At 50.0% G+C, this 126,326-nt stretch overlaps 3 protein-coding genes across 9 annotated transcripts; all 3 read left to right on the forward strand.

Moving 5' to 3' along the window:
* The first annotated feature begins 35,879 nt into the window (after positions 1-35,879).
* On the forward strand, positions 35,880-59,827 carry GRAMD1A (GRAM domain containing 1A). Of its 4 annotated transcripts, none has more exons than XM_063110185.1 (20): positions 35,880-36,015; positions 36,847-37,144; positions 46,001-46,211; positions 46,336-46,356; positions 46,799-46,883; positions 47,029-47,132; positions 47,218-47,313; positions 48,087-48,167; positions 49,558-49,670; positions 49,844-49,994; positions 50,534-50,732; positions 51,658-51,801; positions 53,477-53,595; positions 53,675-53,817; positions 55,169-55,272; positions 55,366-55,539; positions 55,631-55,718; positions 57,043-57,178; positions 57,260-57,380; positions 59,371-59,827. In XM_063110185.1, the coding sequence occupies exons 2-20, from the start codon at positions 36,876-36,878 to the stop codon at positions 59,427-59,429; spliced, it is 2,418 nt and encodes an 805-aa protein (XP_062966255.1). In that variant the 5' UTR covers positions 35,880-36,015; positions 36,847-36,875; the 3' UTR covers positions 59,430-59,827. The 4 variants fall into 4 exon arrangements, with proteins under 4 accessions (XP_062966255.1, XP_062966254.1, XP_062966257.1 ...); XM_063110184.1 differs by having other exon boundaries at positions 35,884-36,015; positions 57,071-57,178; XM_063110187.1 differs by lacking the exon at positions 36,847-37,144 and having other exon boundaries at positions 35,903-36,015; positions 57,071-57,178.
* A 2,414-nt stretch (positions 59,828-62,241) lies between these two features.
* Positions 62,242-71,648, forward strand: SCN1B (sodium voltage-gated channel beta subunit 1). 3 transcript variants are annotated; one of them, XM_063111943.1, is made up of 6 exons: positions 62,242-62,332; positions 64,699-64,865; positions 65,672-65,912; positions 70,324-70,465; positions 70,850-70,921; positions 71,019-71,648. In XM_063111943.1, exons 2-5 carry the CDS (start codon positions 64,758-64,760, stop codon positions 70,914-70,916), a joined length of 558 nt encoding a protein of 185 aa, XP_062968013.1. In that variant the 5' UTR covers positions 62,242-62,332; positions 64,699-64,757; the 3' UTR covers positions 70,917-70,921; positions 71,019-71,648. The 3 variants fall into 3 exon arrangements, with proteins under 3 accessions (XP_062968013.1, XP_062968012.1, XP_062968011.1); XM_063111942.1 differs by lacking the exon at positions 62,242-62,332 and adding an exon at positions 62,612-63,009 and having other exon boundaries at positions 70,850-70,926; XM_063111941.1 differs by lacking the exon at positions 62,242-62,332 and adding an exon at positions 62,614-63,009.
* Positions 71,649-72,728: 1,080 nt separating this feature from the next.
* HPN (hepsin) lies at positions 72,729-89,628 on the forward strand. Of its 2 annotated transcripts, XM_063110961.1 has the most exons (13): positions 72,729-73,203; positions 73,728-73,797; positions 79,020-79,121; positions 79,204-79,245; positions 84,575-84,704; positions 84,775-84,897; positions 85,050-85,090; positions 85,360-85,525; positions 85,626-85,816; positions 88,304-88,399; positions 88,582-88,724; positions 88,902-89,066; positions 89,283-89,628. In XM_063110961.1, the coding sequence occupies exons 2-13, from the start codon at positions 73,782-73,784 to the stop codon at positions 89,319-89,321; spliced, it is 1,254 nt and encodes a 417-aa protein (XP_062967031.1). In that variant the 5' UTR covers positions 72,729-73,203; positions 73,728-73,781; the 3' UTR covers positions 89,322-89,628. The 2 variants fall into 2 exon arrangements, with proteins under 2 accessions (XP_062967031.1, XP_062967030.1); XM_063110960.1 differs by lacking the exon at positions 72,729-73,203 and having other exon boundaries at positions 73,399-73,797.
* The last annotated feature ends 36,698 nt before the right edge of the window (positions 89,629-126,326 follow it).

Below are 126,326 nucleotides of genomic sequence, written 5' to 3' on the forward strand. Positions count from 1 at the left end.
TGCACCCCTGAAGTACCCCCATGGGCCAATCCCCCATGAAACTGCACCCACATCGTGGACATCCACAACGGCACCCACAGGCCCCGACCCACCCCAACTACACCCGCGGGTCCAACCCCAACTGCGCTCAAGTGCACAGCCCCCACCCAACAGCACCCATAGGCCAGACCACATCCAACTGTCCCCACCGGCCCAGCTCCCTTCAACTGCTCCCACGGGCCCAAGCCCTACCAACTGCACCCACGGACCAAGCCCCACCAATTGCACTCATGAGACAAGCCCCCAACAGAGTGAACCCGCGAGCCCCGTCCCCACCCAACTGCGTGCACAGGTCCAGGCCCCAACGACTGCAGCCACATTTCCAACCCCCACCAAAGTGCACCCATTGGACCAGCCCCCACCAAAGTGCATCAACAAACGCAACCCATACCAAACTGCACCAAGTACCCACTCCCCAACAAACTGTACCCACGGACGCAGCACCATCGGACCTAGCCCCTGCCAAAGTAACCCCATGGGCCCAGCCCCTCCCAAAGTACCCCCATGGGCACAGCGTTCCCCAAAGTAAACCCACGGACCCAGCCCCCACCCAACTGTCCCCACAAGCCCAACCCCCCGCCAAGGCCCAGCCCCCACCAACGGCCCCCATGGGCCCAGCCCCACACAACTGCATCCATGGGTACAGCCGCCTCGGACCTAGTCCCCCACCACAGCACCAACGGGCCTAGACTCCACCAAAGAAACACCATGCGCTGAGCCCCTAACAAAGTACCCCCATGGGCACAAGCCCCACCAACTACCCACATGGGCCTAGCCCCCACCCAGGTGCATGCACAAGACTAGGACCTCCCTCCCCAGCTACACATCTGAGCCCAACCATCCTAACTGCACACACGGGCCCAGACCTCAGCAAAGTGCACCCACGGTCAGCCATCCCCACCTGCACCCATAGCTACAGAACCCTCTGGCCCAGCCCTCTCCAAAATGCATCCACAGGCCCAGTACCCACCAAAGTCCCCCATGAGCCCAGCACCCACCCCACGGTACCCCCACGAACCCAGCCCCCCCAGAACTACAACCACGGACCAGGCCAACTCAACTGCACCTACGGGCCCAGCCCCCATCCAACTGCACCCAGAGGCCCAGCCCCACCCAACAGCATCCACGGGGCCAGTCCCCCCAGAATTACACCCATGGACACAGGCCAACTCAACTGCACCTACGGGCCCAGCCCCACCCAGGTACACACATGGAACCAGGACCCCCCCCCCCCCCCCGCTACACACCTGAGCCCAACCATCCTAACTGCACCCATGGGCCCAGACCACAGCAAAGTGCACCCACGGTCAGCCATCCCCAACTGCACCCACAGCCACAAAACCCTCTGGCCCGGCCCTCCCCCAACTGTACTCACACCCTTGTTCTGTTTTTTTTTTCCGTCATCTAACATGTCGTCTTTCATCACTTACTGATCAAATTCTACCCAATCTTGAAGATTCGACTCACATGTCACCCCACTCTAGGCATCCGTACTCACCTTCTCTCACCTGGCTTCTGTCCTGGGACTTCTCTTTTACATTCACAGTCTCCATTCGATGATGTTGACACAGAAGGAGTTCGGTTTCCCCGCCTTTGGGTTCCAGGACACGCCTCCGGCTTTCCAGCCACTCCCTGAGGTCTCAGGCCCCCTCCTCTGGGTTCTTCCCTGGAGGAAAGTTACAGTTGCCACTTAGACTTATTTTTAGCATCAACATGGGGAAAATGTGACCACAAGCTGCAGGCTCATGCAAATCCAGTGGCTGGGCGTGCTCAGGAGAGAGGACAGGAAATTCTTGAATGTACCTGGTGCATGCAATAGGGTCTGACCAACGAACACACTCCAGGAAGAGACGGACTCAGCGTGTCCAAGACTAACGTTCCATAACTGGGAGCCACCCCCTTCACTGAATGTTCCTTAGGTAAAGAACCACAGACGCCAAATCCCGGCTGAAGGCAGGGTCGTTGCTGACTGTCCTGGAGGCAGCCTGCGCTGCCCTGGCTGAAGGGTGTCTGCTTAACTGTGCACGGAACTTACCTTCACCAGGTAGCTGCTCGCGCTCTTGAGCCAACCTGTGCTCTCTACTGAATTGCTTATTTCTCGCTTTGGAGTTAGACCTCATGTCTCTACTGAACTTACATGTGCGTTACACTGGTGCGAGCCCGGCTCGGGTCTCTGGAGCTAGGCTGCACTCTCTCTATGGAACCTATATCTCTTCTCTGTTCTATTAAACTGGTTCTTTCTACCTTGAGTCTGCCCTTGAGTTCTTTCCTGTGGTGGGGTCAAGAATCTGACAAGAGGACTGGGCCGGTTGAGGAGGACTATCTGGCCCCCCACGACCAGCCCAGTCAGACTCTACCTCCAACATCAGCATCTTTTAGTCTCATAGCTTTAAGTACCTCCTATATGACAATGACCCCCAAATTTATATCTCTACACTTAACCCAGCCCCCCACCAAAGTCCACCCACAGGCCAAGCCCCCACTGAACTGCACCTATGGGGCCAGTCCCCACCAGAGTACCCCCACAGTCCAAGCCTCCCTCAAAGTAAACCCAAGGACACATCCTCCCCAAAGTACACCCAAGGGCTCAGCCCCTATACGACTGCACCCACTGCACCCACGGGCCCCACCTCCCACCAACTGCACGCACGGGACAAGCCCCCAACTCCCTCCTTCCTTCCTTCCTTCCTTCCTTCCTTCCTTCCTTCCTTCCTTCCTTCCTTCCTTCCTTCCTTCCTTCCTTCCTTCCTTCCTTCTTTCCTTCCTTCCTTCCTTCCTTCCTTCCTTCCTTCCTTCCTTTCTTCCTTCCTTCCTTCTTTCCCACCCACCCACCCAGTTATGAGTGAGGACATGTGCTATTCCTCTTTCTGTGTCTGGCTTATTCCACTTAACATAATTTTCTCCAAGCTCATCCATGTTGCTGAGAATGGCAGAATCTCGTTCTTTTTTATTGCTGAGTAACATTCTGTTGTGTAAATATACCACATTTTCCTTATCCAGTCATCTGTCAATGGACATTTATGTTGATTCCATAGTTTAGCTATTGTAAATAGAGCTTCAATGAACAGCCATTGTAGAAAACAGTATGGGGGTTTCCCAAACAACTACAGATAGAACTACCATATGATCCAGCAATCCCAGTACTGGGTCTATATCCAAAGGAATGGAAATCATCATGTCGAAGGAATTCTTTGGTTTTGGTAATTGTGTTATAGTCATGCAAGATGTTAACACTAGGGCATTTTCTTCAATATGAACATTTTTTATTTTTATGGGATTGTGTACAGAGAAGTCACTCCAAAGCTGAGATTAATTTTTTAAAATACTCTTCCATATTTAATTATAGTATTTCATGGTTTCTGTGCTTTATGATTAGCTCTCAGCACCATTTGGAATGTATCCTAAATTTGAGCTGATGGATATATATGTCTTGTCCTCCTCTGTAACACTGCTTCCCAGCACAGTGCTTGAAACCAAGTAGATACTCAATAAATATTTAAGTGTATGGAAAAATTAGCATTCAGGTCTTGCAACACCTCCTCTCCTGAAACCTTTGTTCTCTGTTGCCTGTGGTGCTTTGCTGCATCTCAGGGACATCCAGACTGCAAGCCTCTTATTTCCCTTAGGAAAACTCAGAGCATTTCCCCATAGGGCAATGGGCATTGACATCTCTCAGAGTGTAAGAAAACTACCGACAGTCTCTCTTCAGGGGAGGGAGGTCCTCTGGCTGAGATCACCATGGCTCTGATTGCAGCCGTCTGTTAAATTATACTGGTGTCTGTATGGTTATCATATGAATTGTCTCTAGTCTTGATGAGTCCTTTTTCATAATATGGAGTGGCAGCTCAGGTATGCCTTGCTCCAGACTATGGAAAACATCCTTTTCTACGTTTTGCTCTGAAAACCATTGCAAATGTGAAGCCAATGTCCTAGAAAATTTCTAGTATTTGAGAACCACAGCAGGACCATCTTTCTTGGTGTGCAGTCCTTGAATCAAGTTTACAGAACGTAAATTAAAAATGGAACGTGTGGAGAGATCCAATCAAGATGGCGGAATAGACAGACTGCAGCGTCACTCTCTCTCACAAATCAACCAATTTACAACTATAAAAATGTAACATCAGCCAAGCCGGGGCAGCTGGGGAACAGAGGAAGATGAGGAGAGACCTATGGAGTTAATGAAGGGAGGAGAAACTACGATGAGAAAAAGAAAAAGCTGCTCTGAGCGTTTCGGGCCGCAGCTGCTTTAAGGCTCGAGCTGATGAGCGCATGGAGCAGGAGCCGGCAGAAGCCACAGCTGTGCCCTTCAGATGGAGTAACTTGGAGGTGAAAGGGGAGAAGAGGGCCTTGGTGGCCCCCAGGACAGCAAGACCACTAATAGGGTTCCTGTGGACCCACAGAGAAGTGAGGGGCCAGAACAACCGAAAAAAGGGAGCCGTTCAGGGGCTGGTGAGTCATCACAAGGGACCGGTGCAGGGCCCGTCCCATGGGAAGTGTTTGGAGCATGGGCGGTGGGGGAGATGGGCCCACTGGGAAAACACTGGGACACAGCAAGGACAACCGACCTGCCCCCTAATCAGCGTAGGACCACTCAGAGGAGACTGGTCAGGAATGCAGAATTGCATGGGGTGCAGTTTGATGAAAAAACTCAGGCCCAGGTCAGAGATTCTACAGAACACAGATCCACCGGGTCTCTGGAGAGCCGGAAGTACTTAAAAGATCAACCATTAAACCCTGAGCTGCACAAAAAGCCTTCCCTAGGGAAACAGCAGCAAAGTAGCAATTTAAACAACCACACAGCTCAAGTACTGGTTCCCACAGGAAGTTCCCCTGTGTTAGAAGCAAAGGACAAAAAATTAGTTCCGGCCCAGGCACACCATCAGCACCTTGGGGCCTGCCTGGGAACCAGAGGCTTGCATCTGGGTACTGGACCCCACTCCCACTTCCAGGCAAACTGCACCAGTGCCTCGGGGCCAACACAGGTACCCAAGGCACAGAGAAGAGGACTGGACCCCCTCCCACAACCAGGCACACCACACCAGTACCTTGGGGCTCACCCAGGGACCTGGGGTATGGAGTTGGGGACCAGACCCCCCTCCCACAAATAGGCACAACATGCCAGCACCTCAGAGCCCACCCAGGGACCTGGGGCAGGGAGAAGGGGAATGGTCCTCTCTCCCACAACCAGGCACACCGCGCCAGGGCTTCAGGGCCCTCCCGGGGACCTGAGGCATGGAGAAGGGGAACAGACCCCCGTCCCACAACCAGGCACACTGCACCAGCACCTTGGGGCCTGCCCGGGGACCTGAGGCAAGGAGAAGGGAAACGGACCTCTCTCCCACAAGCTGGCACACCATGCCAGCACCTTGGGTCCCACCCAACCCAGGGCATGGAGAAGGGGACCGGACCACACTCCCACAACCAGGCATACTGAGCCAGCGCCTTGGGGCTCACCCAGGGATCTGGGGTATGAAGTTGGGGACTGGACCACCCTCCCACAACCAGGCACAACATGCCAGCACCTCGGAGCCCACCCAGGAACCCAGGGTATGGAGAAGGGGACCGGACTTCTCTCCTACAACCAGGTACAACATGCCAGCACCTTGGAACCCACCTGGGGACCCGGGGCATGGAGAAGGGAACCGGACCACCCTCCCACAACCAGGCACACCAAGCCAGCACCTTGAGTCCCACCCAGTGACCTGAGGTATGGAGCCAGGAACCAGACTTCCTCCCATAACAGGGCACACCATGCCAGTACCTCGGGGCCCACCCAGGGACCTGAGGCAAGTAGAAGGGGACTGGACCTCTCTCTCACAACCAGGGACACCATGCTAGCACCTCAGGGCCTGCCTGGCCCAGAGGCATGCAGAAGGGGACTGGCCTTCTCTTCCACAACCAGGTACACCAAGCCAGCACCTCAGGTCCCACCCAGTGACCTGAGGTATGGAGCCAGGGACTGGACCCTCCTCCCACACCATGCACAAAACACCAGCACCTTGGGGCCCGCTGGATACCCGAGGTATGGAGAAGGGGACCAGACCCTCCTCCCACAACCAGGCACATGGCACCAGTGCCTTGGGGCCCGCCCAGAGACCCGGGGCATGGAGAAGGGGATCAGACCGCCCTCCTTCAACCAGATACACTGCACCAGCACCTCAGGGCCCGCCCAGGGACCCAGGACATGGAGAAGGGGACTGGACCCCTCTCCCACAACTAGGCACATGGCGCCAGTGCCTTGGGGCCTGCCCAGGGACCAGAGAGGCATGGAGAAGGGGACCAAACACACCCCACAAGTGCCAAGGAGCATACCAAAAAAAGCACCCCCACGTGGGTGGCCCACTACAGCCACCACAATAACCATGGCTGCTGCAAAAGCGGCTAGACGCCACAACCACCACGCAGATGGTCCGCCAACCACTGGAGTGCATTGACACAAGGAGAGTGACCAGCGGAGACAAAGAAAAGAAGAGGATGTCTCTTTCCGCAAAATCCATTTCAGAGCGACAGAAGAAGCATCTGCTCTATGATAATATTGGGGGACCCGATCACATCTCTCAGCATTGGACAGATCATCTAGGCAACAAATCAACAGAGTAACCATTATTCTTTCAGAAGGAGAGAAGAACTCTAGGCAATTAAAGGGGGGGAGGAATGAGGGAAGGGGGGAGATTAGACAAGGGGCATAAAGAATAAGTATGATTTGTAACAATATATATGCTAGTAATAGTGATTTAATCAACATATCTCAATGTTCAACCCCCAAAATATGTATAATCGATTTTGATTCAATAAATAAAATAAATTAAAGAAAAAAAAAATGGAACGTGTGGAGACAAAGGGACCATAGGTGGTTTCAAGGCAACCTCTGTGGGGAAAACGGCTTGCTTTGTAACGTAAAGCAGGTGAGTGTGGGAGCAAGACGGGGAGGCGGGGAGACCAGGCGGGAATACCCAGGTGGCCCCACCTTTGACGCTTCTCCTTCAAAATGTTCTTCTTCCAACAACAGTGAGCCCGGAAGTCCACCTCGGCTCCTCCTGCCTCTGGCCTTCTCCAGTTAAAAATCCTTCCATCACTTCTACTGGGCAGGACTTCTCAAATTTCCAAAGTTGGGAGGCATAAACGGCCTTGGGCCAGGGGATCCCAATCCAGAACTGCCGGGAAAAGAGAGACGGTAGCTCAAATGAGAGAAATTTGATAACTCGGAGGAAAGGGCTCTTCCTGCCACAGGAAGAGCTAGGACATCCTGAGGAAGCCACACTGTTTGCACAGCCTGAGCTCAGCCTGGCCCAGCAGGAGAAGAAATGAATTTGCAACATTAAAGGGTGGAGAGTGTGGCTGAGGCTTTGCCTGATTCGGACAGAATCTGACACAGGCTCCAAGAGAGAAGATTTCTAGGGGTGAGGAGTTGACTCAAGTATTCTGTGATAGGTTCAGCAAGCACAGGTAGTCACCCAGGAAGGACGCCAGTGGACCGGGTTGTAACTGACCTGCGTACTCATATGGACACAGGCTGGCACACTCAGGTGAGAAACATGGTGTGTGGGGGTGGAGCGGGGGCTTGTGTTAGCCTGAGCATGACTGGGGATCCTGATACAGAAGTGACACACAGGCAGCCAAGATGGAATGGCGTGTTAGTTATCTATTGCTGCACAGGAAATTATCCCAAAACTAAGTGGCTTCAAACAACCCGTATTTACCATCTCCTAGTTTCTGTGGGTCAGGAGTCCAGGCACAGCTTAGCTGGGTTCTCTGCTTCCGGATCTCTCCAGAGGCTGTAGTCAAGATGCCTGCTGGGACCGATATCTTACCTCGTGGCTCATCTGGAAAAGAGTCACTTTCAAGTTCATTCAGTTTCTCACAAACTATTGGACAGAGGGCCTCAGTTCTTCTCTGTCTGTTGGCCAGAGACTGCTTTCAGTTTCTTTCCCTGTGGGCCTTGCCAACGTGGCAGCTTACTTCATCAGAGTATGCAAGTCAGGAGGGCAGTTGACAGAATCTACCAGCAGGACAGAAGTCACAATCTTTTGTAACCTAACTATAGAATTGACATTCCTTCACCTTTGCCGTATTCTTTTGGTTAGAAGCAAATCATAAAGTCAGGCCCACACTTCAGGGAAGGAAAGGAGGTGGGGATCGTTGGAAGCCCTCTTAGAAGTCTGAGTACCACAGGTGAGGAAGTACCTGGAGAAAAATACTTAAAACTGCACTTCCCTCTAGCTCTAGACTGTTCTTAACCCGTTTAAGGAGACCACTTTTTAAGCTGAAGTAAATGGCAAAGAAGAAAAGTTATAAAAATGCTAATCTTCCTAAAACTTTCTAGGGCTGATTTCCTCATATTTATAGGCATTGGACTTAATTTCTTTTGAGGCTACCTTTTAAAAATAGTAATTAATGAAAAACCGGGAATTCACCTGTAATTTATCAAAACCAAAGGTTACTCATCCCCACTCCTGGTCAAATGCAGTGTGTTGTCCTCCGGAGAGATCTGAGAATGTTCCAGTTACCTATTGCTGCATAACAAATCACCCCAAAGGTTAGCAGCTTATAGCCATGTTTATTTTGCTCACAAATCTGCAATATAGACAGGGCTCAGTGGGAGAAGCTCATGTCTTCTCCACTTGGCATCACCTGGGGCAACTTGAAGACAGGAGGCTGGAATCTTCTGAAAGCTCTGTCACTCACATGTCTGGCAATTGATGCTGGCTCTCAGATGGGGCTGTGGCCAGGATATCTGCAGGTGGCATTTCCACGTGCCTGTTTGGGCTTCCTCACAGCATGGTGCTTGGGTTTCAAGGATGAGCATCCCGAGAGAAAGAGAGGCAGAGGTGTATCCCCTTTTATGACTTAGCCTTGAAAGTCACCTAGCATCAGTCTCGCCACAGTCTCAGCCCTGCTAGATCGCAAGGGAGGGAATGCAGATCCCATATCCTGATGGAAGAGTATCAAGGTCATATTGTAAGGAGGGCATGTAGGATGTGATCTATTGGTATGCTCGTCTTTGGAAAATACGATATGCTGCAGAGAGCAAACAACTCCCCGCCCCCACTCCCACCCCATCCCTGAGCTTTCATGGGTGTCAGTGATAACAAACATCATAAGGTGAAAATAAGTATGGAGCCACAGAAAAATAAGGCAGCAGGTGTAATCCTGACAAAATAGAAGCACAGTCCTTTCTGCCTCTTCTCACATTGGAGTAGAAAGTTTGGAGTGGATCTGTTTGCATGGACTAGAAAAGAAACATTGTGCATGGTCGCTGGGAAATCCTAAACCTGTGGGTTTGGGATTCTCAACTGGCCTTTTATTGTAAAGCCTATAAAACTCCTTGTTCGTTTTCTATTGCTGCATAACAAATTACCACAAATCTAGCAGCTTAAAACAACACCCATTTATTATCTTATTGTATTTTAAAGGTCAGGAGTCCAGGCAGACTAGGATGGGCTCTGCTCAGGTTATTACAAGGCTGAGATCAATGTGTCCACCGGCTAGGCTCTGGGGAAGAATCTGTAAATACTCCAGAAATTATATGTATTAGAGAAGGCTACCAACATCAGTTCTTCTCTGCAGGGCGCTGCTAGGAAGGTTTTGGCCACCAGAGGGCACACGAACCATAATTCCCATCTTGGGAGCATTGCTCATGTTCCAGCTTTCTGCAAAGGTGTGGTCCAGCTACTCAGAGCATCCCCATGGCCTGGGAACTTGTTCGAAAAGCAGAATTGCAGCCCCTAAAATGAGACCCGCTGAGTTAAATTCTGCATTTTGTCAAGACCCCCAGACAATTTGTGTACACATTTGAGGGGCACTCAAATTCAAGGGTTCCTGATTCAAAGCCAACCCCCGCCCCCCCGAGATTCTGATTTCATCTATCTGGGGTGCAGCCTGGGGACCAGATTGTTAAACGTTCTCCTGGGGATTCTAATGGGTAGTCAAGGTTGGGAATGGCTGGAGGTCTAGCTCATCACACACTGTAAGAACCTTGTGTTTGAATGGAACTGAGCTACAGTTCCAGAACACCTGGGTGTGTAGACACAGGAGAAGGACATAAAGCTGCAACCTTCAGGGGTATCCTGGAATTCAAGACCCCAGACCTCAGGAGCCTCCAGTTTACAGTGAAGTCAGAGCACATGTGAAAATGTGAAACATTGAGGAGGTGTTATCTCATATTCCAGGCATTCAAAGACTTAAACATCAACTGCAAAAACAGTTCTAGTTCCGCAGTGTTTTAGTCCATTTCTGTTGCTTATAACAAAATACCGGGAACTGGGTGATTTATAAAGAAAACAAAATTTATTGCTTAGAGTTTCTGAGGCTGGGAAGTCCAAAGTCCATCTGTTGCTGGTGACAGTGACCCAGGGGTCTCACATTGCAAGACGGTGGAAGCAGAGAGAGCAGAGAGAGAGACAGTTTCTCATGCATTGTCCTTTTAAAGCCCTCAGAACCACACCCCTGACCACCATTTTTAATCCATTCCCTACTGCGTGGTCCTACAGTCTAATCACTTCTTCAAGGCCCCACTTTTCAATTACCATAACAGGATTTCCCACCCTCAACAGTTACAGTGGGGATTAAGCTTCAGGGAGGTTGGGGGAGCATCTAGTCTACAGCACCCAGCACGCCCCTGCTTGGTGACAGACAGTGCTCACCACAGTTTCCTATAAGTGTTTGCTTGTCTTAGCTCCTGATACCTACTGTGGGCTCCTTGAGACCAGTGAATGTGTGGGTCTCCCTTGCAGAGTATCTGCTCAGTGGAGCACCATTCAAAACTGCTATGTGTCTGCAGCTGGTGGTGAAATTGTTGAGTTGAGCTTCATGAAAGAAAGTGCCTAGAAGACAGAGGAGCTCAGCAATGTTAGAGGGACTTTAAAAAATATTTATTCTTTCCCATTTATGTAGCACTTTATAGGTCCCAATCCATTTTTATGTGCATTATTTCATTTTCTTAATACATATCTGCATTAGATTAAAATAGGTAAGTTGTAGAGATGAGGAAAACTTAGTGATGGAAAAGTAGACGGATATGCTTGGAATTTACTGGATGAGTCAGGCAGAATTAGAACAAGAAACCATTTTCCTAAATTTCCTAATTTCCTAGCCGCTATTTCCAGAATATGGCAATATCCAGCTTCTGACCTCTTTTTCTTCACTGTTGGGGAGCTTTTCTGGGAAATTTTGTCTTTGTTCTTCTTTCTCTATTCTCCCCAAAGTTGTGGGTTTGTTTTGTCATTCTGGAATTCTCTGTTAACCTCCCACCAAATGTCCACTGACTCATACGATTTCTCATTTTTGATAGAAGATTCACGAGGTGTAGAGTAAATTTTCCATATGTGCTGGCAATAATGATAATGATTTCATCACAATATAAGCTTTTTGAATGCAACTGACTTATTCCCTGTTGTCTCTCTAGCACTTTATGCAAATATTTGTAGCATGAATGAATGACGAATGAAGCAAAGGGATTTGCAAAGTTAAATCTAACAGAGGGAGGAAGCAGACAGAAAATTAATCCAGAGCAAGGCTGCGGGTGGTGTGGTAGACCGCAGTTCTAACCTGTGAAAGATGGTGCACGTAGAAATACAGTCAAGTGCCACATAACGTTTTGGTCAATGATGAACTGCATGTACAGTGATGGTCTCATAAGATTATAATGGCCATACGATATAGCCGAGGCGTGTAGTAGGCTATACCTTCTAGGTTTGTGTAAGTTCACTCTATGATGTTTGCATGATGATGAAATTGCCTAGGGATGCATTTCTCAGAACATGTCCCCATCATTAAGCGACACACGACTGTATTGTCAGCACCTCGGGGAGAGAGTTTGTTTTATCTTCTCAGCCAGTGGCCAACTCTCCTACATCCCATTCCTTTTCCTGCTCCTCTCTAGGAAGTATTTCCTGCTCAAATAAAATGCTGTAATGTTTTTGACGATTTTAGGGAGACTTCAGATACTCTCTCAATAAGGGCCTCCCCTGCTCCCCTTTCTTCTGTCAAGTGCCCTGACTCCTCTGGCTCAGAAACCCCTGTCTTTTCAGGGTCCCAAACAACTCTCCTCCCCGAGCACTTGAGGTGCAGGAAGGATGTGACTGACATGCCCTGCCCTGCAGCACCAGTGTTTCCCCCTTGCAGGATGCTCCGAGGCTCCACACCCCAGGCCTGCCCTTCGCCAGCCAGCTCGCCCTTCTCCCCATTGCTTTCCTCCAACCTTCTCCCACTTTCTTTCTTGGGAACTGGCTCCAAGGACCTGTGGTGCTTGTCTAGGATGGTGCTGTGACCGAGGGCATGACTCTCACCCAGCTCTGTCTGCCCCCAGGACTGAGAATCGGTGCCTGACGTCCACGGTGCAGTAGGCCTTCTCTATGGACTCTCATCCATACTTAGGGCCTTATGAAGGGCAGGCGCTGGCAGACAAAGAGGCCACTGCCGGTGGATACTCATGACGGGCAAAAGGAATGCTGGGCGAGGGATCACGGTCACTGTCTGGAGTGCTTTGGGAACTGCATCCCACTGTGAAGGAAATGAAACCTTGGCTTCCCTATTCTCAGATCACAGGGGAAGAAACTTTTGTGAGTGTGTGGATAAAGAGTATTCTGACTGAATGAGTTGAAGCCAATTTGGGGTTGGGTCCCAGGGGAGTGAAGAGACTCTAAGAACCCAAATCTTTCCCTTTATGTGGCCCTCAGTGTATTTAAAATCTCCCATTTCTTCAAGGTCCAAGCCCTATCCCTCAGATTCTCTTGGATCCCATCCAGATGAGGTAGCAAACATTGGTTAAGTATTGTCATACATGAAACTCTGTGCCACAAGGGAACTTTGGGGGGTTACGGTGTACATATTTGCAAATCGTCACGGATGTGTACACTAAAAATGGGTACATTTCATTGTGTGTAAATTATACCCCAATAAGTTGATTTTTGAAAAACTGCATCATAAGATTGGCAAGAATATTGTTAACTGTCAAAGCTGATGTCGTACACATGACAGTTCATTATACCTTTCTCTCTACTTTTGGAATGTGTGAAAATTCCCATAATAAAATACAAAAAGAAAAATTTACTCTTCGCCAGTAAATTTAGTTCAGGGAAGTGAAGTGTCAGTGGGTGTGTAAGATTCATGCTTTAATTCTTCCATTTAACAAGCAATTCACCGAGCACCAACTATGTCTAAACACTGGGTGTCTGATGAGCAGGTCACATCCCGCCCTGTCCCTGTGGTATGCACAGTCGAGTGGAAGAGATGGGCATTTAACAAATAATTGCCCAGATAAGTTGTGACTTTCGTTGTTAATATAAACAAACAGGACTCCATGAGATCTTACAGAAGGATCCACCCTGCTCTAGGCAATCTGAAAGGCTTTCTAGAGGAGATGATAGTTAAACTTGATGGTAAAGGAGGAGTATAAGTGTGAGAAAATATTATATTCATTCAGCACACTTTTATGATATCGGTGCTATGTGACTAATACCAAGTACTTCTTCTTGGGGGACTCCTATTCTATCAGGACTTTCCAGTGGTGGTGAAGACTTTATTATGATTCAAGGTGATGAGTACTCTAACAGAAAATCTTATCTCTTTGGGAACCAAGGAGAGAAAGATTTCTTGGATAGAATTATTGCTGAAGTATTACAGTGGAAGTTGCCTGTAAAGTGGGCATTGAAGCATAGTAGATGTTCACCAGGTAGACCAAAGGGTATGCATGAAGCAATTTCAAATGCTCCAACCCCTCAAAACATCAAGTGAGCACTTTGCTCTGGGGTGATGAAGAAGGAGGACAGGATCTTGAAACTGGACTTTGGAAAGTGGGTGGATTTATTCAGGAAGAAAAAGTACTTCTGGCAGGCTGGATAGCACAGGTTTGCAGGGGAAACTTCTGGTAATGTGTGTGGGAGACAATGTGAGTTGAGCTGAGGGTCACTGCAAAGAGCAGTGAGAGATTTGCTGGGCATTTAAATAAGATGGGGTCAGTGTGGGGCTCTTGAGTGCCAAGATGAAGAGGTCAGAGGGGATCCCTGACAGTGGGAGCTCACTGCCAGCTGCATTTTTCTCTCACTGCTCCAACTTTAGGCAAGTGGGCGAGCAGACACTGGTGGCATTTATGCACCGTGATACAGCTTCTGTCAGATTTGCTGAGGATCAGGTCTGGCTGGGAGTACCTAGGCTGGCAGGAGATGAATGTGGCCAGGAGCTGAGCGTCGAGTAGAGAGAGCTCTCAGCATGATGGAGAAAGCACAGTCCAGTTATGTATCTCTTTCTGGACCACAGGCTGTGAGTCTCATTGAGGCCCTGCTATAACAGACAACTCCAAGAACCCGCCTTCACCCAGTGGCAAGTGGTTCATGTCCACCTGAACATGGTGCATAAAACTGACAATGATGGAAAAGAAAGAAAATAACGTCATGCCCTATGAATGGTCATCATCCCAATCTTCTCAAAATGAGGGCTTGAAAAATTAAGCAGTATATTTTCAGGTGACTTTCAGATTCTAGAACCAATATATATTTGTGCTCTCTATATAGTATATTTAATAAGTGGTGTTAAAAGAAATATATTTAACATTTAAGCATCATGTAGTATTAAAAGACATAAAAACAAACAGCTCTCTTCTGCCCTCCAGCCACTTCCTATAAGAAATCACTTTCATCTTTTGGCTCTGATATTCCTTCATGTTGCTGAATAATTTGTATATCCTGATGGCTTTTTTGCATTTTAATCAGTATTATTGAAGAATAGTTTATATACAATGAAATGCACCCCTTCTTTTTTACCTTTTTTTTTTTTACACATTCATTCCATACACACCCTAAGTGCATTACAAATAAGTCTTCAAAACATTAGCTTAGCATTTGTCACACAGGGATGTTGGCAACAGGGGAAAGAAAGCAGTTAATTATAATGTCTTGTTAATATCACACTCGTAAATAATCACATGAAATGCCTTTTATCTTTGCCCCCATTGCAAACTATGTTTCATTGAACATCCCTGAGCAAAATATTTTATGTGCATTTTAAATAGTTCCGTCACTTAGATTTGTAGAATTAACGTACTTGGGCCTAACAAATTCAGATTTAAAAATTTTAATTTTGATCAAAGTTACACCTATTTATGATGGAAAAGTTCAAATAATTCAACAAGATTTATAACGAAGCACAGCAGCCCTCTTCTTCACCCCATGCCTTCCCATCCCTGATTACAATCTCCAGAATCAACCACTCTTTTAGTGGATACTTCTATTTTAATCTCCATGTTTATAAATAGCACGTTTATGTCTATATACTATCAATTTACTTTTTTCTAGAAATGATGAGTTAGCTCTCACCATTCCATTCCCACACACATATCTCCTTCCCTTCTATTCATCCTCCCAAAATTATTTCATGATTTTTATCAGATGAATGTTCAGTGATTGTATTGCTGTGATTAGGAAGATGTGAGAGCTGAACTATGTAGTGTGCTGTCATCACTTTCTTTCTCATGCAATCGTTTTGTTTTTCTTTACCACTGGAGCTAAAATGTGCAATTTTCTCGCCTTTGAATTATTTAACCTCCCATATCTCTGCTCTTCTGCTCCAGTCTGAACTGGCTGCTCTTTAAGCCGCTGAATAATTCTCACATGGGTAATTTCCTTCACCATTTAATGTCGATCCTTCATTTTCTCCTTCCTGGTTCATTCCCTTGTTTTTGTGAAAATATCTTTCAGGAGCTTCCTGAGAAAGAGTGCTTGGGAAGCAAGTTTTTGAGACATGGTTTGCCTGAAAATGTCTAATCCTGTTTCCACTTGATCGATAGTTTGGTAGAAGTCTAGGTTAAATAGCATTTTTTGCAGGGCCTCCAATGTCCTTGCATCTATAATCCTTTAACTGTGATCTTTCTTTTTTCCTCTCTGGAAATTTATAGAACTGATGTTCGGAAATATTATCCTATTTTAACAATTCTGCTGGTCACTCTGTAAGCCTGTTCTAATTCCTTTCAGTTGCGGGGATGTTTCCTGTAGTATTTCTTTAATACTTTCTTTACTACTGTATTTTCTGTTTTCTCTTTCATGGAATTCCTGTATTTAACCTCTAATTTTTTTTTAATCTTTTCTCTTATTATCCATTTTTTGTCTTTTATTCTACTTTCCTTTTAGTTTAACACCTGTTGTTCATACACATTTATCAGTTTAAGGAAGTGCTTTTCTATTTCTAGTTTGCTAGGAGATTTTAATCATGAATCAGTGTTGAATTTTTAGAATGGTTTTTTGCATCGTTTGATCTGTTAGTGCTTAGTGTGTTAAATTACATTTTGATTTTCAATGTTAAACCATCCTTGTATTCCTGGCGTAAACCCAACTGCGGAATTCAGTCTCCTAATTTTTTTTTTCTTTTTTTTCTTTTTTTCGCGCCGGGCTTATACAGGGATCCAAACCCTTGACCTTGGTATTATAATATTGAGCTCTAAGCAACTGAGCTAACCAGCCAGTCCTGAGTCTGCTAATACTTTGTTTAGGATTTTTGCATCTATATTTATGAGTGTAATTGTCTTTTCTCACAATGAAAATTGACAAAATTGTCAGATTTTGATATCAAGGTAATGCATGCTAACCTTATAAAAGAGTTAGGAAACTCTCAGTTTTCTTTCTGGAAAACAGTTTGTATGAGACCAGAATTACTTTTTCCATGAATGTTTGGCAGAATGTCTTGTTAAAACCTTTTGGTGTGTGTTTTTGTGTATACGGCTTGAAGGCAGAGTAAAGGGGGTAGACTTTTTAATTTGTAATTCAACTTATTTGATTTACTTGTTATATGACCACTGGTATTTTGTACTTCTTCTTGAATTTGTTTTGGTAAATTGTATTTCCCTAGGAATTGGTCCATTGCATCTAAGTTTTCAAATATATGACAAAAAGTTGATCATAATATACTCTAATTGTTGTTTTAATGTCTGTAGCATAGTTATCTTTATCCTTTTATTCATTTCTAATTTGATTTGTTTGTGCCTTCTCTCTTATTTTTTCCTTGATCAATCCTTCCAAAGTTTTATAATTTTCATTAATTTCCATGTGTGGTTAAAAAAAAAGAATGTATATTCTTTCCTTATTGGATCCAATTTGCTCATTAGTGCATCTGAGCTTGGAATTGTTGTATTTTCCTGGTGAATTAAACTTTTATATTGTTATGTCATGCTGTCTTTACCTCTAAAAATGTTTTTTGCTTTAGCATCTGATATCACAGCTACATTACCTTTTGAATTAGTATTTTCCTGATAAACCCGACCCTTTTCCCTAGCTTTTACTTTCAAACTTTCTTTATCCTTACCTGTCAGTTATTTGTCTTAGAAATAGCACGTAGCTAGATTTTTTCTTCTAGTTTGGCAATGTTTGTCTTTTAACTGGAGCACTAGTCCTGTTTACTTGTATTACAATTGTTGCTATGTTTGTTATATTTTAGCCATAATATTTTGTGCACTTTATTTTTATCCCACTTTTCCCCATGTTGCTTATTTGACCTTTTGTGCCTTCTTTTGGATTAAGGGCTTTTCTTGTCTATTTTCCACCTTCTACAAGTTTAGATGTCACACATTTTCTATTATTTAGATGCATGTTTAACATATTGAAGTTTCTTATCAGTATCTTTAGTTTCCTTGAGCAACACAAAGACTTTAGAACCCTTTAATTCCAATCATCCATCCTGAATTTTGCTATCATTTTCATGTATTTTAGTTCTATCCTGTTTTTTTAACCTGAAAACTAAAAATGTGTTGTTTTATACAATCACCATCCATTTAGATTTGCCCACACATTTATTATTTTTATTGCTTGTCATTCCATCTCACATCTCATATTTTCCCTCTGATATTGCTTTTCTTTCTGCTGAGCTAAATTCTTTAGAATTTCCTTGATGGGGATATGTTTACAGCAAAATACTCCAGCTTTTATTTATCTGAAAATGTGTTTAGTTCATCTACATCCCTGAAAGATTGTTGGGAATGCAATTGTGGATTGATAGTTGTTTTTTCTCAGCATATGGAAGGCACTGTTCCACTGTCTCTTTGTTCCCGCTTTTGCTACTGAGAAGTCAGCAGTAAGTCTCACTTTGATTTCATATAGGTGATTTTTTTTTATTTCCAGCTGCTTTTAAGATCATTTTGTTGTCTCTGATGTTCTGTGGTTTCTAAGTGTGTGCTATGGTTTGAATTCCCCCCAAAACTCATTGAAGCTTGATACCCATTGTAATAGTGTTAAGAGGGTGGGAAATCATACTATGATATTTGAAAGGTGGAACCTTTAAGAGGTGATTGTATTGCTCTGTCCTCATGAACTGATTAACCTATTCATGGATTAATGGTTTAATGGGATATCAGGGAGTAGACTGGGAGCTTTATTAGGAGAGGAAGAAAGCACGTGGAAATATGCTGTTACTCAGCCCTCACAATGCAATACCCTGCATTGCCATGGGACTCTGTAGGAAGTCCTTACCGAGAAGAAGACCCTCACTGGATGTACCCCCTGGGCCTTGGACTTCCCAGCCTCCAAAACTGTAAGAAATAGATTTTGTTTTCTTATAAATAACCCAGTTTCACATGTTCTGTTATAAGCAATAGAAAATGGACTAAGACAGTATACTTTTAAATTTTTTCCTTTTGTTTATTTATTTTATATTTTATTTATTCTTCTTATTTTTACTTATCTTATTTATTTATTCATTCTTTGGATTAGTTGGGCTATCTAGCCTAGCAGCATTTTTCAGTGGAGTATTCTTTTTCCGATTTTTTTTTTTTACTGTTGCTTTTATCTTTTTTTCTTTTGCTATCTTTGTTCAGTTTCTGTGTGTACCCTTCTCCATATTTTTAGAGAAAAATTTCAAACACAGTAAAGTTGGAGGAATTGTACAATGAACATCTGTATACCCACCATCTATATTCTTCCATTAACATTTTACTGTACTTGCTTCATCTTATTTTTTATGCATCTCAAATAGATTGCAGACATCAAGTCCTGTATTAGTCCATTTCTGTTGCTTATAAGAGAAATACCTGGAACTGGATAATTTGTAAAGTAACAAATATTTATTGCTTACGGTTTTAGAGGCTGGGAAGTAAAAAGTCCAGGGAACGCATCTGGTGAGGGCCTTTTCTGGTGGTGACTACACAGCAACACAGGGTATCACATTGCAAGAAAGGCAGAAGCGAGAGAAACTCTCATGTGCTATCCTTTTAAAGCCATCAGAACCACTCCCACAACCACCATTAAACCATCAATGGATTGATTAATCCATTCACAAGGGCATGGTCCTCACAATCCAATCACTTCTTCAGGGTCCCACTTTTCAATTTTCATAATTGGATTTCCCACCCTCAACAGTTACAGTGAGGGTCAAGTTTTCAACACATGGACTTTGGGAGCCACAATGCAATCCACAGCATTCTGCCCCTGGCCTCCAAAGTTCACATTCTTCTCACAGGTAAATACGTTCATTTCGTCCCCAAAGTCTTAACTCGTTTCAGCTCAAAAGTCCATAGTCTCAAGGTCCCATTTGTGAAATCAAGTTATCTACTTCCAAGATACAGTGGTGGAACAAACATAGGGTATATATTCCTATTCAAAAAGGGAGAAATAGGCCAAAAGAAAGGGGTAATAGGTCCTATGCAAGTCCGAGCACAGCAGGGCAGGCATTGAATCTTAAAGATGTGAATCATGTATTGACTCCATGTTTGGCATTCTCTGCACACTGGTGCAGGGGTTGGGTGCCCAAGTTCTTGGGCAGCCCAAATCCTATGGCTTTCCTGGTCTGCAGTCATGCTTTAGCTCTTGCAGACTGGCATTGCACGCTGGTAGCTCTACAGATCTGGGTCTCCATGGCAGTGCCACTCTCATGGCTCCACTAGGCATAGTGCTGATGGGGTTTCTCTGCTGCAACTCTGACCCCACATTTCTGCTTAGCATTGCTCCAGTGAAGGATGTCTGTGGTGACTCTTCCCATGCAACAGATCTCTTCCTGGGTCCCCAGGCTTTTCAGTACATCCTTTGAAATCAGGGTGGAGGCTCCCAAGCCTCCATAGCTCTGGCATTCTGTGAGCCTGCAAGCTTAACACCATGTGGATGCTACCAAGGCTTCCAGCTTGTGTCTTTCAAAGCTGCACATCCAGCCACATCTGGGGCCAATTTAGCCACACCTGGAGCAGCTGAGGTGCTGGTGTTGGCAGCAGCTTCCTGAGGTGGCCTAGAGCAGCGAGCCTGTGGTGGGTGCCTTGTGCTTGCTCCCCAGCACCATTCTCTCTCACTAGGCCTCTGGGCCTTTTACGGGAGCGTCAGCCTTGAAGGTCTCTGAAATGCCTTCAAAGTCTTTTTTCTATTCTCTTGGTAATCCCTTCCTTCTGTACTAATCTCCTTAGCAAATTGTGGCTGGGCTACGCCCTTGCTTTCATGGCCAGGCTGAAAATTTTCCAATTTTTTCCCCTCTGATTTCTTTTGAATTATAAATTCTGGCTTTATGCTATGCCTTTTCTCCCATAACTCAGCATAGACTGTTGCAAGTAGCCATGCAGCTTCGTGAATGCTTTGCTGCTTAGAAATTTCTTCTGCCAAATACCCTGGGTATTAAACTTAAATATCTTTAAGTTTCACATTCCATAAAGCTTTTGGGCATGAACAGAATGCAGACAAGTTCCTTGCAAGTTCATAGCACGGGTGATCTTTGCCCCACTTTCCAAAAAGCTCCTTCTCGTTTCTGTTCGAGACCTCCTCACCATGGCCTTTGCTGTCCATATATCTACCAGCATTCTGGTCACCACTATTTTACCAATCTCTAAGAAGGTCCAAACTTTCCCTAATCTTTTTGCCTTCTTCTGAGTCTTCCAAACTCCTCCAGCCTTTGCCCAGCACCCAGTTCCAAAGCCACTCCCACATTTTCAAGTATTTATTATAAGCAACACCCTACTTCTTTGGTACCAATTTCCTGTATTAGTCCGTTTCTGTTGCTTATAACAGAAATACCTGGAACTGGGTAATTTGAAAGAAAACAAAATTTACTGCTTACAGTTTTAGAGGCTGGGAAGTCCAAAGTTCAGGGAACACATCTGGTGAGGGCCTTTTTCTAATGATGACTACACGGCAACATGAGATATCACATTGTGAGAAAGGCAAAAGCAAGAGAGAGAGAGATTCTTACATGCTCTACTTTTAAAGCCATCAGAACCATGCTCATGACCACCATTAAGCCATAAATGGATTAATCCATTCACCAGGGCACAGTCCTCACAAATCAATCACCTCCTCAAGGCCCCACCCTTCAATTATCATAATAGGATCTCCCACCCTCAACAGTTACAGTGGGATCAAGTTTCCAACACATGAACTTTGGGGGCCACAATTCAGTCCACAGCAAGTCCCTATCCCTAAATTCTTAAATTATGCATTTTTTTTTTAGTTACTTCTGAACCAAAAAAGAGGGGAACTCTTCCTGTGCCAACTAATTAAAGAGATGGGGCCATAGGAGAGGGGAGGCTTTTGTTTCTGCCTAGCAGGAAAGCTCCCTGGTTTCCAGTAAATTTCTTAATTCAGAGGAATGTGTATATGTGTGAGTTGTTTAACCTTCCTTTGCCCCAGCTGGCGAGGAATGAAAGCAGGAAACTACTTACGATACAGCAGCTGAGCCCAGCCTCCTCCCTGGCAGGCAGGCAGCTTCCTGTCCAGACAAGTTTGTGTTTATTCCTCCTTCAGCACTGCCTCCCTGGCCCCAGACCTCAATGCCCTAGTTCCAGAAAGTTTCCAGCTGCCAGGCTATGCATCTCACTCTTTGCATTCCAAACAAGCAAGTGCTGGTTCGCCCATCAGGATAATCCTCTTGTGCTTTGCAGGCTTAGTTGAGATCATAACCACGGGCACTCTTTCTTGGCTTCTTCTTGGGCTCATTTGACTTCCCTTGTATTGGTAGCCCTTCCTTCTAAGCCAGGGTTTGGTCTTTCAGGTACCCCCTAGTTATGCCAGAAGTGGAGAGTACACTTATGTTTCTGAGTTCTCTTGCTGGCCTAGTACAATTCCTGAAGAAAGCATACAGCAGTAATTTTGTTTATGAAAAAATTTAACACAAAACATTTTAATATGGTAGAGGTGTAGGAAATGTGGAGGGGGTAGGAGGACGCTTTGGGGGTGAAGGATATGTTGATTAGCTTAATTTTGGTGATGGTTTCATGGGTATATACATCAATCAATATCAAATATCAAATTGTGGGATAATGTCACCAACGTGGCAAAATAGACGATTCCCGGCATCACTCTCCTCAACAGAACAAGGTACAACTATTAAAAAGCAAAAACTGCCATCCTGAGATTGCTGGAACTTGAGGGATGAGGGGAAGAGATCTATGGAGTTAACAAAGGCGTGAAAGGCTGCAGCGAGCAGGAAGAGGGAACACTCGGACTACTCCAAGTCCCAGGTGCTTCCTGGGCCAGCACATCAAAGTGCAAGGAGCACCTACCACCACACAGAGCAGATACCATGAGAGGAAAAAGCTGTAGTAGCATCCTTTGCATGAAGCTGCTTGGAACCTGCAGGGAAGAAGGGTGCCTTGGAGAGCACCATCCCACTTTCTAGGCTGGCATAGGTGCTCGCAAGCCTCCCCTGGGCTGACCTAGAGGGCAGAGACTGCAGACAATGAGAGAAGGAAACCACCCAAAGGTCATCACATGGGACTGGTGTGCAGCCCGCTCCATGGGAAACTTTTGGAGTTGGGTGGGGGAGGCTGACCCATCAGGGGGGCATCAGAGCACAGTCCTGGTAGACAACTTGCCCTCTGTTTGGCATGGGCACCACACAGTGGAGACTGATCAGTTGGATAGAGTTGCCAGAGGGTTTCCCACAGGGGGCACAGGCTGTGGGAAAGACTTACTCCTGGGCCAGAATTTCCACACAGCCCAGGTGAGTGTTTGGGAATCCCACATGATCTGGAAGTGATTAAAAAGCCAACAACTAAAATTTGGTTCACACAAACAACATTTCCCAGTTTGAGAAACACAGCAAAGCAGCAATTTAGTTCAGGCACAGAGCTCAAGTCCTGGTCTCTGCAGGAAGTCTACCCCAAATCAGAAATTAACCACAGCAAATTAGTTCCAGTGCAGTAATTAAGTGGTAGTGGTTGTTACCAATGCACCACACAACAGAAAAAAAAAAAAAACACCACAGACCAGTGATAATGTTTTGATATTAACCAGTAAAAGTCTAACACCATCAAACAATACCTATAAAACCTGAAAGAGGGGCCGGCCCGTGGCTCACTTGGGAGAGTGTGGTGCTGATAACACCAAGGCCACAGGTTCAGATCCCCTCACCGGTCATCTTTTTTTAGAAAAAAACCAAAAAACAAAAACCTGAAAGAGGTAGCCACCTCCTCAAACATGCAGGCATCAACGTAAAGACACAAAGACTGAGAAAGAACAGAGAAATGTGACAACAGCAAGGGAAAACAACAAAGCCCCAGCAATGGACCCAGGAAAAAAAGAAATGTCTGACAGAGAGTTCAGAATAATTCTCTTAAAGATGTTCAGGAAGTCACAAGAAAATACAAATAGAAAATGAAATGATATTTGGAAAACAATTCAGGAGCAGAATGAGAAACTTGACAAAGGAATAGAATCAAATTTTAAAAATCAAATAGAAATTCTGGAAATAAAGAATATATTATTTGAACTGAAAAACTCAGTCGAACACTCCAACAGCAGACTTCATCAAACAGAGGAAAGAATCAGTGAACTCAAGGACATAACATACAAAATTATCCAATCAGAAGAGCAAAAAGAAAAAGAATAAGAAAAATGAAGCAGAATTACAGGAATTACAGAACTCCTTCCAGTGAAACAATCTCCACATAATTGGCATACCTGAAAGAGATGAAAAAGAAAAAGACCTAGAAAGCATATTTAAGAAAATAGTGGCTGAAAATTTCCCAAGTATGGAGAAAGATGACAGCATCCAGGTACAGAGGTCACCAATCAAATTCAGTTAAAAGAGGAACAACCCAAGGCACATCATCATCAAATTATCAAAAACCAGAGACAAAGAAACAATACTGAAAGCAGCAAGAGAAAAGAAATACATAACATTCAAAGCAGTCCCAATACAGCTGTCAGCATGTTTCTCAGTAGAAACCCTACAGGCCAGGAGAGAGTGGGGTGATGTATTCAAAGTGCTGAAGGCAAGAGACTGTCAACCAAGAATTCTGTCTCCAGCAAAACTAACCTTCAAATATGAAGGAGAAATGAAGTTTTTCCCAGACAAAAAAACCTAAGGGAATTCATTCAGCACTAGACCTGCCTTACAAGAAATGCTAAAGGGAGTTCTTCAAGCTGAAAAAAGATGATGCTAAAGTAGAACAAGAAAACATTTGAAGGCACAAAACTCACTAGTAAATTAAACACACAGACAATCTCAGAATACTCCAATGATGTAAAGGTGGTGAAAAAACCACATATATCTTCACAATTGTTAAATCAAACTAAAATTTGGACTAGGAAAGCCTCTGTACTCATATATCTGAGCTCTTATGTACAAAGTGCAACTTAACTTACTAAGTAAGCAAATTGAAAACCTAACTTAGAAATGTGCTTCTGTAACAAGAGCTGAGTCTCAGCCATTCACAGCAGCCACACTTCAGCCACTCATAGGCAACAACTGTTCAAGCTATGTCCCAATAAGGCAAACACCAAGCTGTAACCAATCCAGCTGTTTCTGTACATCACTTCTGTTTTTTCTGTAGGTCACTTTCCTTTTATTGTCTATAAATCTTAAATGACCATGTGGTAGTGGCAGCGTCTCTCTGAATCTGTTCTGATTCTAGGGGCTGCCCGATTCCAAATCATTTCTTTTCTTGTTGAATTAAACTTTTATTTTATTTTACTTTATTTTATTTTAGTGGCTTGACAGTATGGGGATCTGAACTCTTTTTTTTTTTGACCAGTAAGGGTCACAACCCTCGGCACGGTGTTGTCTGCACCACGCTCAGCCAGTGAGCATATAGGATCCAAACCTGCAGCCTTGGTGCTACCAGCGCTGCACTCTCCCGACTGAGCCACGGGGTCGGCCCGGGATCTGAACTCTTGACCTTGATGTTAAACACCATGCTTTAACCAATTGACCTAACAGGCCAGCCCCTACTTTGTTAAATTTAATTTGTCTAAAATTTTTCTTTCATCGCTATAAGGACTAAAGGACATACCCGACAAGATAATAAATTCAACAACTGTATAAGAGATAGGCAACATTAAAGGATGTAGCTTGAAACAAAAAAATGTCAAAAAGTGGGGAATTATGTCAAGTCTAGAGTTGGCCTCAGTTTTTCTTTCTTCTTAGCTATCAAAGTTGTTTTTATTGTAAAAGGATCTGTCATAACTATAACATGATTTTTGTAAGCCTCATGGTAACCATAACACAAAAACTTACAAGAGAAATACTAAAAATATGTAGCAAGAAATCAAAATATACTACGAGAAAACCACTCAACCACAAAGACCAGAAAAGGATCTCCAAAATAACCAGAAAAAAGTAACAAGATGGCTGTAAAAAGTCTCTACATATCAGTAATAACCCTAACTGTAAAGGGTGCTGCTTACAAGAAACTCACTTCACCACATACCAACTGAAAGTGAAGGATGGAAAAAGATATTTCATGAAAATGGAAATCAAAAGAGAGCAGGACTAGCTGTGCTTATATCAGGTAAAATAGACCTCAAGCCACGGAAAGTAAAAAAAAAATAAGGAAGGTCATTACATAATGGTAAAGGGAACAATTCAACCACACGATATAACAATTCTAAATATATGTACACCCAACACTAGAGCACCCAGATATATAAAACAATTATTATTTTACCTAATGGGAGAAATAGACTCCAACACAATAATAGTAAGAGATTTCAATACTCCATTTTCAGCAAAGGACAGATCATCCAGACAGAAAATTAACCAAGAAACATCAGAGTTAATCTCCATGCTGAGTCGATTGGATTTAATGGACATTTTATAGAACATTTCATCCAAAAGTTGCAGAGTACACATTCTTCTCAGCAGCACATGGAATAGTCTCCAGAATAGACCATACATTAGGTCATAAAACAAGTCTCTGCAAATTTTAAAAAATTGAAATCATATGAACTATCTTGTCCAACCACAATGAAATGAAACTAGAAATCATTAACAGAAGGGACATTGGAAGCTGCACAAATACATGGAAATTAAGCAACATGCTCCTAAACAACTAATGGATAAAAGGAAAAATCCAAAAGAAAAATTTAAAATTCCTGGAGATAAGTGAAAATGAAAATACAACATACCAAAACCTATGGGATACAGCAAAAGCAGGCCTAAGAGAGAAGTTTATAGCAATAGATGCCTACATAAAAAAAAAAAAGAATTCAAATAAAAACCTGATGTTACGTCCCAAAGAACTAGAAAAACTAGAAAAAAACAAACCCAAAATCAACAGGAGAGAAATAACAAAGATCCAAAAAGAAATAAATCAATTTGAAATTTAAAAAAAAAATACAAAAGATTGATGAAACAAGAGATGATTTTTCAAAAAGATAACAAAATTGGTAAACCTTCAGCTAGACTGGCAAAGAAAAAAAGAGAGAATGCTCAAATAATTAAAAACAGAAATGGAAAAGGAGACATTACAATTGATACCACAGAAATATGAAGGATCATAAGAGACTTTTTTTTTTTTTTTTTTAAAGATGACCGGTAAGGGGATCTTAACCCTTGACTTGGTGTTGTCAGCACTATGCTCTCCCAAGTGAGCTAACCGGCCATCCCTATATAGGGATCCGAACCCATGGCCTTGGTGTTATCAGCATCACACTCTCCCAAGTGAGCCACGGGCTGGTCCTATAAGAGACTATTATGAACAACTGTATGCTAACAAACTGGAAAACCTAGAAGAAATGGATAAATTCCTGGACACATACAACTTACCAAGGTTGAATTATGAACAACTAGAAAACCTAAACAGACCAATAATGAATAATGAAATTGAAGCAGTAATAAAATGTCTTAACAAAGAAAAGCTCAGGACCAAATGGCTTCACTGCCGAATTCTACCAAACATTTAAAAAAGAACTAACCATTTTTTCTTACAATCTTCTGAACAATTGAAGAGGAGGAATACCTCCAAACTCATTCTATGAGGCCAGCATTACCCTCATACCAAAACCAGAAAACACAACAATGACAACAAAACTATAGACCAATATCTCTAATAATATGAAAATCCTCAGCAAAATTCTAGAGAACCAAATCCAACAACACATTAAAAAAAAAAATTCACCATGATCAAGTGGGATTCATCCCACAGATTCAAGGATGGCTCAACATGCACAAATCAATAAACACGATACATCATATGAACAGAAGGAAGGAAAAAAATATATGATCATTTCAATAGATGCAGAAAAAGCATTTGATACAACCCAACAATCCTTTGTGATAAAAACATTCAACAAATTACATGTAGAAGGAACATACCTCAGCAAAATAAAGGTCATATACATCAAACCCACAGCTAATATATTGAGTGGACAAAAATTGGAGGCTTTTCCTCTAAGATCTGCAACAGGAAAAGGATGACTACTTTCTCCACTCTTATTTGACATAGTACAAGAAATTCTAGCTGCCACAATAAGGCAAGAGAAAATAACAGAGAGCATCTAAATTGGAAAGGAGGAAGTCAAACTATAACTATTTCCAGAAGACATGATCATACACATAGGAAACCCTAAAGACTCTACCAAAAAATTACTAGAACTAATAAATGAATTCAGTATAGTGGGAGGATACAAAATCAACACACAAAAATCAATAGTGTTCCCATACACCAATAATGAAATATCTGAGGAAGAAATCAAGAAAGTAATCCAATTCACAATAGTTACCCAAACAATGAAATACCTAGGAGTAAATTTAACCAAGGAGGTGAAAGACCTCTGCAATGAAAACTACATAACATTGATGAAAGAAACTGAAGAACACACAAATAAATGAAGAGATATTCCGTGTTCATGGGTTGAAAGAATTAACATCCTCTAAATGTCCATATTACCCAAAGCAATCTACAGATATAAACCAATCCCGATGAAAATACCAATGATATTCTTCACAGAAATAAAGAAACAGTCTGAAAATATATATGGAACCACAGAAGACCACATATAGCCAAAGCAATCTTAAACAAAAAGAACAGAGCTGGAGGTATCATACTATCTGACTTCAAAATATACTATAAAGCTATAGAAACCAACACAGCATAATACTGGCATAAAAACAGACAAATTGACCAATGGAACAGAATAGACAGTCAGGAAATAAACCCACACATCTATAGCCAATGACTTTTGACAAAGGTGCCAAAAATACACATTGAGGAAAGGACAGCCTCTTCAATAAATGGTGCTGGGAAAACAGGATATTCACATGCAAAAGATTGAAACTAGAGCCCTCTCTCTCACCGTACACAAAAATCAACTCAAAATGGATCAAAGACCTACATTCAAGACCTGAAACTATGAAACTACCAGAAGAAAATATAAAGGAAACACTACATAAAATGAGAGTGGGCAGTACTTTTTTGAACAAAACTGCAAAGGTACAGGCAACTGAAGCAAAAATACGCAAAAGGAATTACACCAAACCGAAAAGCTTCTGCACAGCAAAAGACACAAACAACAAAATGAAAAGACAATCTACAGCATGGGAGAAAGTCTTTGCAAACTATACATCAGACAAGGGACTAATATTCAGAATATATAGCGAACTCAAACAACTCAATGGCAATAAGTAAATAAGCCAGTTAAAAAATGGGTAAAGGACCTGAACAGACATTTCTGAAAAGAAGACATACAAATGGCCTACAGGCACGTGAAAAAATGCTCAACATCCCTACTCATCAAGGAAGTGCAAATTAAAACCAAAAGGAGATGCCATCTTACTCCAGTTAGAGTGGCTATTATCAAAAAGACATAAAATAACAAATGCTGGTGAGGATATAGAGAAAATTGGACCCTCTACACTGTTGGTGGGAATGTAAATTGGTGCAGCCACTGTGGAAAATAGTATAAAGCTTCCTCAGAGAACTAAAAATTGAACTACCTTATGACACAGCAATCCCACTACTAGGTATATAACCAAAGAAAATGAAATCAAAATATCAAAGAGACACCTGCACTCCCACGTTCATTGCAATACTATTCACAATAGCCAAGAGATGGAATCAACCAAAATGCCCATCAACAGATGAACAGATTAAAAAACTGTGGTAAATATACACAATGGAATACTATTCAGCTATAAAAAATAAATACTGTCATTTGCAGTAACATGAATGGAACTGGAGACCATCATGTTAATTAAGTGAAGTAAGCCGGGCACAGGAAGACAAAGATCATACGATCTCACTCATATGTGGAATCTGAAAAAAGAGAAAAAAGTGGTTCTCATAGAAGGAGAGAGTAGAATAATGGTTACCAGAGTCTGGGAGGGGAGGAGGGGTGAGGGGAAGGGAAGTGGTAGATTAACGGGTACAAAGCTATGCTACGTACCCTAAGTGAATTGATATGTAATATATGCATGTATTGAAACACACACTATACCCCGTAAATATGTACACATAAATTTTTTTTAAAGAAACAAATATCAAATTGTATATTTAATAAGACCTGAAACTATAAAACTCGTATAAAAAAGCATAGTGGAAAGACTCCAGGATGTAGAGCTGGACAAAGGCTTTATGATTAAGACCCCAAAAGCACAGGCAACAAAAGAAAAAATAAACAAATGGGATTATATCGAACTAAAAAGCTTCTGTAGAGCAAAGGAAATAATCAACAGAGTGAAAAGACAACCTACAGAATGGGAGAAAGTATTTGCAAGCTATAAATCCAACAGGGACTAATATCCAGAATATACAAGGAACTCAAACAACTTAATAGTAAAAAAAAAAAAAAAAAAAAATAGTTCGATTAAAAAATGGGCAAAGGAGTTGAATAGACATCTCTCAAAGGAAGACATACAAATAGCCAAAGGTATATGAAAAAATGCTCTACATTACGAATCATCAGGGAAATACAAATCAAAACCGTATTGAAATATCATCTCACCCCAGTTAGACTGGCTGTTATCAAAAAGACAGAGAATGACAAATGCTGGCGAGGATGCAGAGAAACCTACGCTGTTGGTGGAACTGTAAATTAGGATAGCCATTATGGAGAATAGTATGGAGGTTATTCAAACAACTATGGACAGAACTACCACGGAATCCAGAAATCCCACTTCCAGGTATATACCCAAAGGAATGGAAATCACCGTGTTGAAGAGATTCCTGCACTCCCATGTTTATCACAGCTCTATTTACAATAGCCAAGTTTAGGAGCCAACCTAAATGCCCATCGACAGAGGACTGGATAAGGAGAATGTGGTATACATACAAAATGGAATACTACTCAGCCATTAAAAAGAATCAGATTCTGCCATTCGCAGCAACAGGGATGAGCTTGGAGAAAATTATATGTTAAGTGAAACAAGCCAGACACAGAAAGAGAAATACCACATGTCCTCACTCATAAGTGGGAGCTAAAAATAAATAAATAAACAAGAAAGGAAGAAAGAAACAACAATCACAATAATACATTGAACTTTCAGGAGAGAACAGAACTGTGGTTACTGGAAGTGGGAAAGGAAGAGGAGGAGGGGAACCACTGAGAAATGGGTTAATGAACACAAAGAATGACTACATGTTGTAATGATGAATAAGTTAACTATCCTAATTTGGCCATCACATATTGTACACAAGTGTTGGTAGTCAAATTTGTACCACACAAGTATGTATAATCAATTATGTTTCAATAAAAAGATCATAATTTAAATTTTAAGTTTATCATACATCAACTATACTTCAGTAAAGCTGTTTAAATAGTTTTAATGTTGATAACACATTGCAACTTTTCATTAAAGTGTCATTCATTTTTAACTATTTATTGAGATATACATAAAGTGCATAAATCTTAAAGTTTCAGTATAATTAATTTTTCACATGAATATTACCACCAGTCAGATTAAAATATAGAATACTTCCAACACCTCAGAAGGTTCCCTGTACCCTCCCAGTCATTACCCCCTAGAGCTAAGCACTGTTCTAACCTCTGTCAACATGGATTAGTTTTGCCTGTTCTTGAACTTCCTGTTAATGGAAAGTTACCCATGCTGATGCTTGTGGCAACGGTTTGCTCATTTTCATTGCTATATGGTATTTCATTTTATGAATATATCACAACTTATTTAATCATTCTATTGCTAATAGACATTTGGGTTGTTTCAAGTTTTTGGCTGTTATGAATAAAGCTGTTATGATCAATCTTGCATTCTTATGCATGCCATTTAGTGGATATTTACAGTCTTTTCACTTGAGTGTTGTGGTAGGTTGAATGGTGGCTCCCAAAAAGATATGTCCACATCCTAACCCTCAGAACTTGTGACTGTGACTTTATTGGGGTAACGGTTTTTGTAGAGCCAATTAAGTTAAGGATCTGAAGATGAGATCATCTTGGGTTATCCGGGTGAGCTGTAAATCCAATGATAAGTGCCCTTATAAGAGACACAGGGAGGAGAGGAAGGCCACGTGAAGACGGAGGCAGAGGTTAGCCTCATGCGGCCACAAGCTAAGGACTGTTTAGCGCCAGCAGAAGCCACAAGAGGCAGGGGAGGATTCTCCCCTAGGGCCTTCAAAGGGACATGTCCCTGCTGACATTCTGACTTCAGACTTCTGGCCTCTAGACCTGTGAGAGAATAAACTTGTGTTGTTTTAAGCCACCAAGTTTGTGGTAATTTGTTACGGCAGCCCTAGGAAACTAACACAGGTGTCATTTAAAGTTTCACTTTATTAATACTGATTTATATTTGTTTGTAATGTGCACAACACTCAAACTGAAATTTTAAAAAGTGTTTTGAGTACAGACTTTTGCAAGCTAGACTCTTTCTTTCATTTCTGGGAACAGGCGGTGTTTTGCTCCATGTACAAAAGTGTTGAGAGTGGCCCCACTGTGCTTGTCGATGTGTGTCTGCAAACCTTGTCTGTCATGGCAGGGCCAGCCACTCTGAGAACCGTGCTCCACCTGGAGGTGTCTACTCCTTAAGCAGCCTGCACTTCCTCTGTTTATATGGCCAGTTCCCCTCCGCCTGCCCTGTTTTTGTTTGGGCTTGCAGGGCAAGACTGGCTGTTTCCTATTAAAATTAGCTATGCTTTAATTTTAGAAAAAAAAAAAATTTAAGCATAAAAATTTGCATAATCTGAATACACAAAACAGAAAAAAATATGAACTATACTAAACTAAACCTGCCCTGTTTGGAGAGCTCCTTTTACAAGCCTGACTGTGGAGCAAACTGAAATCTTTCCAGTTCTTCTCTTTGTTCTCTTTGCAAACAAGCATGCATCACCTTCTCATTTTAAGAATTTTGCTAATAAGTGGTGTAGAAAAACATCCAGAGCTAACAAAGCCAACATGGGGAAATTACAAGCATTCTAGAATTCTTATATCTTTTAGCTTTATTTCCCCAGCATCTGGTTTACAGCATCTTGTATAATGTGGTTGTTGAAATCATGAACCATAGATGCTTCTTCAAACACCCACTTGGGAGCATATAATAACGTCTAATAATACATAATAACAGCTAAAATAGTGATTGGGCACTCAGTGTGTGCTGGAGCCCAGGCTAAGCATTTTACTTATAGTATCTAATTAGATTCTCTCAGAACTCCTTGAGGTGGGTAATAACATTTTCCACGCTTTACAGATGAGGGTTGTAAACTCACTGACTATAGGGACCAAGTCTGTGTATACATGGCTTAATTCCCATTTTCTAGAAGAGCAGCTAACAATGTGTATGCCACTGGGAGAGCAGACAGCCTGAAAAATCACTGCAGTTTATCAAAAGGCCCCCCAGCATCACTGCTGAAATGGAGCCTCCACTATCTTGGAGTTTCCTTGAAGAGTTCCCAGTCTGGGGGATATAGGGGGTGGAAGTTCCATTGGACATTGTAGATCCTTCCGAAACAGTTATTTTCTACAGAAAATGTTATATTTGGTCCTGGGAACTCCTTGCAGAAATGAACTCAAATGGTCAGAAATATTCATTTCTTTCAGTTTTGAAAAATAGAACAGGCCATTCTTCTTTAGAAAACCCTTTATTAGGGTTTTTAGGATGGCAATAAAATATATAAAATGAGCAGACAAAACAGAAAAGTAGGTGGTGAGAAGGAAGCTGGGGAGGGCCAGCCTGTGGCTCACTTGGGAGAGCGTGGTGCTGACAACACCAAGTCAAGGGTTAAGATACCCTTCCCGGTAACCTTTTATAAAAAAAAAAGAAAAAGAAAAAGAAGGAAGCTGGGGAGAGGGAAGAAACCCCTGGGAGGCCCAATCTTTAATGCTCTGGTTCATAAAATGAAGGAAAAAAAAAATCCATCTTGAATTCAAATTCATCTCTCCTTTTCTGTTCTTGTCAAAATGTTAATTCCTTGGGCAACTTGAGATACACCATGTTTCTCCCCAGATAGCCCCAAGTTCAAGGGCAGAACTTGGTCTTGGACTGGGTGTCTTTGCTGTGAGAGTAGCAGCACATTTTTCCATATCTTGGCTATTGTGAATAATGCTACCGTGAACAAAGTCCAAACAGAAGACTTTGAATGTCCATCAGTGTTACATCAACAAGTAAATACTGGTTTTATCCACAATTTATTTCATGGGTGGAATACTACACAATGCTAAAAACGAACAAATTTCAGCTACATACAATAAGGTGGATGATTCACAAATATAACATTAAATGAAAGAAGCCTAATACAAAAGAATTCAGAGTGTTGTTCTATTCACATAAAGTTCAGAAACAGGCAAAACTAAACTATAGGGCTTGGGAATAGTACTCAAGTAGTAAAACTCTAAAGAAAAGCAAAGGAAGGGACTACCATAGAAGGCGGGATCGTGCTTAACTTTAGAGGGAAGGAGGGGTTTGGCTGGGAAGGTACTTGTGGCTTCTTGGATGCTGGCATCATGCTTTTTCTTGACTAGGTGGTGGATCCGCAGGTGTTTCCTTTATAATTATATATTAAGCTGCACATTTATATGAGGATACTTCAAAAAGTTTGTGGAAAACATGGAATTAAAAGATAATATGAATCTTTCCATAAACTTTTTGCATCCTCGTGTTTTATGTCCTTTTCTCTGTGTATTATTTGTCACAAAAAGGTTTAAAACACATGAAACACCAAAGGAAAAAAATCTAACAAAAGATATGAAAGAACTCTACAAGAAAAAATATTTTAGAAAAATACCTTAATGCATGGTGGTGATGGTTGTACGACAAAATGAATGTACTTAATACTACTAAACTGTACGTTTAAAAAATGGTTAAGATGATAAATTTAACCTTATGTGTATTTTTCACCACAAGTAAAAAAAAAAAAAACCTAAACACCCAAGAGAGTGACATAAAAACATACCTAAATACATGGAGAGTGACCCCATGTGGACACTTTGGAAAACTCAGTTTTGTAAAGATACCAATTCTCCGTTATAGCAAATGATTGTTCAATCATTCTCATTGTTGATTTTCCCCCACCTCTGGAACTTGACAAGTTGAATCTCTGGTATAAGAAGAACAAGATAAGAAGACTTCGTTTATTCAATATCAAGACTTACTATAGAAACAGAGTAATGAAGGTAATGTCTTATAGGACCAGGAGAGACAAGAGTTCAATGGAACCACCCTGAGCAGTGAGACAGACCCTCACACACGAGGCAGGGTGGCCGGGCAATCAGTGGGACTCGGGCTTACCCAGGAACATTCATGACAGCTCTATTTATCATAGCAGAAAACCCAGAAACAACCCAGTGTCGGTGGGCAGGAAAAATGGACACATCGATTGTGAAGCATTCCCACAACAGAATATTGTGCAGCAGCAAAAATGAATGAAGTGTAGTTAACCTGCAACCATCTGGATGAATCTTAGAAATAACGTCGACTGAGAAAAACAAGTCACAGAAGATAACACATGGTATGATTTCATTTTATAAAGCTGAAAAGCAAACAAAACTAAAAAATGTATTGTTTAAGGATGCATATCAATGTGATAAAAACTATTAAAAATGTAAGGAAATGATAATTGTCAAGTGAGGGGTGATGGAGACTTCTGGAAGGCAGGCAAAGGTGGGATGGGGAAAGGCCTGAGGCAGTCACTGGGGTACGCACTGGGATGTGCTGGTTCTCGGATTGGGTGGGTGGCAAGGTTATGAGGTTCATTTTATTGTTGTACATTATAATCCACATCTAAGATATAGACATCCTTTAGTATGTGTCAATTATTATATAGTAAAATCTAAAAAGGAAGAGAAATGTGCCTAGACTTCAGCCATGGGGAATACCAGCTTTTCAGACCAGGTAGAGGAGAAGGAACTGTGTCATCACAGAGACCAAGAGAGGCTCCCAGAAGGTAGAGGGATCTCCCAGGTTCAAGGCTTCTGAGAACAGTGTAGGAAAATGAGGACTGGAAAATGTGTTGGACTGGCCACACGGGGGTGATCTCTGAACTTGGAGGAGCAGTCCTGGGGGAGTAGAGGGACAGGACAGAAGCTACAGTGTGGCTGGCTGCAGACCAACAGGAGAGACGGACCACTAGAGCCTAGGGTGAGGATAGCCCTTTCCTCAACTGGGCAGTCCAGAAGAGAAGGATGAGACGGCTTCTTCAGCCTCTTCCCTGGTATGAATACCCACGCCACACACCCACTCAGTCCTTTGTCCCAGGAATAGTTGGCCAGAGGGTAACATGACTCCAGCCGGACACGCTATTCCAGCCTGCAAGGTCGTGACTTTCTGGCCCAGCCAGGACTCCTGGGGGAAAGGAAGGGACTGGTCTCCTGTCCTTTCCCTGGAAGTCTGAAACCCATGAGGACAGAAGGAGGAGGAACCCATAAGGTAGAGGTATTGGGGTACTAGGAGACCTGGGAAGGTCCAGCCCTGGCCTGTAAAGGTCAGAGTCTTCCCCCAAACAGGGGAAACCCTCTCTGGGCCCCACAGATCCTCCTTCCCTACTCCCCCCGGCAGCTGGGTGGCAAGAAGTCCTTGCTGTTCTGCTATAAGGAGAGGCAGACTCTGGTCTGGCCTCCCCAGATCCAAGCGGCCTCCAACATCACAGCCGCAGCCATAGCCGCAGGAACTGGCTTGGCTTCCTCCCAGGCGGAGGTGGCGGCGACAGCCAACCACCCTCCCTTTGTTTGCCTTGGGAGGGGCAATTGCTGAGCAAACAGGGAAGGGAAATCTGGATTCTGCCTTTATTCTCCGCTTAACCAGCCGTTACCCAGGGCCAGGCCTCTGGGGCCCACTCAGGCCTGGCTCCTTCCTGGCCCTGTGTGTGGAAGGAACGCTGGGTGGGGGAGGGTGTACAGAACACCCTAGGCATGGCCTTAGTAAACGCTCAGAAAAAATAGCCCCCAGCTCAGGGGCACAAACAGATGTTTACTGAGCACTTACCGTATGGGGGGCCGTGGGTTAGGTGCTCTACATGTCTGAGCTCTCTGACACTCCCTGACCATCCTGGGATGTCGTATTAGGATCTCCAGTTTCCAGAAGAGGAAACTGAGATACCCCAGGGGAGGATGTTAGTAGAGGTGGGAATCCTACTCAAATCTCTCTGACCCCCAAACTGTGCTCTTAACCACAGCTCATCTCTCTTAGTGGAGCAGCAGGGGAAGGGGGAAGGGGCACGGACAGGGGCTCTACCCTTTACCTCACTTTTTCCTCCCCCAGAGACCACACCGCTGTCCAAGACTCTCCCCATGGCTGAGTTCCTGCCCCTACTACCTTGGGCGCCCCCATTGGCCCAGGACAATGCCCAGGGCTTGCCTGCCCCCCGAGCCGAGCAGCAGAGGCAGCAGCCACAGGGTGAAAGGGCCCAGGGCCTGGCCCTTGAGCCTTGGAGCCTCCTGGAGGTGCCCTCCATTCACATAACACCGTCCAGTGATGGAGAGTCACCCCCTTGCACCCCAACCTGCCAGCACTTACAGCAGCTGAGGACCCCAGACCTGGAGAGTCTGTCCCAGGACAGGTCAGACCTGGGCAGTGGATGGGAAATAGGGTCTCTCTTTCTCTAGGGACTCATGCTTGAGGGTGGGCTCCTTGTGGCTGTCACTGTCTAGGTGGGGCTGCGGGTCAGTTAAGAGTGTGGCCTTAGCCCATAGGGCCCTAACTGGAAGTCATGAAATAGATGCACAAACAAAAAGAGGCAACTGGGAGTGTGTGTTGGGACAATTGACTATAAGCTCAGCCAAGTGCTGCCTACTAAGAGTGGAGGATGACACCCCCTTTGACCCACGTGGTGTTTTTCAGACTATCGGTCAGGACCCACTTAGGGGCCATGAAGGCAATGTAGTGAGTTGCAATCAGCCCTTTTTTTCTAAACTGAAATAGGACAGAATTGAAAACAACAACATTTGCAAGGCATGGTGAGGGTAAGTGTGGTTTCCTGCAACTTCTGTGGCATTACACATATTTCTAAGTGCATCCTGGAGGCCAATGTAAGAGGTATTTCCTGCTGTAGCTTACAGACAAAAGAGAAAGTTTAAACAAAACTTCTGCAAGGAAACACTACCTCAGGCACAAGGAGACAGGAACTGGGGAGTTCAAGTCACACGGGGAAAGAGGAAAGAACTGCTCTGGCCCCAAATAGAAAATCTACTGTGGTTTCTTCCAACAATGAACACTCCAGAAGAGTTAAAGTTTATGAAGTAGAGCTCTGTGTGTTGACGTGGAGAAATTTCTGAAATGATGATGGAGAAAAGCGAGTTGCAAAATGATACAGTACGAGCCTAACTGTGTATCTTTTTAAAAGCCACTGAATAATAGGCTACGTTGTTTGTTGGTGGATGCATTCTGATGTAGAACAAGGACAGAAATTGCATGGGAAAGACACACACCCACCTCAGGGCAGGGGGTACCTTGGAAGACATGGGCAGAGAAAGGAGGGATGGGGAGCTTATCCTTCGGCTGTAACTGTAATAGTTTATTTCCTTAAAAAAAGAAAAGATCTGATCTAAAGCAAAATGGCAAAATGTCCACATCTATTATACATAGGTGATAGGGACATAGATGACCATTATATTTTTTTCCTGTTTGAAATACGTATTTCCTAATTAAAAATGTAAAAGTACTTCAAAGGAAGAAACAGGCAAACAGAAACATACAGAGAGCAGTGGGATCGATGAGGATGGTGGAAAGGGGCCTCTCAGACATCTGAGGGTGAGAGGCAGCCATGGGAAGAACTGGGGGGAGAGCTTTCTATGCACAGGGAAAAGCAAGTGCAAAGGCCCCAAGGCAGGAATGTGCCTGGCGAGTTAGAGGGACAGTAGAGAGGCTGGAGGAACTCAGAGGAGGTGAGGTCAGAGAGATGTCAGGGGCCAGATCACTAGCGCCTTGGGCACCGAGGTGAAGACTTGGCTTTTAGCTGGAGTGAAGTAGAGACAAGGCTCTGAGCCAAGAGGGCCTGACCTGATTCAAGTGTTCACAGGCTCCCTCTGGCTGCAGGTGGGAGCAGACTGTGGGGACAGGGACAGGAGCAGGAGACCAGGAAGGAGGCTGCAGGGATGTCCAGGCAGGAGGGGATGGAAGCTGGGCCAGGGTGGGGACAGGGGAGGGGGATGAAGAGTTTAGATTCTAGATGGATTTTGTAGGTAGAGCCAATAGGGTTTGCTGAGAGATAAAATTCACATATGAATGTGAAGGAAGGAGAAGGGTCAAGGAAAACTGAAATTTTGGGCCTGCAATCCTCCAAAGTGGAGAAGTCAGGTGGGTTGTTTTTTTGGGGTTTTTTTTTTTGTGTGTGTGGGGAACGGGGGGAAGGGTTAAGAGCTGAGGAGGGATGGGAATTGAGTTTTTAAAAGGTGTAGGGACAGGCTACCCTGGAGAGGGGTGGGGGGCAAGTCCCTCTGCTGGGGAGCCTCGGCCTAGGAGCTGTGAAATGGGACTCACATTTCTATGCTCTTGGGCAGGGAGCCCAGGACACCAGCAGATTCTGACAGCAGCTTGCAGAGGTGGGCGCAGGTGATAGCATCAGACAAGGCTTACATCCCACTCTGCAGCCTACTGGCCAGGTGACCTCAACAAGTCGCTTCCCATCTTTGAGGTTGGGCTTGCTCGCTGTAAAAGGGCTCATGATGCCCGCCTCTGCGCTGCCGTGGGCAATCCCTTACCACAGAGTTAATGGGATCCCGAGGACGGGGTGACTTGCTCAAGGTCACTGCGCGGATAAGAGCGAGAGGGCTGGATTCTGACTTGGTCTGGCTTATGGGGTCTCGGAAGACCCCAGAGACGAGGCACTGGGACCTCCTGGGGCCTAGAACCTGGGCCCAGAGACTGGGAGGGGAAAAGGGAGGGGGAGAGGCCCACCGGCACAGTCCCTTCCCGCCAGCTTCGGCTCCCCCGACCCCTCGGTTTCCCCGCATCTGCATTCCCCCCACCTCCGCCCACCTCCAGGTTCCTCCCTGGGAGGGCCGGGAGCGGCCTAGGGACATATTTGGAACTGAGGACCATTTTCTGAGTTCTAGGGAAGAGGGTTCTCCAGCCTGTATCCAGGCGGTTGGCACCACAGTGTCTGGGTTTAATAAACATTCTCTGTGTGTGTCTCTGCGTCTGTGTCTCTGTCCCCCGCTCCCCTCTCCCTAGCTCCTCTCCCCGCGCGCCCGTATAGCCGACTCTCTCCCCAGCCTCTCTGCATCTAGGCCCCGGCTGGTCCCTCCCAGTCCTCCTCCCGGCCGGGGGGCGGCGCCGTGACGCGACGGGGCGGGGGCAGGAAGGGGGTGTCGCTGACTCGTCGGCGGCCTGCGGCTCCGGCCTTTTGTGCCGGCGGCGGGGTCGGGTCGGTGCGGCAGAGGAAGGCGAGGCCGGTGCCGGCGGGGGCGCCCAGCTCAGCCTAGCCCCGTTCAGCCGGGCCCTGCCCTGCGGCTGGGCGCGCCCGCCCGCCGCATCCATGTTCGAGTAAGGACCGGGGCCGCGGGGGTCGGGGGGACAGGAGCGGCGAGGCCGCCGGGACAGGGGGTGGCGAGGCCGGAGCCCCGGGCGGGCTGCTTGTGCACGTGGGGCCGGGCCGGGGGCGACCGGGGTGGGGGCGGGGAGAAGTGGGGAGGGGACAAGGGGGCGGCCCGGGGGTGGGGGGCGGGCAGGGCCCGAGGACTGGGTCGTCACTGCAGGCCCGCGATGCTGGGGTTGGGGTCCGGCGGGGCGGGACCCCGGGCCTGACTCGCCGCTGCCTGGGAGGCCAGGGCTGGGCGCGAGGATGGAGGGAGGATGGAGACCGGCCCCCGCCGGCCGGGCGCACAGGCCGGGGAGCCTGGGGCAGGCCCAAGAGGGCGTCCCGTCCGGCTCCCTCCCACCTACTTGTCCTCCGCGGGTCTCGCGGCTGCTGGCGGTGGGGGCTTCCGCGTGGCCCGAGGACCGCATGCCTGAGATCTTCTGGGCCGGGTGTGCGAGTGCGTTTCCGATTATGAATTGTGACTTGGAAGTGTGTGTGCGCGGGTGTCTGCGGCTCCTTGTGTGTAACAGCTGTGGTCCTCTTTGGCTGTGTTTGTGTGTGTAATTTACCATGAATTCCGTCTGAGGCTCTGTGTGTTATGGTAAGTTATCTGTGCGTGTCAGGTTGTGACTGTAGTGTGTGTCTGGGGCCTGCGTGTGCAGCCGTAACCCTCTGTGGTTGTATGTATGTAATGTATCTCATTCCATCTGTGGCTCTGGGTGCAAATATAAATTAGCTGTGTGTGTCTGGAGCTCCTTGTGTGCAGCAGCCGTGACCCACCTTAGCTATTGGTGTGCGTTATTGACCATTAATTCCATCTGTGGTTCCAAGTGTCACAGTAAATTACTAGTGTGTGTCCAATTGTGACTTTGTAGTGTGTTGTACATGTGTGTCTGGGGCTCTGTGTATTCCACCGTGACTCTCTGTGCCTGTATATGTCTGTAATTTACCTCCGAAACTCTCATTTAGCTCTGTGTGCAGATATAAATTACCTGTGGTGTCCGTTTGTGACATTGTTGTATGTTTGGGGCTCTGTGTGTGTCTGTGACTCTGTGTGGTTGTGCCTGTAATTAACCACTGATTCCATCTTTGTGTGAAATTTCCTGTGTGTATCCTGTGTAACATTGTTGGATGTGCCCAGGGCCTCTCTGTGTGCAGCTGAGACACTCTGTGGCTTTGTGTGTGTGAAGAGAGTGAGAGACAGAGAGATCCCTTGTGGCTCTCTTCGGATCAGGGACCCTCTCTCCTGAGACCTTGGGTGTACCCTTGACTCTCTGGAGGCAACAGTAATAACTGATATTGTCCCCCTGTTACAGTTTGTAAAAATGTCCCATGCATCATTTCAACACCTGGCCATTGTGTTGTCGAGGTGTGTCCAAAACCCCCTGGAGCCTCATTATTCCTTCATCGCTGTGTGAGTGTTGGCTGACCGGATGACTCAATTTACCTAGGATTGTGTAGGTGTTAGCTGGGGTACTCTGTGACTTTTCCTTTACCAGATGGCTCTGTTTGACTGTGTGAGTGTTATTTGTCTTCAACTCTTTGCTGAGACATTCTTGTAGCTATATGTGAGAATGTAATTTATCTGGGACTTCCTGTGGTTCTCTGTGTGTTTCTGTGACCCTCTGCAGCTCTGTGTATGTGCATGCCCACACGTGTGTATGTGTAACTTTTCTGGGACTTTGTGTATGACTGTAGCATACTTGTAATGCTGCAGTTGTGTTTGTGTGAACGTGCATGCATGTAATTATTCTGGGACTCTGGCTCTGTGTGTGTCTGTAGCATACCTGTGATGCTACTGCTCTGTGTGTGTGTGTGTGTGTGTGTGTGTGTGTGTGTGAGAGAGAGAAAGAGAGAGAGAGAGAGAGAAAAGAAAGAGGTAGCCCTCTTGCAACTGAGGGGAAACTGTTTACCTATGCCACTGGATGTGGGTGACCCTCATTGAGTTCCCCTTTTATGGACACCTGTGTATGCATCTGCTTCTCTCTGACCAGAGGCAGCTCTGGGCCTGCTCAGACCCAGGAAGCCCGAGGTCAGGTGTCTGCAGTGGCAAAAACAACATTCTCTTCCGAGTCCCTAAGTCCCTGTCTCCATAACGGTCCTCTAACCACTTTGCTCTGCCATCAGCTGGCCTGGTTGGGCAGCCCCAGGGCCCGCCCTAGAGCACTTCCTCTTTCTCCTGCCCAGGAACAAGAACTGGGGGTGTGGGCCCTGCCCTGCCTGTGTACCTTCAATCTGCCCTCAGGCTTTCTGCCCCTAGACCTGTGGCCACAGGAGAGCAGGGCAAGACTGTGTTCCAGGTTAGAGAGGTGAGAAGATGACATAGGGAGGGGTGTGGTCACCCCCTACTTCAGAGCCTGTCCCTACTCACCAGCACCCTCGGGGTGAAGCCCAGACTCCTGATGAGAGCACAAAGGCCTGTGCCCTCCTTGCCCCACTGGCCACCTCCCTCTTCCTCAGACCTGCCAAACTCAGTCCTGTCCCTGAACTTGATGTTCCCGCACATAGAACAGTCTTCTCTCACTCTTTGCCAGATCTGTTCTTTGTCCTCAGGCTCGGCTCAAGTGAGCCTTGCTCAGCAAGCCCTTTGCTGACTCCCTCACTAGAGAAACCATGTCCACCTGCAGTGCCCCATTGTTTATCTTTGTGGACCTCAAACTTGAACATGCATCAGAATCTCTTGGGCCCCACCCCCAGTTTCTGATTCAGGAGGTTGGGAGTGGGTCCTGTAATGTGCATGTCGAACAGCTTCCTGGTGCTGCTGGTGCTGCTGGTCTGGGGACCAGGCTGAGTGGTGCTGCTTTGTAGCACCTGGCAGGGTCTGAGATCATCATCCTCATTCACATGCTTTCTTACTGATTGTCCGGGTTCCCCATCTAGAACGTCAGATCCCTGCAGGCAGGAGATGGTATTTGTTTTGCCCTCGCTGCATCCCCATGGGCAGGCACTCAGTTTGTATTTAGAGAGTGAATGACTGGAATTGGGGGGCAGTTCATGGAGGCTCCTAATGACAGGCCAAGGTGCTCATGAGCTACCTGTCAGGATCAGTGCAGCATCTTGGACAGAGGTGCACTGGGATAGCTGCAGGGCTGGACACTCCTTTTGAGTCTGCAGGAGGGAAAACAACAGAATCAAAACAGAGTGCCTTCTATGTGCTGGGCTTTACGTATCTTACCTCACTTTTTCCTCCAAGCAACCCACGAGGTGGATACTGTTATTGCTCCCATTATTCACAAGAGGAAACTGAGGCACAGGCAGGTTCAGACATTGGCCCAGGTCACACAGGCAGGAAGTGGCAGCCCTGAGACTGGAAGCCCGCTGGAGGCTGGGGTCCACACTCCAAGCTGCTGCCCTGTAAGTCCAGCAAGTTGCACACCTGGTTGAATCCAAGCTCTGTGAGGGGAGGCAGCGGAGGGTCAGTCATTCATTCATTCAGTGAGCATTTGTACAAATGTTCATGGAGCCCCTACTGGGTGCCAGGCCCCATTCTAAGCAATGGGGATGCTCACATCATGGTGGGGGAGGAGGATGAGAAATAAGGGACAACACAGGAGGTCTGGTAGGGAGACGTGCTGAGGAGAAAGATAAAGTGGGGAAGGGGGATCGGGAGAGTGGGGGGTGTGATTTTAAATAGGGAGGTGAGGGAAGCCATCTTTGAGATGTGCCCATTGAGCAGGGAGCTGAAGGGGGTAAGGGAGCTGGTGCGCATCTGGGTGGAAGAGCATTTGAGGCAGAGGGGACAGCCAAGGCAGGAGCCGGAGGAGAGGAAGCGCGAGAGTAATGCGGCCAGGGAGCCGTGGGCTTTTACTGGAGTGAGGTGCAGCCAGGGGTGCCTGACCTGACTCAGGTGTTCACAGGCTCCCTCTGGCTGTAGGTGAGGGCAGGGATGGGGGCAGAAGACCAGGGAGAAGGCTGCTGGGATGTCCAGGGGGAGTGGTGCTGTCCTGGACCACCACCTAGTTAATTTATTCATTTATTTTATTCCACAAATTCATTTTATAAGTATTAAATGAATGCCTGCACTGCGCCCTGTCCTGAACAGTACTGGGGACAGAGCAGTGCCCAAGACAACCCCAAGGCTTGCCATCAGGGAGCTCACAGACCTGTGAGGGAAATGGACCTGTCATCAGACAGTGACAGCGCAGAGTAGTCAGGGCTGGGATGGGAGCTTCCCAGGGGCTGTGTGGACCCACAGGAGGGAGGATATATGTGAGCAAAAGTCTCAAAGGACACGTAAGAATTTGCCAGTCAAAGACAAGAAAGGAGGGTCTGGACAGGGGGAACTACATGTGCTAAGACTGGGAGGCAATAGAGACAAGTTTGAGGAGCCCCAAGTGGTAGAGGGAAACCCACCTCACCCCAGAATAGATCAAGGCCCCCAAGTTGGAACCCTGCCCTGAAATAAACTAGCTGTGCATCTTTCGGTAAGTGGTTCACCACCTTGAACCTCAGCATCCTTCTCTATAAAGCAGGGATCAAATGCACAGGGTTGTTTGAGGCATAATAAAATTAATCATAAGGAGAGCTTGACATAGTTCCTGATAAGGAGTCAACAGTGAATGTTTCTTTAAAGTTCCCGACACCCTTCAGCCTCTGGTTTGTATTTGTACAGTCATTTGAGTGCTCTGTTTGTTTAACAACTGCCTCCCCACCAGGTTAATTCTCTAAGGGCTGGAACCACGTCTGATGGAGCTCCAGCCAGTGCATGGATTATTCACTTAGTTACCAATGTTTATTGAGCGCTCATTATATGTCATGTGCAGTTTTGAGTGCTGGGGACACAGTGGCAACCAAGATCTCCTGAAGTTCACAGTCTGGGCAGACAATGACCAAACTGAATAAAGGAGCAGGAGGAGTTTAGATAGTGTGGGTGTGACCAGGGAGGTGCTACTTTAGGCTGGGTGACCAGGGAAGGAGCATTTGAGCTGAAGTAGACAGAGCCAGTTATGCTCCGTCTACTGTGAAAGGACATTCCAGACAAAGGGAACCACAAGTGCAGAGGCCTTGACATGGAATGAAGTTGGAGAGCTTAAGGGACAAAAGGAGGCTGGGGTAGCTAGGGTGGAGGGAGGACAGGGAGAGGGGAGGGCATGAGGTCAGAGAGGTGACAGGACCAGATCACTAGGGCCTTGGGTGCCAAGGTGAGGACTTTGCTTTTAGCTGGAGTAAGGTACAGTCAAGGGTCTGAGCCAGGTGGACCCTGACCTGACTCAGGTGTTCACAGGCTCCCTCCAGCTGCAGGTAAGGATAGACTGTGGGGAAGGGACAGGAGCAGGGGGACCAGGGAGGAGACTGCTGGGATGTCCAGGCAGGAGGGGATGGATGCTGGAGCTGGGGGAGGTGGGTATAACAGAACAAATGGAAATAGATTTTGGAGGTGGAGCTGGTGGGGCTTACTGACAGATTAGAAATGAGGGGTGAGGAGAAGAAAGAAATTAAGGAAGATGCTTAGGTTTTTAGCTCAAGCAACAAAGTGGAAAGTTGCTGTTCAATAAATACTTATTGTATGAGTAAATGAATATGTTAATTAAAAAAACAGCAGGTGTTACCGAGAGCTCACTATGTGCCAGGCTCTGTTAGAAGTACTTTACGTGTATTGATTCCTTTAACCCTCAAAAAAACCAGATGAGGACATGTATTTATCATCCTTGTGTTACAGATGAAGTAACCGAGGCACAGAGATGTTAGGAAAACTGCTCTGCGTCAGACTGCTAGGAAGTGGAGTAGTATGGCTGCCTGCATGGATGGATGGGTGGATGGATAAGTGGATAGGTGGATGGATAGATAGATGGGTGGATGGGCCTCAATGGGCTGACGAGTGGGCCTCCTGAAATAAGCCTGTTTCCACACCCAGCCCATTTTTCCCCATAACGTTTGTCTTCCTCTTCTTACCCCCAGCACCACCCCTCATTCTGGCCGGAGCACGCCAAGCAGCTCCCCATCTCTCCGTAAGCGGCTGCAACTCTTGCCCCCAAGTCGGCCCCCGCCTGAGCCAGAACCAAGCACCATGGTGGAGAAGGGGTCAGATAGCTCCTCAGAGAAGGGTGGAGTGCCTGGGACCCCCAGCACCCAGAGCCTGGGTAGCCGGAACTTCATCCGCAATAGCAAGGTTGGTGCAAGCCCAGATGGGGTGGGGGGTGGAGAGAGGGGCAGGAGGATGGGGAGCGGGGCAGGGGGGTGGAGGAATGGGGAAATCCAGGGGCTCGTCCTGACTCCTCTCCTTTCTCTTGCAGAAGATGCAGAGCTGGTACAGTGTAAGTTTCTGTACAAGGGGGCTTGCTAGAAGGGTGGAAGGGAGGGGGCCAGGAGCCCCAGGCTGCAGCAGTCAAGGAGTGAGTAATGAGATTAGCAGAAGTAAGGTCACATTCTATATAGCTGTTTATGTGCTGTGTGACCTTGGTGAGTCACTTAACCTCTCTGGGCCTCTCTCTCTGTCTCTTTCTCTCTCTCTTTACAAGGCTGAAGGGAGCATTCAATAAAGTCTGTGTTGCTGGTGGGTACTTGGCACAGGGCTGGCTTCTATGAGGAATCAGTAAATGGTAGCTGTCCTGGTTACTGTTGTGTTATGGGCTAGATACTGAAATCTCAGAGAACTTGTCTGGGGCTGAGGAGACTGAGGGACCTCTGGGAGCTTTGTGGGTCAGCACTGGGGGGGGTGAGCCCTGTCCAGGTCCTCACCTCTCACACTTCCCCCAGATGCTGAGCCCCACGTACAAACAGCGTAATGAGGACTTCCGGAAACTGTTTAACAAACTCCCTGAAGCTGAACGCCTCATCGTGGGTGAGTCCCCACACTGCAGACACAGCCCGGACCCCTGACCTGAGCCCCCAGCTCTGCCCTCCGACTCTAACTGTCCTGGCCTATGGGCCGCCAGGACAGCCGTGTGACTCGGGTGTCTGCCTGTCTCTCCCCTCGGCACTCTCAGATTACTCCTGCGCCCTGCAGCGCGAGATCCTCCTTCAGGGCCGCCTCTATCTCTCCGAGAACTGGATCTGCTTCTACAGCAACATCTTCCGCTGGGAGACAACAGTGAGCCGACCGCGGGCGAGGAGGGGCCCCGGGGCCCTGGGGCCGGCAGGACCTTGACCCCTCCTGACCCTCCTTTGGTCCTCAGATTTCCATCCAGTTGAAGGAAGTGACGTGTCTGAAGAAGGAAAAGACGGCCAAGCTGATCCCCAACGCCATCCAGATCTGTACAGAGAGCGAGAAGGTGAGCCCGAGGACTGACCCCAGCAGTCACTGACCTCGGCGGGCTCCTGCCTCCTTTCCACCCACCCTCCCAAGCCTGTCAGGGCCAAGCCCTGTCTGTCCTGCAGCCTGAACTGCTCTCAGAGCTGTCACCTTGTCTTTGTTCTCTCAGTCCCCACCGTGGCCTGGCTCCCATCCTATCTGACCTGGACCCCCACACCAGCCTCCCCTCACACAGCTGCTCAGGGACAGTAGGCAAAGTAAAATTCTTCCCTCCCACATATCCAGCGACTCAGATGCCACCACCCCTCTGTGGCCTCCCCGATGCTCGACTCTCCTCTTGATTGTTGCCTCACATCCCACTGGTGACAAGCTCTCACACAGGTGGCCCTGACAGGAAGGAGGAAAGGAGTAGGGGAAGACTTCACAGCAGACTTTCCTTTGTGTTTTGTTGACCAAAAGTGGATCGATTGACCACCCCTAGTGGCAGGGGAAGGCAGGAACATGCCCTGGGCTTCCCCCATCGCAGCCCCAGCTCCTCTGGGCTGACCCTGTCAGGAAATGTGTCTGTCCCCCACCCCAGACTGTAGGCTCTCAGGACAGGGCCAGAGGCCATCTCCTCATCGTCCAGCATAGGGCTGGGCACAGGATAAACGTTTTGTGGAATGAATGCAGGGATGAGTAAATGGATACATCAGAGACCTGGAGACAGTGTGGACAAGGATGGAGCTCCCCTCCCTCTGGGCTTGTCTCTGTCCAGCACCTCTCACCCCCTTTTCTGTCTCTGTCCTGCAGCATTTCTTCACCTCCTTTGGGGCCCGTGACCGCTGCTTCCTCCTCATCTTCCGCCTCTGGCAGAATGCGCTCCTTGAAAAGGTGGGCCTGGATGATGCCTGGCTAGGGGGTTAGGGGGGTGCGTCATGGTGACCATGGAGCCAGGGGTGCCAGAACTCTGGGAGCTGGAGGAACCTCCGGCTCTTCTCCGTATTGCACCTGCAGCTTCCTCCATAGGTCCCACCAGGGGGCAGACAAGGTTCCACCTGACCCTGAAGCTGAGTTTGTGGCAAAGGAAAGATGAATTGGTGTAAACCAGTCATAATTTATCCCTGGAGCTGGGAAAGATTTTCACCCTAAACAAAGTCAGGGTTCTGCTGGTGGGAGGGAGGATGGATAGAGGTTGGGTAGTCATCGCATAATTCTGCTATTTCTGGCCTTCAGCACCTCAGAAAGCCAAACCCATTCCTCCAGCTGTACTGCCCTCTCAGGGGCTTCTGTCTCCCAGGGGCAGCTCCAGCTATGGCCATCCTCAGAAGCTAGAGAGCTGGAGGACGCCACTCAGGAACCTGAAGGAGGGGCAATGCAGAGTCAGTCTCCAAGGAGGGTGAAGGTGGAGCAGGGTTCAAAACTCAGACCCTGGAGTTCTAGCCTCATTCCTGAGCAGCTGAGTGACATGGGGAACTGATAGAACCCCATCTGTCATATGGGGACCATCCCTACCTTGTAGCACCCAGAGCTTGGCTCAGAGTAAGTAATGTCAGCTCTTATGAGGCAGCACAGCCCCATGGTTAGCTCTAAGGCTCTAGACCAGCCCCCTGGGATCCCATCTCAGCTCTGCCATTTCCTAGCTGGATGACCTTCGGCACATTACTGTGCACCTCTCACCATCATTGTTTTAAAATAATAATACTAGCATCTACTTTCCAGAGTTCTGAAGACTCAGTGAGGTAGCACATATAAAGGGGTTAGAAAAATACCTGGCACGTAGTAACAGCTCAGTGAATGTCAGCTGCTGCTACTACTGTTATTATAATTTCACTATCATTGTCATCCAGCCGTTCTGGCCATGAGTAGCTGAAAGCCCAGGACTCCTGACGATACCTGGGAAAACAGTTGGGGGCAGGACAGCATAGGGAAAACAGTCGGGTGGGAGCATCGGCTCTGGAGTCTGGCTGGGCTTGAATGCCTGAGTTGCCTCTGGTCACTTGTATGACTTTGAGCATATGACTTCTCTCCCTGGGCCTCTGTATTCTAAAGGTGGGAGTGTTCACTGGCTAGACTACTGAAGGCTTGGGAGGTCTGAGGTACCAAGTTCTGAGCTCAGGGCCTGGAGTGACCGTGGCCAAGGTTCCTCAGAGGGCTGAGCTGAGGTCTGTGTGGGAGGTCGCAGCGCCCCCTTGTGGAAGCCAGGGTAACTGCCAAGGCTGAGGGCTGAAGACTGGTGGGGCCCCCATGAGGCAGAGGCCAACCCCACCTCCTGCCTGCCCAGACGCTGAGTCCCCGCGAGCTCTGGCACCTGGTGCATCAGTGCTACGGCTCGGAGCTGGGCCTCACCAGCGAGGACGAGGACTATGTCTGCCCCTTGCAGCTGAATGGTCTGGGGTGAGTCGGAGGTTGGGAGTGTTCTGTGGGTCGGGGGAGAATAGGAGGGGCTGTGTACAGAGTTCCTGGTGTGCTGGGTGGCCTGAGGTGGGTGTACACAGTCTGGGAGATCCAGGAGGTGTGTGGAGTCTCAAGGATACAGCAGTTCCATTTCTTTCTCCTTTTCCCCCCAGGAGCCCCAAGGAGGTGGGAGATGTGATCGCCCTGAGTGACATCACCCCTTCGGGGGCTGCCGACCACAGCCAGGAGCCGAGCCCGGTGGGTTCGCGCCGTGGCCGCATCACCCCCAACCTTTCCCGCGCCAGCAGCGATGCAGACCATGGGGTGAGCTGGAGGGTGGAAGAGAAAGGGAGGTACTGAGGGAAAGAGACAGAAGAAGGCTGGGGGTAGAGTGGGGACAGACTGACAGATTGGGGAGGACAGGAAAGGAGATGGTGAGAGGGACAGGGGAGGGCTGGATGGAGGGACAGGATGGAGATGGGAAGGTGGGCAAGGAAAATAGGGATAGATAGGGAGAGACAAGCAAAAGAGGTAACTAACAGACAGACAGAAAGGATGAGATACAGAAGGAGCAGGAGATGTGTGGATAGATGAGGCACGGACAAGACAGACAGATGGACAACACAGGCAAGAAAGCTTATGGCACATGCATCTGAGACAAGCCTGGTAGAGGCTGAGAGGAGCCCTCGTCTGAGTGGCCGCAGGGCCCCTCACAGCTCAGCTGTGAGTGCTAGGTGCGCACACTACCTCGCAGCATTGGTTCTCCTGCCCAAGGTCTCTCAAATCCTTGTGGCCCATGTGGACACATGGGACCTCAGACTGGGATGGAGGCAGGGCAAGCTGGACCAAGCCTTTCTCTGCAGGTAGAGGAGGACAAGGAGGAGCAGACAGACAGCCAGCCAGATGCCTCCTCCAGCCAGACTGTGACCCCAGTGGCTGAACCCCCCAGCACGGAGCCCACCCCGCCTGACGGGCCCACCTCTCTGGGCCCCTTGGACCTGCTGCCCAGTGAGGAGCTGTTGACAGACACGAGTAACTCCTCTTCGTCCACGGGGGAGGAAGGTGAGGCAGCAAGAGGGCCCTGATTCATTTGCCTCAGTTACCCATGACAAACCTTTCTCAGATGGGCTTAAGCAAGAGGGGGTTTATTGGCCACGGGACTAAAAAATCCAGGGGCAGGCAGATATGGCATTCAAACGGTGCTGTTAGAAATCTGTCTTTAGCTCTGCTTTGAAGGCAGTGTGGCAGGTGAAAAAGAGCTCAGATTCTGAAGGCAGATTGCTGGGATTCAAGTCCTGGCCACATGACAGCCTAGCAGTGTAACTGGGGCAAATTATTTAATCTTTCTGAGCCTCATTTTCCTCATCTGAAAAAAGGGGTTAACAATAATAATATCCATGTCATAGGGTTGTTGTTAAGAGATTTAAATGAGTTAATACATACAAAACATTTGGGACAGTTAGTAAGTGTTGGCTATCATTACTTCTGTCATTATTATATTCATTTTCTCTGTGCCAGCTAATTCTCCAGGGACTGAGAGAGCCTTAGCCCTACTTCACACAACCCTAGCAGAGAGAGCATTTTTTCTCAGTGGCTACAGCAAAAGCCCTAGGGTTGTCTGTGATTGGTCCAATGTGGGGAATAAGCCCACCCCTGAACCAATCACTGTGGCTGAGAGTCACAGGCTGAGGAGCCTGGGAGTACATGCCCACCCCTTTAATCACTGTGATTTCAATTGGCTGGGACTAGGTGTGTGGTCCACCCAGAACCAATCATGGTGGCTCTGATTGGCTGGGCCTGGGGCACATGCCCACCGTCAACCAATCGCTGAGGCAGTGAGGACTGAATGGTGCTCTGAATCAGTGTCTACTCTGGTCCAGGAAAATGGGTCTGGCTATCCACCTCACAAAGCCTAGGATGGTGAGGAGCGGTCACTCGGAGGGAGGGATGGAAGCCAACATCATCTTGGCTCTTCTCTGTCTCCCAGCTGATCTGGCTGCTCTGCTTCCTGACCTCTCTGGCCGTCTCCTCATCAACTCCGTCTTCCATGTGAGCGCCGAGCGGCTCCAGCAGATGCTCTTCTCAGACTCGCCCTTCCTACAGGGCTTCCTACAGCAGTGCAAGTTCACAGGTCAGGGGGCGGGGCCTGAAGGAGATGCCAAGTTCCCCAGGTGCAGGGGAGGGAAGGGCGAACCAGGAGACAGGCAGGCGCTGCGGGGTGGGGCAGTTAAATACAGCGTCTGAGACCAGAAGTGACTCTACCTCTTACTAGCTGAGTGGCCTTGGGCAGGGTTCTGAGCCTCTCTATTCCTGTTTCTTCTTCTGTATAATGGGGATATGATAATAGTACCTGCCTTATGTAGTTTTCATGAGAGCTAAATGGGTTAACACTGGAAAAGTGCCTAGAACAGTAACACATAGTGCTTGATAAATACAAGTTAACGATCACACATTTAGTGTCTACTCCACAGGCCTGTGCAGGGTTTAGAGGCCCACAAGAGACCAGAATACATGAATTCCTGTCCTCAGTGCCCTGTTCTGTTGAGAATGACAGGAAATATACTCGTATACTCACACAAATAAGAACCACATGACAGGTGTGATGGGAGTTAAGGGTGTGGGCTGTGTCAGAGGGTGTCTGGGATCTGAGAGGTCTCAGGGAGAGCTGCTAGGAGGATTTGAAATAGAAACTAAGGCCTGAAGGAGGAACTGAGGCTGGCAGGAAAAGGGAGGGGGTCAGGGAGGGTAACCCAGGAGGCAGACTTGGTACCTGCAAAGGCCCTAAGGCTGGAGGTAGATGCTGGGAGAAATCCATTGAGGCTGGGCCATTGAGGCCAGGTACGGAGAGAGGAAGCCACAGCACCAGGTGAGGCTGAAGGTTGATGTGGGACCAAATGACGAGCTTGGAAGGCCACAGAACGGATTCAAGTAGGGATGGTCAGATGGGAGAGTTTTTTTTTTTCCTTTTTTCTTTGTTGTCGAAAATGAACCATGTAGAATCCATTGCAGAATCAGTAAGACTGTATTTTATGTTGGAGAGATACAGGTCCCCCCAAACTATGCTTATATCCTGGAGGGACTGGCATGTCAGAGGGAGGAAATCAGACTCTGTCCTGGGGGCAATGGGGAGCCATGGAGTGTTCTAGGCAGATAAGTGATAGGGTCAGGCTTGGCTTTAAAAAGTTACCCTTGGACTAGATGGTGGAGACTGAGGCCAGGTGCTCAGAGGGAGGATAGGGAAGGGCCCAGGGCAGGCAAGGGTGGTTGAACTGGGAACAATGCTCAGGAGATCTGGTGAACACATGGTGGAGCTGACAGACTAGGAGGGGGCAAGGTCCAGTGCTCCGGTGGGAGCCTGGAGGACACTGGTGCAATCTCTAAGATGGGAACCTGACAGGAGGGGCAGGTTTGGGGAGGTGCTGAGGCAGGTGGGGTCCAGTGGGTGTGTGAGGGGTCCCCTGGACTCCCAGGGGAAAGTGTTCAGAAGGTTGCAGGACTCTAGATCTGAGGCTCAGTGGAGAAGCCAGGATCGGTACAGAGAGGGAAACGGAGCAGATGAGACAGCCCCAGGAGGGTGAGAAATGTTGGGAGGAGAGAGGTCCCAGCTCTGAGTATCACCAGCACCTAAAGTTTTGGGCTCCTGGAAGGAAGGTGGGGCAGACTACAAGGTGGAGACATGGATGAAGGGTAGAGTCTGGGGACATGTACCCAGAGAACAGAAACCCTCCAAAAAGGCCGAGTCTCTTGCAGCCTGCAGGCAAAGGACTGGGGAATGGTCTCCTCATGCTGCTCTCCCCCTCCCCCAGACGTGACCTTGAGCCCCTGGAGCGGGGACAGCAAGTGCCACCAGCGCCGAGTGCTGACATACACCATTCCCATCAGCAACCCGCTGGGCCCCAAGAGCGCCTCAGTGGTGGAGACACAGGTGGGCCGGGTGGGGTGGCTGGGCAGGTAGGATGGCTGGGTGGGGTGGCCCTGACCTCCCACCTCCCTCATCCCTGCAGACACTGTTCCGGCGTGGCCCACAGGCAGGCGGGTGTGTGGTAGACTCAGAAGTGCTGACGCAAGGCATCCCTTACCAGGACTACTTCTACACTGCCCACCGCTACTGCATCCTGGGCCTGGCTCGGAACAAGGCCCGACTCCGGTGAGCAGAGGCTGGGCCCCTCCTGGTGATCCCACCTCACTCTCCCCACCGCCCAAGTCATCAGCACAACGTTGGTCCCCACCCTGTCAGAGGAGCTGAAGTATTGGGTCCCTGAGGCCCCTGAACTCTGAATAGTAGAAGGTAGAGGGTGGCCCTGATGATGACTTGTTCCATCTGCAGAGGGTGTTTGAGCCTCGAGTCACTCAAGATACAGCAAAAGCAGACAAAATCTCCTCTCTCAGGGACCTCATATTCTAGTGGGGAATTAGACAATAAAAAAAAAAAATCTGTAAATCTTCAGCATATTCACTAGTGATAAGAGCTGTGGAGAAAAGCACAGCAGGCTAGAGAGTAGGGGTGGGCCAGCAAAGGGGTTTACGCAGACTTAAGCTAGTTAGGGAAGGCTCCTCTGAGAAAGGAGTGTTTCACCAAAAATTTGAAGGAGGTGAGAGAGCAACTGGGGACAGCTGGTGCAAAGGTCCTGAGGCAGAAGCATGGGAAATGGCTGGAGAGGAGGAGGTGAGGTCTGAGGTGAACCAGATCCTGCATGGCCTTGTGGGACATGGCGAGGTCTTAGGCTGTTACCTGGAGTGAGGTGCAGCCAGGGCAGGGCTCTGAGCCAGGAGGGTCTGACCTAACTGAGGTGCTCACAGGCTCCCTGTGGCTACAGGTGGGAACTGACTGTGGGGGCAGGGATGGGAGCAGGAGACCAGGGAGAAGGCTGCTGGGATGTCCAGGTGAGAGTGGGTGGAGGCTGGACCAGGGCGGGGGCTTTGGAGTGGGAGAAGAGTTTAGATTCTGGATAGATTTTGTAGGTGGAGCTGACAGAGTTTGTGACAGATTGGATGTGGACGTGAGGGAAAGAGAGGGGCGAAGGACAACCTCGAGGTGCTTGGCCTGAGCTATGAAAAGGACGGTGTTGCCATTGACGTTGGGAGGCAGGGAGGGTGCAGGTTTGGGGAAGGATCAGGAGCTCAGTTTGGGACGTGTTGAGCTGAGCTGTCTCTTAGACCCCCCATGTGGAGTCGGAGTGCAGCAGCCAGGTGGAGGAGGTTCAGGGGCAAGGTCTGGGCTTAGACGTCAGTCAGTGCTCAGGCAGCCAGGAGACTTGCCTATGTAGCGGGCATGGGTGGAGAAGGAGCTGCGAGCTGCATTTGAGGTGAGTGGGGGTGCTGGTGGGGGATCCAGGGAAGCCATGGGGTGGGAGTGGGGGGAGGGAACATGTCTGTTTTGTCTGTAAGTGACAAGGGGCCCTCTCTGAATTAGGGGAAGGAAAGAGCCCTCCAGGGGGGTGGGGCAACCCAGGCTGGAGTCAGATCCTGACCCTGTTCCCCTGCTCTCCCACCCACAGTGTGTCCTCTGAGATCCGCTACCGGAAGCAGCCCTGGAGCCTCGTGAAGTCTCTCATTGAGAAGAACTCGTGGAGTGGCATTGAGGATTATTTCCACCACCTGGGTAGGGGACAGGGCCAACCAGGGCAGAGGAAGGCAAGGGAGCGGTTGTGGCCTGGCCGGGCCAGACATCCAGAGCACTCTGTTCCTTCCACAGAGCGAGAGCTGTCCAAAGCTGAGAAGCTGTCTCTGGAGGAAGGCGGGAAGGATGCCCGGGGGCTGCTGTCAGGCCTGCGGAGGCGGAAGCGGCCCCTGAGCTGGAGAGGTCATGGGGATGGGCCTCAGTACCCAGACCCTGACCCCTGCGCCCGGGCTGGCATGCACACCTCTGGTGCGTTCTGTTGGGGCGAGTGGAGGAGCTGGGGGCCCAGGGTGGGGTGGCCTGGGCTATGGCTATCTGATCCTGATCTGCTCTCCCGCAGGCTCCCTCAACTCCCGCTTCTCAGAACCGTCCGTGGACCAGGGCCCTGGGGCAGGCATCCCCAACGCCCTGGTTCTCATCAGCATTGTGTGAGTAAGAGACAGGCTGGATCTGCATCCAGGCTGTGTGACCCTGGGCAAGTGCTTGGCCTCTTTGGGCCTCTCTGCTTAAGTGGGAGCACGGGCTCACCTCACAGTAAGGATTCAGTGAGAGGACGTTTGGGATGCGTCTAGCAGAGCTCCTTATGCCTTGTAGCTGCTCTGTTTGTCATGGAGAGGTCTTCTCTCCTGGAAGAGTGGAAGCCCAGGGAGCTGTGGGCAGTATGAGGGGCCTGACCTTGGCCCAAGGGGGGACAAGGAGGGATTTCTGGAGGAGCAGGCATCAGAAGGATGCAGAATTAGCCAGGTGAATAGGGAGAGGTATGCAAAACAAGGAAGGTCAATGTATACAGTTTACTGTTATCTGTGCTCAACCCTATGCTGGGTGATGCTGGGGATACAACATTGAGCAATTGCCCTGGGAGGAGACAGACCTGACTTCAGATCAGGGTGATCAGGATCGGGATGGGGAGGCACAGGTGGAGGGTCAGAGTAGGGGAGGTGGAAGCCATGAGAGGCCTGGCAGGTGGGCAGTGAGGGGGGCTTCCTGGGAAAGCAGAGGATGCCTGAGTTGAGACCTGAAAACGGCATAGACAGAGAGACTAACACTACAAAGGCCTGCCGACGTGGTGGCAGGACACTGAGGAACTGGAAACAAGAGCCCTGGGCTTTGAGCAGACCTGGGAGGTGAGGGTTAAAGTGGGGAAGGATCAGGAGCTCAGTTTGGGACGTGTTGAGCTGAGCTGTCTCTTAGACCCCCACGTGGAGTCGGAGTGCAGCAGCCAGGTGGAGGAGGTTCAGGGGCAAGGTCTGGGCTTAGTTTCACACAGCCTCTCTGAGCCTCAGTTTGCCAGCACCAGCCATCCGGGGAGAGGCTGTGTGGCATGCTTGGCTCGGCTGCCCAGGGTGAAGAGGGTGGGGTCGCACGGATGGGCGGGGCAGCTCTCATCTCTCTGTCTCCCCCTTGCTGCCTCTGCAGGATCTGTGTGAGGTAGGGCCCTGCTTCCCGCACCTCTCCTCCCTGCCACCATGCCTCACCCCGGCTGCAGCCCATTCTCCCTATTCCATGCCCCCTGGTTCTCCCAGGGTGGTGGTGGTCCAGTGTGGTGCTCAAGGGTGTGGGCATCAGGCAGGCTTGGATTTGAACCCTGGCTTTTCTGCTTATGGACGGTGCCACCCTAAGCATGTCTCTAACCCTCTCTGAGTCTCAGTTTCCTCCTCTGAAAAGGGGGGTAATCATGGTGCCCCTTCAAGGTGGGGTTGTGTGGGAAGTTCAGGGCTCAGTGCCCGACTGGTGGGAGCATTTGGATTACAGGGCTCCTGACCTCTGCTCCTGTCCCCAGCCTCATTGTCCTCATCGCCCTCAACATACTCCTCTTTTACCGCCTCTGGTCCCTGGAGAGAACAGCCCACACCTTCGAGTCCTGGCACAGTCTGGCCCTGGCCAAGGAGTGAGTGGGTAACCTGAGGGGGTGAGGGGCTTGGGCAGACTGGGGAGGCCAAGGCCTCACTGAGGCGCCATGTCCCTACAGCAAGTTCCCGCAGACCGCCACAGAGTGGGCCGAGATCCTGGCCCTGCAGAAGCAGTTCCACAGCGTGGAGGTGCACAGGTGGAGGCAGATCCTGCGGGCTTCTGTGGAGCTCCTGGACGAGGTGGGAGGCACAGCTGGGGTGGGGGGCTGCAGGAGCCTGCCTTCCAGTCCCAGGATGGGGCAGATACCTTCCCTGTTCTGGGCCTCAGCTTCCTCTGTGAAATGAGGGAGCCACTGTGTCTCCACCTCACAGGGTTGCTGGGGAAATCAGCGGGTGGAGGAAGAATGGATTGGTTCACATCCTGGAAAAAAGTCCAGGGTGTCTCACTTGAGGCACAGCTGGGCCCAGCCACTGGTAATAATAGTAAGAATTGGTCTCTTGCATCATCCCCGGGGTTGGCTTTGTCTTGGGAAGTCAACAGGATGACGAGGGTGGTACCTGCAGCTCTAGGCTGACATCCACAGGAAAGAGCCCACTCTCACTGGCTGCTGGGGTTGCATGCCCATCCCTGAAGCAATCACAGTGGCCAGGGGTAGGCTAGGCTTGGTCCCTGTACACCTCGCTCCCCTTTGAGGTGACTAGAAGTTCACATGGTCTGAGGGTAGAAGAGGTTCTCCAGAGGATCACATGGTCTGAGGGTAGAAGAGGTTCTCCAGAGGATCTTGGGGTCTTGTCTCCAAAAGGGGGTTGACCCAGGCACCCATGTAGTTCAGAGGCAGCATCTATTGAGACAACCAGGTTCAAATTCTGGTGTGTGACCTCGTGCAAGTGACTTTGGCATTTGGGCCTTAGCCTTCTCCCCCGTACATGGGAATAATAGTTGATGTTACTTCAAAGACTAAATGTGTTAACATTTGGAATAGTGTTTGGCACACGGTAAACACTTTATATGTGTTTGCTGTTCTTTTATTTATTTATTTATTTAATTTATTTTTATTTTTTAAATTTTATTTTGTCGATATACATTGTGGCTGATTATTGTTGCCCATCACCAAAACCTCCCTCCCTCCTCCCTCCCCCCCTCCCCCCACTGATGTCCCCTCTGTTTGCTTATGTGTTTGCTGTTCTGATTGTGAGCCTAGTACCAGGTACACAGTAGGTGCTCAATAAAAGCTGCCACATGATGATGCCCTCAGGCCCCAGTAGACTCAGGCCTGCAGCTATGGTGGGTCAGGGCAAGGGTCGGGCACTGGGGTAGGTGCCTAAGGTGGGGAGGGGGATGGGAAACTGGGGAGAGTCTGGCATTGGCTGGGTTCCCAAGGGCATCAGAGCTAATGCTGCAGGTGATGGTGAAAACCATGTCTGGTCACATCCTTCCCTAACACCTTCACGGGTCTCATTACACTCTGGAATCGTGCTCAGAGGGAGATGCTCACTAGAAAGGGCATGCAGGATAGGGTGAGAAGGGAATTAAGATGGAGGCTCCATCGCTCATGGAGAGGGAGGGCCAGATCCCCCATCCTGAGCTGAATTTTGATTATTTTCCCCTCTCAAAGTGCCAAGCGTAGAGTTGACTTCACAGATTAGTGATAACAGCAGAGGTGGGTTGAGCAGTCACCTGGAGCCAGCTGTTCTCAGTGTTAAACATGATTAACTGCTTTATCCTCAGAGCCAACCCTTGAGGAAGATATTCTTGTTATCTCCATTTTATAGACAGGTGGGAGGTACCCTGAGGCACAAGGAGTTCAGGAACTTGCCAGGGTCACAGAGAGGGTAATAGTAATAGCTAATGTGCATTGAGCGCTTAGTGTGTGCGGGGTTCTCGGTGTTCATCAGATCCCTGAAATAATCCTACAAAGCAGGTGTGTTACTGACCCACCTTTCAGATGAGGGAACTGGGGCGCAGGGCAGTGAAGGGACTTGCCCAAGGTTACCCAGTAAGTAGCAGAGCTGAGATCTGAACCCAGGCCATCTGGGTTCCAGGAGCGCACCAAGCTCCTTCCTCTGCTGCCTCAGAGAAGTTAAACTGGTGCAATATATCTCCACTGTTCTCGTGGAGTGCCCTTGACGGGGGCTCTCTGGACCGCCCTCAGTTCCTCACTTGCAGAATGGGGTGGGTGACATCACCCCCACTGGTGCTCACCCCTGCCCTGCCTGCCTCCTCCTGCAGATGAAGTTCTCGCTGGAGAAGCTGCATCAAGGCATCACGGTCTCAGACCCTCCCTTTGACGCCCAGCCACGGCCTGACGACAACTTCTCCTGAGGATGCCTGGCCACACAGCTGTCCACTCAAATGGACAGATGGACACACAGCCTCGGTGGCCACTGCTGGCATGGTGTGAGCGCCGGAAATCTCCCGCCCGCCCCTCCCAGTGGCCCGACCAGGGGCCAGATGGACATGGGGACCACAGAACTGAGATGCACTTTAGACCAGCGTGTGCAAGTCCAGCTACCATCGCTTGCCCAGCCAGGGAGCTGGCCTGGCCTTTGGCAGGCACCCCACTAACTTATTTTGCCCAGCTGGGGTTGTAGGGGGTGCCTCCTGGGGTGCACAATTCCCTCAGCTCCGGGTTTAATGTATTATATTTATTTGGGGCTGACATAGCCCCAATAAAGGGTTGGAAATAGCTGTGGCTGTGCCTGCGGGGCCCTGGGAATGGGTAGGGGCCTCCTGTTACACTCAGATCCCAACATGGTGGGGAGGGGGAGTCTGTCCATTTTGGGGGGCCATAGTCACTGAACCAATCTGGAATTTCCCTAGCATCTTACACAAGCTTTGCATCATCAGAGTCCAGAGGAGGGGCTTTGAGGGACGGACTGGTGCCTGGTGGCCTCTCAGGGTTGTTGTAAGTGAGTGGGTCTCAAACTTTAGCTGCATTAGCCTTCTTGTTAAGGAACAGATGGCTGGGTCCCACCCTCAGAGTTTCTGATTCCTAGTTCTGGAGCAGGGCTGAGATTCCGCATTTCTAACAAGTTCCCAGGTGATGCTGATGATGCTTGTCCGTGGACCACATTTTGAGAACCATTATTATGAAGATTCAAGGAGTTAATAAATGTGGCTACTTATAACAGGGCCTGGCACAGAGTATTCAATAAATGTTATGTTTATTGCAGAAAAATTGAGGGGAAAAATAACTCATATAGTGAGCACTAAGTATGTACCAAACTCTGTGCCAAGATCTGATGTTCATTTTATTCTTCCAGTGACTTCATGAGGTGGAGACAAAGATTAAATGCCTGTGGCCACCCAGCAGAGAGGCAAGGAGACCAGGCCTGGCCCCTGGTGTCTCTACATTTAGATGCAAGGTCCTAACCCCCTTTAGGATCTCACAACAGCCCATCCAGGTTGAGGTTGTTTGAACCCCTGTTTTACAAATGAGGACATGGGCTTAGAGGCCGTTAGTGCTTGGTCCAGGTAGAACACAGATCCGTCTCACTCAAACCCTGTGCTGGCTCCAGAGTGATTGAGGGGTAAAGAGAAACCTTTGGCTTGTCACATGCTGGGCTTTAAGAATCATCTTAACTGATGGCTTGGGGCAGGAGACTGGAGGAGGGGTTGCATAGAGGCAGGATGGATCACAGATGGCAAAGGGCAGAGCTAGAGTTAGCCTTTCCTACTCTCCAGCTGTGTGATCACAGCAAGCTACTCACCCTGAGCCTCAGTTTCCTGTGCCTGTAAAAATAGGCATCATAATACCCACCTTGTAGGAAGTATTAAATGAGTTCAAATAGTAAAGTGCTTAGAACAGCACCAAGCCCATAGTAGGCACTCAGCAAACATCTAGCTTGTAGGGCTGCTAGTAGGTGTCCCCTGTCCAGTGCTGAAGCCTCTCCTCACCATGCTTCTACCTACCATCCCCCACCAGAGGAAGGGCCGGGAACAGCAAGCGGGTTATTTTCTGCAGGGGAATTTCACAGCTCACGAGGTGCTGGCGTAGAGGCCCAGACCACTAAGGTGTCCGATGTCCCTGGCTCCCTGCCTGTGCCCTGGGCCTGCCTCACACCCTGGTTCCTTTTGCCCAGCAGGGCTGGGCCCCAGGAGACTCTGGGACTTTACTCCACCCAGAACTGGAGGCTAGGACCTGAACGGCAACCCCCAGCTAAGAGTGTCACTCACCCCGGTCCTGACAGCCCAGAGCTCCCATCCGCATTCTCTCCATTTGGCAGAACCTACTGGTAGGACCAGCCTCATCATTGCTGGGGCAGGATTCCAGATCCACCTCAGGCCAGCTGCATGACCCTGGACAAGGGAGTGACCCCCTCCCAGCCTCAGTTCCCTCATCTGTAAATGGGGATAATAGAACTTGTTGCAAAAGTTTGGGGAGGTAGAAGTGGCTTCAGCAAATTGGAAGGGCTATAGCATTGGCATTTGTTTATTTATCTGGCAAATATTTATTGAGTACCCACAATGTGCCCATCTAGTTCAATGTGATAGAGACACAGTGGTGCACAGGACAGTGTCCTCACCCTGGGGGATCTTGTTGAAGGGACAATGAGCAGATAAAACTGTATAAAGGAACAACGTAATGTCAGGTAGTGACAACTGCTGTGGGGAAAAAAACCCAAAACTAAACATGATTAAAAAAGGTCAAATAAGAAGTGGGGGAGGCAGTTTACACTGATTGGACACAGAAGACCTGATGAAGGTGACATTGGAGCCAAGGGCTGCAGTTGGTGAGGGAGTAAGCCCTCTGGTCATCTGGGAGGAAAGTGGTCTAGGCAGAGGGAAGAGCAAAGGCAAAGGCCCTGAGGCAGGAATGAGCTTGTGCTAGGAACAGCAGGGGCCTGGATAGCGGGAGTGGAGTGGGAGGACAGAGGGTAGATTACATCAGAGACATAAAGGGGTGGGTGGAGGGATTATGAAGGGCCCTTCTCCCAAAGCGTGGCACCTCCGAACCCCCAGAGCAGCTTTCTCTGGTTTGGACTCCAGGGCGTCCCTCCTGCTTGGGTGGGGTCCGCAGCATTATCTGTAGCCCTAACCTGAACACTTGGGGCCCTGCACAGTGACCTCCAGGTCCGGATATCAAGGATCTGAGTGGGAGATCACTTGGAGGTCCCAGCCAGGCCCCGCTCGAGCTCCTGAGAATGACCTCCATAATCTGAAGTCGGAAGCTCGGCCCCCAAACTGCCCTGTAAGTCCTCTTGTGACTCTGGGGGGCGACCTCTCCCAGACTCCGAAGATGGAGGGTCCCCAGAGTCTGGCAGGGTTGAAGACACCCAGACTACACGCCCGGTGTCCAGAAGCCGCGATCTCTGCGCCACGCGGAGAGGCCGGTGCAGCGGGAGCCTCCGGGGCCGCTGCGGCAAAGGCTGGGCGGCCGCGCCCTCCCCCCGCGGTGATTCATCCCGCCCCCTCCCTCTCTCCCCTCCTCCCTCCCTAGGCCGCCGCCGCCGCCGCCGCTGCAGTGCGCAGGAGACCGCGGTCCGCGCCCAAGCGCGCCCGAGCCGGAGCGGGGCCGGGGTCGGTGCACCTGGCGGATGTGCCCGGCTGCGCGCGCCAGCGCAGCAGCCCGAGCAGCGGCCGCCGCCCGCGCGGCGGGAATGTCCGGACGCCGGGCCCCGGGGCTGGGCCCCCGGCGGTAACCGGAGCGGGGGGGCCGCGCCCCCCCTCCTACCCCCCCACCCCCCACCGCCGGTCCCAGAGCCGCAGCTGCTGCGCCCGCCCGCGCGCTCCCGGGGACATTCTAAGCGCCGCCGGGTCCCGCCGCCTCTCGCCCCGCTGTTAATACCAGCGGCCCGGGAGAGGGGCGCAGCGTGCGCAGCGCAGCCATGGGGACGCTGCTGGCCTTCGTGGTCGGCGCGGCACTGGGTGAGTGCGCGAGGGGCGCGCGCGGCTGGAGACACAGTTGGGACTCTGGCGGGGCAGCGGGATTCGCGCTCCGGACCCCGGGCGGCGGTGCGAGGGCCGCCACCCGCCCATCCCCCAAGTCCGCTTTAGAAGTTGTGCGCGCGGGGAGCGGGGCTAGAGGGAGGGCGGTGGAGGTGCGGTGGGCAAGAGCGGGCGGGGGCCGGGCTGGCACGGCCGCGCGGCTGCGGGCGCCCAGCCGGGGGCGAGGAAACGCGGAGTCAGCTGCTCCCGGAGCCCCGCAGGCTGCAATGTGACACCCACTGCCTCGGGAGGGGGTGGGGAGGAAGGCGGCGCCCGGAGACCGGGACGAGAGAGACGGCGAGACACGGAGAGATGGAGACGAGAGGGAGGGGTCGAGAGAGAACTCAGCGTGCTCCCGAGTGCTCCGCTGAGAGACTGGGGACGTAAGGGTACCGTGAGAGACGGACGCGGAGAGATATTGGAGAGAGAGAGAGACGGAGAGAGAGTTAAGAGTCTCAGTGATGGAGAGAAAGAAACTTGAGAGAGGCAGAAAGAGATGGAGAGATGCGGGAGAGGGATGGAGACAGAGGGAGAGAACGTGGGGTGGAGTGTAAACAGACGGAGACGTGAAAAGGTGGAGAGAGAGACCCGGAGAGGGAGTCTGAGCCTGGAGAGAGGACACGAAGTGCTGGGACCTTCAGAGAAACCCAAAAGATGAATAAAGATGGGGGAGACCGAAACAGAGGCACTCAGGGAGACTGAAAGAGGCAACAGGGGAGGCAGACAAGAAGCCCTAAAGATTAAGAGAGGAAGCGATTCAGGGACAAGGAAAAGACCCAGGGCTGGAGCTGAAGAGACACAGTATTAGCTAGTGGGCACTGGGAGGCAGGAAGGAGGTGGCAGGTGTGAATGACATGACGGACCCAAAGAGACTGGAATCCAGTGGGGGTGCAAAGGCCCTGAGGCAGGAAAGTGCTCTGAGTTTTGAGAGGCTGATAGGAGATGGGATGGGGATCTGGAGGTGAGGGAGCCTGAGAAGGAGGGGACAGAAGCAGGAGAAGTTGGGGAGGGGGTGGATCACACACGGGCCTGTGGGACTGGGGAGCAGGGTTGGAGTTTGGGTCTGTCCTAGTTCCAGCGCCCGCCTCTCCCCCTCCTGCCCCCAGGCCTTCCCTTCTCTCAACCCATTGCTCTTGGGGCTAGCTGGTTTTGCAGACCAATTTAATGGTAAAAGTGACTCTGCCACTTTGATCTTCTGATGCAGCTGGAATTCTAGTCCACCACCTAGATGCTTTGGTACCTTGGGCAAATGACCTTCTGAGGAAGGGGTCCTTGGATAGCAAAGACTCTGAGTTACTGACAACATTAATGGCCCTATTTACTGGAGCCTTCTGTGTGCTGGGCTCCTTTACCTAACTTATGGAATCTGTCAGAAATCTACTAGAAGCAAAGATGATCATTTATCTCACCTGACAAAGAGGGAAACTGAGGTTCAGAGAAGATGAATGACTTGCAAGGTCATGCCGTTGAGTGGCAGAGCCAAGCTTGGCGTCCAGTCCTGTCCCATCGTAATCATTTTTTGAGGGAAACAGATAGCTTTTAAGGGGCCTGAAAGCCAGCAGCCAGTGAGCCTGGCATTGCCTAGGATGATGGGTACCTCTGCTCAACCAGAGCCTACTGTCCCCACAGTGTCCTCAGCCTGGGGGGGCTGTGTGGAGGTGGACTCAGAGACCGAGGCAGTATATGGGATGACTTTCAAAATTCTGTGCATCTCCTGCAAGCGCCGCAGTGAGACCAATGCAGAGACCTTCACCGAGTGGACCTTCCGCCAGAAGGGCACTGAGGAGTTTGTGAAGGTGTGTGAGTGCCTGGCACGGGCCTGGGAGAGCAGGTGTCTGTGTGTCGGAATTGCTGAGGCTGGATCTCAAGGTGGGGGGGGGGTGTTTGTTTGTTGTCAGTAATATGCTGTGATTGATGACCTGGATTCAAATTCTGGCTCCACCACTGACCAGCTGGTGACCTTAGGTAAGTCACTGGGCCTCACTGAGCCCCCGTTTCCTCCTTTGTAAAGACATGGATGGCAATAGTCTCTAGCTCATAGGTGAGTGAGTGTTGAATGAGTTGATGCACCTGCCACAGGGCTGGCAGAAAATAAAAGTCACTAGAATTATTTGGCACCAGCAAAAATGTCTTGGATTGTCATCAAGGAGGAAAAGCAGAACTTTTTTTTCTATTTCCTTTATACAGTGTGTATTTTGAATTACACATGGGGAGAAGGCACCATAAACATTTATAAACTACTGGAGAATTGGGATTTACAGCAGCTGGGCTCAGGCTGCCCTTTCCCTGCCTGAGGAGTGTGTCTGGTGGCTGGGGAAGAATTGCAGAGAATGAGGACTGGGAAGGCCGAGTGGGGCCTAGGAGGATGACAGGAACGTGTATGTGTGAGGATGTGTGTGTCCCAAGGCCAGAGGCAAAACAAAACTGGGGGGAGGGCGCATGCTCCCAACCTCCCTGTTCCCTCCTGCCTGAAGTCAAGGTGCCTGAGTCCATGTGTGTGCCATCTGTGTCTATGTGTGTCAGGGTAGGGGACAGAGTTGGGGGCAGGTGGGGGAAGACAGGCCCAGGCAGTGACCTCACACACCCCTCTGCTGCCCCCAAGATCCTGCGCTACAAGAACGAGGTGCTGCAGCTGGAGGAGGATGAGCGGTTTGAGGGCCGTGTGGTGTGGAATGGCAGCCGGGGCACCAAGGACCTGCAGGACCTGTCCATCTTTATCACCAATGTCACCTACAACCACTCGGGTGACTACGAGTGCCACGTCTACCGCCTGCTCTTCTTCGAGAACTACGAGCACAACACCAGCGTTGTCAAAAAGATCCACCTTGAGGTGGTGGACAAAGGTGAGTTGGCCCCGTCTGTCCATTTGCCTCTGTTGCCCACCAGTGAGCCAGATGGAGGGACAGATGGCAGGTAGGGGACAGGCTGGCTCCACGCCTGGGCCAGCCAACTGCCCACAGCAGCAGGGGGAGCAGCACCTCCCCCCACTCCAGCTCTGGCCTCCATTACCCTTCAGGTCAAAGGAGAACCTCTCCCCACAGGTGATCTGGGGGCAAAACCCAGCTCTATCACCTGTGCTGTGCAGCCTCCGGCAGGTGTCTTCTTGTCTCTGAGCCAAAGGGTTGTCCTGCAGGAGACCAGGATGATAATAGTATCTACCTCTCAGCGTGTTGTTTGGGCCATTTTATGTCACAGGAGGTTATGAGGATTGAGCACAATGCTGGATGTCAGCTGCTGGCACATACCCTGTACACAGCAGGGCCTCATGTGGGGGTGAGAGCAGTGGTTCTGACTATTGAGTAGCCTTAGCCCTCCGTCATGGCAAGGCAAGAGATAGAAGTGTGTCACCTAGAGCAGAGCGCCTCAAATTCCACTGTGCTCTCCAGCCACCGGGGAGTCTTGTTCACCTGCAGAGTCTGACTCAGCAGATCTGGGCCCAGGAGTCATTTCTAACAAGCTCTCAGTGCTGCATGTTTGGGGGCCACACTGTGAGCAGCAACGATCTAAAGCGTTTTTGAACAGTTTCATTATCTTGGCTTCTGCTGCCTTGGACCCCTTCCTGAGGGAGGTCTACTCCTTCTCTGTGCCATCTTCTCATGGGCATAAATTGCAATATTCCAGGGCTCTGTGACCCATTGGCTTAGAGAGTTGGGGAGATATCGCTGGCCTGGAGCCAGCAGAGCCATGGCAAGTAGGTCCCCTGGGGCCGCAGTACACACATCATCACGGGCAACGTGCATTGCCCTTTCTTCCATGAGCCAGGCGCTGGCCTCAGTGCCTCACATGGACTCCCTCATGGACTCCTCCCCCAGCCCTCTAGGGTAGGGGCTCTTCCTATCCCCATTTTACAGGTGAGGAAACTGAGGCTTAGGGAGGTAAGACTATGTGGCCAGGGTCATGTACTTGGGTCCTGGATTTGAACTCAGCCACACCTGGGTGACTGCTGTTTCTGTTCTTGGCATGATTCACCATACTCTGTTGTCAGCCAGAGCCTGTGGGTTTCTTTTCATAATTAGCATTTTTACGTTAGTTATGAAAGTGGCGTGGCAGAATGCAACTCAGGAGGCTGTCTGAGCTACTCAGTGTGCTTCCCGATGCTGGCGGGGCCATCAGGCACATAGACAGCCCTGCCCGCATGAGTGGGGTAGAGCGGAGTTGCTGTCACAAAGGTACCCCCACACATGGGGCCTAACGACACCTGTGTCTTTCCTCTCTCACAAATCGGTGCTGAGGAGAGGAGGTAGAGACTTCAGTACCGTTCAGTCACGGGGTTCTTTCCATCTTGTCACTCGGCCCTTGCTCAGGATGCCTTCCTCCCGAGGTGGGAGCTCAGGCCCACCGGTGACCCAGGAGAGCGTCTCTCCTTTTAACATGATCTACCAATTCTACTCCCTCCCAGAGCCTGTGTTTTTGACAGTATTCACCATCACATGGAGCTGTTGATGTTGTCTTTCTGTGTTTTCAGCATTATCCACCATACTTGAGTGTTTTTTTTTTTGTTTTTTCTTGTCTTTTCCGTGACCGGCACTCAGCCAGTGAGCGCACCGGCCATTCCTATATAGGATCCGAACCCGCGGCGGGAGCGTCGCTGCACTCCCAGCGCCTCACTCTCCCAAGTGCGCCACGGGGCCGGCCCTCCCTCGAGTGTTTTTTATCTACCACGTTATAGTATGGCCTTTTTAACATTACCCACTGTAGTGTAGTATTTTATATTATACTATATACTATTCAGTGTTTATATCATATGCCATCATACTAGAGTATTTTTAATGTTCCCCAACATGCCATCATATTTTTATCATTACCCACCATGCGATGCTATAGTATTTTAAAATATTATTGATCATATTGTAGTATTTTTTGATATTACTTGCTATACTGTGATAGGTTCATCATTACCCATGATACTATGGTATTTTTAACATGACTCATCACACTATGGTATGTTTTCATTGCCCACAATATTATTGTACTGTTAGCATTGTCTGCCATACCACATTTTTTATTATTTCCCGGTATCTTACTGCAGTTGTGGCATTGCTCATCAGCCTAACTTGCCTCCTGGTAATGACCTATAAGGAATGAACTGGGTCATTTCCAAAGGAGGGAGCAATGGGTCTTTGTGGGGAGAACTTCACTGACCAGGGAGAGGTGTAGAAGATGGTAGGAGGCAGATGGGGTTGCCTGCCTGAGGTGGGGGCAGGCAGATGGGGTTGCCTGCCTGAGGTGGGGGCAGGCAGACAGGGACAGGAGGGGACAAGAATTCTATTTTGGATATACACAGTATGAGTGGAAAACACCTTGAGTTGCAGCAGTGTCTGAGGTTGGTGAGAAATCCAGCCTGTAGAGGTGCTGCAGCCTATGTGGGCAGGGCAGGGGAAGGTCTTAGAAGGCTTTGAGTTTTCTGAAGAAATCAAAGGTCTCCCCAGAGAAGGTACCTCTGATCCTCTGTGTGACCCCATGAGAAGCTCCCCTCTGCCTCAGCTCCTCATCTGTAAAGAGGGGCTAACAACAGTCCCACCTCCCAAGATGTCTGTGTGCACCAATGGAGACTGCACTGGATAAACGGCAGCTATTACCAACTCTCTTTGGCTGTGGAAGGTTTGCAGAGCAAATAGGAGCTCGAATGGACCCTGCAGTCAGTTACACTTGGGGTTGAATCCTGGCTCCTTGAGTCCAATCCTCGCTGTGCATTCTTGGCCCAGCACCTCTCCCTCTGTGGACCTCAGTGTTGTTGTCTGGAAATTGGGCTGCAGACCCATGCCCATCACTGTCCTGATCTGATTGGGAGAGCAGGAGACACCACATTACCTAAATCCATTTGGGCATTGAGTTCCAGGAGCAGGGTCAAGAATTCTGATGACTGAAATTTATCCAACATATACCCAACTCAGTGTGGCTCCTGAGGCCAGTTGACGTAGAAAGCTGGGACAAACCCTATCCTTGGGGCTGTTTCCAGGAGTCAGGGAGATGCTCAGATAAAGAATGTAGCACAGAGTCTGACTGAGAGCAGGCACCCACTGCGTGAGATGCATTAATAATGTTTGTTGAGTGACCAAACAAACAAAAGAATGAATGAATGAATGAGGTGTGGAACCCTATTCCGGCTTTTCCTGCAGGGAAAGTGAGGTGGGGGTGGGGGAGCATCCAGCCCTGTGCCCTCCCTCACTCTAGCCCAGAAAGTATCCGTGCCATCTGCCCAGCGTGGTGCAGTGAAAAGTGACCTGCTCACAGGGGAGGAAGACCACATGAGGACACCAGGGAAAATGAGATCCCAGCCATCCAGGAGGGGGCCAGGGATATGGGATAGACACCTGCAACATTTAGCTAACGACACCGAAATGGCCTTTGACTCTGGTCCCCTGGCTGAAATGCTCCCTTTACAGTTTAAATTTAGGCTTAGTGAAAGGAAGCTGGCAATGACAAGGCCAGTGCTGCGGAAAGGATGTGGAGTTTCCGGAAAATAGCCAACACTTTGGCAGTGCTGGCTGCGTGTTCATCCAAGCATGATATGGATGTTAACTCATTTCCTCTTCCCAGCAACCCTGTGAGAGGGTGTGAGGATCGTTTTCCCCACTTTGCAGAATGGAGAATTGAGGTTCAGAGAGGTGGAGTCATTTTCCTAAGGTCACACAGCTAGTAAGAGGCAGAGCCAAGATTTGAATGGAGTCTGGCCCCAGAGCCTCTGCTCTTAACTGTGATGCTGTACTGCCCCAGTTACAATGGTAATAATAATATTAATAATAACTTTTATTGAGTGCTATTTATAGGTCAAGCACTAATCTAAGAATTTTTAAAGCTTATTTAGTTCTCATGACATTGCCATGAAGGAGGTATTGTGATTATCAACTTTTTATAGTTGGAAAAATGGAGATCCAGAGAGGTTGAGTCACTTGCCCAAGGTCATGCAGCTGGCAAGTGTCAGAGCCAGGATTTGAACCTGAGCCTCTGGTTGCAGAGTCACAGCTGTTGGGCACTGTGCCCAACAGCCTCCTGAATGACACACATGTGCCCTCAAGTTACACAGGGAGGCAGATGGAGGGTCCCCCCCCCCCCAGGCCTATCTAAGGCGGGTTACCTGTAATCACAGTAACGATGGACACTCTGGGGAAGCAGCATGATTATCCTGTTTGGGGAGCAAGCCCGGGGAGCTCAGGCCTCTTGCCCAAGCTCGCACAGCCAGCTCACAGCACAGCGTCATGCCTCCCAGGCTCGGGCCTTGGCTGCCACCCTAACCCTGCTTGGCCTCTACAGCCAACAGAGACATGGCATCCATCGTGTCCGAGATCATGATGTATGTGCTCATCGTGGTGTTGACCATATGGCTCGTGGCAGAGATGGTTTACTGCTACAAGAAGATCGCCGCTGCCACGGAGGCTGCTGCACAAGAGAATGCGTGAGTGGCGTCGGCGAGGAGGGCTGAGGCGGCCCAGGGTACCTTCTGGTTTCCCAGACGGGAGCTGAGTTGGGTGGGGAGGGTGGCAGGGGAGCGACCCAGGGCGCCATCTCTCCGTGCTCCCCAGAGGGAAGCGTTCATTGTCAGAGATGGGATAAAGCGGTTCTCAGGTCCTAGCCCCTTCCTCCTTCAAACCCAGGAGTTCAGACCCCCAGCCAGGCCTTCTCGCAGATCCCTAGGAGTCCAGCTGTACGTAAGCCCCCTCCTCTCTCTAACTCAGGAGCCCTGTGTGCCTGGGGCAGAGACCGCAGCCTTCCCCCGTCTCCTGGGGGTTGGGCCAGACTGATTATAGGGTCACTGTACACCTGGCCTTTTCCTCCATAGCTCGGAATACCTGGCCATCACCTCAGAAAGCAAAGAGAACTGTACGGGTGTCCAGGTGGCCGAATAGCCCCGGTAAGGTGGGTGGGTGGCTGAGTGGGCATGGGGTGGAGGGTCTGGGAGGGTTTCAGCCCACTGGGTCCCTAATTTCCTGTCTCTCCCTGCCCTTCAGACCCTGGGCTCCGCCTCAAAGAAGAGCCAGCCCTAATGGGGGACGTCCAGGGACAGCCCGCCCCCAATGGGGGTTGGCCATTCCCGGCCTCCACATGCCTCAGAGTCCTGCCAACGGAGCCACCAGAGTGGGAGGGGGCAGGGGGCTTGGCTTGCACCCCTGACTCAGCCTTCTTCCTCCTGCCCCCATTGCCCACCCACCGCCGTGCATGATGGGAAAGCAATACTGCCGCTGCCCCCACCTCTGCTTCTGCTGCCTGTTTGGGGAGGGGGCGGCGAGGTGGGGCAGCGGCTCCGCACTCCTCCTTGCTGATTTGCACACATTGGCCGCTTCAGACATGCACTTCTGGGGCCAGCCCCTGCCTGTCCCATCCCTGCCTGGTGGAGGTCATGATGGGCTGGGACAGTTTGGGGCAGGGGGTTCTGGGACCTGCCTGAACCCCGGCATCACTTCCTCTCCTGCTTCCTCCGGCTGGACCTGGGGTCCCCTCCCTGTGATGCACTCTTGCCCGGCCCAATCCCACCCTCTCTCACCAGCCTTGGACTGTGGCCACTTAGAAAGGGGCCCATTCAGCCTCGTCTCTCTTTACAGAAGTAGTTTTGTTCATGAAATAAAGATTCTTGGACTTGATTCATAGTCTTTCTCGTGAGCCCAGTCACCCTCTATGTCCCCACCTCCAAATCCAAGAGCCTCAGTTTTCCCGGGACTCTCCCTCCTGGGCAGGCAGTGGGGCCTCAACCACACACATTCAGGGATAAGGATGGGGAAGGAACAGGTGGGCTGGTCAGACCCAGCGCCTGCCTGAGGGCCCAGCACGTGGAGCCATTTAGTACTTGATTAATGTCAGGGTTGGGAGGAGTCATTAGCTCAGCAGGGACCATGAGTGGCAAGGGAGGAAGCCAGAGAGGCAGCCAAGGAGGCGACCCAGGAGCTTGGGGGTGCTGTGTGGGGAGGAAAGCTCAGGCTGAATGCTAGGGTGCATGGTTTTGTGGGGTTTGCTGTCTTCCTAGCAGGTGTGGGTCTCTCTGGAAAGGTGGGAGTTGGGAAGAGAGGGAGGAGAGAGGGAGGTCGGGGCTGGGCAGCAGCCAGGCTGAACCAGTGTGACCCCCAGTGAGAGGCTGTGGGTCTGTGAGAGGAGGAAGTGCATAGGGTGAGGGTGAGGGGTCTGATTGTGCAGAGACAGCCCATCTGGGGTGAGCAGCCGCTGTCTGACTATGTTTGGGTGTGTGGCTGACCACAGGCAGGTGTCTGATGGTGCCCCTGGTGTGTCTGGATGTTTATCTGGCTCTGGGGTCTGACGTGGATGGCTGGTGGGACAGTGTGTATCTGCCTCTGGACACTTCCGCTGCTTGGCCGGGGCCTCAGCACTCAGTGTTGCCTTTTCCGGGCCAAGCCCCCCCATCCCCCCTATCTAGGACTTGCTCTGCTCCAGAGGTCACTGCTGCAGGCGGCAGAGAGACTGCCAAAGCAAACCGTCCCCCGTGACTTGTAGGAAAGCAACTGGGGGGAGGGGGGCTGGAGGGGACGAGCAGGGAAAGGCACACAGGGGCTGGGGCTGGGCTGGGGACATGGGAAGGAGCAGAGGCTGGGGCAGGAGTTAGGGGAGGGGTGGGAGCTGGGGCTGGAACTGGGGTGGGGGTGGGGACTGCCTTGTTCAGGAAGTAGGCAGGGGGAGCTGGAAGGGGTAGGAGCTGAGCTGAGGCAGGGCAGGGGCTGGCCAGGGGCAGAATGGGCTTCGGGCAGCTGGGACCCTCCATCCAATTCCCTCCAGTTTGGATCCCCTTCCTTCAGTCCTCTAAGCAACCCCAGCCCTCAGCCCGGGCTGGCCTAGCCGGTCCTTGTTCCCACCTCCCTGCAGACAGGCACACCTGGGCCCCCTGAGATTGGAGGCAAGGCCAGCTGCTGGGCCTGCCTGGTTCAGCCCCTGCAAGCCCGGCGCTATCACCCGGGTGGCCTCTGGAGCTGCCAATCCCATTGTCCAGCCCCTCCCCGCCCCTTCCCACGCCTCTTGCCCAGCCCCCTCTTCCTCAGGTGAGGCAGCCTGGCTTAGCAGGCCCCACGCCACCGCCACCTCTGCCTCCCAGGCAGCCCGTTGCTGCGGGCCACCATGCTCCTGTCCAGGCCTGGAGATTGACCCTAAACTGGCACCACCTCGCAGCTCCGCCCCCACCTTGCGGACCCCAGGGTAAGGACCAGGGCCCTCAAACTCACAGCTCCAACCTGAGGACACGGGTTCCTTCATCCCCCACCCAAACTGATGCCCACCTCTCAATAGAGGGGGTCCCAGGTACTCCAAGAGTGGACTCTCTGGCTTCTCCCCAAGGACTTAGGAGTTCCAGCCCACTCTTCCTTCAGACTCCGAGATTGGGCCCCCAATCTTCTCCACCCGCAGACTCCTCTGACTCAGGAGTCCAGGCCCCCTGAATCCCTCCTTCCCCAGGACTCAGGAGTTCAGATCCTCAGCCCCTTCTTCCCCCAGGCTCAGGTATAGGGGTCCCCAGCCCTGCAAATCCAAGCGTCCCCCTGGCTGTGGATCAGACAACTGACCCTATCCTTGAACCCAGCCCCGTCTGCGTCCGTGATCACGGCGTGCTCTGGCCGAGGCCCAGTCCCTCCAGCCTCCCTGGATGGGCGCCTGGGACTGGGGGCACCAGGACTGGGCTGGGCTGGGCTCCCCCAGGCCCTGCCTCCCCGTTCATCTCCCCACAGTTCCCGCCCCGGCCCAGGAGGTCAGCCGGGGAATCATTAACAAGAGGCCGTGACATGGCGGAGAAGGAGGGTGAGTCCCCCTGTCCCTCAGCCCCGACTCTGGCTCTGCCGGGCGCCCCTTCCTCTGCTCTTTTCTCGAATCTCCGCCCCCTCGGAGCCCCCTCTCTGGGCACCCCTCCCAGACCCGTCCTTACCCCTTCTGAGGCCTCCTCGACCTTATTAACTATTAACCATATTTTCTGTGTGTCTGTGCCACCACCTGCCTCCCTGTAACCCCACATGACCTTCCTGGTGCCTTGCCTCAGTTTCCCCTCTCCCCCAGTGATGGCTTAGCTAACCCTGGACCTGTCCTCTCCTTGGGCTGAGGTAGGGAAGACTGTAGCTATCGTGGTTAAGGACACAGATTCTGGAGTCAAGCACACAAACGTGTATTTGCATTTGCTTCTGCTTTTTTTTTGCTGTGTGATCTTGTGCAAGTGACATCAATTCTCTGGGCTTCAGTTTTGCCCTGGGTCAATCATGGATCCTACTACTCCCTCCATGAGGTGGTTGGGAGCATGGAACACACGAGGCACCAGCATGGCCTCAACACATAAGACACATGCTGTAAACCGGAGCTGTCATGACAGAGGTTGGCAGACGTAGCGTCCTAGGGACCCAGGACCCCCACTGATTCCAGACATTCCTCCCACCTCCTGACTCTGTGGGCAAAAGAGCAGGGGGAGGACTTTGGACTCAGCCTGGGTGGATGGAGAGGGGAGAGACAGCAGAGAAATTACCCCAGGGATGACAAAGAGAAGCCACTCGATGGGGTGGTTGGCGCTCAAGGGCTCTCAGCAGCCCCTGAGTGCCAACGTCTTCCACACTTGGGAACCAGCTGGAGGGGTCCGATTAGGGATGGCCTTTCGTTCCTACCTTCCCCCAGCTGGGGCTGACTCCCTGTCTTCTTCCTGGAACCAGGCTAGCTGGGTTCAGTCCCAAGCAGTAGCACTTTCTAGCCGTGTGGCCCAGAGCGAGCAGCTTATTCTCACTGGGCGTCTGTTTCTTCATCTGTAAAATGGAGGTGTTAATAGTGCATATCTTGCATTGTGAACTTAAACTCGATGGTAGGGAGGAAGCACTGAGTGTGTGGGTGGAAATGATTAGTATGAATCTCTGGCCTCCTCGGGTCTCGGCACAGTTAACATCTCAGACCCCAAACCATTCAGCTGTGGTCCAGAGTGAACCCAGGCTCCCATTCACTCAGGGGTTGGTGGCCCACCCTGGCTGAGCAGGTGGACGATAGAGCCTCTCTGCTTTGCGACGATTTCTTTCCTGGAGCTGACTGAAAGAAAGCACCAGGGCTGGGGCCTGGGGGTAAATGAACCAAGGAAGAAAAGCAGAAAGTACCCAGATGGGCAGAGATGGGTCTGGACACAGGAGACAGCAGGAGCAGATTGGGCTGCAGTGCTTTCCCAGGCAGCTTGGGCATGGGCCTGGAGGGGAGTCCCGCTCTCGGGGCCAGGGGCCGAGGGGGAGTGTCTAACCTGGACACAGATGCCGAAGGGTCCTGATGCTGTGCTTACTTGCTGGGTGAGCTGGGGTTGGTGGCTGCACCTCTTTAGGCCTCCTTTCCTCTGTAAACTGGGGATGGGGGTGATGGTGGCTTCCTCATTAACAGCTGCAAGTATTTAAGGAAACCGCAGGGCAGGACGGGGGTAGGACAGGGCTGGGTCAGTGTGCCATCCGACAGTCATTGCTGCGGCTGCAGCTGCTAGTGTTGTGCTACTGTTCTTGCTGTTGGAGTGTGCCCAGGGCGAGGTTCTTGGTGCTGCCTGGAATTGCAGGAGGTGATATCTGAGTCGCAACTCAAAGGATGAGTGGGGAGCAGGTGGGGGGTATTTCCAGAGGTGAAGTTGGAAGTGGAGCTGGGAGGAAGATGATTTAGACAAGCCGGACCAGGCTCTGGGGGAAGGTTTCTAGTGAGGGGCAGGCTGATTCCTTGGCAATGCTGGGTCCCTCCACAAGATGGCGCTGGTGGTAATTCTTTGCTTCTCTTGTCTGACTTGTACCAGGGTACTTCGAAAAGTTCACGGAAAAATGAAATTAAAAGATAATACGATTCTTTCCATGACTGTTTTGAAGACCCCTCATATTTTACAAGTTCTGTGATTTTGGTTGCTCTTTGGAAGTTCTGTCAGGTGTCTGATAATGACCCACATGTCTGCCTGGGAATTTGGAGAGACATGTTGAGCCCCAGATCTCTGAAAGCCACGCTCCTATCCTAGAGGGGCTGGAAATGCCAGGCTGAGGGCTTTAGACTCTGTCCTGGGGAGCACTGGGGAGTCACAGAGGGCTCTAGGTAAAGAAGGTTGGATTTAGTATTTAGGAAGGGTCCCCAGGCTCCCGTGTAGAGGGTGCACCCGAAGCGGAGACTGAGCGCCAGCAGTTGGATAGGGCTGGACAAAGCAGGGCTGGGGAGGGTAAGGAAAGGTAGACAGGAGAGTCACTTAGGAGGCCTGACAGGCTGTGGAACTGGCAAGCTGGGGGTGGGGGTGTGAGTTTCCTGCAGACGAGGGACAGTCCTGGGGATGAGGGTCTCCAAGCCAGGACCTGGGAGGAAAAACACATTTGGGAAGATATAAAGGCCAGTATGGGATCTAGTGGGTATGAAGGGACCAGGGTATTCCAGGGGAAGTCATCTAAGACCCCACAGGACCTCAGATCCCACAGGGCCCAAGGCCTGCCCTAGGAACTCCAGATTTTAGGGAGTGGGTAGAAGGTCCACAGAGGTGGCCCCATCAGAGAATAAAAACCAGGTATATATGGTGTCCCAGAAGTCCAAAGAGGAGAGAATTTCATTCAGGAAGTTGGAAGCATGTAAGATAAGGACTGAGACACATAGCTATCAATTGAGTGGAGTTTTAGAGACAAGGAGCCAAAGATGTCACCTGTGAGAGTCTTTGCAGCTGAATGGTGGGGACAGAATAACTGTCCTGTGAGGAAATATGGGCAGCTGGGAGGCACCCAGAGGAGCAGGGAGCAGACAGTCTTGGGGTGGCGGATGGGGGGAGGCCTGGCTTCCTGAGCAAAAAGGCCCTGTGGTTTCCACGGGACCACGGAGTTGAGGACACCGCCTCTCACACAGAATGAGGACGCTTCCTGTCCCAGCAAAGATACACAGGAAGGATGCTGCTCGCACTGGCGGCCCAGAGTGAGGATGCTTCCTGCCCCACCAGATGTACCAGGGCTTCCAGGCTGGGTTCTGCGTAGCCTAGTGCCCTGGCAGCTGCATCTGAAAACAAAGGATCAGGACCAGCCTGATGGCTGCAGGGAGCCAAGACTTCCCACTGGAACCAGGACAGGGGTTGGGGGCAGAGTTGGGGGCCCCACTGGGGCCTCTTTGGAGAAATGGAGTGTTCTCTCACACCTTGATGGGCACTGCTGAGCTCTCACATTCTTAAGACACCCAGACAGTGGCCATCCCAGGAAGGTCCTGGACCACTCCCTTCTCTGTTCCGGGTGCTGGCCTGGCGCTGTGCCCACCAGCCATACTACCTGCAGTGCTTGGAGCGCTTTGCGGATGCCAAGGGCAGTTGAGCCCAAGTCAGGCCCAGCTGAAGGCTTTTAGCAGCCTTTTCCCTTTGGTCCTCCTACAGTCGCGAGGGAAGGGGTTGTTGGCCTTTAACCTCCAGGACCTCTGTGGCACTGGGAAGACAATCCCTCCTCTCCCTGGGCTGCCAGGCCTCCCTAGCTGGCCCCAGCCTTGATTCCACTGCTTCCCCGAGCTCATGCCCTTCTGGCCACCTCAGTGGCCTCTCTACCCTCTAACAGATCGTGCTCATTCTTGCCTCAAGGCCCTTGCCTGTGCCATTCTCTCTGCCTGCAGTGCTCCTCCTTGAGGTCTTTGCATGGCTGACACCTCACACTTCAGCTCTCAGCTCAAAAGTCTCTTCTTGGGGATGCCCTCCCTGATCCCCCTTTAGAAGCCCCCTCTGCTGCCCCCAGCTGCGCTGTTTTTTTATAGCCTTTGCCACAATCTGGAAATGATCAGGTTCATTTACTTGTTTACTTGTTGTCCCCCATTCCCTGCCTACACGTGTGAGAATGAGAGCTACGGTCTTCTCTGTCTTGTTCTGCGGTGTGTTCCCAGAGCCTAGAATGGTACCGGGTCCACAGCAGATGCTCAGTAGGACAGTAAATGAATACAGCTCTGTTCTACTGATGAAGAAACTGAGGCTCAGAGAAGCGAAGGGAGTTGCCCAGGACCAGCTCTAATGATTTATGCAGCATTTATGGAGAACGTGCCACATGCTAGGCACTGTGGCACAGTGAGAGGTGGTATGGCTTCACAGTTATGCACTTGGGACCTACACTGAGTCTGCCCAGGGTTCTGGACTTGGCTTTGCCTCTTCCAAGCTGAGTCACCTTGGGCATGTGACTCCACTTCTCTGAGCCATCTGAAGAATGAGAATCATAATATGGAATTGAGATAAGGACTGAAGGAATTAATGCATTTAGAGCAGTGGTTGGCACATAGTAAACATCAGTAAGAGTTTGGCTATTATTATTTAAAAGAACTGTAAGGTATTATTTTTAGAAGTGGGTGCTAGGTGGATGCCCATTTAATAGACGAGAAAGCTAGTGCTGGCTGGTGAGCCCAGCTGGTTAGAGCACAGCCTTACAACACCAAGGTCATGGGTTTGGATCCCTGAACTGGCCGGCCACCAAAAAAACAAAAACAAACAAATAGATGAGAAAGCTGAGGCTCAAAGAGATGATGCCACCTGCTCAAGGTCACCTCAGTGGTTTGAGGGGTACCCAGGGACAGTCCAGAAAAACAGAAAGAAATGAGGCAGTGAGAAAGTGCCCAATGGCAGGGAAGAGAGCTGCCAACAGGGCAATGGTCAGGGGTCACAGTCCCCAAGAGGCTCCAAGAAGCTCAGCAAAAATTAGCAAAAGTGAGAGTCCAAAAAGAGCACACAGCGATGAGGGAAATATAAAAGTATGACGTCATGGAGGAGGTAGAGTCCCATAAATGCCAGTAAAGTTCTGGGACAAAGGCAGGGAGGGTGGCAGCTGGCTCAGCACTGCTCCTTCTCAGCTGGAATCTTGGGGAGCTGGACACCTGGTTGTCCACGCAGAAGGGGAGCAACAGCCCTGCCAATTGCTCAGCCCCAGGACACTGGGCCCAGGACACACAGGCTCAGGCATAAGTTAGCTCTAGGGGGCAGGGCAGAGCTGGCCCAGTGCCTAGCTCCTGCTGCAATGAGGACAGGCCTGGCAGTGGCCCCAGCATGGTGTCTGTTGCAGGTGGCCGGGCTGTACCATGCTGCTCCGGACCCAAGGTGGCAGCTCTCACTGCAGGGACCCTGCTGCTCTTGACAGGCATCGGGGTGGCATCCTGGGCCATTGGTGAGAGTGGTCCCTGTGCCTCTAGCCTCCCCTGGCCCCTGAGGCCCCCAGACTGCCTGCCTCACACCTACCTTCTCTGCAGTGACTGTTCTACTCAGGAGTGAGCAGGAGCCACTGTATCCAGGTGAGTAAAACAGGCTGGGACGCCCTGGGAGTCTTGGAGGAAACCTGTGTCTGGTGGGAACTCAGTGAAAGTATATTTTGAATGAAAGTACAAATGCATGCAGAAATGAGAAAATAATAGAGCACTTGTGTTGAGTGCCTGGTATGTACCAGGCACTATTCTAAGCACTTCGCATGTCTAACCCAGTGTGTTTCAGACTCCAAATGTGTTATCCAGTAGTGCATCATGAAACCAAATTAGTGAGTTGAAACTACATTTCTTTAAAAGTATGAAACAAATTAGATTAGAAAATATCAGAGTGCATCTCTTTCAATAAGAACAAGTTTCGTTAATTTTTGTTTTGTTTTTATGTATTCATACACACACAATTCCACTGCATCCTTGCTGCAACCCTGTGAGGGTGGGACTGCTATTCTTCCCATTTTGCAGATGGGGAAACTGAGGCTCAGAGCAATGTGGAGGTCTGCTCCAGACCACAGATCTCCTATGGTCTACATCATGATGTAAAAATGTGTTTTTTACTGTGGAACCTGGTCAAAACATATTCGAGAGGCACAGAAGGAATTCAGGAGAACTTTCTAGCTCTCCTAGAAGGTGGTTGCTATTATTAGCCCCATTTTACAGATGTGGAAAGTGAGGAGCAGAGAGGACATGCAAATGGGGCCAGGAATTGCTCTTGGACTTGCCTGTTATAGATGTGTCTGTAAGCATGTGGGAATGAATGGCCACACAAATAAATAAGTGCAGAAATTAATTGTGGGACGAATGAATGAATCTTCCCAAATACAAACTCCAAGCTGCCGTTTTGTGACCCAGGGCAGCAGGAAGAAAGGGGAAGTTGCATGGTAAGCTATATTTTTCATGCACATGAGCCTCATCTGATTCCATAAAGGACTGAGCTCACACTAGGAGAAGCAATGAAAATCCAGACATGAAAAGCCAACATCTGTGTTAACTGTCAAAGCCAGTACTTAGCATTTAAATGTGCCAGGCACAGGCCTCAGGGCTTCATGGTCTCAATTCGTTAAACTTTCACAACAGCCTGTTTTCATATGGGGAAGCTGAGGCACAGAAAGCTCAAGTGACTTGCCCCAGGTCACAGAGCTAGTAAGTGGCAGGGCTGGGATTTGAACCGGGTGGTAGTTGTATATAATTACTACACTCTGTTGTTTGTCAAGAAACAGCTGAATTAGTTGCCATAGTGAAGGCTGACACATGCCAGGCCTGGCTGCAGCCTTTACCCAACAGCACTTTGAAGTTGGGGCTGTTATTATCACCCTCATTTTGCAGATGGGGGAAACTGAGGCCCTGTGAAGTAAACGTTGGATAGTGGCAGAACAAAGGGATTGCACCCCTGCTGAAAGCTCCCCATGGCTCCGCATGCTGTCAGGATAAAACCCCAACCCCTCACAGGCTCCAAGGCTCCTAGGTGTAGGCCCCTCTCCACCCCCACCGCACACTTGCTGCTGGTGCTGTCTGGGCTACAGTCCACAGGTGCTCTCACTCCCGTGAATGATCCATTCCTCCTTGCACCAAAGTCCTGACTCACCTCCTTCTCTCCAACTCATGCCTTGAGGCAGGTTTCCATTGTGCACTGTCACCTCTGAGCTGTAGGGCCTCCCACCAGTCCTGACCCTCTCTGAGCCTCAGTTTTCTTGTCTGTGAGATGGGGGTGAGGAGAATCAAGTGAGAATTAGAAGAGATAACTATCTGTTCAGTGCCTGGCTCTTAGCCAATGCAATAAACAGTGACTTCTGTTTCTTATCCTTTAGGCTTTAACTTTCTTGAGCAAGGCCTTCCTGGACCCCCAGACTCCATGTCCCTCCCACCCCATGGCCATCCTGCTGCCCCTGGTAAAACCCTCCTCACACTCACAGTTATTTACTCCTGGTGAATTCCAGGAGAGCAGGGACATTTTGTTTACTGATCAGACAGTGCCCAACACATAGTAGGCGCTCAGGAAATTTTTGCTTAATGAATAAACCCAAAGACAAACCACCAAGGCTGCCCTGGGCCTCCAGCTGGAAAGCGATTGGGGCACGATCCGGACCTGGCCCCGGCCAACGCTGGCGCCCTTGCCCTTCAGTTGTACTTGGGCATTTCAGAAACACTGGGCAATTAGGAAACAAACAAAACCCCCAAAGCTCTATCTCCACTTTGTTTTTCTGGGATTTTCACACCTCTAAATATATCAGACAATTTGGTAAGCACACCAGGTGACCCAGAACATACTTTTTGCTTTGCTTAAAATAATACAGACAAGAATAAAGAATTTAAAAGTGAGAAACAGTGGCATAGCGTGTGGCTTTGAAAATAGTTGGAGGAAGCATTTGATGTTCTCTCCCCACCATTCCCCAACACACATCCATAAAGTAATTTTTTCTCCCCAAACCCCATACTTTCTGGAAATCCCATCTCTGGAGCAGTTAGGAGCATTTTAAAATAAGACTCTACCACACCCACCCTGAGTTGCTGTTCCAAACCCCAAGGCTTGGTCTTGGAACTCAGGGGGTGGTGGGCACCACCCTACAAAGGTGCTAGGTGTCCCCTGCCCCCACCCTGGAGCAGGAGGCCATAATTAAGGCCAACCAGCCAGGTAGCTTTTCAGTCCTAGCCATGGATGAGTGCACCCGAAGTGGAGAACAGGCACGTGTCCACGTGAGACCCAAAGAAGGAGCAGAGGGTATGTAGGTCGGCAGGTCTGGGTTCAAATCCTGACTTTGACAGTTGTTAGCTCTGTGCCCCTGGACAACTATATCACTCCAAGGCTCAGTTTCCCCATCTGTAAGATGGGCATAGAAATGGTCTCTACTTCCCAAGATAGCTGTAGAATTCAAAGAACCACCCAGATATGACACATAAGGTGGGGCCAGCCCACTGACATCCCCCAGGAAACGTAGGCAGTGTTATTCTTAATGTGCTATTGTTTAACCCTCAGGAGGGGAAGTCAGTTGAGAGACTGCCTAGGGCAACATCAAAATCTTGGAGTGTGGAGGCATTCGGGCCTGGTTTCAAATCCTCTCTCTCTGCCTCTCAGTGATGCTGGGCAAGTCACCCCCCTCCCCAAGCTTCAGCTTCCCCATCTGGAAAACAGGGATGACGTTTGTGGCCCCTGGGGCGTGTGGCGAGGGATTGGTTGATGGTGGGCCACACAGTAGGTCCTCATCAGGGCAGGCTTCTCCCTGGAAGTCCTGCCTCCCCTTGTCCAGACCTCAGGGCTTCAGGAAGACTGTTCAGCTTTGGTGTAGCCTCACCAGATTCCTCCTAAGAGGGTGCAAAAGCAAGTGTTCACCAGCCTCAGTTTCCCAGAATGCACTCTCAGAACACAGGCCATGCAGGAGGCTTGCGAAAAAAGGACAAAGAGGTTCACAGAGGACCTCTCCCCAAACCTGCCCCCTCCCTGCCTTCCCCATCTCAGTCAATACAGTTCCTCTAGAGGCTCAGGACAAACACCTCGAGATTGTCCTTGACCCCTCTCTTTCCTTCACACCCACATCCAATCTGTCACAAACCCTGTCGTCTCCACCTCCAGCATCTATCCACAATCTAAACTCTTCTCCCTGCTCCGCTGCCCCCGCCCCGGCCCAGCCTCCATCCTTCCTGCCTGAACATCCCAGCAGCCTCCTCCCTGGTCTCCTGTTCCCCTCCCTGCCCCCACAGTCTGCTCCCACCTGCAGCCAGGGGGAGCCTGTGAACACCTGAGTCAGGTTGGGACCCTCCTGGCTGCACCTCATTCCAGGTAAAAGCAAAGTCCTAATGTTGACCTTTTCTATCCCCACCTCATCCTCCCCTGGCTCACTCTGCTCCGGCTTCCTTGCTGATCTCACACACCACGCTCCCAGCCTGGGGATCTCCGCAGTTCCCCCACGTGTCTTCACGCCTCTTTCCCACCTCCTGCAGTCTCTGTTCACATACCACCTTCTGAGCGAGGCTTTCCCTGCCCTCCTACGGAGAAGTGTGACCTCAGTCCCCACACCAGCACTGCCTTCCCTCTGTCAAGCTTTATTTTTCTCCATGGGCCTTTCTTATCTTGTGACACATGATATATTTTACTCATTTGTCTTCTGCATTATACATCTCACCTACTGGGCTTTGAGCTCCACAGGGACAGGGGTTTTTGTTGGATTTGTTCATTGCTGTGGCGATTTGTTCATTGCCTAAAATAGAGCCTGGCATGTACAAAGTGTTTGGTAAATACAAATAAATACGCCTAAGGGCTGTGACCTGATTTAGGTGTTAACAGGGCTCCTCTGACTGCATGTGGGGATCAGACAGAAAGGCTACGGGGAGCATGAGTTCTCAACACAAACACCCCTCCAACCAGCCCCAGACATGAAAAATCTCCCATGAGCTGTCTCTAGCCTTCCTGTATATCTCAGCCCTGCCTCACTTCACAGTTTGTAATGATGTGTTTGATTGGGTGACTTTTTTATTGCTGACTGTCTCCCCACCCCCTAGACTTTGGCTTGGCGAGAGCAGAGCTCATGGCTGTCTCGGTCATCTTTGTCCCCAGCATCACCCCACAGTGGACATGGAGTATGTGTTCAGTCATGCTTGCTGAGTGAATGAATGAATATGACATCCTCTGCTTGGAGAAATATTCATGTTAGCATATTCAAGGCTCTGACAAGTCCTGCAGAATAATTATCCTTCCTTCCTTCCTTCTTTTCTTTGTATCTCTGTCTTTCTTTCAAAATCACATGGCCACAGAACAGGAATATAAGAGATCTATTTAAAGATTTGGCAATCTGGTATATTAGTCAAAGGTCTTCAGGCTATAGAAGACAAAAAGAAAAACTTAAGAGACTGGCTGAACAAACAGGGAAATTATTAACTCACTTAACAATTCTGAAGATTCTTCAAGCCTGGCTGCATTGAGGGGCTTTAAAAATGTTAGAAACCTCCTGGCATTCCTCCATGTTAGATTATTCTCCTCTCAAGTGGGCAAAGATGGCCCCCAACCGATCCAGCCTCACATGCCATTCTCTTGGGAATTCAGTTGAAACAGTTTCCCTCTTCCCAGATGTCCAAGGCAAGTTCCAGATGTACAGCACATGAGCATGCAGCTTAGGAGTCCCAGTGGAAAGAGAGGTTCTCTGGTTCCTACAGGGCCAGCCAAAGTCCCAGGGCTGCTGTTCATTGGTCTGATTGGGTCACATGACTTCCAGACTCAGTCACAAATGTGGGAGAGGGAGCACTGGTGGGTCCTGCTGGGTTTAAAGACCAAAACCACATGGCCACAGAACAGGAAGGAAGAGCTTGGGCTAGGGAGGCAAGACAGGAGCCTGGATGTGGGACCCAGGCGGCCCCTGGCCCTGTGGCCCTGCAGTGCAGGTCAGCTCAGCAGACGCACGGCTCATGGTTTTTGACAAGACGGAAGGGACGTGGCGGCTACTGTGCTCCTCACGCTCCAACGCCAGGGTGGCCGGACTCAGCTGTGAGGAGATGGGCTTTCTCAGGTACTGGGGCACCCTTGGGGGGGGTGCTGGGAGGGGTGGGAGGAGCAGGCCTGACCCCTGCCCTGCCCAGGGCACTGGCCCATTCCGAGCTGGACGTGCGGACGGCAGGTGCCAATGGCACATCGGGCTTCTTCTGCGTGGACGAGGGGAGGCTGCCCCATGCCCAGAGGCTGCTAGAGGTCATCTCCGTGTGGTGAGGAGGGCAGCGCACGGGTGGGGGCAATGCCTGGGCCCCCACAGCCCCCAAGGCCCCCCACAGCCGCCCTCCCTACTTTCGTTTCATCTGTCTTCATTGGTCTCTATATTTTGTTTCTCTCTGTGTCTCCTTCCCTTTCTCTTCCACAGTGACTGTCCCAGGGGCCGTTTCTTGGCTACCATTTGCCAAGGTGAGACCCTGAAACTCAGAATCCTCTCCTTTGGACCCCCAGGGGGTGCATTTCCACTCAGACTCTCCCCAGGATAGGGCCATGTCCCCTTAAGTCCCCCAAGAATGAGACTATGACCCCTCAGACCCAACAGGACAGGGTCATGTCCCTTCAAACTGCCCAGGTAGGGCCATGTCCTCTCAGATCCCCTAGGGCAGGACCAAATCTGGGCTCTGGCGGCCTGGATTCCATTCCCCTTCCACAGTCCCTGACTGCCCCCTCTCCCACAGACTGTGGCCGCAGGAAGCTGCCTGTAGATCGCATCGTGGGAGGCCAGGATGCCAGCCTGGGCAGGTGGCCATGGCAAGTCAGTCTTCGCTACGATGGAGCACACCTCTGTGGGGGGTCACTCCTCTCTGGAGACTGGGTATTGACAGCTGCTCACTGCTTCCCTGAGTGAGTGTCACCCATAACGCTGATGTGGGGGAGGCAGGGACGTGGAGGTGAGGGAGGCTGTGCCCAGGCGGGCTGTCACCCTACCCCCATTCCCTGGCAGGCGGAATCGGGTCCTGTCCCGATGGCGAGTGTTTGCCGGTGCTGTAGCCCAGGCCTCACCCCACGGCTTGCAGCTGGGGGTGCAGGCAGTGGTCTATCACGGGGGCTACCTTCCCTTTTGGGACCCCAACAGTGAGGAGAACAGCAACGATATCGCCCTGGTCCATCTTGCCAGTCCCCTGCCCCTCACAGGTAAGTCTGGGAGCTGAGCCTTGGCTTGAGAACTCCAGAGGGTGGGAGGACCGAGGAGGGGGCTAGGGCATAGGAGAATAAATTTAGGAATTAGGTATCCATGCTGACAAAGGGAATGATCTTGAGGGGACACAGACTGGGCATTAACTATGAATGATTGGTGCAGCCACTTTGGAAAACTGTCTGGCAGTTCCTCAAAAAGTTAAACATAAAGTTACTATTTGATCCAGCAATTGCACTCCTAGGTATACACCCAAGAGAAATGAAACAGACATCCACACAAAGACTTGAATGCAAATGTTCATAACAGCATTATTCATAATAGCCAAAAGAAGGATACAACCCAAAAGTGTATCGTTTGACAGATGGAGAAACAAAATGTGGTATATCCATACAATGGAATAATATTTGGCCACAAAAAGGAATGAAGTACTGATTCATGCTACAACATGGATGAACCTTGGAAACATTATGCAAAGGGAAAGAAGCCAGACACAAAGGCCGCATATTGTATGATTTCATTTATGTGAAATGTCCAGAATAAGCAAATCTGTAGTGATAGAAAGTAGATTAATAGTTGCCAGGGGTAGGAGGTTGGGGTGGGGCTAGCATGGGGGTGGGGACGAGGAAATTAGGAGGCGATTTGGTAAAGGGTGCAAGGTTTCTTTCTGGTTTGACAAAATGTTCTAAAATTGATTGTAGTGATGGTTGCACGTGTCTGTCAATGTACTAAAAGCCATTGACTTGTGCAGTTTAAGTGGGTGAGTTGTATGGTATGTGAATTATAGCTCAATAAAGCTGTTACCAAAAAAATAATTAAATGAAAAACTTTAAAAAATACAGGAATGAATAAGTTAGAAAAAAGTTGGGAGTTATTCCGTCTGCAATTCCCTGGACTCTTCCTTGGTCTCAGTGAGAAAGACTCAGTTGGGTACCAATGTGTTCTTAACTCTTCAGCACGCTCACCTCCCTTTTGGATTAAGAGTGGTCTTTGGGCTCCGGCTTTCAGCAGGCCATGATGTAATAATAACAAATAAGGGTGGTGATGATGAAAATGAAATAATAGTGATGATGGTAAACCTAAATAATACAGTAAGATAATAGAATAGTAATAATGATGATGAACACCAGCATGCACGCTGCCCCTGGGTGCCAGGCACTGTTCAAGGCATGTCCCAGGTAGGAACTATTTAGTTCTCAGCATCCTTGCGATGGGGGCTCTCTTAAGATTCTCTTTTCCCTTATGAGGAAAGGTCCCAACACAGAGAAGGTCAATAATGCCCCAAATTCCCACAGCTGGCAAATGGCAAAGGTTTGAGACCTGGCCGACTGGCCTGGAATCTGTGCTTGTAACACCCAAGTTATGCTGCCAGGGAATTTAGTTGCATTTTGTGGTTTGTGCTATAGTTATTTTTATGGTTATTTTTTTTCATGACCTGTGATATTGGTTTTCCATTGAAGGGAGTGATGTACATTTTTTCTTTAAAACAAAACAAACCCTTCTCCTTACCAAAAAGAATGAGAAGGGGGTTATTGAAGTAAGGACGTGTTGATGGGGACCCAGGTGGATGGGGCAGGAGCGGCATGAGTTTAAGATATGTGGTCGAGGGGGTAACAGCATGGGCATGTGGCTTTGCCTCACCATGCCTCAGTTTCCTTTGTCTGTAAGATGGCTTCCTAGGGTTGGGAAAATTAAAAGCATTGATATAAGTAAAGAGCTTAGAGAAGTGCCAGCATGTAGTGAACACTCACTCAGTACACGTTAGCAGTTATCGCTATTTTTTGCTCATTATTATTACTAGTTATATGAGCAGTTTGCCAGGCATGCTGCTCAGTGTTTCACCAATTTCTCACTACAGCCTCTGTGGGGAAATGATTATTATTTCCATTTTACAGCTGCGAGCTCTGAGGCTCAGGAAGGTGAAGTCACCAGCAGGCAGCAGGCAGGCCTACCAGGACTGTTGCTTGGGTTGTGCACTGCACAAGCACACCACATCTTGGGGGTGCCATTCTCAATATACACCTGTGTATTTATTATTATGATTTTCTGACAGGTGGAAGTCAAGTGTTTCAAGATAGGGGTGTCTTTTTCTATTTCTCACAAAGGCACCCTTTAGGCTGGGGGTAGTCCTGAGGCCATGGTTAAGAACGCAGGTTTGCGAATTGGGCCAACCTGGGTTCAAATTCTGGCTCCGCCATTGACTCACTATGAAACTTTGGACAAGTGAGTTGGTCTCACCCCCCCCCCCCCGCCCCGGTAGAGTGGGGTAGTAGGAGACTCTATCTCCCTGGGCTGATGAGAGATTAAAGAAGGTGATACAGGAAGACACCTGGCAGATAGTAAGCTCTTGGTAAATGGCAACTTCTGTCATGGTGGTTATAAAAGGACAGAGGAAAGGGTGTGGGGCATGTGGAGGCTGCTGGACAGAGGTTTGTACCAGCTGGAGCAGACCAGCAAGGAATAGACCGGTGTGACCTCTCTCACAGAATACATCCAGCCTGTGTGCCTCCCAGCCGCCGGCCAGGACCTGCTGGATGGCAAGATCTGTACCGTGACTGGCTGGGGCAACACGCAGTACTACGGTCAGTCCCGTCCTCTGCCTGTGACACCACCATTAGGGAGACTCTGAATGGGGCTGGGGAAGGACAGTCTGGCTGGTTGAATGGCTCTTGACCCTGGGTTGTAGGGAACCCGAAGGGTGTGGGTGGGCACCAGGGGGGTGTGCATGCTCCCCAGCTCCAGCCAGCTTTGCCCACACTCCCAGGTCAACAGGCTGGGACACTCCAGGAGGCCCGAGTCCCCATAATCAGCAATGATGTCTGCAATGGCCCTGACTTCTATGGGAACCAGATCAAGCCCAAGATGTTCTGTGCTGGCTATGCTGAGGGTGGCATTGACGCTTGCCAGGTAAGGGACTGCGTGGGGCGGCCCCCAGCCCCTGCCACCCCAGGGATGGAGACATAGGGCAATGGGTGGTCCCTACTTCAGGGCCAGATGGCTCTTTGACCACAGCTCATGGTCATCTGAGAGGGTCTCCTGGCCAGCCATTTTGGCCTCCAGCCAGGCCTCTCTTTCCCCTAACAGGGTGACAGTGGTGGTCCCTTTGTGTGTGAGGACAGCATCTCTCGGACAACACGTTGGCGGCTATGTGGCATCGTGAGCTGGGGCACTGGCTGTGCCATGGCCCAGAAGCCAGGCGTCTACACCAAAGTCAGTGACTTCCGGGAGTGGATCTTCCAGGCCATAAAGGTGAAAGTTGTGCACAGATGGGAGCTGGGGTGGGAATGTGTGGGGCTCAGATGGGAGAAAGGAGACAGATTTTTCTTAGGAAACCTGTGCTCAGGCCAAGAAGAGGGCACCCTAGGGAATGATGGATTTCAAAGTGCTTCTGGGGAGGGAAGGCTAGTTGCAGGATTTTGGCGGAAGCTTCTCAGACCTCGGAAGCCCCCAGTTGTCTTTTCCCAGACTCACTCCGAAGCCAGCGGCATGGTGACCCAGCTCTGACCTGTGGCTTCTCCTCGCTGCACACGCCTCCAGGGCCCGAGTGGATCTAGGTGGCTCTAACCCCACATGGTGAGATCCATGCGGGGCCTTGGATGGAACATTTTTCTTCTTGGGACCAGTCCACAGGTCCAAGGATACCCTCCCTCCAGGGTCCTCTCTTCCACAGTGGCTGGCCCACTCAGCCCTGGGACCACCTGAGCCTCACCCTCCAACCCCCATGTAAATATTGTTCTGCTGTCTGGGGACTCCTCTTTAGGTGCCCCTGATGACAGGATGCTCTTTAAATAATAAAGATGGTTTTGATTAATGTGGCCTCTGAGTTTGCAAATATAAGCAGCAATGATGACATTTCTGGGGGAGGGAAGAAAGGAATTAGGGCCTAGCACAAATCAGGTAGGGAGTGTGATACCCCAATTCCCACTGGCTTAAGAGAAAAGATTTTAATTGGTTCACTTAACAGGAAATGCCCTGGAACATAGTGGTTTCAGGTACTGCTGGATCCAGATGCTCTCTCAAATCTGCTTTACTCTCTGTCAGCTTCATTTTTAAGCAGCCTCCCTACAAGTAAAGACAGAGCTGCAGCCGCCACCTGCTTCATAAAAACTCCAGGCTTATATGCCATGTATCAGCTGCAGCCCCAGTGGAACGAAGATTTTTTCGCCCAACAGCTCCAGCAAAAAAATTCCCAGGCCCAGCTCTCATTGGGCAGATTTGGGTCATGTGCTCATCCCTCATCAAATCACAGTGCACCTGATGTACAAGGTGGAGATGAGGGGCTAGACCTTCAACAACTACATGACATCTGAATGTGGGAGATTTCCAAAAGGAAAATGGGGTGCTGTTTCCAGAAAAAGTGGACATAGATGCCCAGTGAGCAAAAAAGACATCTACATTGAGCCAACACAGAAAACAGGGCCCTACAGGATAGAGACAGGAGCAAAGCCCTGAGAGCACAGCCTGAGACCCTCACCCTTTTCACCCTTTCCTGCATCTAAGCTGGGGGCTGGGTTCCAGCTTCTCCCGGGAAAGCCGTGCTCCCCTTCTCTAGAGCTTCTGCAGATCTTCGTGGCCACCAGGGGGCACTGCTGCCCCTACGCTGTGAGAAATGAAGGTGTTTCTTGCCTGGTGTCTCGGCATTGGTAACCTGTTGCTGAAAACTAGCTGCTCTGGAGGGAGGGGGGAGAAGGGGGCTCACTGGCGCCTGTTTCCCATGACCTTACATGATAAAAATTATAATGCATCACCCATCAACAGCAACCTCCCAAGCAATTTCCTAAAATGTAAATAGATCCAGGAAAGTGCCTTTAAACAACTAACAAACTATCCATTTAGAAAATCGTCCCAGCATCACTCACTGATCCCTCAAACCCTTAGCAAGGTTGATCCGTGCCACCACTTTGTTGGTCAGGCGCCCCCCAGCCCTACAGCCAGTTTTTTCAGATGTCTGCATGTGGCCATCCTACCCATGGTTTTTGGGATGTAATTAGAGACTTGACCCACACGTTGCTTTGTTAGAAATGTATTGAGTTACAGGAGATGACTGTAAATTTTCCTTTGTAATTAGCTGAAAAATGTACTGTACATGTATTTCATGCTGTTTGGGGACGGTAAGAGAACGTGGCCCACCCTGGGGGTTCTGAACAGATGTGGCCACGTCCTGGAGGATCTGAGGGGGCACAGCTTGCCCAGGCAAGGGAGGAGTCTGAGCAGGGGGACCTGAACAGAGTTTGGCCCTGTTCTGGAGGTTCTGAGGGGATGTGGCCCTATTCTAAGGGACCTGGCAGAAACTTGGGCATTAAAAGCCAGTAGGCAGCTGGGAAAATAGAAACCGGGGGCCATTCTGGGCTCCACCAGCTTTATTGCTCTCTCAGAGAAGTGGAGGGATTAGGCGGATTGTGACTCAGCCATTTGCCGGTTTCTTTTGTATGCCAGGGATCAGTGAGCCTCAGTTTCTCCTCCTGCTCCCCACCAACCTTGCCACCCACCCCAAGGAGACATGAAGATATTAGAAAAATAATAACAATTACAAGGTCACTTTGAAGTTCAGCTGGGGTCTTGGTCTTCAGAAAGGCTGAATTTGTTTTTTTATTGAAAAGTAATTGATTATACACATTTGTAGGGTACAGAGTTGAATATCAATAACTATAGTCTGTGATGATCAAATCAGGATAATTAGCATATTCATCATTACAAAAATGGAATCATCTCATTGTGTTGAAGACATTCGATCTCTTCTAGCCATTTGATAACATGCAGTACATTAATGTTAATTATAGCTGCCTAGCTCAACTGTAAATCAGTAGGTTATTTTTCCTAACTAGCTCTTTTGTGTCTATTAACCAGCCAATAGAAGTTATTTTTCCTAACTAGCTATTTTGTGTCTTTTAACCAATTTCTCACTACCCCAGTCTTCTCCCCCTTTCTCACTTCTAGTAACCACAGTTCTGTTCAGAAAGGCTGAAATATTAAAACTTTTACTTCTGTGTCATTGCTGTGCATCTCTAAGTCAAAAGTATTTGATCCATCTTATGCAATTAATGTAACCATATCAGGGACACAAGCAAGCTTTCGCATTCATATTTAGTATTTATATCTCAATAATTTTCAAATATAGAAAAGCCTTCTGGATGTAACTTGGAATAGAAAGCTCCATGTGTGGTTTATAAGCTGGTATTCTCACAGTTGAGTTGAAGGAGAAATGTATAGTTACTCATTCTTAATAGTTATTCCATAAGAAAAAACACCACCATGATTAACAATGATTGTGAAGGCCATTAATTTTATATTCAGAAATAATTATTGTGGACGTTCAAATAGAGGTGTAAGGGGCCAAGCCCGTGGCACACTCAGGAGAGTGCAGTGCTGGGAGCGCAGCGACGCTCCCGCCGCGGGTTCGGATCCTATATAGGAATGGCCGGTGCACTCACTGGCTGAGTGCTGGTCACGAAAAAGACAAAAAAAAAAAAGAAAGAAAGAAAAAAAAGAGGTGTAAGTAGGGAGATGAATCTTAGTTTCTGCACAAAAAGTAATACTATTTTAATACTGCAGTTATTAAGCGAGCAGCTGTTCTGGCTCTGTTGCTGCATAACAAACCACCCCAAACCTAGTGGTGTAAAGTAACAACCATTTTGTTATGCTCATGGATTCTGTGACTCAGAAAGTTGGACAGAGAATGGCAGGGACAGCTTGTCTCTGCTCCATGATGTTTAGATCCTCAGCTGGAAAACCTGAAGGAGTGACTTGGTGAACAGGGACTTGAATAAGGATGCATCTTTACTCACAAATGACACACAGGCTGGCCTCAGCTGGGACTCCAGACTTGTCTATCCAAGTGACTTTGGTTTCCTCCCAGCATGGCTGCCTCAGGACATTGGGACTTCTCATGTGATGGCTCAGGACTCTAGAGTGAGGATACCACCAGACACTGCCTTTTCCACCCCAGCCTCACTTCTGCTCTACTCTGTCGGCTGAAGCAGTCACAAGCCTGCCCAGACTCTGAGAGAGGAGATGGAAATCCCACCCCTCAGAGGGAGGCAGGTCAAAAAAATGGGGGCCATATCTTAAAACTGCCACAGGAGCGTATAGACTGTAGGGGCAAGTTGGCAGCTGATAGAGAATGATCCCTCACTAAAATATTCAGCCTGAAAGATTTCCCTGCTAAAATTGTGGAAAATAAAGTTGTGACAGTAATAACTATTTCATACACTCTCAGATTCATCCTTACATTTCAGGGGTTCATTCTCAGATGGTGATATTCAGCTTTGGACAAATCTTGATTTTAACACTTAGCTCATCAGCATATGGCTACAAGGCCTATTTGTTGCACCTCTAAATAATTATTTTTGTATTAATAAACATATATGTAGATTTTTTTGAGTACTTTGTACGTGCAGGGCACTGTAATGAGAGCTTTATGTATGTTACTATATTCTTTCCCCAAATGAAGACATTTGAAAATGTTTGTCTTAATTTTTGCTATTCATTCATTCATTCATTCATTCAACTATATTTATTCAGCATTTATTGTATGCCAGGCACTGTTCTAGGTACTAGGGACACAGTGGGGAACAAAACACACAAAAATCCCTTCCATTATGGAGATTGGGGGAAGCAGACGGTGCACAAGTACCATTGGTCCTACTTGTGTTATTATCTTATTTAAATCATCTCTTTCCCCTTCTCTTTTGGTCTTTCTCTTTTTTTCCAACTTAGCCTTGACTTTAACAGTAATATTTATGAAACCATGGGTTTCATGTGGTAATGGCAGATAAATATTTTCTCAATATAAATCAAAACAAAGATATTAAATAAACAAAGACTAGTAAAATAATAACAAATGCTTCTTCACTGACCTCCTGGGATTCCCGTGCTGGCGACCCATGGGCCACACCGTGGGAAACACTGTTAATCCTCATACAAGCTGGAAGGAAGGGGTTGCAAGGTGCCACTTCTGAGGGGCAAAGCTGGGACTGGGGCCTGTGATAAGAGCATCTCAGGAGAGGGAACTGAGCTCCCCACTCTTAGCCCCTTTCTACTGACCAGGCTTGGACACTGCCCCCTGGGGGGTTCCCTGGGTCCCCAGGAAAGCATGTGTCTCCAGATGCTGGGGGTATTCTGGGGATGAAGACAGGCGGCCTTAACCCAAAGATTCCTCCAAGGGCTGGCTGTTTAGTTCAGTTAGCACATGGTGCTGATACACCAAGGTCCAGGGTTCGATCCCTGTACCAGCCAGGTGCCAAAAAACCCCCAAACAAACAAACAAACCAAAGACTCCTCCAGTGATGGGGAAGTGAGGTGCCCTGCTCAGTCATGGTGGGTCAATAGGGAGACTTCAAATCAGGGCCTGGCCCAGGCTCCCCTCCGTCCCACCTGCTTTGACCATGTAAGGGCTGGCTTGGGTCTGCGGAGGCAGAATGGTGCCTCTGGGACACCCACATTGCAGACGAAGTCCTCACTCCCTAGCCCTGACCCTCCCTTGCCAGGGCAGCTCCGTGAATATTCACAGATCCACAGTACTGGCTGCTTGCCTGTTCCACATGCACCTCTGCCACTCACCTCTCCTGGCAAATCTCGCCTTCTGCTGCTGTGTCCCCCAGTAATACTCCCTGTGCCCAACTGTAGTAGCCCCCATCGTTCTCTGCAGATGCCCAGCTTGGGCCCTAGGCTGGCCTGCATCCCATTAATCTGTCCCCAGGTACACATCTTGGCCACCCCCTTTGCACATGCTCATTCCCTTCCCAGGAGGCTGGGAGTTCATCTTTAACCTGCTGGGGAGGGAGAGTGCTGGCAGGGTCTCTGGAGGAAAGAGAGGCACTCTGCACCAGCAGCTCTTCGTCAGCAGCCCCTCCACCAAGCAGTGCCTTAGTTTCTCCATGTGTGAATTGCTTGACTCCTGCAAAACCCTGCTAATGGTGTAATGAGGTTGCTTGTGGCAACCTAGCCCACTGGGAAAGCCCTGGAAACCATCTGTCTCCTCTCTCCCTTGCCCTCCACCACCCCCAGGCCTGGCCCAGACTCAGACAGACTGGATAGGAACTAGAATCTCTGGGAGCCTCCCAGGCCCCAGGATCCACAAACAATGGGCTGGTGGAGCTGAGTTACCACCACCCCCATGTCTGCCCCAGTCTCCACCCTGGCCTCCTTCTGGGTCCCCACCCTGGCCCCTTCCTGTGCCCCCACCTCAGCCCTGGGTATAAGCAAGTCTGGGTGCCCAGTACCTGGGGCCACCATGGGGATGCTCTTGCTTCTGCTGGTGGGTGAGTAGGAATGGGGTCTTGGGAAGGGGTCAGCTGTGGTGGGTGGGTCCCAGCCCTTAGCCCACACCCCTCCCCTCAGTCCTACAGAACCAAGTGGCTTGGAGCAAGGAGATCAGAGGTTAGGCTGGACATGCTCCCTAACCTGGAGAGGGGTCAGGGCTGTGGGGGCAGGGGGAGAGGGTGGAGAGGGGGAGGGCTCTAGGGGTCTGAGGGGGCATGGCACCACCCTGGAGTCCCTCAGGGGACCTGGCCCTGCACTTGGAGACTTTGGGAACATGACTCCCTCCCCGAGGGTCTGAGGGGACACAGCCCCATCCTAAGGGTCTGAGAGGGATACAGGTGGGGCTGGGGAAGCCTCAGCGGTCTTGGTGTCCCCAGCCTCACTCCTGTACCCCTATGGGCTGGAGCACGGGGATGAGGCCCTCCCTGCTGAGAATGACAGTTTCTCTGAGGAGCTGCAGCTGCTGAAACCCTTTACCTCTTTGAGGTCACACACAGGACGGCCTATGTGAGTGCCTGGCCCCTGCCACATGGTCCCTGGGCTCTCTTCTCCCTGGCCCCAGCCCTGATTCTGAGCCTGTCTATATCTGCTCCTCCCTCCTCTGACCTTTATCTTCTGTCCTCCCGGGGTGGGCCCTGTCCGTCTTCTGTCCCCTGACCTGATGACAGCCCCCTGACCTGATGACAGCCCCCTGCCAGTCTCATCCTTCCCCACCTCCCCAGGTCTGCACCCATGGGTTAGTGTCCTTCGGGGAGCCTGTGGTCCTATTCACACCCAAGGCCTTTCCACTGGAGAGGGGCCAGGGCTTCGTGGCCCCATTCTGGGCCGACGGGTCCACATCCGGCAGGGGCCACGTGTGGTCCTGGCGGAGCCACTGGCCAGAGCTGCTGGGGCGGGCAGCTGAAGACCTGGCCTCTGCCTTCCCCCATGCCCCACCTACCCCTTGAGCCCTGCTTGTGGCCACCTGGGACCAAATCCCCTTTTATGGGGCCCTTGCCCCCCAGGTGAGGAAGGGGCTGGCAGAGAAGGACCCAGGCCGAGGCTCTCTGGCCCAGCCCCTAGGGAAGAAGGGCTCTGATTCCTGGGCAATAGGGAGACAGCATGAAGGAGAGAGACAGGGACAGGGGAAGAGGGAGAGAGAAAAATGGGAGAAAAAGAGGAAGATGGAGACAGAGGAAAGCATAGAGATACAGTGGGGGAGTGAACATGGGTGACAGAAAGAGAGGGAAAGATACAGATGGGAGAGGTGGGAGAGACAGAGAAGGAAAGAGACGGCAAGCAAGAGGGAGTCAGGAACTCAGATGGAGAGAGACAGAGGGAAAAAAAAAAGAAAACAGGAGAGAGAGGCAGAAAAAGAAAGATAGAGACAGAGGGAAAGCAAACAGGCTGACACGGGCTCTGATGGAGGTGGCCATGGACAGGGGACTGACTGGGGAGACAGGAGAGCTGAGAAGCAGTCAGCTTGGTAGGCAGATGGAGCCCAGGTGCAGAAGAGGCCATCAGGGGGTGTCGTGGGTGCTCCTGGACCAGCCTCTGCCACCCCTGCTCCCTGCACTCACCCCCTGCGGGTGAACACTTTTCAGGTGGTGCTGGCCATGGGCAATGGCCCCTCCTGGACACTGCTTATCTACAATGACATCAGTGGACCACAGGAATGGCCAGTGGCAGGAGCCCCTACAATGGCTTGGGGGACATTGCAGCCCAGGTGGGTGGGAGAACAACAGAGGCTGCCCAGGCTCCTTGGGGAGGGTGAGGAGGTGACCTGATTGACCCTGTCCTGAATTACACCACAGGCAGGCTTCAACAGTGGCCAGCAGAGGGACTATTTCACCATACCTGGCTCTAGGACCCCTGACATCCTACACGTGGCAGACACCAGCAACGTGGGCATCCCAGGGTGCTGGGCCTTCTGCACTGATGCCTTTGTAGTCCCCAATGGCTGTGCCTACAATGGTGAGGTGGTGGGGACCCTACCGAAGACCTACTTGCTCCTGGATCCAAGTCCACGGAGCCCAGGAGGCCAGGGCCCCAGCCTCTCCTCCTCCAGGACCAAAGAGTCCAGGCCTCCAGCTCATTCCATCCTTAGACCCAGGAGTCAGAACCCCCAGTCCCAGAAACCCCCACCCCAGCCCCACTCTCTCCACAGCCCAGTTCCTGCCCCTCAGTGCCTCCTTCCGGAATAGCAGCTCCTGCAGCCACCGGTACCACTGTGGGCAGCAAGGCCAGGTGCAATGCTGGCCAGAGGGCTGCCAGGTGGACCAGCAGTGTGTGCCTGCACATCCCTTCTCAAGGTGCTGGGCCCCTCGAGGCTCCTCCGGCCACCTGGGCCCACAGGGCCATCTGTGCACACTCTCCAGGTAGCAGCTGTGGCTCCAGCCTTGCCAGTTCGTCCTGGTCCTGCTTCCTGGTATCCATGTGGAGGTGGAGCTGGGCAGAGGAGCCCCCATGCCAGGGGTCCCAGTGTGGCTGGTGTTCCATGGCCAGGATGTGATGGTGAGATCGGAAGGCTGGACGTCACATGTGCTGGTGAGTGAGGCTGGGAGCTGGGCTAGAGGATGGAGTCAGGGACAGCCGTGGGGTGACAGACACACTAAGCGAGTGGGCAGTCACTGAGACTATCAAAGAGACTGGTGGGCAGAGAATCAAATGGCAGATGGTCAGGCAGACAGACAGACAGATGGAAAGAGTGGCAGGCAGAGAGAGGAACAAGGAGACAGACAGCAGGCAGATAGACAGAGTGCCAGGTTGATGGGAAAACAGACAGAACAATTTGGGATGACCAGAACAGGTGGTGAAATGGAAGGCAGGGAGATGGACGGACAGGTGGACAAATGGTGGGCAGATGGTGAACCACATGGTGGACTCACTGAGGCTGACAGATGGTCACAGGCAGACGCGGACTCCCGGAGTCTCGTTCTCACCACAGACCATGCATTGCCCATCAGTGCAGCCCTCCAGGGCCTCGGTTTCCCACCTTTCTTTGTTTCTGGCTCCCACCCTGTAGTTCCCTGACTCCAGCTATTGGTTGGCCTCACGGGCCACCCAATCCTCGGACTCTACAGCTGTCCCCACCCCTTACCTTCTCGGATGGAAGGTCCCTCCCTAATCCATCCTGCCCATTCCTTTGCCTCCTGTACCCCTCCCTCCAACACTCAACAGGCAACCCCACCTCTCCACTTGCACTCACCCCTGCACTTAGGCAGCCGAACACGCCTGGGCCAGCAACATACTGATGACCGTGAACTTGAAGGGCCATCTCACCAACTCCCTGGTAACTTCACTTGCCCCCCCACCATGACCTTCTCCTCTCCCCTCAGACCAAACCTCCTCCCCTAAACTCACTCTCAGCTGATGAACTCGCTTCCTACTTCACTGGGAAAACATCAGCAGGAACCCTCCGTGAGCGCCCCGCACCCTCCCTCTGCCTTCCCGTCTGCTGTGGGTCAGCCTTCCCTCCTGGCTAAGCACGCCCCTGTGATTGTTCCTGGATCTCACCAGCAATTCTTCTTGCTCTCCTGGATATCCACGGTTCTCGAAGGACGTCCCCTTACCAGCAGCATCAGCATCACCAGAGAACTTGTCTGGGTCAAGTTCAAGCAAATTCTTGGGTCACACCCCAGACTGCCACTCTGGGTGGGGCCCTGCGACCTGTTTTAACCAGCCCTGCTGGGGATTCTGATGTACGCTCAAGGCTGAGCACCACCGATCTAATCTGAGTCTACACCAACACTTTGCCCTTTTCTATCAGCTCCTTCTCACCACATTCCAACAAGCTGTGATTTGTTCCACCTTTGAGACACTCCCTTGCCGATCCCTCATCCCCCCCAGCTATTGCCCCACTTCTCGGATACCCTGTACAGCAAAAGCCCGCAGAAGAGTTGTCTGTGCTTGCTGCCTCCACTTCCTCTCTTTTCACTTTCTCTCAAACCCTCTTTAGTCAAGCTTTTTTCTGCCTTCAACTTCATGTCACCAAATCCACTCTGGACGAGGTCTCCCCAATCTAGTGGTCAATCCTCAGTGCACGTCCTGCTTGACCGTCCGTGGCTTTGACCCTTCCTCCTCCATTCAACACTTTCTTCCCCAGCCTCCAGGACCCCATGCTCTCCGGGTTTTCCTCCTCCCTCTGCAGCTGTGTCTCCTTATCAGCCACCACGCTAGCTGGGGTGGCCCACCCTCCTCTCTTCCCCAGCTGCACCCATTCCCTCGGGCGTCTCAGCCAGGTTTTCTGCTGTAAATATCCCCATTAGTTTCCCCTTCCCCCTCAAGCATTTCCCCCATAATTGGAGCCCCCTTCTTCCTGACACACACATTTCTATTCCAAATGCCTCCCACTGGCAGCTTGCCCCCACCAAGCTAAACAGGTGCCAAGGCCCCCTGACCTCTGTGCCAAATCATGTCCCCACAGGTGAATGGGCATCTGCTTCCTCTGCCCCTCTCCATCCCTGAGGCTGGGCTTGTTGTTTGTCTACTTTTACCTGCCCATAATCCTGCCGACTGGGCCAATTGTCGAGCTAGGGCTAGGTCTGGGTCTGGAGTTCACAGACCCCTCAAGCTCGTTGTCCAGACTGGGTCACAAACCTTTCACATGCCAGGCTGGTCCCCAGACCCCTCACATGCCAGGCTGGTTCACCAGACCCCTCACACGCAGGTCTATGAGCTAGGTCAAAAGGTCCTTGGAGCCATAGGATTGAGAGCATGGCTGTGCAAGGCATGGACGCCAAAGGCAGATGCCAGCTAAGCTGTGGTGCTGCGCATGCGCCCTATCTCCACCCACTCACACAATTTGCTTACAAAGAATGCACCACATCACCCCCAATCTGACCTAAGGCGAGGGTCCTGACTAAACTATTCTATTTTCCCAGCAGTTGTCCACTCATGGGACTCAGCTACCCACCTGGCCATAGATGCAGGCTTCCAACTGTGGATCCAAGATGGGCATCTGGAACTCATGGTACCAGAGGCTGTGGTTACTGTCACCAGGAGCCTGTGTGAGCCTGACGCCCTGACCCCTCTGGGAACACCCCAGCTGGAGCCCAGGCCATTCCAAGCTATCTGGCAGGAGGCAGGGCCCTGCTGCTCAGAATGGCCGGGCTGTCCAACACACCCAAGGGCCAGGTATGTAGGCCTCAAGGCCTGTGGGTGGCTCTCGGATGTGACAGGCCCCTTTGCAGCCTGCACCTGGACCCTCCCTGTGGTCCTGTTCATGGACAGCTGTGTCGAAGAGTTGTGTGCAGACAGTGAGAGCCTGCTTGTCCTCTCTCAGGCACTGGCCGCCTTTGTCTGGGCCTGTCAAGCTATTGACATCACTGTAGGCACCTGGCACAGTCCTGGTTTCTGTGGTGAGTCTGGAGGGAGGTAGCAAAGAGGCAGTTGGGAGCTGGGTCCAAGACCACTGAATACAGTTGCACAGGCGTGAACTGCACAAAAATATCTGGCCCTGCCCTGGGGGAGGCGGTTTCTGAAGAAAACATAGCTCTGGGGCTCTGAGAGATCAGACCCTCTGAGGGGTCATGGCCCTGACTTGGGGTTAAGGGGTTTCTTGAATCAAATGCTTGGTGCTGATCTCTCTCTCTCCCCTTACTCCAGAATCATCATGCCCTAAAAATAGCCACTGGGAGATCTGTGCCGACATCTGTAGGCCCAGCTGCCCACACGAGGAGGTGCCTCTGGCCTGCCAGAGCCCCTGTTGTGAGGGCTGCATGTGTGATGCCGGCCACCTGTTCAGTGGCAGAGCTTGCGTGCACCTGGTCCTCTGTGGCTGCCCCTGGCAGGGCCATGTCCTACCCCTGGGGGCACAGGAGCTGAGCCCCAACTGCCATGAGCTGTGTGAGTGCAACGAAGCTGGGCAGCTGCCTCGCTGCAGTCCCCAGGCTTGTGGGGACGAAGCAGCATGCCTCCTGTGTGATGGGACCTGACATTGTGCAGTCTGGAGAGGCAGCAGCTGGGGGTCACATGACCCCCATTACCGCACCTTCACAGCCCAAGAGCCTGCCACTATATGCTGAGCCGCACCTGTCGAACTGGCCCGGGGGCACCAGCCTTTACAGTTTGCATGGACAATGAGTACCTAAGCCCCATGGCCAGCATGACTGGGGCTCAGAAGATCAAGGTGGGTGTCCATGGAGTGAAGGTGATGATGGAGGCTCAGACTCCCAGGAAGGTGCAGGTAAGCCAGAAGGGCAGGCTCAGAATCAGAAGTCCAAGGGGGACAGGGTTCCACCCCAACAGTTCTGAGGGAGTCACAGACCCACCTGAGCGTGTGTGATATAGATATAGCTGCATCTGTGTTTCCAGGTTAATGGGACCCAGGCCCACCTGCCCTTACACCTGGCCAGCGGCCATGTGCATGTCTACTTCAGTGGTTCTGGGGCAGTGCTGCAGACCAACGCTGGCCTCCTGGTCTCCTATGACTGGTGCCACCATGTGTCCATCATGGTGCTTGAGACCTACGCTGGGGCCCTCTGTGGCCTGGGTGGGGACTTCAATGAGGATCCCCAGGATGACTTCCACACCCCTGATGGCTCCCTCCTGCCCGACCCAGAGGCCTTCACACTCAGCTGGAAGGGCCCAGACTCTCCGGCCAGCTGCTCTATCACGGGTCCTATACCTCTGTGCCTGCATGATGGGGAGGGCCGGTACCAGTCGCTGGCTTTCTGTGGGCTGCAGGGTGCCTGAGGTGGGCTCTTCCAGGCCCGTGATAAGCCAGCTGAGTCCCAAGTCCACATGGAAAACTGTGTGCACGACCTCTGTGCCACAGGGGGCTCACGGCAGATCTTGTGTGAGGTGTTAGGGAGCTATGTCCAGCAGTGCCAGCAGCACGGCCTCCCTGTGCAGCCCTGGAAACACCTGGTGGACTGCAGTGAGTGGCCTCTGTGCTGATTCTCATCCTGCGCACTGTCTTCCTCTCTGCGCCAACCAGCATTCTTCTGTTTGCTGCCTACAGAACCCCAGATCAGCTCATTTTGTTGGCTTGCATAATTAATGATCGCAGTAGCTACTTCAAGCTTGGCTCAATCGGGCACTCAGACGATGTCATCAGCCCTGGTTTCACTGCCTCTGCTTTGCCGCCCACCATGTTGGCTCCTTGTCCAGACCCTGAGCATAGTGGTTCCAGACCTTACAGCCACTCAGGTTTCAGCCCAGGAGGAAAGAGAGCCCTGTGGTCCTGGAAACACCTCCCCTCTACACACACACCAATATATGCATACAGATAATAATGCAAAGTGTCACTAAATAGGAATGTGCACTCAAATATTTTCCATTTCATTCTCTTCTATTTCATTTTTTAAAGCAAGGAATGCCCCCACTTACCTGTATCACACTGAGGATGGGAACACAGATCCCAAAGTCATGCTGTCTTGGTTAGAGTCCCAGCACCACCACTTCCTAGCTGCGTGCTTGTGGGGAAGTCACTTAACCTCTCCATGCATCGGTTTCCCCTTTAACAAAAAAAGAATGAAAATAGTGCCTACTTTGTGGGGTTGTTGTGAGAACCAAAGAGATAACAGCTCCTGGCAATAATAGTGAATGCTGTACAAGTATGAGCTGTCACTATTAAATTGGTTTTCAAGTTTCACATTAGGGAAAGACAGTGGGTTAACATCACTCTGCCCCCATGACAAAACCACAGGGCTCTGCATCCTGGCGCCCTGTTGGTGATAGACCTTGTCCCGGGGAAGGCCTGGGGTCAGCCCAGCTCAGACTCTCCCAAGATCCAGCAGGCAGCTGAGGTGAGGCCTGAGCCACCTTTTTACCCCGTTAGTGTGAATGTGACCATTTCACAGATGAAGAACAGACACCGAGGCACAGAAGTGAAGGGTGTGTCTCACAGCAGGGAGTGGCACGGAGGGGTTACCCTGGGTCTGACCTTGCACTGGATGATGCTGGGAATACGGCAGTGACAGAGAAAAGCCCAGACTCTATCCTCATGGGGCCTACATCCACTGGGGTTGGCTGAACTGTCTTCAGACAGTGACAGCCCAGGATGTCCAGGACTGTAGTGGGGAAGCTGAGGCAGAGTGATGGGGCTCAGATGAGGAAAGTGTCAGGGTCTGTGGGAGCCCAGAGGAGTCACTGGCCCAGCCTGGAAAGTTGGGGCACGTGCCCAGAGAAGGGGCATGTGAGCTGAGGCCTGAATGACAAATCAAAGTTAGACAGTAAACAAGGAGAAGCCAAATGTTCCGAGAAGAAGGAACAACATTTTTAGAAGCTCAGAGGCTTTGTGCAGCCAAGCCAGAGAGTAGGGGGAGCCTGGAGAGAGGTGAGGTTGAGACGTGGGCTAGGCCTGGGTCCACGGGGCCTTGAATGGCAGGCAAGGAGTGAGAACTTTATCCTGAGGGCTCAGGACCACCTAATTCCCCAGGACCTCAAGGCTAGTGACTCCTTTCCCCTGCCCCCATGCACCCCTCAGGACAGGAAGCAAGTTCTGTGTCCCTCAAACAAAACCTCTCTTTGTCTGAGGGAAGCAATCCATTGCACATTCTAAAGGCCAACAGAAGGGATGGGCAGTGGCTGGGCTGGGGGTTCGCCCTGCCTGACCCACCTCCTCTCCCAAAGCCAAAGACAAGCCCTGGGGTCATTGCTCACTTCACAGTAACAATGACTAGTGTTAACTGAACACCTGGATGTGCCAGGCAGCGTTCTATGCACTGGGGACACAGCAGTGACCAAAACAGACAAAACCATGCCTGAAAAGAGTTGACGTCCCAGTGGAGAGGCAGAAAGGATGCAGATTAAACAGCATGTTGGCAAAATGAGGCGCAGGGCTGGGCGGGAGTGCTGGGTGAGGGGCGCGCGGTGTTAAATGGTGAGGGCAAGCATGGTGCGGGTGGGCAGTGCCATGGGAGCGAAGACCAAAGGGAGTAAGGGAGGGAGGACCATTCCAGGCAGGGGAACCCAGGAAAATGACCCAGGAAGGCTGCTGGGGCCTTCCCCAGCCCCAGGACTCTGGGCGCCCAAATAGAGATAAACCTTGACTTGAAAAATTTCCATGTGCCACCAAGGGCATTTGTTCTTTCCTGACTTCCTTTATTAATTCTGAGACTGGGACACACACACACACACACACACACACACACACCCTCCTCAGCAGTCTCTCATCTGTCCTGGTCACTACTGTGTCACCAGCACCTGGCACAAGGCCTTTAAAAGTTAAAGTTGGATCTCATGAGACTCCTGATTGAAACCACCCACCAGTACCCATTGCTCTTGGGATGAAGTGTGAACTTCAGACCTCCTCCTAAGAGACCCTCACTGCGCTGCCTCTCCCTGCTCGCCCCTGCCTCCTCCCGCACCTCCTCTCCCTCTAGCCCACTCTGCTCCAGCCACACCGGCCTCTCTGCTGTTCCTGGAACACACCAGACTCATTCCTACCCCAGGGCCTTTGCATTTTCTGTTCCCTCTGCTTGGAATGCTCTTCCCCATTAACACGTGGCTAGCTCCTCTCATCATTGAGGACTCGGCTCACATGTCACCCCTGCAGAGAGACCTCCCGTCTGCTGTATTCAAAGCAGCCCACAGGACTCAGCCACTCTTTGTTGCATGACCCAGTTTCTCAATCTGAAATCATCTTTTATTTATTACTAGCTCATTGTCCATTTCCCCCTTCTAGAACAGGGCCAGCATACTTTTATCTAAAGGGCCAGATAATAAATATTTTAGGCTTTCTGGGCCACACTCTGCCGCAACTACTCAGCTCTTCTGTTGTAACACACAAGCAGCCATGACAAAACATAAATAAATGAGCTGGGTTATATTAAAATGTTATTCATGGACACTGAAATTTGACTTTTACGTAATTTTCATGTCTCAGAAAATATTCTTTCGATTTTTTTCCAACCATTTAAACATGTAAAAACTATTCTTAGATTGTAGGCTGTACAGAAACAGGTTGTGGGCCAGATTTGACCCACAGGGTGTAGCTTTTCAACCTCTGCCCTAGAACATATGCCATGAGGTCAGGGATTTCTGACTCTCTTGGTCACTGCTGTGTCCCCAGTCCCTAGAATGTTTCTGGCATGTAGTAGATGTTCAGTCTACAGAAGAGCACTTCAATACATTCAATAATTCTTTTAACAAATATTCATCCAGCTTGGCGAGATGGCAGGAAACAGAATTTGATCTTGGGGCAGTGAGGCGACATCCCTGCATTGAATGTCTTGTGTTTCTCCAGAGCTGGCCTGCCCTCCCCACGGCCACTACGAGCTTTGCGGCTCCTCCTGTCCCAGTTCGTGCGCTGAGCCTGCCCTGCCCGACAGCTGCCCGACACCATGCCAGGAGGGCTGCCAGTGTGACTCAGGCTTTGTGTTCAAAAGCACCGACTGACTGTCCCTCATCCAGTGCGGCTGCTCCGGTGGAGGCAGATACTACCTGGCCAGGGAGGCCTTCTGGGCTGGGGAGCGCTGTGAGCAATTCTGCTGCTGCAAGGCTTCCACCCATGCCGTGCACTGCCTCCCCTTGTTCTGTGGGCCTGCATAGAGTTGTGGACCCTCAGGGGAATCTTTTGGTGCCACCCACTCTCCCCTGGCACCTGCCAGGCAACTGGACATTCACACATCATCACCTTTGATGGGAGGACTGCTGAGTTGTCGGGCACCTGTGTATCTGTCTTTGCTGAATCCTGTGGCTCCTCCTGCTCACTGCCCTTCTTCAGGGTAGAGCTGGGGAAAGAGAACAGATCCAGCAGCCCCATCACACTCATCTCGGGTTAACGGGACCCAGGTCCACCTGCAGAGCAACAGCCCAGGCACGGCACTGGTAAGCACACAGCTCTGGGGGACTTCTGGGTTCTAGGAATCCCAACCCCTCACCCAAAACCACAGTCCCAAAGGAAAAGTGTATTTTCTCTCCAATATTTCCACTTTTTTACCTCTATTCACTGATTATACACCCTTTTCTGTCTATATCCATCAGATGTACTCAGTTTAAAATAATAGAAACACCCCTGAAACCAATTTAAGAGAAAAAGAATTTATTGGTTTAAGACAATGGAAAAAAATCTACCGTTCCCTGGATTCAGACATAGCTAGATCCAAGTGCTCAAACAAGATGTCTGGAATCTGTCTCCATTTCTGGGCTTTTCTTCCTTTGCAGACATGTACCACCCCACCTGGTGAGGACAAAGATGGCTGCCAGTTTAGCAAATGCCACTGGCGGAAGAGTATCTCTTTCTGAAAAGTCCTGGGGCTGTCCCTCATGGGCCCAGCCTGAGTCATGTGACCATCTCTGAACCAGTCCTTGTGGACTAGCTGATTGGCCGGGCCTAGGTCATGCGCCAGAAGTTAGGATGGGGTTAACTTTCTGTGAACTACATGGATAGATTTTGGAGGGATGGGCCCTTGAGGAAATCCAGACAAAGGAGAAATGAAGACTGAGCAAGAAAAAACAAGAAATGTTCACTATTATAGTTTTTCTTTGCCCATTAATTCAAAAATATTTTACATGTATTTGAGTGCCTACTATGTGCTAAGAAACACTGAACCAAACAAACATGGTCCTGCTCTCCCGAACCTTCCTTTGACTCCGTCCGCTTCTCAGGTGTAAGCTTGACTGGGGGCAGCCTTGTCGTGCAGTGGAACGGCCTCTTCTCCATACTGCAGTCGGGCTTTGGCCTATGGCTCATCACAGATCTCACCTACATCCTCACCCTCACCCTGCCCCAGCCCTATGAGGTCACACCTGTGGGCTCTGTTGCAACCTCAACGCGACCCCAGTGATGATGCTGAGGCCCGCATTACCTTGGAGAAGAGGGAAGCTTGCTGAGATGACTATGGGGTTGCCTGTCCAGTCTGCAATGACCAGGAGCAGATCGTGTCAGCCAGGATGCAGTGTTGGCTCCTGCAGGAACCCCAGGGGCCCTTTGGCCCCTTCCACAGTGAGATCGACCCAGATCCATATATATCCAGTTGTGCTCTTGATCTGCGTCTTGCTGGGGACAGTGATCACATCCTGTGCTTGGCCTTGCAGGTGTGCGCCACAGTCTGCCAGGGTGCAAACATCACCACTGGGCACTGGAGGAATTCATCCTTCTGTGGTGAGTCATGGTTGAGCAGAGTGGGAATCTATCCACATACTCTGTATGGCCACACCAGTTATTCACAGACTGAAATACTTCTGTACTCCTGAGCTGCCTGAGTGCCCCCACCCGCTTCCCACATTCCAAAGCCTGGCATGGCAGGGGCTTCCAGACTTCTCCCCAAGCTCCAGCGGGATGCACTGTATTCTACTGATTACTTTTTTTTTTTTTTTTCCTGACCGGTAAGGGGATCGCAACCCTTGGCTCGGTGTCGTCTGTACCACATTCAGCCAGTGAGTGCACCGGCCATCCCTACATAGGATCCAAACCTGCGGCCTCAGCGCTACCAGCGCTGCACTCTGCCGAGTGAGCCATGGAGCCGGCCCTGATTACTATATTTTTGAAAACCTCCCCGGGCTGATTCAATGACTTCTTGTCCTTGTTCCCTGCCTCCTTGTCCAGGTGACTGGATGTCCTTTTCCACCCTCAGAAAGCCTGACCTGAGATGCCCACTTGTCTGATTCCTAAGGATGCCAAAATAATAATCCCAACAACTGCTCTTACTTATTAAACATCTACAATGTCCCAGGCACAGGGCAGAGGGTTCTAGGTGCTTATTGCTGTCACCTTCTCAGAAACACCCTGCAAGTGAGAAGACTGTAAGCGCTACTCTCCCCATTTTATAGTTGGAAAAACTGAGGCTCACAGAGGTAAAGCCACTTGTCCACAGCTAACAAAGGACAGAATTGAGACTTGAACCCAAGACTTTCACCAGGGATGGAAGAAGTTTTATTTTAGCCATATCCTTCAATTCTTTCTTTCTTATTTACTGTTAACTATTATAGAAATGTTCAACGTAAAAAAAAAAGTAGAGGGAATAGTATAATGAACGCCCATCGGGCAGCTTCAACAGTGACCAAGTTGTGGCCAGCCTTGTGTCCATCCCCATCCCTCACCTCATTTATTTGCTTTACGTAAAGCAAATCCCAGGCATCGTGTAAACCTGTAATACTTCAGCATGATTTTCTCTAATAGATTGGAACTTAAAAAAGAAAAAACTACCATGATTTGCTCACACCTAACAAAATGAGCAATAATTCCCTGATATCATGAAAAACTTAGTCTATATTCACATCTTTCTGATTGTCCCCAAAACCTCCCTTACGCCAAGGTTTTTGCTGGCCCCTAGTGCTTGGATGTCAGAGGTTTCTAGCTCATTTCAACATAAGTAGTGCAGTAGGTCATGTTCTCTAAGGGAAGTTGCTCCCTTGCCCAACCAAAAGGCACCAGAAGCCCCCACAGGATGATCCCAGGGGTCAGGACACCCCTAAAACCATGCCCCGCCCCCAATGATGTTAGATCCAGATGTGAATCTCTGACACCAGGCAGTAGGAAGCCCTCAAAGGCTTTAGAGTAGGGGAACGTGGTAGGATAATGCTCTTGGAGTGTGAAAGAAAGGTCGGCCAACTAGGGAGTGTTTCTGGAATAAGGATAGGTCACCTTTATCCAGGGCTCACAGTGTGCCAGGAGCTGCCCCAACCATTTAATTTACTTTAACTTGATTAGCCCTCAAAATAAGCCTGAGGCCAGTACTAAAGAGTCCATTTTAGAGATAGCGGTGACTGAGTCCTAGAGAGGTTAAGCAGCAGGCGCTGGTGGGGTACGGAGCCAGGATTGATGCCGGGGGCTGGGCAACGGATGTGCAGATCCTACGCCTCCTTACCCGCACTTCTTCTCCTCCCTGCTCAGCGGCAAAATGCCCAAAGCACAGCCGCTACCAGCTCTGCCTGGATCCCCACCGGGCGCGGCTCTGCGTTCCCGCGCAGCTGCATCGGCCCAGCTGCCTGCGTGGAGGGCTGTGCCTGCGACCACGCGCACCTGTGGGCCAGGGCCAGGTGCGCGCGCCCAGGGCAGTGCGGCTGCGCGCTCGGCGGCCGCTCCTCCCAGGTGAGCCAGGGGCTGGGTCTCACTACTGTGAGGGGGGCCGGCCCACCTTGGGGTTAGGGAGCCCCCGAGACGTGCCGGGGATGGGCGCCCAACCCAGGGCACCCATATTAAACTGGTGTGGATGGCACATTGCGGATGCGCTGGCCTCTGTTAGTGATGATTCCAGTACTACTGCTGATATTTTCTAAGGTCATTCCCCTTGCCAAGTACTGTGAGCTGAGTGCTTAATATTATTACTATCGTTAGCACTGTTTTTTTAATTAGCCACCATTTATTGAGTGTTTGTTAAATGCTTGGCCTCCAACTAAACACTTTGATAATATAATAATAATAATCAGCAATAATCTCAACAGCTAACATTATTTAGCTTTAACAGGCACAAGACTGTACTAAATACTGTATTATTGTTGTTAGTGTTATTTTAATGGCCAAAATTTGCATCCCGACCATATGTCAGGTCCCATACTACTACTAATAATAATTAAAATGTATTGGGTATTTACTTAGTGTCCATGCCTGGGCAAATCATTTAGACAATAATAATAATAATGGTTAATATGTTTTGGGAATTTACTATGTGCCTATCTGTGTGTAAGTATATTTAAATAATGATAATAACAACAATAATGGCCAATATTACTGGGCATTTGCTATGTTCCTGTGTAACCATTTAACAACATGTAATGATAACGATGGTGAACACATTGTGGTCATTGCTACGTGTGTAATCCTGTCCTCATAAGAACAGGTAATATTTTCCGAGTACTCCCTGCGTGCCGAGCACTGGGCCAGCATGTTATATTAATAATACTATTATCTAACATGTGAGAGCTTGAGCCAGCTGGGTGCTAAGTGCCTCACACCCATAGTCACACTGATCCTCAAACAGCCCTTGATTGCCCCTATGGTGCAGAGGAGGAAACTAACACCACAAGTTGCAAAGAGCTCTAAAGGGACAGAGCCAGGTCTGGATTTCAGGTCTCTTTGACCCCAAATCTGTTCTTTTAGCCACTGGGTTGTGTGCTTCCACTGAGGGAACTCTGGTTTCAAAAGTTTGCTGCCCTCTGGGTAGGGTGGTGGGCCTGCCGTGGGGGTGTGGGCCCCCACTGTTGACTCTGAGCATGGCATTCATGCGTGTCCTCACACTGAGGCAGCCCCTCAGATTCAGTCAGCTCTTTCGGGTTCAGCTGCCAGGTCGGCCTCAGGTGTCCAGTGTGTCCTGTTCAGGTCTGCCCGGGCTGGGCAGGGGATGCTGATCTGGCATCTCTCCTTAGGTGGGAGACCTGGTCTGGCTGAAGCGATGCACCTGCTGCTGCAGCTGTGACAAACCTGAGCATTTCTTCGGCAGCCCAGCCGCGGCCCTGTTGGGGAGATCTGTGGTCAGCAGAGTGGCCCACTGGGCTGTCAGAGCCCCTTGGGCACCTGCGTGGCCACCAGAGACCCTCATTACTTCACCTTCAGTGGGACCGTAGCCCATTTCCAACACACCTGGCCAATTCCTGTGGGCCGGACCCCATCTCTGAAGGCTTCTCTTTCAGCATGGAGGCTTCCAACAGAAATTTCTGCAGCCAGCATGTGTCCTTCTTGAACCATATGGAGGTGGAGCTCAGCAGCCCGGGACTGAAGACTCATGTGATCCTGGAACGAGGGCAGCAAGTCCAGGTGAGGGGGCAGGAGGGTAACCGCTCAACTCTCAGCCCTGTCTAAGCCAGTCCCTCATCTTACCTTCATCCATTTAAGCCCATGCTGTATCCAGCCATCCACCCATTTATCAATCCATTCCTTCGCCATCCTCCCATGCAACCATCCTTCCATTCATTATCCACCCATCCCTCCATCTGTTCACTCATTCCTCCATCTAGCTATCCATCCCTCCTTTCATCCCTTTATCCATTCCTCTATCCACCTGTCAATTCACTCATCCATTCTTCTGTCCATCTATTCATCCATCCACCCATCCCTCTTTACATCCATCCATCATCTATCCATTTAACAAAACTTTACTGAATACCTACTTTGTGTCAGACCCTGTTCTAGGGTCTGGGGACACAGCAGAGAACAAAGCAGACAGGTCCCTTCCCTTCTACACAGCACAGTATAATAGTGAGAGACAGACAGTACAAAATAAATATATAGTATCTCAGATGGCGTTAGATCCTAGAAAAATGAAACAAGAAAGGAGAATGGGTAGTGCGTGTGTGTATGGGGTGGGGTTGTAATTGTAAGTGGGGAGGACAGGCCTCACTGAGGAGGAGATTTTGGAGCAGAGACTTGCTGGAAGGAAGGAGGAGTCTTATATGATGGAAGAATCTTCCAGGCAGAGGGAACAACAGATGCAAAGTCCAGATGTAGAAATACCCTTAGTCTTATTAAGAAAGAACAGGGAGGCCAGTGGCCAGTGTGGCTGGAGAGGAGGGAGCCGGAGGAGAGTGGGAGGTGAGGTCAGAGAGTTAAGTGGGGACAGGCCCTGTATGGTCTTGTGGGTCACTGTGAAGACTTTAGCTTTTACTGAGAAAGAGGTGGGATTTGGGGAAGGGTTGTGAGGTAAGGAGGCCTCTGATCTGACTCAAGTGTTAACAGCATCCCCGTGGCTTCATGTAGGGGACAGAGTGTTGGGTACCTGGGGGGAGCAGGTAAAAGAAAGGAGGCAGATGGGATAGTTCAGGCAATGGTTGGAATCAGGGAGAGGATGTGGAGCAGGGAGAAGTGGCTGGATTCTGGAAATGTTTTGAAAGGATCAGAGGTGGGGTGAGAGAGAGGGCAGGTTCCAATGTGACTTGCTTTCTGGCCTCAGCAGCCTGAAAGATGGAGCTGCCTCTGCTTGCATCGGAGAAAGTAGGGGAGAGGGTTCAGGGTAAGATCAGGAGCTCAGATTGGGACAGGTGGAGTTTGAGGTGCCTCTTTGCCCTCCCCCCATCCCAGAGTGGCCTAGCAGCAGGATATAGCAGCCTGGAGTTCAGGGGCTGGAGATGGAAATTTGGGAATGGTCAGGATACAGCTGGAGTTTAAAGCCATAAAAGTGATGAGAAAACTAAGAGAGAGAAAATGAAGAGAAGGGGGTAAGTTGAGCTTAGGATATGTGAGGTTTGAGGTACTTGTTGACATTCAAGTGGTGACATGGAGAGACAGCTGGATATGGAGACACACAAACCCTGCTTGTGGTGGGGGTCACAAAGAGGCATGTGGACAGCATTGGGTGGGGTTGGGAGGTGGTAGGAGGAGACCGACCCTGAGCTCCTGCCACCCCCAGGTGGATGGCCAGGTGGTGAGCTTCCTGGTGCAGCTGGGCCCTGAGGCCCGCGTGTGGCAGGAGCAGGATCAGGTGCACTTCAACAGCCGCAACACGCTGGTCATGCAGGTAGGGCCCGAGTACCGGGGCCACCTCTGCGCCTCTGCAGCAACTTCAGTGGTGACCTCAGCAACGACAAGGTGCTCCCCAGCGGGGCGCCTGCCCCCAGTGATGCTGTCTTTGGCAATGCCTGGCAGACCTGGGACAGCCAGCCAAGGCTGGCCTGGGCTGCGGGCAAACAGTGGACACATAAGGAGTGCTTCAAGAAGGACAGACAGGCTGAAGCAGGGGCCACTAACAGCAGACATGTGCGTCTCCTTAGAACCAGGAACAACTATTACACTCATTTACAGATGGGGAAAACTGAGGCACAGAAAGGATAAGTATTTGCCCAAGTTCCCACAATAGGAAATGGTGGAATGAGGATTTGAGCCGAGGCAGCCTGGCTCCAAAGCCCTTGATCCTAAATACTCTACTCTACCACTTCTCGAAAAGGAGGCAAGAAACATTCCCCTCACCGAGACTTAGTCCTGCAGTGTCCAAGTCTGCAGCCACTAGCCACATGTACTGTTTACATTTTAATGTAGATTAATTGAAACTAAATTAAACATGTGGCTCCTCACACTAGCCACATTTCAAGTGCTCACTAGCCGCTGGTGACTAGTGGCTATGGTATTGGATGACACAGATTTGGAGACTTGTCCAAGCGGGATTTGAAACCAACAAGGCTGATTCCAGACTCCACAATCTGACTAATGACTACCCTGTGCTGAGTGACAGGATGACAATCATTTGATACCATGGGTTGGGGTTTTTTAATGTTTCTAGGCTGAGCCAGAGCTGTCAGAATCTGGAAGGGAGAGACTAGCAGGGCTGGAGGAGGAGGACGGGTAGGGGCTGGCCAGGCCGGGAGGCAGGAGATTAGGCTTGGAGGTGGCTGTGCTGAGTCCCTGTGGTCCTCCAGCTGCCTGCGGGACACTAGGGCCACCAAGACCTGCCAGGACAGGCCCTGGGTGGAGCAGCTCTGCAGAGTTCTGACGAATTGCTCCGGGCCGTTCGCCAAGTGCCATTGGCACGAGGACCCCACGTCCTATACACAAGCTTGTGTCTTTGACCTCTGCCAGTATGGCATGGGGAACCGCATGCTGTGTGCCACCCTGAGGCCTACGCTCAGCCCTGCACCTTGCACAGCATTCACCTGCCCGAGTGGCAAGCTGGCCTGGGATGCAGTAGGTGCCCCTTCACCTTCTCCAGCCCCAGCTCTGGCAAGGACCTTGGCCCTTGGCCAGCTACATGCCACTTTCCCTGCTGATCAGAGCCCCTGATTCCCAGGGACCCCTGAGCCCTGCTTGGGATGGTGACCCAAGCCTCAAATCAGAACCAGGACTTCCCTCAGCCCCTTTCTAATCCCACCTCCCTCTTCCCTGCACCTGATCCTCAATTGTCTGAATTGTTCATCCTGTGCCACGACTTTTAAGTGACCTGTGGACACTATATAAATAACAAACTACATGGTGGGAAGGCATTAGTTGGGAACAATGGTGGTTTGGGAATTGTCCTGTGGTCTATTCCTGCCCCCTTTCTGCTCACCACGCATCCTGGTTTTTGCTTCCTCAGTCAGAGTTTCAGGATAGTGGCCCCTGGGCCATCTTTCCCCTTCTCCAGGTGTGACATGTCAAGCCAACAGCTACTACAACTTCTGTGGGCCACTCTGCCCAGCCACCTGTGCCAGTCTCAACTCCTCCAAGCCCTGCACCCGCCAGTGCACAGCGGGCTGCTTCTGCTGTGAGGGTTTTGCCCTGGAGGCGGGCACTTGTGTGCCACACTCTCACTGCAGCTGCCACCTGCAGGACCACTACATCCCTCTGGGTGCTGAGATGCTGCCCATAGCCACCTGTGACCAGAAGTGTGTGTGCCACGGACCTCGACACCCACCCGAGTGCCACACTCATGCTTGGGGGCCCCAAGCACTCTGCTGCCAGTGCGGTGGTGTTTGGGGCTGCCACCCCATGTGCTACAGGACACTGTGGCTCTACAGAGACCCCCACTTGCACACCTTCAATGGGACCCACACCCAGTTTCAAAGGTCTGGCTGGGAGGCGTTGGCCAGAACATGCTGGCTCCACCACACCCCATTTGCCATCTGGGTGGGGGTTGGGCACCAAGAGCCCAGGGGTGTCACATGGGCCCAGCAAGTGGATATGGACATGGCAGGATGGCGACTCTCACTACTGGCAGGACAGTTTGGAGTGGTCCAGGTAAACATCACCCAGCTCTAGTCCTGAGTCTAGAGGAACTCTGATGACTAATGACCGTAAAGAACAGCAGGCAAAGAAATGGCAGCCCAAGAGCATTCCCTTTGGAGAGGGAGATACTGGGGTTTTGTCACCCTTAGAACTGGGCAGAGTGCCCCTTCCCCAGCCCTGCACTTCAGAGGGTTCACTCTGGCCTCTGATTGCACCCCTCCCCACAGCTTCAGAGTCCGAGGACCTCAGGAAACCTCCCCCGGAGCCTGTGCTCCCTCCCCCACCCTCTTCTAGAACACACTCCAGGAACAGGAATTCCCTATCTACAAAGCTCTGAGCCACTTCCAGGGCCCACCTTGGCCATGTCCCCAGATCCATCCTCACAAAAGTGGACCATGAGGCTGATGTGACACGTCTAGGCCCCATTACAGGAAGTGGGTGGGAACCAGGCTGGACTGAGCAAGCACAGGGCTGGCAAGAGAAGAAGTGTGCCAGGGTAGCCTCTGCTCAGGTGCCACACCCTGTCCAGGGACTCTGAAGAGTCAGAACATCTGAATTCGCCCCTGGGCTCCAGGATATCAGGAAGGTCTATGTATCAAGGCAGGAGGATAGAACATATTTCATTTAACAATTTGGCAACTCTATTTGCAACTCGTAAACATGAAGACAGTGAGATGTGGGCCTCCATTTCCCCTCTTGTTTTGGGACCCCCAAGGTGGGAGGCAAATGGGCATTTGGCCCACCTGGGTGCTTAGTTGATGCTCTGGCAGGCAACGTGGTGAAGTGGTGATGCATGTGGTGCTGGGCCTAGGGGGCCTGGATTCAAATCCCACCATGCTATTTGCTAGCCGTTGACCTTGACCTAGTGGCTTTACATCTCTGTGCCTTGGTTTCCCATCTGTAAAATGAGAGATAACAGTACCTACCTTGTATGTGAGGATTAAGACGTGTAAATTGCCTGGGACAAGGCTTTTTGTAACGGCATTAAAGTGTTTGATCAATAAATGAAACATGTAACTGCAAAGTCAAGCCAGCTTTCTACTGGTGATCCCCTCTCCCACCCCCAGCAGGCAGAGTAAAGATACAGTCTTTTAAAATCTTGAATCAGGTCTCATCTCATCTCTCCTATCACAAAGCCCTCCTGGGGCTCCATCTCATTCAGAGTGAAACCGTGGCCTTTGTGACCCTGCAGAACTGGTTCCTGTCACCTCTCTGCCCCCATCTCCTCCACTTGCTCCCTCAATCTGCTCCAGCTGCACTGACCTCCTGCTGTTCCTCCAACACCCCAGGCAGGCTCCCACCTCAGGGCCTTTGCACTGGCTGTTTCCTCTGCCTGAAACACTCTTCCTTGATATCCTCACATAACTGATGCATTGTCATCTGTCAAGTCTCAGCTCAAACGTCACCTCCTCCGAGAAGCCCTCCCTGACCACTCCTGTGAAAAGAGCCACCCCTTCCAGTTTTCCTCTATTATAATCACTCATTTATTTTCTTCAAAGTATTTATCCGTTTCATAAGTCGTCTTTTCCGTTTATCACTTCTTCGTTTATTGTCATTCTTCCTCTCGATAGAATAGTTCTTTATTGACAAAAATCCCTGGGAGAAAGACAATAAGCCAATACATAAGTAAACTTCTGGTATGTCAGAAAGCAATAGTTTGTTCTGGAGAAAAACAAAGCAGGGGAGGAGGCAGGAAGGGGCAGTGAGGGTGTTGCACTTTAAGGCGGGGAGAGCAGGGAGGCCCTGGAGCAGAGCCTGAAGGAGGTGAGCAGAGGAAACCGCCAGTGCAAAGGTCCAGAGGCTGGAACGGTACCTGGTGTGGAGGAGGAACCACAGGAGGCCCAGGTGGATGGCGCAGAGTGAGCGAGAGAGCGAGGGGTGAGTGAGACAAGATGAGGACAGAGAGGTGGCAGAGGCTAGTTTCATGGGACTACACAGGCCACGGTGAGGAGTTTGGATTTTATCCAAGTGTACTAGAGAGTCAGGGGTTTTGAACAAGGGAGAAATCGGATCTGATTTATGATTTTAAAGGACTCATTGGGTGGTATGTGAAGAGCGCATGGCAGGGGCAGAAACGGGGACCTGGGAAAGGCTGGTGTCTGGGCAGGGCTGCCTGATAGCCTGGGTGTCTGTGTTCCAGTGAATGAGTCCCAGGCTGGCCTGCCCCTGATCCTGGCTGAGGGCACACTCTGGGCCTTCTCCACGTCCTCATCTGTCACCATTCAGGCAGCCACCAGCCTCTCTGTAGCCTTTCACGAATCCTGTGCCCTCTGGGTAACAGTGTCTGAGACCTACACTAACACTCTCTGTGGCCTGGGTGGGGACTTTAGCATGGATATTCAGGATGGCTTCAGTGGCTCTGAGAGCATGTGGCTCTCTGATGCCCACAACTTAACTGTGGGCCTCGCCCTTTTGTGCCCACCAGACAAGGCAGCCCTATATCCAGCCTTCTGTGAATTGCTGGGTGCTCATGATGGTCCCTGCAGGCCTGCAGTAAAGACATGGAATCTCAAATCCACATGGAGAACTGCATCCATGACCTCTGTGTCATAGGGGGTTCACAGGAGACTCTGTGCTGTGCTGGGAAGCTATGCTCAGGAATGCCAGCTATGTGGCCTCACCATGTAGCCCTGGAGACACCTTGTGGTCTGCGGTGAGTGGGTGTTCCCAGGGGAGGGTCTTTCTCAGCCTGATCTCACCAGCTGACCCAATACCACCTCCAGATGTCCTCCTAGGTCAGTGCCACCTGAGTAGAACTACTGCCTGTTGGCTGTCCTCCTGAAGACCCTACCTTTTTAGAACTCTTCAGTAATAATGACAGATGACACTGAGTGCTACCGAATCAGTCGGGATAGTCTGGGTTATGCTGCAGTAACTAACTTGAACATGACCCAACATGACCAAGGGTTGTTTTTTCTCTCTCCTAAAAATTCCACAGTCTTCTTCAGGGCACCATTGGAGTTCACTTCCATCCTGTGATGCCACCCTAGCAACATGTGCACCCCCGCTCTTCAACCTTCATCTTGGAAGTCACCCACGTCATTTCTGCTCATGTTCTTTGGCTGGAAGATAGGTCCTGCCTATCTTCAAGGGCAGGGTGGAGGCTGGGAAAGGAAGTATGTGGGCATTGAATGGGCTGTAAGTGACTGTGTCTTGTGTGTTGTCTCATTCAGTCCTCATAACAACATGCCAAAGGAAGTGTGGTTACTATTTCTGTTTTACAGATGAGGAAACTGAGGCACGGGGAGATTAAGTAACTTGTGCAAGGTCATCCAGAGAGTCAGCGGGAAACACAATGCTTTGACCCCCTGCTGCCTTTGGGCTAAAGTGCAGACCCTTTAGCTGAGCACTTGGGCCCTCTTGTAGACTGACTTGCCCCTGTCTGCTGCCCTTCACTTTTTTACCCTTGGGGATCCTGAAGTATGTATAATTCCCACACCCAGTTTCTTGCTGCTCTTTAAGGGTTCAGAAGCCCAAGTGCCAGTGGGACAAGGCAGGCTAATGGGTGAAGTGGGCTGGGGAAGGAAGGTGGATGTGGGAATGTGTCCTGCCTATGAGAGCTTGCATTTTTTGCCAAGTGGAAGTATGGACTCAGTGGAGCCCAGTGGCCTTGTTTTGAATCCCAGCTCCATCACTCTGTAGCTATGTGACCTTGGGAGTCACTTATCTTCTCTGGGCCTCAGTTTCTTCATTTGTGAAAGAAAAAGGATAATGAAAGTCCTTATCTGATGGAGTTATTATGAGGTATAAACAAGAAAGCATGTGAAAAACAGGCTCCTGGTAACTGTTCAATTAAAGGTCATTCTTTTAATTGGTAAAATGGCAATGATCTTTCATAGTTTCCAGCTAATTCAGTTTTCTTCAGTGAATTTAGGAAGAAAATATTAAGAATTATGAGAGATAACATCTAGGAGAAGCATAGAGGAGAGCTGGGCATATAGTCAGTGCTCAGGAAGTGTTATCTCAGACCCATCATCACCACCATCACCATCAGCATCACCACCAACACCATTATCAACATCATCACCACAAGAACCATTATCACCACCATCACCAGCACCATCACCACCATCATCACAACCATCACCATCACTGCCATCGCCACCACCATCATCACCATCACCACCATCACCACCACCATCACCACCATACCATGACTACCATCGCTGCCACCACCACCACCACCACCACCACCACCACCGCCACCATCACCACCACCATCACCACCACCATCACCGTCACCACCACCATCACCACCATCACCACCACCATCACCACCATCACCACCATCACCACCACCATCACCACCATCACCACCATCACCACCATCATCACAACCATCACCGTCACTACCATCACCACCATCACCACCATCACCACCACCATCATCACCATCACCACCATCACCACCATCACCACCATCACCACCATCACCACCACCATCACCACCATCACCACCACCATCACCACCATCACCACCAACATCACCATCACCATCACTACCATCACCATCACCACCATCACCACCATCATCACCACCACCATCACCACCATCACCACCACCATCATCACCATCACCACCACCATCACCACCACCATCATCATGTCACCATCATGTCTCCACTTCCACTTCTTTGCTCTTATGACCTGCCCTTGGCCTCTCAACCTTCCCTCTGCTCCCTTGGTCTTCTAGTTGGAAATGCTCAAGAATAGTAATGCTTACCTAATTACTTAACCCTCATCTGTCTTTTTGCAGAGCTGGACTGCCGTCCCCACAGCCACTACAAGCTCTGCGGTTCCTACTGTCCCAGTTCCTGTGCTGAGCCTGCCCTGCCTGACAGCTGCCTAATACCATGCCAGGAGGGCTGCAGTGTGACTCAGCCTTTGTATTCAGGGGCACTGACTGCATGCCTCCAGCCCAGTGTGGTTGCTGCAGGGTGGGCAGGTACTACCTGGCTGGGGATTGCTATGAGTTATTCTTTTGCTGAGGCTTCCACCCATGCCATGCACTGCTTCTCCTCCTCCTGAAAGCCTGGGCAGAGATGAAGGATGCTTAGGGGCATCTTTGGGTGCCACCTGCTCTCCCCTGGCATCTGCCAGGCAACCAAGCACTTGTACATCACCATCTTCAACAGGAACAACGTTGAGTTCCCAGGCACTTGCGCTTCTTTTTTTGCCAAGTCCTGTGGCGCTTCCAGCTCATTTCCCTTTTTCAAGGCAGAACTTGGAAAAGAGAACAGGCCTAGCAGCCCCACTGTGTTCATTTCAAAGATGCCTATCCAGGTTAACGGAACCCAGGTTTGTCTGCAGACAGAGTTCTGATGTGGCCAGAGTAAGCACTTACTGGCATCTAGAGATTCTTGTACTAATTTAAGCTAAAAGAAATCCATTGGCTCAAACTAAGTAAAAATCATGTGATATATCCTAGTGAAAGTACAGTAGTTCAGGGTCCACAGAATTTCTCTGTATACCAGTTTGGTTGTTTTGTTTACAAGTAACAGAAAATCTCATTAAAACTAACTCGGGCTGAGTCTGTGGCGCACTCGGGAGAGTGCGGCGCTGGGAGCGCAGCGACGCTCCCGCCGCTGGTTCGGATCCTATATAGGACTGGCCGGTGCACTCACTGGCTGAGTGCCGGTCACAAAAAGGACAAAAAAATAAATAAATAAAACTAACTCAAGTCAGATTTTTAGATTACAAACTGGAAATTCCAGAGGGAAATCAGGCATGGTTTGATCAGGGTGCAACTCAGTTTCTCAGCATTTCTCTTAATCTGTGGTCCTCTATAGTATTAGTTTTGTCCTCAGGCTGGTTTTTCCTGTGCTGGCAAAAAGAGTGCTGAGTTTCCAGGCCTCAAATGTGTATTCTCCACTGTCCAAAACCCAAATCATTTCTTACCACAAATACTAAACAAAATTCATATGCTTCACTTTGATTGGACCCCACTGAACCAATTGTTGCAGCTCAGAGATTATCTTAAGCCTATCCGATCCTATCCTCAGGAGCTGTAGATGGGAGAGATTTCTCCCACCCACAACCCTCACAGCTGCTTCTTGTAAGGAGAGGATAAAATGGGAGCCCACCCCAGTGCCCTCACATTCCCCAAACCAGTATTTCTTGCTGCAACAATCTTCAAAGAATGTAAAAGCCCTGGTAAGCCTTCACTCTGAGACCTGCGACTTTTGTCTGAAACTTACAGGGGTGGATGTATTTTCCACGCCTGAGAGACCCTGCCTACAAGAGTTCCATTGTCGGCTGTTGGAAAACACACAGCCACACCCCTGCCACCCCTCGCCCTTCCAGGAAGGGAACCAGCTTTCAGAATTAGTCACTCTGGCAGTATCTCACACAACAACCCCATTGAATCCAAAGGGCAGCCCTGCAGGGTGAGTGCTATTATCATCCCAGTTGTACAGATGGGGGAACTGAGGCCCAAGAAGGGAGACTTTCTTGCCTGAGTTTACACAGTAAGAAAACAGTGGAGATAGGATTTGAACCCAGGCTGTCTGGCTCTGAGTTCCTTCCCTCTCCACCTGTGGGCCTACTGTGTACCCCCAAAGCTGTGACTGACTTAAGCAGAGTGGAGTGCTTGATTCATCTGTAATTGGGCCTGGGATAATTAACTCTCAAGAATGATTTTCACTCATTCACCCAATAAAGATTTCCTGAGTGTCTACTATGTGCCAGACCCTGTGCTCAGTGCTAGGGAAACAGCAGGGAGTGGGCAGCCAAGATCCCTCCCTCATGGAGCTGAGATTCCAGAGGAGAGAGAGACGAACGTAATCAGGGTGTGTACATTATATAGTATGTCAGGAGTGATACATGTTAGTGCTATGGAAAAAAATAAAGGAGATACGGGATGAGGAGGGGTGGTGGTGGTTTCCAAGTGGAAGATGCGGTTTTAGATTGGCCGAGGAAAGCCCTATTGAGAAGGTGATGTTTGAGCAAAGCCCTAAAGAAAGAAGATGAGGGAGGGACCCGTGTGCACATCTGGGGAAGACTAAATCCAGCAGAGGGAACAGCGAGTGCAAAATTCTGGGGCTGGGATGGTGCCTGGGGTGTTGGAGGAACAGCAGGGAGGAGCTGAGTGAGGGAGGGTGGGGCTGAGGGGGAGGAGATGATGAGGTCAGAGAGGTGAGGGAGGACCAGACAGAGGGGGGACTTACAGGTCATGGGTTATGATGAGGACTTTGACTCTTACCTGGAGTGAGGTGTAGCCAGGACAGAGTTCTGAGCCAGGAGGGCCCTGACCTGACTCTGGTGTTCACAGATCTCTCTGGCTGTGGGTGGGAACAGACTGTGGGGACAGGGACAGGAGCAGGAGACCAGGGAGGAGGCTGCTGGGATGTCCAGGCAGGAGGGGATGAAGGTTGGGCCAGGGCGGGGGCAGTGGAGTGGGCAGAAGTGGTTGGTTCTGGAAATACTCTCTGGGGTTCTATTCCTCTTCAAACCCTGCTGCCTGTTCTTGGGGCCCTCAAAGTTATTTGAGCCCCTAATGTCCTTTTGTCACCCCCTGAACACGTGTACACACATACACACACAGGTGTGGCCAGACCTGGGTTAGACTCCTGACTTTGACCCTGAATTAATTGTGTGACTGAATGACTAAGTGACTGAGCCCCATGTGCCATGGTTTCCTCAACTGGAAGAATAATGCCTGCCCAGCAGGCAGTAGGTCCTGCAGCTACATGCCTGCTCCAGGACTGTTAGCTGAAAATAGAGAGACACAGTCAACAACAGCAGGCGAATGATTCAGGCATGTGCAGGGGGTGCAGAGTTGGCTGCTGCTGGGTGCAGCACCATCTTCTTGGACGCCCAGGTGGAGAACTGCAGACTCATCGCCCTGCCTCTGCAGCCAGGCAGAGCCTGCCAGCTCTTGTGCCAGCCTCGGAGCCTCAGGCCCCCACCGGGCCAGGCAGGGCAGCCAGGAGGGCTCAAGTCACCCACAGATAGGAAGGGGCAGAGCAGGGCACCAAAGGGGACTGTGAACTGATCCAAGAAGAAGGAAAAGGAAGACATTATGGGAGGGCAAAAGGAACATAGGCTTTTATCTAAAAGGGGGATTATGTGTAATATTTAATATATAGTATGTTTAATATACATAAATATATAATTTCCTAAGTTCAATTAAATTCTTTTTGTCTTTTAGGTTACTCAATTCTAAATTTACTTTTTCCTCTGTTGTTTTGGTGGTATTTTTTACTTGCAATTTATTATTTTGTGTTAACTCAAGTTTTATTTTTTCTCAACTTAAAAAAATTTTTTTTCAACTTTTATAGAAAATTTACATAAGCAGTGCAATGAACCCAAATACCTTTCATGTGGAGTCACCAATTCTTCATATTTTGCCTCATTTGCTTTGCATATCTATATCTATATTTACGATTTTTTCTGAGTTTCTTCTATCTCAGAAATCTTTTCCTGCAGTACTTGTCCAGGTGTTTTCCAAAGACTCAATCTTCTTCGTTGTTGTTAGTTGACTCACAAAGCCTAATTTTTTTTTTTTTTTTTTTTTTGCCACATGTCAGTAATGGGATTTGAACCCTTAACCTTCAACAAAGCCTTTCAAAGCTTTTCCTCTGTCGTGCTATCTCCCCTCACTGTGAGCAGCTCTGCCCTCCCCACCCCACCCCCTCAGCTCCTGCCAGGCCTCAGCTGATGAGTGGGGGAGGGGATAAGAACACCTCTCTTTTCTAATTTAACAACTATTTCAGGGGCACCCACTACACACCAGGTGTTGTTCTATAATTCAGATAAAAATCCTTGGGAGGACTAATGTGCTAGCGGGGGAGGCAGATAGTCCAAAAAGCAGAGAAGTTTCCTAGAAATATGCTTTGAAGAAAGAAAAGTCACAAGGGGATTGAAAGGGCAGAGGGTGGGTGCCATTTAAAATAGGGTGGTTAGGGATGGCCACATGAGAAGGTGGCATTTGAACCAGGACTTGGCATTTGAACCAGGAATGACTATGCAGACATGGGGGGAAAAGAACCCCAGACACAGGGAAGAGCTGTGGCAAAGGCGCTGGGGCAGAAACAAGCCTGGAGTGATCCAGGAATGGCAAGGAGGCCCAGGTGGCTGGAGCAGGAGCAGGAGTGACAGTGGGGGTTGGGGGACCCTGAACCTCCCTCCGAGTTTGCCTAGTCCCTAAGATGGGGGGGCTCAAAAGGGGAGAACCAGGGCCTTATCCAACCATTGGACACATTTCATCTGGTCTACAAAGTGTTAAGAAAACTGTAAGTCAGTTACCAGTATTTAAAAATCAGGAGATTTCATCATAAAAATTTTAGCTTCTCTTGGTGGGTGATGACATCTAAGCTGCACAGGTGGCAGATCTCAAAGGGGCCTGTAGACCCTGGGCTGCCCTGTGTGGCACTTTTTAAAAAAATAAGAATATTAATAAATATTAATAAATAGACCCTGGGCTGTCCTGTGTGGCATCGTTTTTTAAATTTTATTTATTTATTAAAAATATTCATGAGATACAAAGCTAATTGTCACTGGGTGCATGGATGGTTCAGTGGTAGAATTCTCACCTGCCAAAGCTAATTGTCACCCCTCATGCCCATGATGTGAGGGCCAGATTCATACTGGGAGCATACCCATTACCAGAAATTACTTTTGTACCCTGTGCCCCCACCCAGTTATCCCCCACTTCCTTCCTCCTCCCCCTCTTCCCCCCACTCTGCTTTGTAGCCCTAGGAATGTTCCCTTTCTCTGTAAGACCACGGCACCACTGTGGTCTTTCTTTCCTTCCTTCTTTCTCTCTTAGCTCCCACATATGAGTGAGCACATGCAGTATTTATCCCTCTGTGCTTTGCTTATTTCACTCAACATAAGTTTCTCCAGGTTCATCCATGTTGTTGCAAATGGGAGTATTTCATTCTTTTTTATGGCAGAGTAGTATTCCATGGTGTAGATATACCACAGGTTCCTTATCCGATCATCCATTGATGGACATTTAGGTTGGCTCCATATCTTAGCTATTGTAAATGGAGCTGCGATGAACATGGCTCCTGGAAGCCAGGCAGACAGCAATGTGCCCACAGCCACACCACCCCAAGGTGGCAGGACAGGGCCACCTGCCAGCTCCTGCTCTTCTCCCACAGGTGCTGAATCCTGAGACCACAGGGAGCAGCTCCACAGAGCCCCAGGAAGCCACATTCACCTATTGGTCTCTCTGTCCCCATCTTGCCCAGGAAAAGGGACCTTGGAGGACCACTGTCACCATACCTCCCCAGCCCCTTGGCCTGGCCTCCCGGCCTCTACCTGGGAAGGCAAGGCCCTGGCCCAGGCAGAACCCCTCTCATGGGGGAGGGCTTCCTCCAGCTCCCATACCCCAGGCCGGCCCACCTAGAGCCTATATATTTGCCAGAAGCCTGCAAAAAAGTCACAGCCTAAAATAGACAACAATAAAAAAAATGTTTTTTTCCAGAAAATTTCACTGGTGCATTCCATTAAACAGTTAAAGCTGAAATATTACCAATTTTACATACATTCTTTTAAGAAAATATAGAAAAAAGGAAATACTTTCTAACTTGTTTCAGGAGGCCAGTATTCCATAGATACTGAAATCTATAAAAGACATTAAAGAAACTGCAAGCCAATATCCCTTTTCAACATGAACACAAAAATGTTTTAAAAAATAACAAGTCAAATATAGCTATATGTAAAAAGAAAAATACATCATAAGCCAAGGTTTATCTCAGAAATTCAGGGTTTAACACTTACAAAATCAATTAATGCAATTCACCATCAAATAAAACAAAGGAGAAAAAAATGAATAAACATTTGACAAAAATTAATATCAATTCATGACAAAACTTTCTGCACACTAGGAATCTGGTAAAGGGTATCTGCAAGAACTTAAAGCTAACATCATAGTTGATCGTAAAAAACTGAATGCTTTTCTCTAAAACTGGGAAAATGCAAGGATTTCCCTGTCTTCACTCCCATTAAACATTATACGAGGGTACATCCAAAGTTCAGGGAAAGATTCATATGATCTTTTTTCTTTTTCTAAATTTTTAAAAATTTTATTTAATAATATAGAAATGTACTATGATGAACTCTTGAAAACAAAAATATTCTTAACTATCTGGTTTAGAAAATTCAAATCTGTCTGGCTGGCCAGTTAGCTCAGTTGGTCAGAGCACAGCCTTGTAACATCAAAGTCAAGGGTTCGGGTCCCCTCACCAGCCAGCTGCCAGGGAAAAGAAAATTCAAAACTGTCATAGCAGAGGAGGTGCAGAAAAGAAATAAAGGAAAAAAATTAGATCATAATGAGAAATGAGTTTTGAGCTTGATTTCAATCTCCCATAACAAAGTCTGTCAAGTAAAATGAATGATAGTTACGTATTTAACAAGTTACACAACATATATAAAGATTATTATACCCTAAAAGAATTATGTAAACTTAGTCTGATTAAACTATTTACATCGATGGTGCTGTGTTGACTGCTTAATAGTCTTTAAAGAAAAATTCTTTAAAAAGATCAACAAAATTTGCAAACCTTTATCTAACTGACCAAGAAAAAACGAGAGAAGACAGAAATTACTAAAACCAGAAATAGGGGATAGACACGGTAGAGCAGTTGCTGTTTCTGTTACACTGGAGTGAGCTTCGAGGAGAGAGACGGCCTCTTCTTTTTTCGGTCTCTGCTAGTGACTCGCCTTGTGTCACTGCAGTCGGGTGTCTGGCACGCAGTGTGCACGGTAGCTGGGGCTACTGATGTGGCATCGAGCTGCTTGGTGGC

Source organism: Cynocephalus volans, chromosome 10 (assembly GCF_027409185.1).
Source record: "Cynocephalus volans isolate mCynVol1 chromosome 10, mCynVol1.pri, whole genome shotgun sequence".
Taxonomy (NCBI): Eukaryota; Metazoa; Chordata; class Mammalia; order Dermoptera; family Cynocephalidae; genus Cynocephalus; species Cynocephalus volans.

Bases quoted from the DNA above. Each gene is read 5' to 3' on its own strand.
- GRAMD1A (XM_063110184.1), top strand. From the start codon at position 36,876: ATGGCTGAGTTCCTGCCCCTACTACCTTGGGCGCCCCCATTGGCCCAG. The intron at 50,733-51,657 runs GTGAGGCAGCAA...TCTGTCTCCCAG, and splicing joins TTCGTCCACGGGGGAGGAAG to CTGATCTGGCTGCTCTGCTT. The intron at 55,719-57,070 runs GTGAGTAAGAGA...TCCTGTCCCCAG, and splicing joins CTGGTTCTCATCAGCATTGT to CCTCATTGTCCTCATCGCCC.
- SCN1B (XM_063111942.1), top strand. From the start codon at position 62,970: ATGGGGACGCTGCTGGCCTTCGTGGTCGGCGCGGCACTGG. The intron at 64,866-65,671 runs GTGTGTGAGTGC...GCTGCCCCCAAG, and splicing joins GCACTGAGGAGTTTGTGAAG to ATCCTGCGCTACAAGAACGA. The intron at 70,466-70,849 runs GTGAGTGGCGTC...TTTCCTCCATAG, and splicing joins GCTGCTGCACAAGAGAATGC to CTCGGAATACCTGGCCATCA.
- HPN (XM_063110961.1), top strand. The intron at 79,122-79,203 runs GTGAGAGTGGTC...CCTTCTCTGCAG, and splicing joins GGTGGCATCCTGGGCCATTG to TGACTGTTCTACTCAGGAGT. The intron at 88,400-88,581 runs GTCAGTCCCGTC...CCACACTCCCAG, and splicing joins GGGCAACACGCAGTACTACG to GTCAACAGGCTGGGACACTC.